The following is a 113,597-nucleotide window of genomic DNA, read 5'->3' as shown; positions in this document are numbered from 1 at the left end:
GCCTACTTTAGCTTTTTTCTAGACGAAAGTTAGCTAGCATTTATACAAAAAATATTCTGTAGTGTTCTCTAAGAATATAGTGTTAGAATACATTTTCTCGCATGATATTCTTATCATACGTTTGCAAAATAGTGATTTGGAATTCTCTGGTTCAGATAATGGACTTTATAAAACAGATTAATTTCATGAAGTCATCCAATTTTATTGGAAATAATGCGAATTTCGGGTTCTATCAAACTTTTAGGGTTTCCAACAGATGCAGTCAATATAGGCTACTGTATTTGCACAAGCTTACATTAAACAATAGTAAAATTGTGAAAATAATACAGTATATTGTACTCAGAGTTGATAGCCACAAAATAATATTGCCTAGAAAGCGAAAGAAATAAAAAAAAGGTTTTACAATAATCAAAATGAAAGAGAATTTTGAACTACAATATGAAGTTTGTTTGAAATTATTTATATGAGGAATGAAAATAAAAAAAAAACATAAGTAGATATTAGTTGTTCAGGCTGGTGGCTGTGATTTTGCAATAAAGACTGAAACCATGTAGCAAAATGCAATAATAGATTGCTAAGCAAATATTCAGCATATGATGAGTAGTGAGCAAAATCAGTATTGTTCATGATTATATTTAATTAGTTTTTTCATTTTATTGAATTGAAATTGTGTTGCTTTATTGTTTATTACGTACATCATTAGTCTATATATTTGTTATAGTCTAGTCTTACATGTTATCAGGTAGTTTTATGAAAAAGAAAGCAATATGTAGAATAGAAATCTCTTTTCATAAATATTACTGAATCTGAGAATCTACATGTAAATAGTATTAAGCTGAACATCTATAGTAGAAATTATTTTTGAAAAATACCATTATTGACCGAGCGTAGTGAACTCGGATTTTCTTTATCTGTTTGTGATGAATTCTCAATCGACATGTAGATTTTCATGAGATTTGAGAAAAAATGTTCTCTTTTGAATTGCGCGACGACGTATAGGCTATGTAATAGTTTTGAAACTTTCAATTTTAAGGATAACATAGAAGGAAAAGGAAGGGTATTTTCCTTACTGTGATATTACTGTGATTTATTCTAATGAATTACTTACAATATATAGATCACATCTGCTACTAAAAATGAAAAACATGTTATTAGGGATTTACTGTACTGTATATAAAGATATTAATAATCCACAATCACATGAAATGAGAGTGAGATTTAGAGAATTGACTTGAGAAATAAGCTTTCATGTCCTCAGTTTATTTTCAATTTGAGAGTATTCATTTGGCTTTCTTCCCTAGTACTTGAAAGTATTGTGAGATAAAATAACATACAATATTCTGTAATGCCTATACCCAGAGACTAACTACCGGTATCTACAACAGAAGTTAAAGATAAGTGCGGCAGTTTATCAGTTTGGTAGAAGATAATGTAGGCTGTGAAGGTTTTCAGATTTAAATTAAAATTAAGTATTCTAGACGTAGTAAATTCAAGGTCCTAAATAATTATATTTTCTCCACTCACAAATAATAAGTGATTGGTTGCACAATCTCAACTTTATATCTGATGATTATATCTATCAGGTTCTCATAAATCATAAGGGATATTTCAATGAAGAAATAATATTTTTTTACAATGATGCTTCAATCATCTTTGATACTTTGATACATAGTCAATGTGAGAATGTCATAGTCATTTTAGTCATAGTCATTTCAGGCTACTATCGATAATTACTCCCAGGTACCGAGTAGGCCAATCGCTTACCAAATACAGGTTATAGAAGAGGTACCTACTTACAATCTTAAAACCGAAACTTATTGTGATCTCATTACATCTAAGATGAGCAGATTGAAGTGAAATAGAAACTAAGTTTCTATGATGTGATCTGAGAATTTGATTAGTCTAATTGGAGTAATCCCTCTCTCCCACCCTTAGATAATTAAATATATATTTGATATAAATGAATTTATAATATTAAGATAGATATTTTGTTTAGATATTTATATCTACTAATAGATCTCCACTATTAGAGCTGTGTTAGCGTAAGAAAATATAAAAATATATTTATTAATTTTAGAATTATGAATTATATGAACTAGTATTATAAAAATCTAGTCTAATTCACTGCACACCGTTTGTGGCCCGTTTCTCGAAGTTACCTATTCACTGGTAAATTCGACTTGTTACTTTTTCTGTTTTTCTAGCAAGTTTCACCTGTCTTTTCATATTGTAATGTCAAAATATTTTCTTTTTTTTTTTAATTATTAGTGACGGTCACCTGTTACTTATTTTTTAAATATTTGGTTAGTTTTTTTATAACTGGTTTCCACTTGTGAAATCTGACAATTTTCAAAATTTCGAAAAGGTACGGTACGAAACTGGTGCTTTTGAAATGATGACATATACATATCTAGTAACATATAATTAAGGGTTGAGGAATATTATTTCACAATAAAAACACATGTTGTACTTTTAACAGGTAGGTAGCCACTATAAAAACATATGATACGATTTTCCTGAAATTAAGAAGTTTGTTAGCAAGCATAGTAGCCGCACCACGAGATGGCATTTAAAACAATGTCAGACAGAGCACATATTGCTAGTTCCACAAGTCGATTTAGATTCACCTAAGTTCATAGGTGAATATGTAACTTGTGACTTCCGAGAAACGGATCCCTGATAGCAAAATTACCTTTAATACCAAAGATACAAAAATTACGGATCCCTACCTTTGCAAAATTTGATCGGATAGTACCAATTAAGTTTCAAGTGACGGTTATGTAGGTATAAGTTATCATGTGTAATATTGTATTAATTTATTATAACGTACATACAACAAACATTTAGGTGATATTGTATAAATTGTAAAAAAAACGAATCATCCATTCTAATACCACTGTCATACATGACATTCACATACTCTGTAAACTTCTATCGTCACTGGGGGATAGAAAATGGTGTTAAGAATGAAAATGGATCAATCTTTTTTGTACAAAATTGAAACGCTTTTATATACCATTACGAATAGAAAAAAAAGGATTCATTGTATTATTATAAAAATGAAGTATAGAAATTAGTTCAAATACAACTGTGATATGACGTGCAATAGTTGTATTGTTTATAATAAATATGTTCAAGAGAAAAATATTTAATCAAGAACGGTTTTTCTTTATTTGTCTTTTATAAAAATGAATCAGATTTGCAAGTTTCTAGTACATCAGATTAGCTATTCTTCATATCTATTCTCGTTGTTTTTACTATGAGCAACTCTGATATATCATTTTTGATACCTTTCCTTTTTTTCCTTTCTCAACTAAGGCCCAGTTGCACTTATATCTATTAGATTTAACCGGGATGAACAAATTGAAGATCCGAATTGAAGAACGATTTGAACATCCTCTGATTGAAGACGCCATTCGCTTCTCTCACTGGTTTACGTGGCATTCAAAACATTTAATCACGGTTAAATTTAATAGACCTATGAGAAACAGGGAGCAAGTTTAAGATCTTTAATAGAGTTTATTTTCACAGACAAAATGTAATCTCAGCTATCATTATGGGATGTATACATAATAATGAAGAGAAAACAAAACATACCTGAAATCACTTTAATAAGAAAAACCATCTTATAAAAGGAACGAGACATAATAGTTTCCAAACAATAAAACTACGGAAAGAATGAACAGTTAGAAACGGAAGAAGCCCAATATCTAATGGAATGAAACATACAATAATATTAATTCTGGCATTAGCAGATAGAACACAAATTGAACAAAATTAGATTTGAAGCCAGAACTGGAAATAACAACTATAACAAATTAAATTAAATTTGAATCCAGAAATGGAGAATAACAAATATAACAGATTAACAAATTAAATAAGATTTGAAGCCAGAACTGGAAAATAAAAACTATAATAGATTAACTGATTGTGAACATTAAACTCGTCAACCTATTCATCTACCGTTTTAACGAGAATAATATAAATAACTAGACTTCCATCACACATTAAATGCCCAAATAGTCTTATAGCATGAATGAATATTGCCCACTAATATTCATGATCAACTTTATATAGGCTACCTTTCTTCTAGATTCTCAATTATTATAAAAATGAAAGTTTAGAACTGGAGGTATGAACTAAAATACAATACTCTTTACTGTACTAATTATAATTATTGCTCCTTCATAAATTATGCTGCAACAAATATTATACAATCAATCTTCTTAATACAATCTATTTAAACTTTAATATCCCAATATTTTCAACTGTGATGATCCAAATAATTAGTGACTAAGTTCTACGTAATCCTATGTATAGAAAAATAGAAGTTTTTTATTATGTTGAAGGGATAGAATATTAATGGATATTCAAACTGAATGAGTTCAAAGGATATCAATGCAAACTTACAAATACCAGTGGCGGCTCGTGTTAAGGTTGCATGGTTGCACAACCCCCTTCATTTGAATGATAATAAATGAATTATTTTTTTAGGAGTAAATGAAGTGACTGAATTTATAAGTGAGCTCTATTATTATTTCAATCACTGATATTAGCTTCACAATTTCATCATAATCCTATAATAAGAGCAGCAAACTGTAGAACGTGCACGCATTTCACGCGAAATCAGACGCTGTGGTGGAACTGAATATTGAATATAGCATTGGAGGTTGCAATCACTTGGAGAAAGCTTTGTTTGGATGGGCTTTTATTGCTGTGTAAAGATAGAATCAGAAATTGAATAAATATTTGTTTTAATCATTAAGTTAAAATCTTACCCCCCTCCCCACACATCAGACGCGTGTCAATCAAGGTACCTGTTATTCAAGATTATATTGTAAAAACAGTATTTTCAATCACCAGCCGCCACTGACAAATACTATCAATATTATAAATATGACGTACATAATACAGAGCTGTTAGAAGGCAGATTCCTACACATCTGTACCAGTGAATGTGTCCGGTAAAGTGAAGATATAATTCACATGAGTTCTAATGAGAATATTCATACCCGCTCGACCAGGCTGAGCGGAAATTCAATTCAAATTTATTCAAAACAAATCACAGAATGAAAGTCAAAATAAAAATTTCAAATAGAAATACAAAATAACAGGAGTCATGGTGAGGTGGGCTGAATAGAATGGAAGAAGGAAAAATACCTAGCCAACTATGGTTTCCCATTTGGCTGGTAGAGAGCATAAATGAAATGAAATGAAAAATTCTTCATTTTTTAAAGAATAAGAGTAAGGAATTAAGGATTGAATCTCTTTCCTCAGATTTTTAGGGTGAATTAAGGGTGAAGAGGAGGTGATTGAATCAATCAATCAATCATACTCCATTCTTCCCTTTTTCACTCCTCTTCACTCCCCTAATTCACCCTAAAAACCTGAGGAAAAAAGACAAGCAACAATTTTGTGAGTCATAATAATAATTATTGGAGCTAAAGAAGGGCCCATTGCAGTCAATAGTCCTATTGGAACTCCTGGTAATATTTTCACTGTGCCGGTTACTGACTCTGATACTGATATGTGGGAATCCGCATTAGTACACCTCGAATGCCCCAGTACATCTAACAGTGATGGTCCACATAATTGTATTTACGCACCATACAATAAATCTGGCGTTTGCAATGATTGGGATTGAAATTTGGAAAACTAGTGAAATGTGACTGGGTACGTTACGAGCACATTTCTATTGATTTGAATGGAAGTTTTCAGCCGCGCCTTGTCCGCTGGTGGAGAGAGCATCGTACACGACGCGGCACTTCTATTTCAACCAATAAATGAGACAAATTCAATCAATACACACTGCATGTCGCATTCGGTGTGCGTTATTCGGAGCGTTTCTCTTGTTTTTTCTTCAACCTAAAACACAATCAGATCCTCCAGATCAGTCATTTCTAATACACACGTTTCTTTGATGGAATTGCTTACATCATAATAGATAGAATATATTTATCGATTCATAATAACTTATAGATAACATTTAATATCAGAACCCGGCTCAATATCATTGTAAATAACTAATAGATTATAGAGACCTGCTAGTATCATTGGTTCTCCTAATCAGTCATTTCTTATACACACATTATTTATTTGATAAAATTGCTTGAATCATAACAGATAAAACGCATCGATTAATTCCTACCTTATAGATACAATTCAATATCAGAACACAGCTCATATAATTGTGAATAACTAAAAGATGTAACTTATAACTACTAATAGAGTCCAAGCAATATCATTGTTTACGAATAAAATTATTATTGATTGTGGATAACATATATATGACAACTAACTCACAGAACAGACGAATATCAGAATTATTATTATCATTGATTGTGGTTAATTTATGAATAAGAAATAATATGAAAACGGTTTCTGGGCAACAACCAGCTTGATTCACCTAACAAGACTGGAACTTTGATGCTGGCTTTCTCGTTCCAATTTCTCAAAATGTTTACGGGCATTGCGAATGTTTATCAGAGTTGCTGCTGACGCTGAAAAAAACAACAAAACATTGAAAAGGTTATTCTTAATGAAGATGAAGTATGATGTTTATCTGTTGATGATATGAGCTAAAAGGAGGTAAAACGATAAAAAAACTGAATAAGAACTAGACGGAGAGATTTCTCTCATTATTTAAAATACTAGTGAGCATTTAATCCAACTTAAACTTAAAACGATAATTGATTAAATAAAAGCTAGACTGAGAGATTTTTAGCATTATTAAAAATAGTAATAGTATAAGTACGGTACCGTACTACTATACTAATCGGTAGATAAACTCATAGAGACAATAGATATAGAATGGAAATGGTTCCTTTTAAAAAATATCTTTTACTTCTTTTAAGAAAAAAAATAAGCTTTTATAAATCATGAAACCATTAAAAATGAATTGAAAGCATTAAACATTTCGGCACTTATCCCATCTTCAGGTGCAAATTCAAAATAATTTATTACTAAAAGTAGTCCTTGTTATTCATAATTACTGACAATTATTATTTTTAATAATAGGTAGACTCACTAAGTTCAAGCCGTACCAATAGCGACTCAATACAGATAAAGTATTGGATAAATCGCAAATGTGTACCCTGCCTAAGGCGTTGCAGCCTTCAGACTGCTAGCGCTACCTGGTCTTGGATCCGAATTCCGCCGGTAGGCATGGACGTTTGATCACCTCATCAAATCACCCTCGCACTTCCCATTACCCACGCACAAGCAAAAAGCTCATCATAGCATCATCCACAATAAAAAATAACTATAGAAGGTGGTGGAAACGGTAAATTGCCAACTATTAAAATATTTAATCTCAGTCATAAGATTTTTAAATCATGAAAAGAGATATTTTATTGATGAATAGAATGTATTTGAGATAAAATTATTATAATCAAGATTCAATATTACATCAGATACACCTTATAGTATGAATCACAAATATGTACTGTAGAAGGCTGTGGGAACGGAAAAGTGGCAACAATGCGTTCCTATCATTTCTACTGACTTTATAACGTCGCTAAGTTATAAGTTATACTTTCAGTGGAAATGATAGGAACGCATTGTTGCCATTTTTCCGTTTCCACCACCTCCTGTATCTGATTTAATATTGAATCTTGATTATAATAATTTTATCTCAAATCCATTCTATTCGTCAATAGAATATATCTTTTCATGATTTAAAAAATTTTTATGATTGAGATTAAATACTTTGTTGGTTTATCATATTTCTTCATAGTTTACAAACGATTTACCAAGAATGCATTACAGAAAGTTTTTTTCTCGTAACTGTGTTTCTTTGGAAATTCTGTTTTATTGTACTCTCATACTCATAAATCATATTCTGTCTTATTTGTTATATTAGTACTTATTTTTACTCATATTCTTAATATTTCCTATTGGTTTATTTCTTATTTTTAATTTTTCATTAACTTTTTCTCTTGATAATTATGAAGAACTTTGTGATGATGAATCGGGAAAAATTTTGGGCTATAATGCCTGTTGTTCCCATACCTGTATGTATTTTTTGTCAATAAATAAATAAAATGCGGAGTAGGAATATGATAGAAATAGTTATGCGCTTTGTCTAATGACAGACAAGGATAACAAAACAATGTTAATCAGACAGCACACTCCATCTGTCTGTGAAAAGGAAGACTACAAACTAAACCTTAAACCAATTTAAAGCTCGTGAACAAAGTATGAATTATATTGAGATGGCTTGCCATTGATACTTACGTATATTTGGATCAGACACTATCACCATGACATACGTATTTGATGTGAACACATCAATGAATGCTGCAAAGTTTGAGTTACGCACCTCCATACTTTGAAACTGAGCTGCCACTTTACTGGAAGAGAAGGATTGTGCAAAATCATGTTAATTGAGAACTTTCCAAAATTAAAATTTCTCGAACAAAAATTCAAACCAAAATCGAAAATCTTTAATCAAAAACCCGAAACTTACGATGATTTGAGCAATTGGAATATCGTACTATTTTCCATCCATGATAAATTTTTGATAATTTAAACAGAACTGATGAGGACTGAAGAGGTGTGGATATGGCTAGGTCAGCTAATAAATTGGATAGTCCCCGATTACATGTTGACAACATTAATAAAATACTTTCATTCCTAGGAGCCGATATTAATACTGAAGTTGATTCTAATATTTCTAGCTTGAGGAATCTGAATCATTGAATTGCGAATGCATAGGATCTACAACTTCAATTTATTTTGCATTTTTTTATTGATAAAATGGCGTATAAAAGGTTGACAAATTAAAAAATCTAGCTCGGAAAATAAAATGCTTCGTGCCAGGAGTATTTAAACAATACTATACCTTAGCTAATAGCAAGTAAATTTACCTTTCAGTTGTGGTACTTTTCCATAATGAAAACACAAATTTAAAACTGTCAACCACTTTTTATTATTATAAATTAATTATAATATATAACAGCTGAAGATGTGGCTGGTAAAGCCACGAAACCTGGTTTTGTATATATTATAATTAATTTATAATAATAAAAAGTGGTTGACAGTTTTAAATTTGTGTTTTCAGCAAGTAAATTTGACTGTCACGTGTAAATGGAGCATCACAGACGGGAATACAGAGTGTTTATAATTGATTATCAGGAACTCTTAAACTCTTTATGAAATTTATTACATTAAACTTACAGTTATTAATGATATGTCAAATGGAAGAGTAATTCAAAACAGTTTTACTGAGAACCTTAAAAATGTACAATGTGACTACTATTTGTCACACGGTACACATCCAGCCTATAGCTGAGTTCTTCCCAAACGTTGATAAGTGTGTCTTCAGTAATGTATGTAACAACAGTTCAATCAGATTTCCTGATTCAGGGAGGTTAGATGGTAGTGGAGGCTCGTACACGATCCTTGATAAAGCTCCAAAGGTAAAAACCACATGACGTTAGGTCGGGGGAACGAGACGGCCATGCATAGCAAGCCCTGTCACTGGGGCCCTTGCGGCCTATCCAGCCCTTGCTACTACCGCTGTCTAGAGGATTGCGGCGGGAACATTGCACACACATGCGCACTTGTGCCAACAAACAATACTGTTACTCCTTCATTTGACATATCATTTTTAACTGTAAGTTTAATGTAATAAATTTTATAAAGAGTTAAAACCATGATACTCATTTATAAACAACCTGTATTATTACCCAAGAATTGAATAGAACCTCAATCCATCTTTTTACATGTTTTGAATCATCGAAATATTTTTGTATTGAAAACTTTAGAAGCTATTACAAAGCCCCCAGGACTGATGAAAACAATACATTGAAAAACAAGGAAAACTTGTTTTAAGATTCTACTGTAGACCTCTGAAATTTCGTATTTTAGTTCCGCCACTTCCCACTATGACAGATTCAGCGCTGGAGAGAGTTCGTTTGGAGGAGTAAAGACATATTGGAAGTCTAGAAGTGTCTCCCCCACCAATTGACCATTGCTACAAGTGAGCAACAAAAAGGAGGGAGAAAGAAATGACAAAAACCTCTGTCTCCATTCATGATTTCTGGTTCTGGAACAATGAGTCACGTTCCAACCAAGACACGACAAAGTATATTTGGCTACTACGTTATTGAATGCTAGAAAAGGGACAAAGCTATTCTCATGAGAGTTGCTCGTATCTTGAAATGCAACATTCCAACCTATTTCACACCAATTTGAACAAAATCATTGCTAGATTCTCTATTATATCAGTAGGCCTATAACTGTTATATAGTATGTATAAATCTGTTATACAAAAATAATTATTTATATTGATGACTCTTGGCCTTGTAAATGAGCGAGTAACGAAAAATCTTTCATAACAGGCATTTGTAAATTTAAAAATAAGCTAAGTTCTTGTCAGGTTCTGAATTGAAAAAAAAAACAAATTCAAATTCAAATAAAATTTATTTCCGTAAAATAATACATTGAAAAAATTATTAGTTTTGTAATCTACAATCAATTGTACAATTCAAGTCAAATCTAAATCGAATTTTTAGCATTATAGCAATATACATAGGCTACAGTTTACAATAAATCAAACTTGCATTAACAATAAATCAATAATAAATAAATATACAAATAAAATGAAATACACTATACTGTTACTAGAACTACTATTACACTAGAAACTGAAGCTACTATTATACCCTACAACTTCAAATTTATCAATATCAGAAGAAAACTTTTCTCCGTGAGTGTTCTCAAACACAAAATGTGTGCGAGAAGTACAAACTCATTACTTGTTTTAAAATGGAAAAATTAATCTAGAAAAGTATTAAGTAAGTAAGTAAGTATTAAGTAAGTTTTTTATGTTTTATAAAAAAATAATATAAAAGAAGTAATTGAAAATATATTTCTATATATACATTGATAAACTACAATAAGTCAGAAGATAATTGAATTATATCCTAAAGGTAGTCAGCCCAGGAATTCAATATCACATAAATATACACTATACTGTTACTAGAACTACTATTACACTAGAAACTGAAGCTACTATTATACCCTACAACTTCAAATTTATCAATATCAGAAGAAAACTTTTCTTTGTGAGTTTTCTCAAACACAAAATGTGTGCGAGAAGTACAAACTCATTACTTGTTTTAAAATGGAAAAATTAATCTAAAAAAGTATTATTAATAATAAAAAAATAATATAAAAGAAGTAATTGAAAATATATTTCTATGTATTTTAAATATATTTCAGCGGAAGTTGAGACAGATAAGACGATAAAATATGTTGATGGTCTTCAAACAATATTACGTGAATTTTGAGAAATAATAAGCCTTACTTCTTCTTGTTCTCCTTCTTCTTGTTCTCCTTCTTCACCATCTCCTCTTTCTTCTCCTATTCCTCCTTCTTCACCTTCTCCTCCTTCTTTTTAATCTTTTTCTCATTCCTCCTTCACCTTCTCCTCCTTCTTTTCCCCTTATTCTTCTTCTCCCTCTTTTCCATCCACTTCTCCTCACTCTTTCCGTTCTAAATCTTCTCATTCTCCTCCTCGCTCTCACTCGTTTCTTTCTCTTTTTCTCTCTGCACAAATGCCCTTACCGGTGCAATGAACAATGAAAAATGACTTTGTTAAAAATGAAAATATTGAAATTTTGCAAAATTGAAGACACAAATATAGAATTGAACACAAACCATAACTACTACTATAAAAGGAGAAAAGGAAGAATAGTTATGTTTGTATAATTGATTGTGTTTGAGGAGATGTTGTGGTATTTCTCCATAATGGAAAATAAAAACAAATATTGTCACATACCACTTATTTATTATTAAAACTTACATTAAAGTAATGTAAGCCTAGGCCATTATGAAACCTAGGTACATTACTTTAATGTAAGTTTACTTTAATAAAGTATTACTTTAATAATACTTTAATGTAAGTTTTAATAATAAATAAGTGGTATGTGACAATATTTGTTTTTATTTTCCAGTTATGTTTGTGTCATCATTATTTCTTCTTACGTGCTTCTTGCGCCTCAATAATCCAATCTGGATTTCGAATTGGCATTGAACGCGTGTGTCGAGGATCAACAAGCTCCGGCAATACACAGTCCATATAAAATTTTTTCACTTGTTCAAGAATCTTCGAACTCCAGAACTGCTCATCTTTGTATACAGTAACAACTTCTGTCCCCTTTGGCGACCATATACAAAATAAGCAGTACTGACGTTTCGTAATGTGGAGTTGTCCCTGTATTTGATAGTAGTAGTTATGGTTTGTGTTCAATTCGATATCTGTATCTTCAATTTTGCAAAATTTCAATATTTTCAACTTTGCTGCTTCCCTTGGGAGTAGGTCCTTTATTGTCTGAGGGCATTTGACCTCCACAATACCATGCCCATCTTCTAATAATCCATCCGGCGATGCTGCCAGAAATGGAAAATCGGCATCAATGAATAGCCCACATTTCAAAATTTTTTGTCCAGCTATCTCACTAACTTTTTTTAGAGCAGCCTCCTCGTTCATCCTCCCATACTCCATTGCTGAACAATTTTTACCGCCCCCATACAATAGTTCGCGAACTACATTTTCACATCCGGTATTTGGCCTTCTCTTGCTTATTCGTCCAAAATTTGATGCAGTAATCCTTTTCTGTCTCTCTTCAAGCCATTCAGCGGAGTGATGCTGCAGGACAGTCCTCCTTTCCAACTGGTGACGGCTCTCTTCTGATAACACCAGTGAGGCTAAAAACCTATTTTTCTCAATGACAAGTTCTTTTTCACTGATGTCAGGGCGTTGAGCATTCGGTCCGTAATCATGGTCAACTGTTGTTTTTTGGATGGCTGTAGAGAAAAGTGATTTTCTTGATGATATATTTCTCCTTCTTCTGTCCTGTTCTATCTTTTTTCTACGTTTAACCTGGACTGACTTATAGAATCTTCCAGGACTTGAAGAATTGCACATAGTTTTATGCAAGTTGTACAGGGCCATTCCCGTATTGTGCTGAACAACAGCTCCCTCACACCTTGCCTGGTAGCTTCCGCGAGATGTGAAATTTATTCTCTTTCCACCGACAAATTTAGCAACTGCGTGGTTGTAGTGCTCCACGTAGTTGCTGTCGACATCTTCAAGTAAACTAGAGGCTTGTAGACTCAAAAAACGAGCAGCATTTTTGACTCGCTGAAAAAGCCCAACTGCTTCTAGACTAGGCACTAAATTTGGTAAGTTGCGTAGGTCTGTACCACTGCAAAAATAATTTTTGCAGTTTCCATGGTCCCCAAAAACGTGATTCGGTCCATTCAAAATGTCCTCTTTCAACATTTCGATCCTTTCAATTTTGTTAGGATTTTTCTGATGGTATATCACTGCTCTTGTAACTCCGTATCTTAGTCTTAGTAGCCTGTCACCTATCTTCTTGCGTAACGTAATAGGGCTATGTCCTTTATCGCTTGTCAGAGCAATCTCTCTAATTTTATTGCAGTAGTTTCGTAAAAGATGGTTTCTACACTCAATTTTAAGTATAGTAGTATTCTTATAGGGCCTCCGATCAAGCAACGTTTTATAGACACTACTATCACCGTCAGCAATAAGCCGATTGTATCGTACCCCATACATTTCTTCACTCAATGAAAATCCCTCAGCAATAAGTGCAGCCTCCATACTTGTAGAACTTTGATGTGTTCCCCAATTCTTGAAACATACATGCTCTTTTGCCTGCTTACCCGATCGTTCAGCCCGTACACAAAGCGTACAGTATTTGTTCTTCACTCCAACGTATAATACTTTCTTGGTGTGGTATCCAACAATAGCAGCCTGTAATAAATTATCAAATATTATGCTTGTGATAGAATAATGAAAATTCTCAACCTATTTTAGTAACTTCTTGATTCTTGAAAATTGTGTTCTGGAGTGGGATCATAATTTACAAATTTCAAATTAAAACTATCAATAATTTCAAAGCGACTAATGATATTAGTCATTTATTATTCGCTTTAGAAAACGGGCAGTAGTCTGTACTTACAGCCAAACTATGAGTCTAAAACGTCTGAGCTTTGAGTTTTGAAGAAAGTTACTTTGAATTTGAAATTTTTGTACTGCAGGCAGGAGATTCAGCTTTGAATTTCCCAGTCGCATTTTTTTTTATCAGTAACACATAGTATAAAACTTCTGATACCAATCTAGAGACTATGGAAAACGAAAAATGTACCGAAATACGATCAGCTTTCATGACAACTATTGCACCAAATAACATTGACCCTACAAAGGTCATCAACCCTTCAATGGAATCTCGAAACCGTTACCAATGCCATTGTTATTCATGCATGAATAGGTAATAACCTGCTAATTGATGTTTGATGGAATGCAGGCCTCACGAAACTTTCTACGTTTTTATTCTAATAAGATAAATAAAGACTGTAAATGTATTATCACAATTTCTCTATGAAGTCGCTATGTAATTGAGTATTATTGAATATTTCGTCTATGAATGCTTTATTGAATTGAACTGTGTACTTTGCAATATTTAACTTGTTTTGTAAAATTGAATGTTCTCATTTAGGATATCTGTAATTTATTTGTTTTATTGCAATTGCTGGATAAATAATAATAAATAATAAGTAGACTTACCACACCAGAGAGGGAATTATATTTGGTACGATAGGAGCGCTTCGCCCAACAGCCATCCGCAACAACAGTCAATAAAGGTACTCCATCACTATCAACGTCTCCCCTTTTGATCGCTTCCCGCTTTTCTTCTTCTGCTGCCATCTCCATTGATTTTGCGGCGGTTTCCTTCCAGGCTTCAGCTACTCGGTCATGATACTTCCTAAAGGTGTGGTAGGTCATGCAGGGAATGTCTAGGGATGACATAACCTCTTCCAGCTGTGCATGTCCTCCTCCTGTGCTGATTGTACCGGAAACTGCTGATGTATTCACATCCATGGTGTTTTCGTTTGAAAAATTTGTCCACAGTGATTTCTTTTCATTGCACATTTTACACTTCAATGTTATACACGAATTTAATCCTATTCTTCGTTCTTTCACTACTACCATATCTTTAAAACCGCAATGAAATGGTAAGTGGTCATCGATTTGTTGAATTTGCACAATAAACGAATTGATGTCCACTATTCGTCTACCTTCTAATTTGGTGATGCTGCTTTCTGTTCTTTTTCTTTCTTCTGCACTGAAAAACAAGAAAAAACTAATTGTCAATAAATTATTGGTGAATAAAACATATAGGTCGTCTAACAAGCTCTAGAATGGAATATCTATTGCAGGAATTCACCCTTCATTCAATAAAAAATAACGTTTATGGCACACCAGATTGGAAGTAGTTGCTTTCTATCAATTTATCATTGTGAGGATTTATTTTCCAATGATGACCTATCCAATGATTTATTTCTGATGACCTATCACTTTCTCTTATGCGTGTTTTTGCGAACTTGATTTTTTTTATTAAAGGAAATCTTCTTATTTTTCATTTCAAAAAATATTTAGAAAGAAATCCCTGAAACTTTCACAGTTTTACTGGAAAATAGAAATTATATTTTTCTAACAAATCTCAAATAAAAAATACAGTGATTTCTACTTACATTATTTCTGTATGAGTGTCGTAAACGTCTTTGTTTTCTGGACAAGTGTCACAGACATTGCTTTCTTCAGCGACGAAATCTGCGTCAGAGGCCCTGGAAATAAGAAGATAAAGACACTGTTATTCACGGTCATAAATGCTTATTACAGTATTCCATACTTGAAAGTACTGTGTTCCGGAATGGAAATGAAAACATATAATTATTCAATAATAGTGGATCTAAGAAAACTGTACCACCAAAGTCCATTGAACATAACAGTTATGATTTGCAAAAAAGAATCTATTTTTAAAACATTTAATATTATTTGTAAATCCTGAATACACCCGAGCTTTCTTCAATCTATGATAGTTGGACATTGATAACAAATACGTGAAACAGAATATCTACATCAGAAAAATAATTTGGTAACTTACGTATTTATCGTAGAATTTTCGGAGTCATTATACTCTTCGGTCTGAGCTTCACTTCTGCCTCTGCCCCTGGAATTACAAAAAAAACAAGATCAATAGGACTATTCATAGGTGGCAATGACGAATTTCCCATTCAAAAAATAGTGAAAATATATTATGGAAAATGCAGTAAAATTAGTGTAAGATAGGTCTGCCGATTACACTATTCGTAATTGACAATTGACATTTTTTGAATGGGTGTTTTCCAAGTTCCCTGAGCTTTCATAGCATAGAATCGTGAAACTGTTCAATATTTCTAAAAACGTTGACATGTATAATTGTATATTCGATTGAGAATTGAAGCTTTATTACTCAAATTACAAATGGAGATATATTGATTGTTATGGTTCTTGATGAAGGAAATTATGGATGTGTATCAAATATTAGCTTACCTTTTGGAAGCCCAGTATTGAATTAACGCTGTTCCTCTTCGTTTAAGCGGTTTCGCGCTAAGTTTCAATCTGCGTCCACTTTTGTGTCTAAAGCGTCGGCGACTTTGATGAGGCTTCGGCGTTTCGTCCATTTTTTATGATAAATAATTTGGTCGCATGCACTTCAACATTTTTATAACATTTCACGTGATTCGAAGTCAATAGGAATAGAATAGAAAAAGTATTATTCACTAACAAGGATTGTCTAGAATAAACAAGGCAAAACGTTTCTATAAATGAAAACCCATAGTAACTTATCACAAATGACTGGATGAACTGTCACTGTCACGTTTCAACTAACTAATAAGTCACACATGGCATGGATATGGCAAAAGCTAGCTGGAATTGAGAGACAGAGAGAGAGTGTAACAGACTTCTCATCTATTCCCCTCCCATTCCCACTCTTTCTTGTGGTCATTCATTCAATTCATTCATTGATACACTGCTGGGCAGTCTTAGTATGTAAGTAGTAGGTGGTGGGGGTTACGTTTCAACAGTAGAGCTCTCTGGAGAATAACCCTCGAACTAGGTTGGCAATGTAACGGTTCATTTTTGGTTCAAATTTGCAATTTAACGACTCAGTTTATTGCAAAACTATTAGGAATTTGAACAAAATTCAAACGGATTTAGATTTGTGTTGTTATTCTAAAGGTCACTGTATTTTCAAATTCGTTTCTCGATGCTTCTTTTCCAAAATAGCAAATTCATGTTTAAATAGCTAAAATAAGAAAAACTTGAAGAAATAATGAAATTATGAAAAGCGTATGCTCTCTGTAAAAGCATATAGTTGAGTCCTACGAACTTTCAAGGAAATAGTTCAATCCATTCTTGAGGTATGAGTGTAAGCAATATGCTTACTTTTCAGCTTGTTAGGTGGGTGTGCAGTAGAATCTTAAGATGGAGCCCAGAGAACAAACGTCTTAGAAAATCACATAATTTCGAAGAGATTTTTATAAAGAAGAGTTTGGAATCAGCATATAAACTATGGAAGACCATGCCTATAAATTACATACACATGATATAATTCTACCAAAAAAGTAATAATTTTTACATACAAAACCAAATTTTCAATTTGTATTCTTACGATTAGTTGTAATATACCGGGTGACCCAGAATAACAGAAACTTTAAAAAACGCCATAAAACAAAGGTGGGAAGGGCAAAAATAATTTTATTCAAACTAATGTGAAGTTCAAGACTTGCCATTTGAGAATTATCAATAACATCTATCATTTTTGACAATTACTTCATTTAGATGGCTTCTTCCTGAACAAATACATTGTTCAAATCTGTGTTGATGATTCCTCATGGATCACTGCAACATCTCATCTGGGATATTTCGGATTTCATTTTGAAATAACAGAATTCAAATTTCAATTCATTCAAAATTATTGATCAAATTGTGAACGAAATCCACACTGCACGGCATTCAATGGTCACTGTGCGAGTGAGTATTGTTTGGTAACCGTGTAATCTCACGATTAGGCTGCATTTGCTGGTCCCATGAATCGCCAGATTTGTCCACCTACTATTTTCTGTTAGTGGAGCTATCTCAAATCAAACGTTTTCACAACTTCACCAATACTGTGGTTGAATTATAACAGACAATTCAGAATGAAATTAACAATATCCCAGCTAAAATGTTGCAGCGATCAATGAGGAATCGTCAACACAGATCTGAACAGTTAACGAGAAAGCCATCTAAATGAAGTAATTGTCAAAAAAGATAGATGTTAGTTCTATTAAGAATTCTTAAATGGCAAGTCTTGAACTTCACATTAGTTTGAATAAAATCATTTTTGCCCCTCCTACTTTTGTTTTATGGCGTTTTTAAAAGTTCCCGTTATTCTGGGCCACCCAGTATTATGACTTTATGACTATAGTGACGTCCACGTTACAATGGCAAAGGAGAAAGAAAGGAAAACAGCGCTTCCGATTCTCTGCCTTGCCACTAATTTCTATAGAGGATAGCTGATAACGGTAGGCCTAAATCTGATGTAATATCAACGTTCATTCCTGTTTAAAATTATCAATAATATTTTATTCATCAAGAAAATGATCCAATAACGAATTTTAACAATATTGAGATTCGATAGTTTAATTAATTACATTTCTACAGTGTTGAAAACAATCTGAAAAATTTGCAGAGTTAGAAAAGGATAGCGCTATCTGATTTGTCCAATATAGGCAAAGATAGCAACACCAATGTTGATCAAATACTGCCATTGTAGACCTCAATATACAAACAGATAAATAGTTACAAATAATAAATAAATGTTTTACAATGCAATAAACTTAAAACTCTTGCCCTATTGTACAGTTTGTATTGTTGTCTGTGAATGAATTTTTTATTTGAGTTTAATCATTTATGTTTTGTCAGAATAATTACAAACAAGACAAGAAATTCCAAGAAATTGAAGAAAACTATAATGAGTAAACACCAACATTTCAACATGTATATTCCTAAAATATTGCATCCAATATTTAAAATACCCAATTTCAACTTTTCTTCTAAATTGTTCACAGATAATGTTCAAAATGTCATAGTCTTTAGCATAATATTCAAGATTTCAGGCCACGAATTCTCAGTACACGTGAAGATGCGAGGTAAACTAACAATGGAAGCTTCAGAATTCGGCATGTTTGAAATGCACCCGCCCATCGCATTTAAGCAACATTATAACAAACAGTGCACTGAATTGCTATTCAAAGAGCACAAAGTTCGATTTACGACTGTGCGAAATACATTTTTTTAAACTTTTTACAATGTGATGTTATCTGCTTTTAATAAATGTAGTTTATAGAAAAATGAAATAACGGAAATTTTCGTGAGAAATAATTAAAAACACGGAGAAAATTGGAATAAAAACTTTAAAGCTGTATAGGAAGCAAAATTTGTGTAAAAGTGGGAGATAAGAGAATAAAAATTAGGAATTCACCGCACAGGGTGGCAAGGGGCGAAGCCCCCTGCTGATTGCGAAGCGTTGAGGCTACTACCCATCCCACGGGGGTGCAGGGGTCCAAGCGCGAAGAGCTAGTCAGAAAATAATTGATAGGAATAAAAAATAATGAATGTTTTAAAATGCTTAGGAATTGACAAAACAATTATAATAAATGGAATAAACAAATTGAAAAACAAATAAATTAACTAATAACGCAATAATCAAGAAAAATATCCAACAGAAGAATTAGTAATAATAGTAAGTGTGTGTGTGTGTGTGTGTGTGTGTGTGTGTGTGTGTGTGTGTGTGTGTGTGTGTGTGTGGTGTGTGTGTGTGTGTGTGGTGTGTGTGTGTGTGTGTGTGTGTGTGTGTGTGTGTGTGTGTGTGTGTGTGTGTGTGTGTGTGAGAATGTGTGTGCGTATGAATGTGTGCAAGAATGATTATAAATTGACATATTGATTTATTTAAATATAATACCATATTCAATTATTATGTTCTTTATGATATAATATTTAAATTTGTATATAAATATTTTATTATAATATATATTCAAGTGTCCCCACGCAGGGTAGCCTATAGGGAACACATATTAGTAATTAGGAAACAATATTGTATTTGCTTTTTGGAATGCATTTGATTGTTTAATTATTTTTTTGAATAAAGAATTTGAATTGAATAAAAAACATTAAAATAGTGAAATGTTAATACTTCTATTGAGTAGAATTAGTAATACAGCAGAGGGGTACAGATGCAGAGCACGGGTACATTCTAGATGAAAATAATAATAGTAAGAGATCGTAGAGAAGATGAGTTGAAAATAGATTTGATTATTGAAGCACTCGGCGTTCCCACAGTCCTTATCTCTGTTTCGGCATTGAGTGCCTGCATCCTGGCTTTCCTTTCAATAAACAACTACTATTATGAATCAGGTTACTGAAGTTAATTAATTTTCTTTGACAGAGTAACCTTATTTTGTAAGGGTTAGTCTGCAATCCAACGACATTTAACATAATCCATAGTCTTTGGAAGGGTGAACTTGCAATACTAAGTTTTCAACATGCTCAATGTTCAAACATAATTTAAATTCTCGAAATAGTCTTTTAAAATATTTCCTTCAATAGATTTACTATAGAAGGTGAAGCTTGAGACAGCTTAGTCTGTTTGCAACCACGACTGCCGACGATTGCGTTACGTGTTGGATCACCGATGACCGATGTTGATACCGCAGGTGAGGTTACCATAGTTCGCAAGTACAATTCATTTCCAAGTAATAGTGAGATGCTGTTTCAACTGACCATCTTTGGTTCCAATTAACGACATAACATCTTCCGAGTCAGTTCAACCTCACATCTTTTCTTCATATTTTACAAATTAGACTGTCGTTTTCAAATAGAGGCGATAGACTGTTCTTCTTTTACTCTTTAATAGTTATCTCGCACGACTTGATAATCTTCTTTTGGCTACACATTGCCTACGAGTGGTCTAACGAAATACCTGATGGTTAAATTCTACGAGTTAGACTTCGATTATACGCTTTGTATTTATTTGAGTTGTCGTCCGACATACAAACGTATTAGGCAAAAATATAGGTTACGAACCGCCATTGAGTTAGGAGGTTGTATGACATGATAATGAGCACTACAGAAATAATAATAATAATAATAATAATAAATGCCTTTATTTATTTTCAAATACATTACAAACAAATTAACTTTTGAAATAATAATTATCATGTAGGCTAATTACCCCATGGATTGAATCCGTCCGGGGGGAGATGTGAGTGACATATAATTACGAATAGCTACTTATATTTAATTTTAAAATAAAGTCAATTGAGTTCAAGAAAGTGCACTAATTTGAACAAGAAAAAACAAATTTGAAAAACCACATAATAGAAATTCAACACAGGTGAATTGTCTTTTCAGAATTTTCGTTCAGAAATTGAACTTAAGTAATCTCGAAACTATTCTAAGAACATGGCCTTTTCACTACTCTTCTAAACGGATATTTTTGCGGAACTACCATGCGCTATACTATAGACTCTATAAATAGCCTCCACTCGCTTTACAAAATATCAATATCCTGATTAAAAATAAAAAATGATAACTAGTAAGCAGTCCAATTTTCAATTAGCTGTGGTGATAATTTTCAATCAGGCACAATTTCTCAGTGATAAGGTGTTGTTTCACATAGTTAAACTCTCTCGTTTTCTCTCAAAAGTCTATGTTGTCAACTTCATTAGCGAATTCAGCTACATTGTAAGGTGCTACCTTCAAACATTCTAATTCCTTACGGCATTACCCTACTAATTATTGACGTTCCGAAGGTTTTTTCCACTTTGACTTGCTGCGTTGTGGACGGAGAAATTGTGTTATGTTGCCTCCAGTTGTAGCTGCACCTCTTGCCGGATTCTGTTCCTGATGGGCGATTCTCTTACTTTTATGCGACGCCGAGAACGCTGATAACGAGGCCTCTTCCAAGTACTTGTTCAACGCGTCTTCTGTTAAATCATTCCAAGTAGCATAATTTCCATTGATTAGAAGTCCGATTCCCTTGATTTTAACGTCATAGCCAGCATCCCGCAGTTGCTTTTGAGTTGAATATAACTTCTTCTTCTTTTCTCTCGTTTCCTTGTCACAATCTGGATAGACAGATAGCTTACGAGTCTTTAATCTTATCCCATTATTTAGAATACTTTGTCTCTTCATGTTTGATACCAATGACAACATTATTGGGCGTTTGGTACCGGGACCAGCAGTTCCTAATCGTTTGACAAAATCAATATCTGTCTCTTTCAGTTCAACTTCCATCACACTATTACTCAAATCCAGTATTTTCTCCATGATCTGCTCACGACTCTCACCCTCTTTCTCCTCCATACCGTAAAATATAAGATTTTTCTCTCTGCGCATGGAATCAATTACTGCCCGTTGCCGCGATACCTCGAGTTTCAACCTATCATTCTCCTCAGTCAGTTTATCAATTCTTTTATTTTGCTCTCCAAGCAACGATGAAATATTCAATTCACTAATCACTTGTTTGATAGTTGTGAGCGTATTATCATGGATCTCATTTTTTATTTTCTCCAGCATTGCAAACATAACTTTCTCGCTTAATGCCATCCTAGATTCAGTTTAATACGATTTAGCTAACTAGGATGTGTATATGTCAATTATTTGCAAATCGAGCACTCTGTAAACTCTTCAACTCAAAATTAAAACTTATTGCAAGATTAAAAATTAAGAATATGATATAAATCGAGTAAGTGATACGTAGAAACACAGAGTGCTCTCTCGCAAAAGCACGTTACACACAGGGACAATAGTAGCTTTCATTACCTGCCGCAGGAACGCGGAAGTGAAAGTGTAATGTACATTTGAGTTCCGGACATTTCCAATTTCGCGTTCCCGCGGCAGATAGTGGAAGCTACTATTGTCCCTGTGTGCAAGCTGCTAAAACTGAAATAATCTACCACTTATGAGAACAACAGAACATGAAGAAAAATAATACATTATAAAGCTAAGAAAAATACATAGAATGTTCACTTGAAAAAAGGAGCTTCATAAAATAAAACCTGAATTGCCAATAATCAGACGATAAGATATTTACCAAGTCTCGTTGATCTTCCTGCACCAAATCCATTTTGTGTACTAGGCAGAAAACTTTAGCATCTGGTGAATTCTGTAATATTGCTTCCAAACAGCTCTGGTAATAATGCATGTCTCGATCCAGTTCTCTACTCTCCACATCGAAAACATAGATCAAGACCTCTACATTCCTGAAAATGTTATCTCTCTGACTAGCAAAGTAGTTCTCCATGAATGCTTCTTGCCTGAAAAAAAGCATCAATTGACTATGCAAAAAATGTTTATAACTCAAACTACTTTGAATCGAAATAGATATCTATGTTACTTTTTTATATTAATTAGAACGACTAGTAGTCGAATTTCCTGGTGGAGGATGGCGGACCTGCCGAAATATCTCGTTGTCACAGTAAGTGAATGAATCCATCTATTGAAGAAACTTGACCACTAGTCGTTTTATTTAATAAAAATCAGTGATTTAATAATAAGCAGTTCGTGATAGAATACAACATCAAAGAATTATCTCAGTATTTAAATAAATAAATAAAGAAATACCAAGGTCACCACATTATTCATGATTGTTTATTCAAGTATTTTACTTAAAGTCTGTTTCAGTCCGGGTCCTGTAGCTTTGCCTATCGGCGGAGAGCAATTAGACTCTGTTCAAAAACATGGAACATCTGTAGGGAGCTTCCGTCATCTAGGTATCTAGGTACTCTGGTGCAAATGGTTTTTAAAAGCAGGAGTATTACCCCGCGAACCATACCTTGCCTATATATAGTTTCAAAGTCACGGAGACAAAGCTACGGGACGCGTACTATACATCTGATAAAAATCAACTATTTTAAAATTAAGTTTTTTCAATAAAGAATAATACAATTTCTTCAGCATTATTCAGTTCATTTAATCATTTTTCATTTTAATTTCAATCACCTATTAAATTTGTTTTTCAAATGTGTGAATATTAATACTGATGGGCACGCATCATAAAAAATATTGAAACCCTACCTTATAGAAATAGACACGGCCAGACATCTGTGTAATGCATGCAATGCATTTGTCATCCACTTGTCAGCTGATTCATTATGAATAATTCTATAGTCTGATTAATCTTATCTTCAAAGTAGATTTTTTTCGTCTTTTTTGGCCACATAGGACCACTTAAGTCAATCAACTAAAATCGTCCTTGGTTCTGAAGCTGTGTGGCTTTTCGATCAAGATGAGAAATTCTTTATTTTTTCATTATACTGAGGATGGGCTCTGCTTCCTTATAGACTGTCTCATTGGTTGCAATTCTCCAGACTCCATTCTTTTGATAACTTTTATTAATGATGGTTCTCATGGACCGTCTCTCTGTTTTGCTCACCTGATCTGTCTTGTTCTCATTTCTGATTTGAAAGACAGTTTCACACGCATAAAGCGCTTCTGGACGGACTACATTATTATAGTGGCGAATTTTTGATTCTATAGAGAGACATTTTTTATTGTAATATTCCAAGTCAAATGTTGAGCTCTCTTCATTTTCATTATTCGGTTCTGCCATGTTCAATCTTTCAATCTGCAGTGAATAGTTTCTCCCAAGTACTTGAAATGATCAACCACTTTCAATTCTTTATTATTAATTATGATCTTGTTCACACAGAGAGGATCTATTGCCATAATTTCAGTTTTCTCATGCAATATGTTCAAACCAATCTTCCGTGAAATTCGTTCAAGACTCTCAATCTGTGATCTAACTTCTCTCATATTCACCGACAATACGGCCAGATCATCTGCAAATACTAGTATATTGCACTTAATTGTGTCTCGACCTACCCCTATCTTAGTACTCACTGGGTTTTCTACTTGCCAAATTTTTATTATATAGTCCAGTGCAATATTGAATAGAAGTGGGGAAAGCCCATCTCCTTGTCTCAGTCCAGTCTTTATTGGGAAGGGTTCAGAAAGCTTTCCTCTGAATTTAACTTTTGACTATGTATTTGTCAAAGTAAATCCTATCATCTTTATCAACTTTGGATGTAGACCATAATACTCAAGAATCTTCTACAAAGATGGTCTGTGAATGCAATCATACGCCTTCTTGGAATCAATAAATGTTTTTAAACAGCTGTTTATTATTGATTTTAAAGTTCTCAATTATCAACTTCAAATCAGAATGTGGTCCGCACAACTTCTGTAAGGCCTGAATCCTCCCTGATATTCCCCTAGTTGAGGTTCCAATACACCTTTTGATCTATTCAAGATTATTCTGGAAATAATTATACGTACAGTCCAACAGAGTGATTCCCCTGTAGTTATTAGGATCTGTCCTTTCTCCTTTTTTGAAGAGTGGATGAATGACACCAGTTGTCCAGTGCTCTGGAAGCATTTCTTCATTCCATATGCTCACAAAATGTTTATGCAACTCTGTTAATGTATTTTGACTGCAACTCTTCCATAATTCTGCAAAAACCTGGTCCTCTCCACATGCCTTATAACTCTTCATCTTCTTTACTGCTTGCATTACTTCATCGATAGATGGTGGCTCTGCCTACTCTGGTCTGGGCAATAACCCCTGTCTAGTTTCGACTAGGAGTAACTCTGTGGGCTCCTCACAATTATAAAGCTTAGTAAAATATGCTGCCAGTATTTCAACATTTTCCGAATTACTGTGAACCATTCTTCCTTCCGAGCTCTTGAACATTAGCGTTGGAGTTGGAGTTCAAACCGTTTCAGACATCTTCCAAACACCTTGAAGTAGTCTCTTGACTTATTGTTTCTAAAATTCTCTTCAATTTGATTTGAAGACTATTTGTAATAGTTTCGCTTTGTGTTTCTGATAACTTTGCTGGCCACTTTTCTCTGTAAAATTAGAGTCTCATAAGATCTTTCCGTTTTCTGTGTTTGGTGGTTTATCCAAGCCTTGTGCCTTTCCTCCACAGCAAGATTGCATTCCTCACTCCACCACATATCAATAATTACCGTATATTATCGGCTTTTGTCAACACGGTTGCATAAACTCAGTTTTCCAAGAACAAGTATGATGAACTCATTGTTCCTGTATTTTCAGTTGTAAACAAATATAATAATATTTTCAATGGAAAAAAATTAGCAATTCATGTTGCTCAAAGTTGATTATTTTACATTGGTGAAACACAATATCTTGTTTTGTTCTAGTAAGGTAGTTCGATTCACAGACTCTATCTCTGTAGTACTCATGTACCCACATATATATAGACTTAGCATTAGACATGTATTCATTCCGTACATATTGGACTGTACTTACTCAAAAGTTATTTTTTGGAGAGCAACATGTTTTTTTTTCTGCAAGGAAAGAGTTATTTAGTTAACTGTACCGAACGTTGTCCTCATTGCAATACAAACGCAATAGAAGATCTTGAGCATATTTTGTTATCTTGCCCGGTTTATGAGAGTTCTAGACGTCGACTCATTATTAAATATATACAAAATGTAGTTCAGAATCAAGATAAAATAATGATATTGTTGTCAAATTTCTCAGTAGAAAAGATTCATAATGTTTATATGTATGTGAAAAATGTTCTTTCTATTTATTAGATCCATGATAATGGACTTATAACTCGTATAAAGATCAAATACAGATATTTTTTTATATAATCTTGAATATAGATACGATAATGGTGGAAATCTCCAATGAAATTGGTATGTTTTGTCTGAATGAGTTCTCTGCCACTATATTTTATAATTATAAATTGATATATTTTTTATGAACATGTGCGTTGTAGAGTTTGGTTGCTGGTCAGAATAAATCATCATTAGCCAAAGTTTAATTTTTCTAGTCATGCATAATTCTCCTAGTCATTCCTTACTGGTTTTCTGATTAATTATTTACTATATTGTTTCGGTTAATATTGTTATTAAGTTTCCTACTATAGTGGATTTCAATGCTCAATTGAGAAAGGAAAAGAGATTCAGAGATATTATAGGTAGATGGTCAGCCCAGAAAAGAACCAACAAGAACGGCCTTCATGCCATTGAAATCTGTAGAAATAATGGTCTAATATCTAAATCAACCTGCTTTAAAAGATTGCCACATAAACTGAAAACATGGAAACATCCAGATTTTAGAAAAGGTGAATGGCAAATTGATCATGTATTTATAGATAAGAACTTTCATAGAGAGATTCAGAATGTTAAGGTATTGAGAGGAACCGATTCCGGATCTGATCATTACATTGTCAAGATAAAAATCAAACTTAACCATTCAGAAGAAGAAGGCCACCTGTGAGAGTTAAAAGAAGAATGGAACCAGCATCTCTGAACCTAGCGCCGCAGTGCAAGCTGGTTTCGCACAGCTTGGCTGAGTTGTCATTTGAGATGCCTGTCTGAACGGGAAGTGTTTCGGCCGCATTGCAGGATGACTGTTAACGGTTGCCGGATGATCAGCAGCTGGGGTTTTTCGTTATTTTTCAAGATAGAGGAATTCTGATTGCAGATTCGTTCCCAGCGACAAGTCTAGTCATAAGGTTCAGAATGTCAAAAAACAATTTTAAAAATCACCATGAAAAAGTCAATTCAAGTTCTTGCGGATGTGTTTTTGGAAACGCTTTACTGGTGACGTACTTGAAAGTTTATAGATTTGGATACTGTTGATATATTCAGAAGTGGTGGTTAATAAATTGATGGAATTTCGAGGATACATTTTTACGAATTTGAATTTTCAATATTATCAATTTCAGCAAATATTCTAGTTTAAATAGAAACTTTAATCAGGTTATTGGTTCAAAATCAGGTATATTTTATTAGTGACATCAGACAATTTTTTTTTGATTTCGGGTATTGAATCAAGTATTAAACCTGATAGACTTAGCAAACTGGAAAAGTAATTATTCAATAGCAAAATACTATTTATAGACTGAAGGCAGCAAGTATTAAAATGAAAAATGCTTGCACATCAAGCATGGCTTCATATTACATTCACCTTTTTGGATGATTAACAATTGGATTTGTAGCTTAAACAGAATTACATTCGTCTATACTAACTGAGCTTATTGAATTTGATCATTATATTCTTTGGTCTCTTATATAAAGTAGGGGATACTTAAGATTCATTCCCCACTCTCCTCGAATAAAATACAGGTTTTGTTTTTGTTTGATTTCAAAGGTAAAACATGTAGCTCTCAATCAATCAATCAAAATTTTTATTTGTTATCGAACATATTTCATACAAATAGAGTTGCTATCCATGTATCAGCATTTGGAAACAATATAACATTCAAATAATATTATATATATATATATTATATATATATATATATATATATATATATGACAATATCACTCAACAAGATACAATGTAGGAAACTTAATAACAATATTAACCGAAACAATATAGTAAATAATTAATCAGAAAACCAGTAAGGAATGACTAGGAGAATTATGCATGACTAGAAAAATTAAACTTTGGCTAATGATGATTTATTCTGACCAGCAACCAAACTCTACAACGCACATGTTCATAAAAAATATATCAATTTATAATTATAAAATATAGTGGCAGAGAACTCATTCAGACAAAACATACCAATTTCATTGGAGATTTCCACCATTATCGTATCTATATTCAAGATTATATTTTAAAAAAATATCTGTATTTGATCTTTATACGAGTTATAAGTCCATTATCATGGATCTAATAAATAGAAAGAACATTTTTCACATACATATAAACATTATGAATCTTTTCTACTGAGAAATTTGACAACAATATCATTATTTTATCTTGATTCTGAACTACATTTTGTATATATTTAATAATGAGTCGACGTCTAGAACTCTCATAAACCGGGCAAGATAACAAAATATGCTCAAGATCTTCTATTGCGTTTGTATTGCAATGAGGACAACGTTCGGTACAGTTAACTAAATAACTCTTTCCTTGCAGAAAAAAAAACATGTTGCTCTCCAAAAAATAACTTTTGAGTAAGTACAGTCCAATATGTACGGAATGAATACATGTCTAATGCTAAGTCTATATATATGTGGGTACATGAGTACTACAGAGATAGAGTCTGTGAATCGAACTACCTTACTAGAACAAAACAAGATATTGTGTTTCACCAATGTAAAATAATCAACTTTGAGCAACATGAATTGCTAATTTTTTTCCATTGAAAATATTATTATATTTGTTTACAACTGAAAATACAGGAACAATGAGTTCATCATACTTGTTCTTGGAAAACTGAGTTTATGCAACCGTGTTGACAAAAGCCGATAATATACGGTAATTATTGATATGTGGTGGAGTGAGGAATGCAATCTTGCTGTGGAGGAAAGGCACAAGGCTTGGATAAACCACCAAACACAGAAAACGGAAAGATCTTATGAGACTCTAATTTTACAGAGAAAAGTGGCCAGCAAAGTTATCAGAAACACAAAGCGAAACTATTACAAATAGTCTTCAAATCAAATTGAAGAGAATTTTAGAAACAATAAGTCAAGAGACTACTTCAAGGTGTTTGGAAGATGTCTGAAACGGTTTGAACTCCAACTCCAACGCTAATGTTCAAGAGCTCGGAAGGAAGAATGGTTCACAGTAATTCGGAAAATGTTGAAATACTGGCAGCATATTTTACTAAGCTTTATAATTGTGAGGAGCCCACAGAGTTACTCCTAGTCGAAACTAGACAGGGGTTATTGCCCAGACCAGAGTAGGCAGAGCCACCATCTATCGATGAAGTAATGCAAGCAGTAAAGAAGATGAAGAGTTATAAGGCATGTGGAGAGGACCAGGTTTTTGCAGAATTATGGAAGAGTTGCAGTCAAAATACATTAACAGAGTTGCATAAACATTTTGTGAGCATATGGAATGAAGAAATGCTTCCAGAGCACTGGACAACTGGTGTCATTCATCCACTCTTCAAAAAAGGAGAAAGGACAGATCCTAATAACTACAGGGGAATCACTCTGTTGGACTGTACGTATAATTATTTCCAGAATAATCTTGAATAGATCAAAAGGTGTATTGGAACCTCAACTAGGGGAATATCAGGGAGGATTCAGGCCTTACAGAAGTTGTGCGGACCACATTCTGATTTGAAGTTGATAATTGAGAACTTTAAAATCAATAATAAACAGCTGTTTAAAAACATTTATTGATTCCAAGAAGGCGTATGATTGCATTCACAGACCATCTTTGTAGAAGATTCTTGAGTATTATGGTCTACATCCAAAGTTGATAAAGATGATAGGATTTACTTTGACAAATACATAGTCAAAAGTTAAATTCAGAGGAAAGCTTTCTGAACCCTTCCCAATAAAGACTGGACTGAGACAAGGAGATGGGCTTTCCCCACTTCTATTCAATATTGCACTGGACTATATAATAAAAATTTGGCAAGTAGAAAACCCAGTGAGTACTAAGATAGGGGTAGGTCGAGACACAATTAAGTGCAATATACTAGTATTTGCAGATGATCTGGCCGTATTGTCGGTGAATATGAGAGAAGTTAGATCACAGATTGAGAGTCTTGAACGAATTTCACGGAAGATTGGTTTGAACATATTGCATGAGAAAACTGAAATTATGGCAATAGATCCTCTCTGTGTGAACAAGATCATAATTAATAATAAAGAATTGAAAGTGGTTGATCATTTCAAGTACTTGGGAGAAACTATTCACTGCAGATTGAAAGATTGAACATGGCAGAACCGAATAATGAAAATGAAGAGAGCTCAACATTTGACTTGGAATATTTACAATAAAAAATGTCTCTCTATAGAATCAAAAATTCGCCACTATAATAATGTAGTCCGTCCAGAAGCGCTTTATGCGTGTGAAACTGTCTTTCAAATCAGAAATGAGAACAAGACAGATCAGGTGAGCAAAACAGAGAGACGGTCCATGAGAACCATCATTAATAAAAGTTATCAAAAGAATGGAGTCTGGAGAATTGCAACCAATGAGACAGTCTATAAGGAAGCAGAGCCCATCCTCAGTATAATGAAAAAATAAAGAATTTCTCATCTTGATCGAAAAGCCACACAGCTTCAGAACCAAGGACGATTTTAGTTGATTGACTTAAGTGGTCCTATGTGGCCAAAAAAGACGAAAAAAATCTACTTTGAAGATAAGATTAATCAGACTATAGAATTATTCATAATGAATCAGCTGACAAGTGGATGACAAATGCATTGCATGCATTACACAGATGTCTGGCCGTGTCTATTTCTATAAGGTAGGGTTTCAATATTTTTTATGATGCGTGCCCATCAGTATTAATATTCACACATTTGAAAAACAAATTTAATAGGTGATTGAAATTAAAATGAAAAATGATTAAATGAACTGAATAATGCTGAAGAAATTGTATTATTCTTTATTGAAAAAACTTAATTTTAAAATAGTTGATTTTTATCAGATGTATAGTACGCGTCCCGTAGCTTTGTCTCCGTGACTTTGAAACTATATATAGGCAAGGTATGGTTCGCGGGGTAATACTCCTGCTTTTAAAAACCATTTGCACCAGAGTACCTAGATACCTAGATGACGGAAGCTCCCTACAGATGTTCCATGTTTTTGAACAGAGTCTAATTGCTCTCCGCCGATAGGCAAAGCTACAGGACCCGGACTGAAACAGACTTTAAGTAAAATACTTGAATAAACAATCATGAATAATGTGGTGACCTTGGTATTTCTTTATTTATTTATTAAATACTGAGATAATTCACAGCCAGATTATATATATCAATATATAAATTATATATATATATATTATATATATATATATTATATATATATATATCAGAGAATGGAGGAGTTCCTTTTCTTTTCATATTATCCTTGAAATGCAAAATTTAAAAAAAACCTTGTGTATACATCGACGCGCAGTTGAAAAATGAATATTCCTGTCAAATGCCATCGAATTCTATCAACGCGTTTGACCGTAATCGCGTCACATACAGACAGACAAAAGAAAATCCGAGTTAAAACATAGACCTCACTACGTTCCGTCAATTATTCACTTTTATGTTGAGGTGTAGACACTATTAGTTTAGTTAAGAGAAAGAAATCTTACCCTCCACAATCCCAGAGATTGAGAACAAGGTTTCCCAGAAACCGTACATGGGAGTGCTCCACGTCAACTATACAGAACAAATTGAACAATCATAATGGATCATTATCACTATAGAAGATCAACACAATAGAACATTTGAAATATAACTTATTTTATAGTTTTCCAGAAAACATAATACAAATAAAATGTTTTCAATGAATTATTTTAAAATTGAAATAATTTCTACATTAAGTAGCCCTATTAAAGGACAGTGAATATTATTTCTGAAGTACAAAGGCACACATACGGAAAATGTGATTTCTTTATATTGAAATAATTTCGACAAACATTGAGTATAGCTCTAAAAAGGAAAAGTGAATATTATTTCTGAAGTGCAAATGCACAAACATGAAAAAACGTGATTCATCCTAGGTAGAAACGCTCATCATTGGAATGATATGGAGAAAAGGCGAATCTTGGGCTATTTCTCTTTTATCTTTGATAATAATAACATGGACCGAAATAAGGTGTGTTGGTCTAGTTGTGTTGTTATGATATCAATCACAGAACTGGTGCAACAAGTATCACAAAGCAGCTAGTGATGCTAACTCATTTTACAGTCGATCACGCAATGACACATGAACAAAGCTCTAGTTTATACAGTATTATTAGAGTGATTCAATATTTACAGAGTAACTTATTATGCTTACTCACAGAGAAAAAAGATTTATTAATCTGTGTTTTATATGTTCATAATTTTAAATCACAGATTCTAATTACTAATATATTCTAATTTACTTTATTATCATCATCCAAATAAAATTACTAGTACTAAATCAGAATGAAATTAAATTTATTTATTTCCCAAGACACTATAATATAATATATTATGACCATTGAGGAAAAACTAGGCTGGGCCTGTACCATTCTCTCCATTGTTTTTATAAAAATTTAATGTTATCCAGAATGTTATTACTGATACGCCACTCAATTTTCGGTCTAGGAATAATTATTTGAACATTTGAATTTCGAAGGCTGCCGCGTAGCCTAATATAAATACCGGGTGATTACAAATGAAATAGACAACTTCAATAGCCTGTACAAAATTAAACTGGTGTATTTCAACATAGTAAGTGATATAGGTTTGTAGGGAATTTCTTAAAGTTTATGTTGGTAGAACTGTTGCTGGCTATTGTTGACTGCTCCGTGTTACAACAGCCAGTTTAGTTCAGCAATATGGCCGCTACTCAAGTGGAGAAAGCTTATTGTGTTCTTGAATTAGCCAAAACAAACTCTGTTACTGTTGTGCAGCGTCATTTCAGAACAAAATACGGTAAACCACCACCAAGGCAATCAATTTATGACTGGTATGAACGTATTGAAAGCAGTGGATGTGTGTGTAAGAAGAAGAGTACTGGAAGACCTTCTGTTACAGAAGAAAAAATTGATAGTGTTCGTGATGTTTTTGTACGAAGTCCAGGAAAATCGACTAGATCAGCGAGTTTAGAATTGCAAATTCCTCAACCTACTGTGTGGAAAATTCTGCGGAAACGTTTGAAAATGACACTTTATGAATTGCAGTTAGTACAAAGTTTAAATGACAATGATAAAGTTGTACGTAAAAATTTTTGTCAAGAGATGCAGCATTGTCTTGAAAATGGCGACACATTGTTTAATCGCCTAATTTTCAGTGATGAATGCACTTTTCACATTAGTGGAAAAGTTAACAGACATAATGTACGAGTATGGGGAACAGAAACCCCAAGAGAGACTGTACAGCATATACGCGATTCTCCTAAAGTGAACGTGTTTTGCGCTTTATCTTGTGAAAAGGTTTACAGGCCTTTCTTCTTCCAAGAACCATCAGTAACCGGAAGAATTTATCTGGACATGTTAACCGAATGGTTAATGCCTCAACTCCATGAAGATAGTTGTAACTTCATTTTTGTACAAGATGGAGCTCCGCCTCACTGGTACTCAGACGTCAGAGGGTATCTGGATGAACATCTTCCTAGACGATGGATCGGCCGTGCAAGTGAGGAAAACGTTGTGTTTCAGCCGTGGCCACCTCGTAGTCCGGACCTAACGCCCTGCGACTTTTTCTTGTGGGGCTATGTAAAAGACAGAGTTTTCGTACCACCGCTTCCTGTTGATATCGATGATCTTAAACAACGAATCACAAATGCTCTTGCTACAGTTAACCGTGAGATGCTTAGTCGTGTGTGGTCAGAATTTGACTACCGTGTTGATATCTGTCGTGTTGCAAATGGTGCACACATTGAACATCTGTAAATTTTCAATAAAAACTTCAAGAATTCTTCTATGTAATCATGTAAGTAATGATCTAAACTTTTAAATAATAAATTCTCTACAAGCTATTCAAACTGTCTATTTCATTTGTAATCACCCGGTATACAAATGTATATAAATATGTAAATGTATGGATCAGGAACTCATTGTCGCGGTGGCTCATTGGAAGGAGCTTCCACCACTTGGAGGATTTCTTTAGCGAGAGCTTTGTTGGACTGTGATACTGCCTACAGTTTGTAGATATTGTTTTTAATAACTTGACACGCTCTATCCAGGAAAACCTGGTCTTGATCACGAAATTGGATACATAATATTATATCATATATAGTATAACCTGAGTTTAATATTATCAAATAAAATTGACTATGAAAATATAACTTGAAAAATATAAAAGATAACTTACTCGTGGCACCCAGTCTTCTAGTGTCTCTTGCAATGTAGTTAGCAAATATTATTGCCCTCATACTGGTTTTCCCAGATCCACTCTTACCCATCAAAAGAACCTGAAATTAATCGACAGTAAATATTTCAGAACTGATCTAAGTTGATTAACAATTCGTTGCCCGAGTGGAAAATCCAATACTGAAGTATTTTCCTAATAAAATCCGACTAGGATTTCAATGAAGTCAATACCACTACCTACTGCAGCATAAATCTACTTTATATGAAACAAATGAAGGATGGAATGAAAATAAAATAAATGAAATGAATACACATGTATGAGAATACAATGTATACATGGAACGATTATTGAAAATAATTACTTTAAAAAACATGAATGGAAATAATAAATTAAGAATGAGAGTTTAAAATTGATAATTGATGAAAATGATAAAAACATTCTATCAGAATACAATGTATCCATGAAACAATTATTGAAACTAATGACTTTGAAAAAAAAAACATAAATGAATGTGATAAATTGAGAATGAGAGTTTAAAATTGAACATTTATGAAAATGATAAAAACAAGAAATGAGTAAAAAAGTTAAAGTAATAGTAAATAACAGATAACTTTTGCACCTTCTTTCTCGATTCAATTCGCTTCTTTGGCTTCACTGAACTCATTGTACACTATACGTAGGCCTACTGGGAATGAAGCACACAAAATAATAACACTTCTTCTTTCTATTGTTCTATTTTCAAAACTGAATTTCTTGATGCTGGAGTTAAAGATGCCGAAGAACTTGTACCTGGACAAAAGACAATTCTATTGATCAATAACAAGGTTTAAAGAAACCATATGAAAAAATTGAATGGATCCATGGATAAAAATAAATAAATGAAATTGGTCAATGAGAATAAATAAATCAAATATAAAAAATCGATCATAATTATTATTTATACTCAAAGAAAACTGATGAGATATTACATAGATTGATGAATGAAAAGCAATAACACGGTTTAAATAACATATGATAAATAGAATAGATCCTTGAATTAATGAAATAAAATTGGAATGAAACAAACACATGTACTCGCTGAATACTATAGTGAGATTCACGTTATAAAGTCAGCACCTTATTAACATTGGTTTGCTATTATTTAACAAAGCAGATAACTCCATCCTTTTCTAGCTTCACAAGTTGCCAAATCGATTGTAAACTACTAGAATGATTAATCTCAAATATAAGAATGTATTATTAAATCGAGAAAATATATAGGCTATTCTCTTGATGAATATAGTATATTCAAAATAAAATTTTTCATTATTAACAAGAATAAACAATATTGATATTACATGGGATGACTTGAATCACAGCTATCTAGGTACTATAGAAGGCGGTGGGTAAAGAAAATTGGCAACCATGCCATCCTATTATTTCCACTGACTTTGTAACGTGAATCTAAGTAAAGATAATTTTGATCAAGGTGAATGTCTTCGTCTATTAAATTTTGAGAAATAGTCACTTCACAAAGTAGACCTGATGTTTTGACTTGGGAATTGAATAGTTTAAATTAACAACCTAAAATTGAGGATTATCAAAGTTTTATTTATTATTAAGGTAATTTGAGTAATTGTATGAGATGAGCCTAGAGTAACTATTGAAGTGAATCATTCCATTGTATTGTTTTGAAAATGTTCCAATGGTACCTACATATTCTGTTCTATACCTATAGGAATAAAATAGATTCTATTCTATTTTAATAAAAAGGATACATGGTGAAATTCTATGGAATTATACTAATCTATTTTCGGTATAGTTTAGAAGTGGAAAAACAAAATTTAAACATTATTAGACAGACAACTAAGTTCACTTTCAAGCCAATGAATGTCACTTTCAAGAGGCGAACTCTTATCAACCTCATTCAAACTATCCATTACCACTTGCAATATAATATGAAATCCTTGGGAAAGAGAATGTACAACCAATATAATAAGCACAATAGGTAGGTAACTGTCATTATTGAACAAAATATGAGCTACAATCTGGGAGCCCCAAGGGTGTCCTCAGTCTAGGATTCATTTGCACCAAAATCGAAATGAAGTCACCGCATTGTAGTTAGATTTTTTCATTACCTAGTTCTTTTTCATTGATATAGTTTGAATTGGTGCGGTTGAATCTGATTGAATTTTCTTGTAAGTTAAATACCAAAAGTGATTTTTGTGCAGTTCGTACACTATTTTAAAGTACTGTATCTGAAGTTCGGAGTAGAGACTTATGGCGAGACTATATCAAGCGTTTTCAGAGTCGGCAGGGCAGGAATCTCTCAGATTTGCTGATTGGGTTGGCGCCTAAAAAATCTAATATAAGTTATGGTTTCACCCTAAGAAACTGTTTTCCAATAAAACTACTCTAAATAATGATATTGAAGTGGTTCTGAACATTTTGGAAGGGTAGACAGCTAGTATCTCTAAACATGGAAGGTTAGGTGAAGTTCAGTACTTCAGTTAGTAATCAGAGGTGCCCAACCCCTCAAGCCCAAAAATACACATCCCCCTAAATATTCCAAATTTCAATTACTGTGATTTCTAATTGAAATTCATTCAATCTGGAATAGTGAATAAAATAAGACCTTTCTCAAAGTACTCAACTCAATCTTCCTGAAAAGAGAATGAACAATTAAGTTAACAAAGAAAGTTGTGTAGGCTGAAACCCTATTCAGTACGGCAATATTCAAAATGGCCACAGCTGTGAACTATCATGTTTATTTAAATTTTCTTCAAGATTAAAATTATGTTTATTAGATGTTATGAGAGTATGATACATAATTTTGAGCAATGTGTAGAGTAAGCTTAGGCCAAGTCCACAATACCTAATTAATAATGAGTCATTGAATTAACAAATAATTGAAAGTTAGTAGGCCGTGCTCACGGAAATTATTACTCACCTTCTTCTTCATGTTTGAGTCTTCAAAAAGTTGATTAACGTTAAATTGTATAAATTCGAAATAATAGAAAATATTTGACCAACACTAGTTGAGAAGATCTTTCAGTAGGTTGGCTACTATTGAAAGGGAATACTTCTCATTAACACCAGATAATAGCATAAAATTTGCTCTACAATTTAAAGAGACAAAAGTAGACAATGCCACATCTTTCTTCAATTTATCAGCGATAAATTCTTATCTAAATTCAATTAGTTATCACATTTATTCATAATTGTCTCAACAACAAGGACAGGATTGTGTCGACTGTGACAGCTAGATGCTGGAGTACCTGCGTCGTTTTCGAAAGTCATTTAGATAGGATGCTCTGAGAAACCCTCAGAGCTTTTCTGAGTTTATCCGATCTAAAATTGTAGAAGTGAATTGATCAATTCTACGTAGTAAAGGTGACCGAGAGTCGTTTAAATCATACTAATAAATAAAGTAGTCTAAAATTATCAATAGAATTTGTGGAAAAATTTCATTCTGAGAATAAAGTGAATAAACCCAAAAAAGGTTTTCTCTGAAATTGAATCATATTTGATAACAAATCAAAATAATAGTGGGGTCCACGTTATAATGGCAGCATTTGATTAAAAATGGATGGAAATACATGTCAATGGACAAGGCAAATGTCGATATCATTTGCTAACTTCGCAACGTTGTCAGATCGTTTCTTAACATTGTAGAAATACAATATACAATAGCTTCGCTCGCCTTGACCGTCTAGCCAATTTAATTTTAATTTTTGTACCAACTACTTCCCTGGAATTAAAAACCTTAAACCCGTCCTTGAAGATCTAATTCATTTTGTCTCCTCCAATCTCTCTACCAAACAACTCTTCCAGCAACCACCCACTATAATTTATAAGCAGCCTCCAAATCTCGACAAGAGAATTTTAAGCAAAAGTCGATCACTAACCTCTGATGAAACCCCAACTAAAATCTGTTATTTTCTTTCTTCTTTCCTACTTTTATAATGGTCTATATGGATTTAAACCACTATATTCACTTTCAACTTTTCTCTTTTTCCTTATTGTATTATTTTTATGAACTCAGATTTAGAAGAAATTTGAATTGTAATTTTTTCCCCACATGTAAAGTTCTTTAGACAAATCGATAATTCATCATAAAACAGCTGTTTTGTGAGGAGCAAGCGAAAATCTATTTTACACTTGCCAGCTGTTTACTTTACACTTGCTAACCGCAGAGCATGAACAGTAGCCTACATTTTTTGTGTAATCTATAGTGAGGTCCACGTTATAATGGCAGTGGAGAAAGATATAGTGAGGTCCACGTTATAATGACAGTGGATAAAGATAGAAGAATAGCGATACCGATTCTATACATTGATTAATTATATTTCTATACTGTCAAAAACATAATTGGCATCGTTGGGGACCTGGAAAAGGATAGTGACGACTTCTTCCCAAAATGAGTGAGACGGTTTACTGGGATAAGAAATGAGCCCTTCAGTCATGTTGATAAGTCATGGTATACAGCAGACTTGGCTAGTATTAGAACACTTGTTATTATTGCCAACAATATGTACAAGAATGCCGTAACTGCAGAGAATAGAAACAAGTTCTATTTAGCTTACCTCAGACTGAAGAAGATATATCAACAGGATATTGTCAACTCAAAGAGCATCTGGAATGAGGGTCATATTAGGAATGCTCCAAACCCATGCAAGGCAGCCTGGAATGTTATCAACAGCTCCAAAAGCAGGAAGGTTGTACTGTCAGGAGGTGCAAGTCCTGATGACTTCAACAATTTCTTTATTCACTCGGTAGCTTGGATAGTGGAGGCTCTCACTGGTTCACCTGATGACGAATCATGTGAATCATGTTCCTGTCAGTACTTGCAGTTTTGTGAAGTAGGAGAGAATTTCCCCTGCAGACCTGATAAAAATAGTCAAGGGATACAAGAGCTCAAGAAGTCCTGACATCTATGGAATCTCAACATTGGTGTTGAAGTCAATAGTTGATGTTTTAGCTGTACCACTGTGTGATTTGATCAATGACTGCTTGGATTCTGGAGTTTTTCCCAAGGAGCTGAAGACATCAAGGACAATTCCAATCTTCAAGAAGGGTGAACCTGATGGATTGTCGAATTTCAGGCCAGTCTCGATAATTCCTGTATTTGGCAAACTCATGGAATCGGTGATGTATGTTCAGCTTTCACAGTATTTTAAGAGTAATTCCATCTTCCAGCCTCACCAGTATGGATTCCGTCAGGGGAGATCAACCACTGGAGCTGTGCGGTATTTAGTGGAGTCGGTTCTTGGGGCAATGGAGGGCAGGCAGTCGGTCTCCGTTGCTTTGTGTGAAGGCATTTGACTGTGTCTCGCATGACATACTATTGGGTAAAATGAAGAGGTATGGGATAAGTAGAGTTCCCCTGAAAACCATGGAGGATTACCTCTCCAATAGAATGCAGGTCACATCTGTGAATGGTGCGGAATCATGGTCGAAGGAGGTGATCTATGGGGTGCCACAGGGATTAATTCTTGGTCCTCTGTTGTTCCTTGTATTCATCAACGACTTCAGTGTGCATGGAAGAGCCTTATTGTTTGCCGATGATACCACCCTGCTGGCCCAGGATGAGGACCCCCAAACTGCTCTTGCCCAGTCTAAACTTCTTGTAGAAGAGGCTTGCCAGTGGTTTAAATCAAACAAACTGTGTCTAAATGAGGGGAAAACACAGAACCTGTTGTGCACCTTAAGGCGTGGTCAGGCTCATGGTGAGGCAGAGGTCAAACTCTTGGGTTTTGTGATGCACCCCACTCTATCGTTGGATCAACATATTGGCATGCTGTGCAATCGACTGGCCAGGGTGACGTTTTTGATGCAGAAGCTGAAGCAACATGTGCCTGCCAACTACTTAATTACAGCCTACCATGGGCTGTTCCATGGCCATATAAGCTAAGGAATAGTACTATGGAGCCATGCAGGTAGCTGTGAAAGGATTCTCCTTCTACAGAAGAAAGTTCTTCGTGTCATCACATCATCGCATTACCTGGAGCACTGCCGGCCAATCTTCAAACGCCTGAAAATACTGACAGTGTACAGTCAGTACATGTATAGCTCCCTACGGCTCCTAAGGAGTAAGGTTCATGCCTACCAGGAGAGGGGCCAGCTGCACCACCACAATACCAAGAGACGGGGCAACATTGACCTGCCCCACTCCAGACTATCAAAAGCACACGAATGCTACCCCTTATGGATGCTAAAAATTTTCAACAGACTGCCAATTTGTGTTCGTGAGCTGGAGTATGGGAAGTTTTGTAGGCTGGTTCGAGAAAAACTCATCAACTACCCTCTCTACTCATTGAGAGATGCTGAGACCAGTGGACTTGTAGACCAGTTTGAGATTGTTTAATGAGTTACTATGGCAGTCCATCTACAGAGCCACACGAAACAACCTATCTGCGGCCATCTCTCATTATTTGTGTTTTGATTGTTTTATATTTTGACGAAGTCTGTCTGGCGACTGCCGGTCATGGACTGAATATACCGAATTACTGAATGTCCTATTCGGCCTTACCTTCAGTTTTTGGTCAGGTTTGTGGTATTCAGCTGATATTTGTTCTCCTTTTTAAAATTAGTTTGATTAATTGAAGAAAGCGATTAATAAAAATATTTCCAATTATTCATACTCTCAATGTATACGTTTCGAACTATTGATTAATTTCAAATATATGTCACATTTATAATTTGTGTGTTATGAGAGAAATAATGAGGTCTCCCTGGAGCTCTCACATGTTGTACCTTTTCGATGAACAAATAACTCGTCTACTCTCAATCCGAGCAATTAAAAATGTTTGCTATAGTTAAGACAGCTTACGCTGAGATGTCAGTTCTAGTTAGGAGTATTTGATTATACTAAGTATCAAGTATTAAGTATTCGATTGAGTCTTCTATTAATCTGCGAAGTTGTATATAGTATCAAAATTGAACATTCTCATATTATGTTCATGAAGTTCTGAAAAATTCATCTTTTCTTTTTTAAAATAATAATTTATTATCGATAGAGTTTTGGAGTATCGACAATCGACAGGAATCGACAATCGACATCACTCACTTTGACCTTATTCGATATCGATATAGAGACTGCGTGCCTAATCTCTGTTATGGTTTGAGCAGTTTTGTTATCAGAATCAAAACGTTTTGTGAAACTGATATGGCAAAAGATGAAGTGGAAGATCTTCTACCTGATAAAGATGCCGCAAAAGAATTTTATGCAAAATATGAACCCAAGGAGATTCTTGGTAGGTAAGTCAAGAAACTTAACCTCAAACACAAGTATCCATACTGTAGTAATATTCTTCTGCACTTATCCTTTGATTCTCATTTACAATTTACATTACTTTATAATTTATTCATTACATTTTATATTTGAGCAATATTGTTTTGTGATATGTTGACTTTTCATATTATCCAAGTCAACTATTAATACAGTAAGATTGATCTCGAATACGATATCTGTTAGATATCGTGTATGATGTATGATAAGATGTTAGCCTATTAAGGATTAGTAGGTACAGTAACGATTATATCTCATTAATTAAATTGACGGGCAAATTAAATCAACAAACGAAATTGCTAAAATGATATCTCAGGGTGATGTAAGTCTACACATTTTTTTGTGCAGCAAAATAGGGCGCTAAAGGTAGCGCAAAATAATTATTTTCCATAATTCCACCAAATTTTACTCAAGATTCTGGACAGCCTTGACAAACAAAGAAGAATGATCTATAGTATGAGAATTAGCTATCCGCTTCCTTTTCATACTTATTTGATACTTGTTTTCATCTCACTGGAAACGCGGTTGCGTCGTGGTTGTCATTCTGTAGGAATTTCTCCACAGAGAAGAATGGCCTGGTTATCAGGTAGCTCTTCAGGGCTTTCTTGAATATGTCCTGTCCCTCTAAGGTATAAATCACACTACTTCGACTCAAATCGTACGACTCCAGTCTCTCGACCTGACCACTTTCTTGCTCATTCTCACTACTTTAGTTCCATGCTACTCCATTTCTAACCTCACATTATTAAAAATATGAGATCCAATTCGTCACTCCTGCGCATGTAACAAATTTTATAATTAATATGAATATATTGTCTTATCTAAAATTATAAAACATCACTTTCATAAAACGTAACCCCACTCATTAAAAATGCACGGTACTATGCAACTCAAGTCGAGGCTCGACCAACATGTCGAGTCGACGCTTGACTCAGTCTCACAGTCGTGAGGTCGTGGAGACTAGAGTCGACTGGTCTGAGTGTCACCATTTGAAAGCACATGCTGCGTCGAGACTAGAGTCCCGTAGGCTCTAAGGGTACTTGCACACACATCGATTTTGGACGCCAATAGTGGCGCGTAGGCGAGAACGGGACCTGGCACACACACCGACCGCTGATCGGCGCCGGTGAAATGCCGACGAGCAGCCGGCCACTGCCCCTGTGTTCCACCGGTGCCGGCGATACAGTGGCGCCCGTGAGTAAATACAGGCTTGCAAACACACCGATTTTTCTCCGACCGTCCTTGCCAGTTCTCGCTACACCATCAGCCATTCCAGTCGACTGCTCTGCTCTTTTGATAACGCGAGGTAATTATTTAAATGGGTGACATAGATAATGATATCCTTATATCGTTAGTGGAAGCAAGACCAGTGTTGTGGAATAAGACTTTGGAAACATATTTAAAGACCGGAATCTCACCAGGGATTCATGGAGAGAAGTTTGCTCCACTCTCAAAAATGATTTTGAGGATCTAGAGGATGCAGAAAAAACGCATTTGGTAAGTAGTTTCCTTTATTTTACATTTTATTCGTCCTAATCACTTTTTACCATTCTTATGGCTAGAATATTAAACAACAACCTGAAACAGGGTATCTTCCCAGACGGTTTTAAAATAGCTAGAGTCTTTCCACTTTACAATAATGTAAATTAATCTCAAAAAATAACTATAGACCCATTCCCCTTTCAAGCATCTTTTCAAAACATAGAAGCCATAATTCATTCTAATTACCAATAATTTATTATCAAATAAAGATCCCGTAATCTGCACTTAGTGTGAATATACCCTTACTAGAATATTGCCTTAGTCATGTATATAGTGAGCCAAAGCCAACATCATCAAATCTTGTTATTAAAAAGTTGTAGTACATTTGATCTTTTTTTTTTTATTCTCTGAATAAGGTTATATAATATGCACTAAACTACACTAGAGTAGTAGTATAGTAGGTGTACTAAATCGGCCGGTAAAAAAATGGCCGTCCAAAAATCGGTGTGTGTGCAAGTAGCCTAAGGCTCAACTCACACTTACGCGACTACGGTCGAGAAGAGACTCGACTCTAGTCGAGAGCATGTGTTTTCAAATGGTGACTGTCGCGGAGACCAGAATCGACTGAGTGTAACCATTTGGAAACACATGCTCTCGACTAGAGTCGAGTCTCTTCTCGACCGGAGTCGCGTAAGTGTGAGTTGAGTCTTAGTGTCGAATGCATGGTTGCTGGAACTTTGTTTAATTTTTTTTCTAAATAATTTTGGCATATTCCTGGCTAAAGTCAACTGCGCTCAATGGAACATTCTTTTCCGTCATATAGTAGTATAGTAGGTGTACTAAATCGGCCGGTAAAAAAATGGCCGTCCAAAAATCGGTGTGTGTGCAAGTAGCCTAAGGCTCAACTCACACTTACGCGACTACGGTCGAGAAGAGACTCGACTCTAGTCGAGAGCATGTGTTTTCAAATGGTGACTGTCGCGGAGACCAGAATCGACTGAGTGTAACCATTTGGAAACACATGCTCTCGACTAGAGTCGAGTCTCTTCTCGACCGGAGTCGCGTAAGTGTGAGTTGAGTCTTAGTGTCGAATGCATGGTTGCTGGAACTTTGTTTAATTTTTTTTTCTAAATAATTTTGGAATATTCCTGGCTAAAGTCAACTGCGCTCAATGGTACATTCTTTTCCGTCATTCCTCTCGGGTGTTAAATTTTGTCATTTTTGTGAACATTTTAGGTTTCCTCTTCACCATCATGGCTGATTGAAGGATAAACATTGCTGTCATAGTCAAAATATTTGGTTGTAGAAACAGCGGTCTACAGTGTGCTATGTATACAGGGTTCAGCCCTGAAATAAAGGTCTAGGTGTCTACAGGGTGCTTTACAAATTGATCGTACTATACGATTCTGCAGTAGGAAAATCCTGTTAGCCAATGCGCTTCCACCCCACTTTGTTATGCTGTAGCTCATAATGCTGCTGAAACATCCATTGTAGACCTTCATCAAAACGTTCCTGTCTACAATAGACAAAAGCCTGTGAATCATCACTTATAACAAATTGAATGATTTTTCTTTTAATTTTAGACTATTATTGTTTAAGTTACCGTAGTTCTTATTTTTACAAATAGCCTATCTTATTTATAAATGAATATTAATTATTTTGAATCGAAATTGGATAAATATAATGTTGACAATATTTAGTTGATTGTATCTCTGTCAATCCCGGGATTGACATTCCTAGGTACAACTATTGGGTTGCAATAGTTGTACCTAACAATAATTGTTCTGAGGTATATTTGAATATGGTCAATCAACTTTTGAGTTATTTGAACCAGCTCTCCTTAGTAGTGATAGTTTATTATGAAAACACTGGCACTATTTCAATAAAAAATAGATCTCTCTCTCTTAAATCTCTCAGACATATTGCTCCTCACTCAATTCCTCCTTTTATAATTCTAGACCATGTGCAAGATTAGATGCTATTCCATTCACTGGCACACTTACTTCTTTTATAATTTATTACCAACTTACTAGAAATAATAGTCAAAATATATATATTTTTATGAACCCTCCCACACACCAACTTTTTTATCAATAATTTTTAACCGACGGCTCAGAACCCTCGTGAAGTTGTAGTACCACTCTCACCTCTCATCAGAATCCTTCTCAATATCCACAAACAAGCCTAGAGTCTATCTACAATTTTAAACGGAAAACGTCTATATTCGTTCAAATACTACAAAATATAGTGAGTGAGCTGAAAACATAAACAAGAAACAGGAAATAGCAGGTGAAATCTACATCTTTTAAGCATCTTTAACATCTTTTTACTTTTAGCATGCAGAATCGTTCGTAAACTTAATTTCGGAAAACCCTAAAATGTAACTGAATTCAAATTTATCCGAATTATTACTGAAAATTAATTTGCTTTAAAAGACGAATCCTATTGCGAAATATATAAACGTTTCAAAATGAAACCAAAACAGCTAACAAGAAATACGACTGGCCAAACAACATGGCTCGTCATGTGGAAGATGTAAAAACTCTGTGCAAAATACAGATGAGGATTATTGTGTAAAGGGTTTTGCAATAATTGGCATCATATTTGATGTATAAATGTTTCTAACATTGAATATAAAATTCAGCCACTCGGCGGAGATCTCATGGCATTGTGCTGACGAATGTAAGATTAGAGTAGCCAACTTGAGCAAAAAATTGTTCAGAACCTAAATAAAACCAAAAATAATCAAGATAAAACTATTGAAAATGAGACTTTCACAGAAATTTCAGATGTAATAGGCAAAATAAGTCTTGCAACTCTAACCAACACCAACAGGTCGTGTGAAAAGATTGGAACTGTCTAGTACAAACTCGATCCAAACTGCATGTTACAATGTTCTAAATTCAAATTTAAAAAATGGGAAACTTTCTCCTTCAAACTTGACTGAACAACATAATATGTTTTTTCTACAACTGCGCGTAAAAAAATAATTTACATACTCAATTCTCCTCGTAAAACAGCTTATTTCTGAGGAGAATCTAATTTTTCACTCGCTAAACATCCGCGCATGCACAGTAGATTTTCTTTACGCTCGCTTATCATTCGCGCATGCGCAGAAGAGTTTCTTTACGCTCGCTGATCAGCTGATGGTAAGCAGCTCGCCAAAAAGTCAGATCTTAACCTAAAAAGTCGGTAATTGTAACTCCGCCGATATAAGTAATTTTACAGGTTTGGGCAGTTGTAGAAAACATTTTGTATGTAATTCGCGCGTAATGCTTCTTTATCGATCTTGCAAAATTATCACTGTTTTGCGCGAGCGACAAAGTCGCGCATTACGCTCTTAATACATAAATATAGTTATTTCAATCTGACATCTCTTCTTTAATATTTATAAATAAGAATAAAGATGGCAATTCAGAAAAACACTTTACTCACTTGGGCTACTTTTTAACAATATAAAAATCTTGAAGTACCCTTTATTTTTTTAAAACTTTAAAATAAAGTTTTACTTGAACTTGCTTATTTATCTTCGACATTTCAACTTGAAAATGATCTAAGTTAGGGTCGAAACTAGTTGTTGAACTATTTTAAAGTTTTTAAAAAATAAAGGGTACTTCAAGATTTTCCTATTGCTTTTATTAATGACGATTCAGTTATTGAAATAGAAGGTAAACTTTTAAGACCGGACAGTCCTCCAAGTGAACTAAAGAGACCCCCTGTCGTGTTTCAAACTGTGATAATACCTGTAATAATTTTTGTGGAATTTCTGTTACAACTAGTACTGACTTTTTAGAAATTGAAAAATAGTTTACAAAATATTAATATGTCTCTTGAAATTTTAAACATTGACGAAGCTTGTGTCAACTCAGATTCAAAAGAAAAATTTGCTTTTCGTTCTTTGTAACGGACTAGATACTGGAAGCATTACATTATAATTGATGACTACATTGTAAAGGAAGATGAGTGGAAAAAAGTCACTAACAAGAAAACATAGCAAATAGAAGAGTTGTGCCAAAAGTGTTGGCACTAAATAGTAAGAAATTGACAAATCTCATCCAAAACTTGTGAAATCCAAGCAGCCTCATTCATCTAGGATAAACCAAGCCTACTTGTTGGCTCGGATGACTCTCAACGGGCTGATGGTCAGGAATATAGCCTGACTGGTGATAAGATGGCCTGGTATCACCTCGGTAAAATGAAGAATGGCACAACTGAGAACAGTTTGAATTGGAGAGAGTGAATAACTATTATTAAATGAAAATCCAAATTAAATGCTGCAAATCACCCGAAGTTTAATAATACAGTAGTTATTAATTGATTAGCATTTTAATAAATGCAATATATCAGTAATTTACATTTGGAGAAAGTGTTTATGGAGGAAGTTTAACAAACATTTGGTCAATGGCGTTTGACCAAATGCACTGAATAATTTCAATTAGTGAGAGTGGAACAAGTTCGAAGTTATTAATGCATGAACTAAATAATTTTTCATGTGTTTAAGGTTGGCGAAACTAGATCTAAATCCAATCATAGTTTTTAATAAAATGTATTGGCAATCTTGTGTGCTATAATCGGGTACTGCTACTCATAGATCAATTCCTCGAATACTCCTCTGCTACCGCTCTTGAATTCCATCAGAGATTAAATCGTAAAAAACCATTTGTAAATATTTCACTGCTTTTATGTAGCTCCAAATTCCAACTGAGCCCGTTATCACTTATTCAGCGGGTCACTAAGTGAGTACTGTATCAATTTTTTTAGATACTAAGCTGTCATGTAACACAAAAATTCTCAGAATCCCCTATCTCATAGTATTCGCCAGTAAATTATGTTAATCTGTACTATTATCATTGCCAGCTGAGGCATGGAAATAGTAAAGAATATTAGGAAAAATTGAATTGTGATGGTACCTGTTTTTAATATGCTAACACATTTTCTCGAGGTGAAAATTGTTTGCCCTTGATTAAGATCAATTCATGTAATATGATCATGAGGATAACTTGAATAACATTTTATTTATTTTGTACAGTTTTTTGTACTTATCGGGAAGAATGTGCAACAATATTATTCTGTTATCACTGTCAAATACAAATTGTTTTTTTCAATTTCAATTTAATTTATTAAAAACATACAAAACAAGACAAAACAGAATTACAAAGATTTACGAAACAAATAAAACACAATAAAATGTTACAAATATAAAAAAACCATGGGCTTAGTGTTTGGGTGTGTTGGAGAAGAGAAAAAAAAGAGAGGAAGATACCTAGCCAACTATGGTTTCCCATGTAATAGGCAGGCAAAGAAGAGAAGAGAAGTAATGAGGAAAAAAGGAAGGGAGAAATGGGGGGAAGGAAGAAAACAGAGGAATAGGTACTCAAAATAAAGGTAAGCGAGTCCACTGAAAAATGAAAAAACTAATGAAAAAAAAATGCTGGAGCAGAAATCTCGAGTCATATATCTAAATGGAAGAAGAAATTACTGTATGTCCAGTTTTTTATATCCAGTTTAATTTTTCCGCTGATCTTATTGTCCATGAGAAAGTGATTTGGAATGAGGTTTATTATTTTAGTACCTATGTAAATTAATTGCCTCCTTATACATTCAATATTAGTGTTATAGGTTACATATTTGTTAGCAGTGGCCCTTAGTTTATAATAATTAAGAGTAGAGTTTATTGTGAGAGGAAAATCGGATCTATATTTTATTAAGTACTCAATTACGGTTTTTATGTATAATTGACGTATAGTCATGACCTCAAAATCACTAAAAACCATATCCGTTGGATAGAGCCTGGGTTTGCATAATATAGTTTTAATTATCAGTTTTTGTGCTACAAATAATTCAGCAATATGACAGTTGAAACAGCCTCCCCAAACAACCATGCCATACTGCAGAATTGACTTGACTAGAGCATGATACATCATTTTCAGGTGGTTCTTATTAAGAATTCTGTTAACTTGGTAAAATTTAAAAGATAAATATCTAATTTTTCTACATATGTATTTAATATGAACATCCCATTTAAGGTTTTCATCAATTATAATTCCCAAATACTTAGTATTATTGACTTTTTTAATGGTGGGACAATCACAATTACCCAAGTTTAAATTGCACTGAGAATGGAGTCTCAAATCTTGATTCTCGTTAGGCTGCCCTACTCTATTTGCAGAGAAAGTTATGTAATTAGTTTTTTCAATATTTAAACTTAAGGTATTCTTATCTAACCACTTCTTAATTAAAAGCATATTATTTTCAGCTATAGTATGAACTTCATTCCATGAATTACCGTGAAAAATAGCTGCAGTATCATCTGCAAAGGATATCACAGTTGAGTTTAGAAGTCTTAAATTCAAAAAGTCATTTACAGAGTATGAAAAGGATGGGAGAAAGTACAGTACCTTGAGGAAGACCATAAGAAGTTAAGTTAGTTACACTAGATTGATCATTTATGGTTAGGGACTGGGTTCTATTACTCAGATAGCTTTTGAACAATTTAAGCGAGACTCCTCTGAAACCATAGGACTCCAGTTTATTGAACAAGGTATTATGAGGTATTGTATCAGAAGCTTTGCGTATATCCAGGAAGACCGCAATAGTTTTCTTATTGGAGTTTATTTTATCAGATAAAGTATTGATGAATTTTATTAGAGCGTCAGATGTACTTTTACCATTTTGGAAACCGAATTGGTTCTTGTTGATTATTTTGTTAAGATTCAAGAAAGAAACAACTCTTGACTTTATTAGTTTCTCCATTACTTTAGCAAGGTTGCTGATAAGACTAATCGGTCTATAATTACAGGGATTAGTCGGGTCAGCTTGTTTGAATAGAGGTTTTATTTTGGCTGATTTGAGGTGCTCGGGAAAATATCCCTCCTCAAAGCATCTATTAAAAATGAAAGCGAGAGGTTGAGATATAAAATTGTCTATTTTCTTCAGCGTAATATTACCTAGACCATCAATACCAGGACTGCAGTTGTTCTTTAGATTTTTAATAGTTGCCTCAACTTCAACTGGGCACGTTGGTATCATAAAAAACGTGTTATCGATCTGTATTGCAGGAAATCGATCACCAGTATTATCAGGGATATTGGTAGTTTGAGCTTGTAATTTACCCACATTTGTGAAATAATTGTTGAGGGAGTGAGCGTCAAGTTCAGTACTCTTTTCCTTGATACTGGCCTCACCTATAACTTCGTTTATGCACTTCCACAACTTCATGCTGTTGTTATTACAATTTTCAATTTTCCCTTTATAGTAGACTTCCTTTGCATGATTTATGATCTTATTCAAACCATTACGATAAGCCTTATATTCATTCTTTAAGATATTGTTATTAGGATCTCTTCTGTGTCTAGAATGCATTTTGTCCCGCGTGATTATTGATCTTATGATGCCTTCAGATATCCAGGGCTTCAGGGGACGAAGTCTGTTAGGTATCACTTTTACCTTCTTGCATTGATTGATGAGACTGGTCAAACGATCGACAAATGTATCCATAATAGTGTCAATGCTTCCATTCACGGTATAGATTTCTCCCCAATCTTCATTCCTTATGCGTTCCAATAGTGCATGATAGTTGGTTCTAGTTAATGTGTTTATCAATACGTTTCTATTATCCTTATTGATAGGGACCTTCACCAAGTTCAGTACAACCGCGTAGTGGTCAGTTATGGTTGTCCTAAATATAACTCCTTTAATGGACATAGAATGGTTGCCTGAATTTTTATAAATAATGTGGTCAATGCAAGAATTTGTTGTGGTTGTTATCCTTAATTGTTATTCTTTGTTATCCTTAGACGTTGGATAACATGAATAGAAAATTAGCTTTTAGATTCTCATGTAAATAAATTATATTTTCAGAGAATCATCAAACTTGGGTGAAAAAGTTACTTTCATTTGGTACAAAAAATAAGTTTTGTTAAAACTTGTTATATAAACAAACTATGCTATCATAAATTGTTTTAATTTGAAACTTCTATCATAGAAATATATACACAAACATTATATCTCTTCGCTACTTAAAATGTATGAATGCAGGACTTCTTTATTTTATTTATAAAATAGAATTATAGTACCCTTTGAAATTGATAAAATAACAGAATAAGAATACAAATACTCTTCGCTACTATGTACACTTTCATTCGCAATAAAAATGTTACTGATAGAGGGATTCAGGGAATTTTAGTTCATTGCCACGACACAATTAACCGGTTCAAAATGCAGCTAAATTGTAGTGGTACAAAGCTATAATATATCCAATTTAAATATAGTATTATAATCAGTATAATATTGTTACACTCGTAGTTTAATTATGATGCTCGTATAATACTGAATTAATTATTTTCTGATTACAGAGGTGTCAGCTCGACCGTCAGAAGATGTATAGAAAAGGAAACAGGTGTGGAATTTGCGGCCAAAATAATTGACATAAGCTCTGACAGCGATAACAAACTCTCAACCATGGAAGAAGTGAGAATTTTGAGGATAGTTGCTGGACATTCTTATATAAGTGAGTTTTATTTTTTGGACGAATTTGAATTAATGGCAAAATGCCATCATATTTGAATTCAATATGCTTCATCTGCTGTGTGTAATTTTGAATAAGCGTTTTGTGAAACGCATTATTCATGCGAATTGTGTTAGTATTTAACAAGAGTCATTTGAGATAAATCTACTATGAATTTGCAGACTAACAAATCGTTCCAAAAGGTGGCTCAGAAGTTCTCTTTTTATTTTTCAAATTTTCTTTCAATATTAACAAATTCGATTTTGTCTTCTTTATTATCAAATTGTTAAATATAGTCCTCATATAGTCTGCAAGTAATAACTCAATCATACAGTCAAACAGAAAATACGCTTGGGTGTGGTTTTTCTGCGCTTATCCTATTCTATTCAGGGAGCGATTTCTGTTTGTATGTATGTTTGGAGGGATCTCGAAAACGGTTCTAACGATTTCGAAGAATTTTGGGATATAACAGGTTTGTGATAAAAAATTTCTTTGGAGCAGATCTCAACTCTGGAAAACTCGCTGAAGGTTCTTAAAAACGATCTATTTGTCCTTTAAGTAGCTGCTGATGGACAGTGAGTCTTTCATAGTATGTTGAAAACGAGACAGAGATTGTGGAAAAATATTTATAACAGCTGTTGAGTTACCAAATTGTGCGACGTTATTTGAAAAATTGAATGATTGAAGATACATCTGGAATTACATAGAAAGATTTACAAAAGATACATCTGGAAGAGTAGGTACAGAAAGAAACCACAATATTTGTTTGAAAGCAAAGCAAAATACTAAATTGGTCTTTCCAAACATACATACATACAAACATAAATAAACATACAAACATATAAACATACAAACATACATACATACATACATACATACAAACATAGTTCCTAGTTGGGTGATAGAAATGGAACTAATTTCTCCAGTTGCTGTTGTAATGGTTCATCACTGGCTCTTTGTTTGTGAGAAGCCATAAGAGATAATTTTGTCACATTTCAAAATCAGCTAGAAACTATATTGAGAAAAACATAATATTTCATCAGCTGCTTCCATTTCCTTTCAATTCATAATTCATGATGTCTCAACATGACACAAAATAAATCTTATATTATGATATCGGCAATTCACAATTAAATATCAAAGTTGTCAATTTAAATGAAAATTAAATTGAGTTGCATTTTAATAATACTAACATGTATATTATACATGTTATATATTCATTTAATTTTTATATGTTAATATACTTCCAAGTTTTCATCCATAATCCTTCGGTTTCGAGCGAAGCTTGGTACCCCCGATGCCCCGATATTAACTTACAAAACCAAAGACTTTGACCATGCAGAGGTTCTACAGTATAAAACTATCATTGCAACTTTATCAAATTTAAACTTAGTGTTTTATATTGTTTCTTTTCAGTTCAGTTACATGATGTTTTCGAATCAAGTACATTCATATTTCTTGTTTTTGAGATTTGTAAGAATGGTGAGCTTTTTGATTATTTGACATCGGTGGTAGCACTATCAGAGAAGAAAACAAGGTGAGATACATGAATTATTTATCAATCACACAATTCAAACTATGTATGATATTATTTCTAGGCTACGGTTGCATGAAGAGGCGTTTACATCAGTCAAGTTTCCTTGAATTCAAGTTTTCTTTACTGTACAATTAATGTATTTGGCAAACATGAAGTCAAGTTTACAAGAACAGAAACTTGAATCCACTATACTAATGTAGACCCTCGTTCAAGTTATATTAATTCAAGTAGATGTTAAACATGTTCTACTTATATATTCAACTTGAATCTTGAAGGTACAATCCAACTTACAAATGGGGAAATAAGATAAAATCAGTAGTCAGTCAATGTACAATGTATAAAACAACTAAATAAAAAAGTATGATTTGAAGAATCATGAATGATTTGAAAAATTTCAGATCAATTCGATTTTTTACTTCATAATTATATACTTTTGAGGTTATGAATACTTGAGTTCAAATAAACTTGATCAATGTAAATTTAGCTCAGGTTTTATCTATTTTTCTATGAATATCTCTCGATTTATAAATGACTGTCATTCAAATATCACATTGCTAGAATTGAACACTGGTTATCTGAATAATAACATGCTTACTAATTAAACCTTCCAAGAATAAACTGCTTCATGAATCATGTGAAGCTGTAGATTGTGTTTTTCTAGTATTCTCTGCTTAGTCAGTGGCTATAATACTTGATTTAGTGGAAAATAAATGCTAAAAAATATTCCAATTCAAGTAAAATATATCTTGCTCACTGCTTCAGCTTAGTGGAAAGATTCAAATCTTGAAACAACATGGCCGCCAAATCGATCGACTAATAGAAAAGAGGACTCTCTTGACTCTGCTTGTTATGAAGTCATTGTATTTTTATACTCAGAAATTAAATTGCATTACTCAGTAAAGTAAATTCCTATGGATTTTTATTAATGAGGAGTCTCTTGCAAGAAGATCCCACCCCACAGGAATTTATATTTTTGCCGTCAATTGGCCTCACGACCGTCTTACTTCAGCCGACAGGGACCGACGGTTGAACGTGCTCATCCGATTACACGGCATTGACCTGGATAATAAACGTTTGTTCGTATCTGGGTTTGAACCCGGTACCTCTAGGCTACTAGGCAAGCAATGTATCCACTGGACCACGGAATCACTGGATAACTCACTTCATTTCTATAATCATACTACTGTAGTGCCCATTCATGCGATAGACACTGTTTATTTCTAGAATTTTGAATTTCAATCGGTATCTGTAAGTTGAAGGTTGGATGATTATGGATGAAAGTTGTGAGAAGACAGCTCTTGATTGAAATGTTTGAATAATTTTCACAGGTATATTATGCGACAGTTATTAGAAGCCTTAGCCCACGTTCATAACCACAGTATTGTACACAGAGACTTGAAACCGGAGAATATTCTACTGGACGATGCCATGAATATTAAACTCACTGATTTTGGTTTTGCTAGAGTCCTACAGCCTGGGGAAAAACTGCATGGTATGTACCAATATGCTATTTCTTTAGATTCTTTCGCTATGCTTATGGATTGTAGGCTATTTCATATAGGTCGGTTTTATATGTGTATTTATTTTTGGCTGATGATGCTCACATAAGCTTGTGCGTGGGTGTTAATGATGAATGATTAAATAAATGGCTTCTTGAGTGCAGCAGAGGAACTTTGCGCACATATTTCACATTAAAATTTTCCTACAGTTACCATTGAATATGAAAAGTGGGTAATTATGGATAAAATGATGGCTGAAATCCATCAAATGTTTGTGTGTGCGATGCTGTTATTAATAACAATCTTAATTCATTTAAAAATTAATAATCCAATTGAAGTTGAAAATTCTCAGCTTAAAACCATTGGAAGAATGGTTTAGTCTCTAAACCATTAGAAGGTGATTTTTCAATCAATTTTAACTCAAATTATATTTAGCGTAGTCGGCACTTCAAGTGGTCACCGACCCAACAGGGGTAACAGGGACCATGTTATCTGTGCGATTAGGTACCAGCGACCACGGAATCAATTACTTCACCGAAATCAAAATTGTTTTGATCAGTATTTCGTATGAATGCAGTTAGATTGTAATATATCTTGTTTGCTCTATTTTTTCAAATTTTGTTGGAATTGTATTTGAATTTTCAGTTGCCTCAGATTCAAATTCATTTGTTTTGCCATAAAATAATACAGATTAATAAAATGAATATAAGGTATTATTAAAGTATTCAAGCCTTATTCAAGTATTCATTAAAATTCTGAGTAGATTTTGGCCAACTTCTCAAGTTCCTAAGGTCATCCTGGGCCAGCTAGTCTCAGTCAGCGTATGGGGAGGGCCGCAGTAGGGGACACTGTTCTCGGTGTGGTGTTTGACGGCCGTTCTAGCACGTGCCGGTGATTGGAATAGCCGGGTGAGCGGCCGCTTGGGGATTGCTGGCTTCCTCATGGTGTTCCGGATACTTCCGGCTTCGGATGGTGGAGTTCGGTGACACCACGGTTTTCTTATTTCAGGTTGGAGACTCCCTTTTTAGGATGAGAAAGGCCGTGCTCCCGCACTGCCTGAAGGGAAGGGAGTAGCTAGGAGTGGCAGAATAGTAGCAAGAGTAGGCGCCGTGTCATTGTAGCGTATTCATGGCGACAGGCTGAATCTTGACAGAAATGGTCAGTAGGTGTCTCCAGACCCAAATCTAACCTTTGCGGCTGTCCGGTTTGCCTACGGTGTCTATTGCAGGCTTCTACAGGCCTCTATAGGTCTAACAGGGCTACGGTGATTAAACTGGGTGTCGGAGTCGCTCCGGCGTTGTTACTTTTGCGTCGCTGGTGTCGTGCCAATTTTCCGGTGCTTCTCCGGATCAAGCGATGACCGGTGTGTCCTCGATCACACCCCTATAGGCTCTAGAACGGCCTCCTTGCGACTAAGTGCTTACCCGTCATCCACCATCGTTCCGGCATCGTCGGTCGCGTGCCTTTCTCGCGGTCTAGTACCTTTCCGGTACTTTTCTGAGCCAAGCTGTGTCTGGCGTGGCCTCCAATTGACCTCTCTAGGTTTCCACCTAGACAGGTCACCTGGTTTCCAAGTGCTTTCCCGTCGCCCGGAATCGCTCCGGTCTCATGGCGCTGGTGTCGCGCGGTACTTCCGGTACCTTTCCGGGTGGAGAGGTGACTGTTGCGTGTTGTGTAGCGAAATGCCACACACACTGACAGGACGGTACAGGTCCTCGGATGCAGGGAATTGTCTTCAACTCCCGCTCATTTATATTTTCGACCTCTCGTCGAAAAGTGTTCCCTGACGTGAATAGTATCGGTGGGTTGGAAACTCCTCCCACTAGTTAGGACTTCACTTCGTGACAAAATGTGTACAAATTTTGTAGTGGACTTGAGAGAAAGCACAACAGGCTGATGGCCAAAACTGTCACATTTCCAATTTATACTATACACTTCAAATCCAATGTAGGCTATGTCACTTTCACTTTTCAAAAGAACAACTTACACTTGAAAGAACAAGCAAATTTCCAATTAAATAGTTATTATAAATGTCCTCAATTAACAAACTGAATAAAATGTGTTTTTGTCACTAGAAATATTAGCTGAAACCTGTTTCTATTCTTTATCAAATTATAAAAATTATCTCATATTTGATAATTTTCTAATGATTTTCATGGATATTTTTTAAATTCCAACAGAACTTTGCGGAACTCCCGGCTATCTGGCTCCAGAGGTTCTAAAAGCCAGTATGTATGATAATACTCCAGGCTATTCTCGCGAAGTTGATATGTAAGTTTTTCAAATTTACTATTACTTTATGTCTAAATTCACACCAAGCTATTCTCGAATATTGCAATCAACTTAGTTAATGATGTGGGAGAATATCTCTGGAAATGATATCTCTAAAATAATGAAATTTTTATCTTCAGAGTAAAAATAGACTGAAAAAATGTATTCGAACCTAGTGCAGCTATAACTGATGCATGCTCAACATTTTCAATTGTGAGACAAGGATTTATAATTGGCTGGAATTTAAAATTATAATGAAAGCCAGAGAAGTTGTTCTTGATCATTGAGTTATAGTTCACTGCTTTGTAATCCTCTTTCCACTTGTGTACCGTTGAATACATTGCAATATGCATATGAATAGTGTTAAAGTTTATGGCTAATATATTTGAATACAACATTAATCAGTTGAAAAACAAGAAGAGTATTTCCATGGAAAAGCCTAAGCATTCAATGATTAAGTTCAAATTTCAATGTATTCACTGATAGTTAATGCATGTATATTTCTAGGACTAATTTTTCAAAAATATTTTACCTACATTAAAATAGAAACAAAATTGTAATACATCGGATTTATGATTGTGTTTTTTCAGGTGGGCGTGTGGTGTCATTATGTATACTTTGTAAGTAAGTTAAAAACTGTTTTTAAATTACTTTCTCTTGAGAGTTTTTATTTTCTATTCAACTGAATTAATAAATATTGGCTGGCTGAAGTTGGATGTTAGAGTTCTCAGGCCGTTCCTGATTAATTTTAGGGTCTCTGATGCCACATATCGTTACTAGGTTTTTGGTAGCCGAATCTTCGGTTTCCTAAACATTTTTTAGGGGACTTTGTGATGCAGCTACAGCAACTCCTATTCAACTAATTTACGACATGTGAATAATGAACTGTATTTTCATATAAAAACTAATTTGCAACTAGCTAAAACAACTAGTATACAATTTCTTATAACGTAAAACGTATTTATCTCATTAGTAGTTCATTTTGCTATTGCAATCCTCACTCAAAAAATTGGGTTCCAGCTTTCTTAATTTACAACAATTATTGTGAAAACTATAGATGTTTTAGCGTTTCCAATTGATCGTTGAATAAAGAATTAGTTACCTTGCTTATTTATTTATTATTGGGAGGTATCTATTCTATTCTATTCTACTCTACTTAATTCTATCCTACTCTATTCTGATGTATGTAAATGTTATATCATTACATAATAGTGGTGATTACTTGAATTCTCAATAAATTTCTTACGTCAACTCTGTAAATGAATTTTTTTTTCATAATTTTCTATACACATAATTTTAATTGTTCCGTTTTACTTTGTTTAGGCTTGTTGGTTGCCCTCCCTTCTGGCATCGCAAACAAATGGTGATGTTGAGAAACATCATGGAAGGAAAATACTCATTCACTTCCCCAGAATGGGCAGATATATCAGGTAGGCTTATTAATTTGATTTCAATTATTCTTAAAACTCTCAAAATCAAGTATCACGTGATTATAAATGAATAAAAACTGTGAAAGCTAATGAATATTTATTTAATTTCTCATGAAATTGAGAAAAGTTTAATTTCGATTCTAAACGTTTTTAAAATTCAATATTTTTGGAAATGTTGATGAGGTTAACATTGGCCATGCTCAGCCAGTTCACTAACAATTTCATATTATGAGATATGAGTATTCAGTTTTGAAAATTTATTTTCATTTCCTTTCATCTCAATTTTATTCACCGTTCAAATTATTTTTATATTTGGAAATGTAATTTTACATTATTTTTATTCCTGTTATGATAGTAATTTTCCTTTTCATGGAATCTTCTTTTAATGAGTTGCGTTCTACTTCGATTTAGTTTTCATTCGATGACTGAAATCATTCGTTTATCTAATTTTATTTATTTTGTTCACTCACTTGAAAATTACATTAAATATCGGAATATGATGTGAGAAATAAATTAAAGTTGAAAAAAGGTACTTGGATTTTTATTCAATTTTCATGTAACTTTGAGTAGCCCTTACCAAGAAAGTGAAGACAGATATAATGTATGCTTCTTGTTATTGGCCTTGAACGTGTTATTGATTTCTTGAATAGCTGCTGTGTTCTTTTTTACAACAGTAATGATAGAAAATAGGCGTATTTTTGAAATTAAACAGTTCTTTAATTATGCTGTAATGTAGCTACATTACATTACTACTGTCTACTACTGTCATGTAGCCACATGCAGTAATGACATGACCTGCTGCTGTTAGGAAGCCACAGACGCATTTACAGAACCATACGATCGAGAGAGAAGTTTACGTTAGTGTGATTTTTAAATGTCTCCAACTATTGAGAATCCCGCCGGCTGCCAGGTTCTATGTGATCAAGGCTTCAAATAAGTTGACATTCACTGCTATATCAGTGAAGTATATGGAACATTATCAGTGAAGTTAAGGTAGCCGCACAAACGTTTTTATTCAACGATAATGCCATCCACTCACAGCAAATCGGTCACAAGACATCATCACCTCTCATGACTGCGAACAATTGGACCAACCTCCAGTCTTGATCTAGCACCGAGTGACCACCATTTGTTTATGCACTTGCAGAAGCATCTGGCTGGGCAGCGTCACTCCGATTATGACCAAATGAAAATGATTGTGAAGCATTTGTTGTCTGATCATGCGACAAGTTTCTTTGACGATGGCATCATGCAAAAGCTGGACCCAGGATACAATAAATGTCTCAATATTGATGGGAATTATGTAGAAAAGTAGAGTAAAATATGGCTTCTCCAGTGATTGAATTATATAACAGATTAATTCGTTGTTTTATTTTTCATCAAGATGGTACTTACGCCTCGTATTTTCACATGTTGACAACAGGTTAAATGATTAATTCAATAGCACTTGTATGTGATGAATATTTTATTATTAGTTTATATTCGTAGATTACCTACTTGGACAATATGGAGAGAAAGTAATTTTTATTTGAATTTATTCGTTTTATGTTTTGTTCACATTTCGTTTTTTCTATTTAAGAGGAACCAAAGGACCTGATAAGGAAATTACTGGTGGTTGATCCTGCCCAGAGATTAACAGTCCATGACGCTTTGGAGCATCCGTTCTTTCAGTTGATGGTAGTTTTCATTTATTTTTATTTCACTGCATACATATGTTTCCATTAATTTGAATCTCTTTCGAATTGATACTCATCTGCTCATAAAATTTCATCTGAACTAAATTTATAAAACTGAACAAAACATTCATACCTACATAATTGTGGCATCCCACAATTTTCATCTCCCATGTAGGCCTACTATGAATTACAGAATGTTTCAAGTTGTACTAGTGCTATTAACAATTCATTGCGACTGTTCCATCGTTTGACTTCTCATTTGAAATAAAGTTTTTGCAAACCTTCAATAATGATAATTCCAAGGCACTTGCATGATGAAATAGAAGTCAGTATTCTGACTCTATTTCTTCCATATTATAATAACATGACTACTAGTATTATAAGTTTGTATTTTTATCATGAAACAGGGCCCTGATAATATAATATACTATGATGGTTTCTCTTCAATCATAGTAATGTAATACATTTGTATTATGTTTTTAGTATTCTGATATTCATATAAATTGAAAGCGTGTAGAGGATAGGAAGACATACCTGTCTAGTACGAGATGTAATTGTAAACTATTGTCAAGTCCTTCCTTGTGATTAATTCCAGTTTGTTTTCATTAATGTTAGCATTCTTGGAAGTTCAATATTTATGTTTGATGTTAATAACGGGCAATTTGAATCCACCTGCCAGATTTTCAACATATGCAAGAAAATAAATTCACTATAACTTTTATATTTTTTTTCAATTTATTTATTTTTCCTGAATTTCTTGGTTGACAACATGTTTTTTTTTCTTTTAGATGTGGGATCAAGACATTGCTCCGCTCAAGAAAAGTCTCAGCTCTTCATCAAGAAGACTCAGTAGAATTTCACAAATAGTATTGGTGAGTTACATTGTTGTATGTATTACACTTTAGTATTTAATCTGTGGTTTGTTATACTTTCAATTCATATAATAATTCTTTATTCGAGTTTTCAAGAACATAGAATATTTCTTACAAATGTGTAATATGTAAATTAGTTTTTTTCAACAAGATATTTATTAATTTATTCAAATTTTCATTATACACAAATCCATTTTTTTTTCAATTTAGAATATTTATTTTATTAATCTGTATTATTTTATGGTAAATAAATGAATTTGAATTTTAAATATTTGATCAGAAAAGGACCAACAGGCCTAGCCAAAAACTGTTCCCTCTCTGAATTTTGATAGAAGTATGTCTTAAACGTACACTTTGAATCAAATTTTGAGTCCAGAAATATACAAACCAAAATTTAGAATTTAATTGGATTAAAAAACAAAAATAATTAAAATATTGCACCAAAATATAATTCAAAACATTGAATTATTTATAAATTTAGAAACCAAATATATTCATTTCACTTTATAATTTTTGTTATGTTACAGGAGATCAAATCATCATCAACTTTCGATGCCAAAAAGAAATTCAAATTTGCAATAATGTGTGTACTGGCTGTGGTTAGATTGAATCGTATTCATCTGACACCTTTAACTCATCAGCCTCTGGTTATATCTCGTGGCAAAATCGATCCCTACCGAATACGTACTCTACGAAAGGTAAATTGGTTCGCATATCTCTACTACAGGGTGCTCTCGAACTCCCTACCAACACTCTAGGCCATTGCTCCTTGATACCAAACATCTAAATATATCATTTCAAAACTGTCCGAAAGTCCTTAGTTACTCACATACCTGTCACTTTGTTTTTTCCCAAATAATGGCTGAACATACAAAAGTGGAACCTTGCACAATCATTCATGACAACTAGGTAAAGCTACAAAACAATTATTACAATTTCTCAAATTCAGAAAACAAAATGGCAGTCGTTTAAAATTTTATTCCCTAAATAACCAAAAACCCCTTGATTTTACAAAAAAACTTACAAGTAAAACTTTTTTAGTAAATTTAATCACATGCTGATCAATATCAATATCACCAATACAAGTCTGTTTATAATCAGACTGAATTTCAAAAAATGTTTCTTTTTATAGGTAGTGGATGGCTGTGCATTCAGAGTCTATGGACATTGGGTGAAGAAAGGAGAAGGTCAAAATCGGGCAGCTCTTTTCGAAAATACACCAAAAACCGAACTCAAACATCTGTATATGATGAATTTGAGTCCTTAACTCAATTGGGTACGCTTTGGGATTACTATTGATCAAATCTGAACCGATTGTTGTATGTTACGTTCATATAATCAACCAAAGTTGAAATTATTCATTGGTGCCATTGTGATAGTATCTCGCTCAAATTTCAAGATACAAACGTTATGATTTTTATGGAATTATTGTTGTTTTACAGATCATCAAACATTTTCTTAAAAACACACTTTTTTGAATCTATGTTTGTTTAATCGATCAATATGATTGAATCTATATTTCATATCACTATTAAGTGTCTCGAAAGATGAAGCTACAGTTAAAAACGACTCTCAATCATTCTTGTTGAACGACAACGACGACTATAGTTGGCGATTTGATTTTTTAGCTGCAAATTTTCCCTCAAGGATTAAAATTGTTTGACATTTGGTGATTCTATAAAATTTAATTAATACAAATAAATCTAATCAAATTCCTAGACAATTCTGTTGCAGACTTGTCGATAACTTTGGTTTTTATTTTTTAAATGTATAGGCCTAGTATATCCGTAAAAATAATAATTCTGTGGATATTTTAAAATTTTGACATTAATCAGAATGTTGCTACGAAAGTTAGATTTTCTTGTTCATTTTGATTAACATTTTTCTCGTTTATGTAATCTATTTATTCATATTTCTTGTTCATTTTGATTAACATTTTTCTCGTTTATGTAATCTATTTATTCATATTTATCGCTTCTGCATATCATTTATTCGAAAGACAAGGGAACAAATAGTGTTTAAGAAATTATGGGCAAATGAAGTGCTAGTATTAAATGCCGATTAAGTTCTGAAAAAGTTTTGAATTGATTTCTCAAGTGAATTTCAAAAACTTATTAGAATTAAAATATTATTCTATTTCCTATTATCATGATACCGTTTGATCAAGTGCATACGAATTGTATTCATTACAATGCAAATGTCATGTTATCTACTTGACTTGAGTATATGAGTTTATAAACAATGCAAAATGTCAAAATCATTCTAATTGAGTACGGTACTGTTTCACAGTTTCTAGTCATTTCTGAGTATGACGTTTGTTAAGAAATAGCTCATCTCAAAATTATTGTGTGCAATATTGATTGACATTGAAATATAATATAGAGCATCTCTTTTGGTAATTCCATGACAAGAAAGCTTTATAATTATAACAATAATTATTTAGCTCTGTAAAATGGATGCTTCAGTGAAAGGATTATCCAACTAATTCGAATTTCATAATGCTTGATTTATGCAATATCTGCCAAAAAATTGTTCAGTCCTGAGATCAACTCTCTTAAACTAGCCTTCAAACTATCATAACATTAGTGAAAAGTAATTAAAATGTAGTATATAAAATCGAATTTTATAATTTAATTTTGTTTTTCTTTGTTATTCCCATTTATTAGTATAAGTACAGTTGGTGGATATGAATCAACGTTTCAATATAATGCATATTTTTCCACCTTCTGGGAGATTAAAAACAAAACTAACACCAGTCTTAAAAAGTAATGTTGAAGGAATTTCATATGATCCCAGGCCCCGGTCTAAGAATGGGTGTATAATTATCAGTAATTTTTCATGAGCTTTCTAGTCGTTGTATTAAAACGACTCAATGATTATTTGGTTAAAGCCTCTTCCATCCAGCATTGAAATGCGAACGTTTTCAGATTCGAGAATCGTATAGATACTTAACAATTTATGGTTTTAAATGAGAAAGACTAAGAAATTGTCATAAATCCACATATTTATTGATACTTAGAAAAACCGGTTTCGGTTATTACACCATTGTCAATCTCTGATAAACAAAAAAATAATCTCTGTTTATCAGAGATTGACAATGGTGTAATAACCGAAACCGGTCTTTCTAAGTATCAATAAATCTGTGGTTTTTTGACAATTTCTTAGTCTTTTTCATTTAATATGAATAATTACCACAATATAAACTACTCAACTACACAAAAAGGGAATAATTATTGATGTCTATCGACAACGAGTGTGTCCACTAGTCAAATGCTTCGATAAGATCCAAGCATCTTTTTTAATGAACCGCATTTTATGAAAAGTTTAACCAGTCTTTGATGATTTAATTTTATTTTATTGTAGAAAAGAATTAGATTTTAATCCATTAATATTGAGTAGTTGAGAAGGAAGATAATCGAAAAAATGTGGCGTCTTTTGAAATATTCACTACTGCCCTTGTAGCTTTACTATTTCAGAAAAAAAGTAAAATTCAAGTTTCTTGTACATTACTGTCATATAGTTAAAATCTGTCATGCAATATGGATCACAAAATGTAAGCTACAGATTTATTAGTCCAGTAGTGATATTTCGTGTTTTTTCAAGATATCTTAGGCCCGGTTGCATAAAAGCCTGTTAAAACCATATCATTGAATGCGACGAGAACCAATTATTATAGAATCCTTATCAAAGAATGCCTTCTCGGATTGGTTCTAATGGCATTTAATCATGATTAAAATTTACCATGCTTTTGTGCAACCGGGCCCTAGTTTGTTATCTATAACATAACTCAAAGAATCCTTGCTATTGAATAAATGACCTCAATACACATTGAGTATTTCACTTACCGTAAAATTCGATCTATTTATCAGTAGGGTAATCTAGTATGTTGAAGTAATTTCTTGAAGTTGAAAATAATCTTTCTAAACTGAGTAAAGGATTACAAGAATAAAAGTAATAATTTTTCAAGTAAGCAATTTTAACATTGCTCTGGGTAACTATCAGATTCATGGAATTTTAGAACCTTTTGATATAAGATTATTAACATACCTACATTAGATAGGCACGAGAGAGAGAGGGAGTGAGTGTGTGTGGGTAAATGTAATCGATTCTATACAACTATACATGCTACCCGCTATTATATTTTATGGAATAGATGTGTCTGGTTGAGTGGTTTATTAAAAAATCGCATATTTTATTTAAAAATAAATTTATTTGTTGAGCTCAAATTCCCAACCATGACAGAAGAAGACACTTGGGACGTGGTTTTGGTCTGTAGTAGAGTTGACACCATGAACTGCACCTATACAGTTTGCACAAATATTACAATTCAGTGGACTAGGTAAATGAAAAATGAATTGAGATGATACAAACAGTAGATTTGAGACTATTCTCATGATAGTTCCCAATGTATCAGTATATCATTTAATAAGTAATATCTCTATATTCACTCTCTTGGTAAGGGTTACTTGTCTTTACATAAAAATTACATCAAAGTAATCTTTTCTCAACTTTATTTTATTTCTCACAACATTTTTCAAAATATGTCATTTTCAAATGAGTGAGTGAGATAAATAACGTTAAATAAATAGGCTACTATCACTAAATACTGCCTTTAACTCATTAAATTAACGTTCACAATACTGGGTTCAAAGAACCCTTCTGCACACAACATTATTTGAAGAGTTCTCTACAATTTTTATAATTTATTCATGTAAATTGTGCTTCTTACAAATAAGTTTGTTTCTAGTTTTATGGATTAACATTTTTTAAAGTTACTCATTATTTTACAGTTTAAAGTGATTAGTGAGTGTAAATTTGTATTCAAATAGCTTTTTAAACAATCGTAATTCAAAATTTCTATTCTTAAATGTTTTAATTGGACTCTAATACAAAAGTGAATGGAACATAACCAACCTTTTGGACTTGTGTATAAGTCAAAATTTGGGGAAGGAAAAGTTTTGGGCTGTGCCTGTTGGTCCTTCCCCAATAATATTTATGATTTGTATTTTGTGTATCATTGAACAAATGAATGAATATTTGGTTTACGTATATTATGTTACACTTGTATCTAGACTTATTTGGTTATTTTAGATTATAATTTAATACATGAACTCTTCGAATATATTTTTCACTGATTATTTAATTATACTTCACTGGCAGATTTGAATTGAGTACGGTAGGCCTACACTCACCATGAAGGATAGATGTAGAGAACTGTGGTGGTGGTAGTTGTGTTTGTCTGCGTTGTAGTCGGTAACCGTGTGGTAGTGGTAGTGGCGGCTGAAAATTATTATATTCCTTTTTAGAAAACTATTTTTACTTCTCAACTAACAAAAAATGGAAGATAACATAAGAGTTAACAAAAAAGGGGTTTGGTAATATCGAAATTCCCAAAATCTTTTACAGATAATATTATATTTAGTTTATTCGTTCAAATGGTAATTAAGTGTGCTTGAAATTCGTGAACGATTCGCATAATAAATATTGGGCTACAGTAAAAATAATCTATTAATAAATAATTTATTCATTTATTTATTATTTATTTATATGAAAATTTACATATTAAACTACAATTCAAATAATAAGAGATGTAGTGTAAACACTGATGGTAAAGTGACAATTTTTCATGATTGAATGAATTAAATAATGGTTCATTCATTACATCGGTATAGGTACCGAATTATATTTCTACAGAAAGGACAAATAATTATAATGATTGAGGTCTATTGCTGAATAGATAGGTATGAAACATTGGGTTCATAAAATAAAGGTCATTCTAATTTGAAGATTATTCTATCATCATTTCATCGTCAAGTAGGTATGAAATTGCCACTTTTATAACAGTGTTTACGCTACATCTTTTGTCATTTTCTGACGGCTATTCACAATATGTTGACAATTCTTCGACAAGAAATATGAAGTGGCCTAATAAATATTGTGAAGTGGAAACGATAAAAAAGTACCTTTATAACAAATGAAGAGTTCAAGAATAATTGATATTTTGTAATAAATTTCTCTTATGAAGAGCTGTGATCATCATTATGAATCTGGTTAAGGTTTTCTCCATAATAGGAAATGAGTTGAGCTGTATGATTTTTGAGTAGTAAACCATTTTAACATATTTTATGAATTATTGGATTCCATTGTACTTGATACTGATTGTAAGTATTTTAAACATCGACCTGAAGTTCAAAGGTACCGTTTAGTCCTATGAAACTCACAGACAATCAATTTTTTCTTTCATTCTTTGATCAAAATGTAATGCTTGTTTTTATCATAATTTTCCCAATCTCGTTTTTCTTCATATAATGAGTGATAGTATCAATATGAAATATAATTCTCAATAAAAATAACATTGATGCACAATTCCTCTATTTCTTGAGCTATAGCCAGCCAAATATCTATTGAGCTGAATATTTTAAACAATACTTCAAATTTGTGCTATGATAAATAATTAAAACTGCTTTGAATAATATATGAGATTCTTGAATTGATAAGCCTGAATATCAATTATCGATTTGATTTGTCATAATATGGCCAGTATAATTGTTGGTCAGATTAGCTGAGCCGTCAGTCTGGCCAGCGCTACCTGGTCGTGGGTTCGAGTCCCGCCATGAAATCACCAAATCACTCACGCACTTTCCATTACCCACACACAAGCTGAAAGCTCCTTTGGGCATCATCAGCAATGAAAATGAATTCACTGCACATTCTTGAAAAGGAGGAGAAAATAGAGAAGATATTATCTTGTCTCATGAGTTGAAGGCTTCCACCAAAGAAGTCTCTCCTGGAAGAAGAATGCCAGAATGCTTTGTTTATTGGAGAATACATGCTCTAGAAATTTCACTACTCCAATCCAATGTCAAATTTGAGATGAACGTTAGTGGTTATTTTCAAACATTCAAGTTTCCAATAACTTACTCATGCCTGGCATACCACCAGGAGCTGGTGACCGTATAGGCATACCACCTGGCATTCCTCCTGGCATGCCACCTGGCATTCCTCCTGGCATACCACCTGGCATTCCACCAGGAGCACCAGGCATCCCACCTGGACCTCCAGGTCTGCCTGGAGCACCTGGCATTCCACCAGGGGCACCAGGCATACCACCTGGACCTCCAGGCATTCCACCAGGAGGACCTCCAGGCATTCCACCAGGAGGACCTCCAGGCATTCCACCAGGTGCACCACCAGGAGCACCAGGCATTCCACCTGGACCTCCAGGTCTGCCTGGCATTCCTCCAGGCATTCCACCTGGAGCACCACTCGGCATTCCACCAGGAGGACCTCCAGGCATTCCACCAGGAGGTCCTCCAGGCATTCCACCAGGAGCACTACCAGGCATTCCACCTGGAGCACCAGGCATTCCACCTGGACTGCCAGGTCTGCCTGGCATTCCCCCAGGAGCACCAGGCATTCCACCAGGACCTCCAGGCATTCCACCAGGAGGACCTCCTGGCATTCCACCAGGAGGACCTCCAGGCATTCCACCCGGAGCACCAGGTCTGCCTGGAGCACCTGGCATTCCTCCTGGAGCACCAGGCATTCCACCTGGACCTCCTGGCATTCCACCAGGAGCACCAGGTCTGCCTGGGGCACCAGGCATCCCTCCAGGAGCACCTGGCATTCCACCAGGAGGACCTCCAGGCATTCCTCCTGGGGCACCAGGCATACCACCTGGGGCCCCAGGCATTCCAGGTCCTAGAACAAGATAAAGTTTAGTGTTTGTTCAATATTTTGTTCATGTTTAATAGTTTTAGGGAATATAGCAGAAATAAGATAGTTCAGACAAAAATGTGTCACAGCTCTTATCATAATTGTAATTGTACAGTATGAAACTCAACTTTCTATAGAAGAGTGAATAATTCAAGGACATTTTCTGAAAATAATAATTATATGAAACAATTCCTTTAAATCCATTGAAATATTTAAATGTTTGAGTAGGTAGGCCTACTGAATATTTACTGTTTGTACTGAATACAGTGGATAGTGCTCCTGGGCAAACATAATTATTTCCCATTAAACTGTTCGTGGTAGAGTGGACATTACTGTCCAAAATTCACAACGTCAAGTCAACAAATAGAAAAGTCATTCCAACTTTTCTTGTATTAGTAACTAGTCAGATTCAATAGACTGCGAAGTTTTATCTAATAGGTAGGCCTCTACTAAAGAGTTTTCAACAACTTTAGCCTTAAAAATTATTATTCAGAAACCAGTAGTGATTGCAAAGCCTGTACACTATTTTATCTTTGAAAAAAAATCAGTAGAATATTTTTTTCAAATGTGATACTAACGTGTTGTTGGTGGCATTGTACCAGGGCTTGGCATCCCTGGAGTTGGACTGGGCATTCCAGGCGTCCTAGTTGGCATTGTGGTTGGCATTGAAGGCATGGGTGTCATGGGCTGCTGCTGTGCCACTGTACTGTTGACTATGACAAAACCACCAGTACATCCTTGGCATTGGTAGACCAAGCCACAGCCAGGAAGGCAAGGCATGGACTGCTGTTGCTGTTGACCATACCAAGGAAATGACAGGCCACCCAATGGTCCCAGACCTCCTAGTCCTAAAGGATTGCCTCCTAGGACTGCACCACCTCCTGCTCCCCCTCCTAGTATTGCGCCTCCTCCTGCTGCACCACCTATGATACCTCCTCCTCCCACTCCAAGGATTCCTCCTCCGCCGCCTCCTAGGACTCCTCCCCCTCCACCACCCAGGATGCCGCCACCTCCAAAGTCCAGTCCATTTCCACCCAGCAGCTGACCCAACTGTCAACCATAGAAATAACTTTATCTAATCTCCAGTGGTACTGAGAATCCTCAAAATTACGAATAAACTATTTTCATCCACTTTCGCTATGGTTATGTGATCATCAACAGAGGAAACCCTGAAATCCAACTCAAATAAGAAGTAGTCTACATAAAACAGAGAACAGAGGAGACTCTGTTGAGTATAATTTCATTTAATAATATTCCTTCCATCACAATAAATTCAAGTGTGTTAAGTTCATTTAAATATCTTTTTTTCAATCACGAGAATATTATGGTATAGACTCTTGAAGTTAACTTTTTTTGCCTATTACAATTAGGTATATTGAAATGGGATAGAAATCATCAAGTACCCTTTTTATATTATTTATCAACTCATGAAGTATCTGTTTCCTCAAAGCGCTTGAGGAAGGAGGCATGAGTATAAGCCGGACAAAGACAGAGACAAAAACAGTGGTGTGCTCTGTGATAAGAGAATGAACTGTAAGATGAAGGGTGAAATGTCCAGATCGGTAGTGAGACCAGCTATGTTGTATGGCGCGGAAACCTGGAATGTTTCAAAGAGGCAAGAGAAGAAAATGGAAGAGTGGCTGAGATGAGAATGCTAAGATGAATGTGTGGGGTCACAAGAAGGGATAGGATTCGTAATGAGGTACAGTTGGGGTGGGACCATTGGGTAGGAAGATGGAGGAGGCCAGGATGAGGTAGTTTGTACATGTGCAGAGACGTGAGAAGAACTATGTGGGACGGAGGGGGCAGGATTTGGATCTGGGTGACAGGAGAGGGCGAGGAAGGCCAAGGAAGAGGTGGAGAGACAGTGGAGGCTGATTTGCGGGAGAGGTGATGGGACACGGGGAGGAGATAGACAGGATTTTGTGGAGGAGACGGCTGAATGAGGGAAATTCCGACCCCGTATGATTGAGATAAGGCGTGGTCAAAGAAGAAAAAGAATTTGAAGTATCTGTGTTATTTTAAAGTAAACTAGAAGATTGATCATGATTCAGTTGTGACTATCGATATATGGGCTAAACCTACCTATTGAACTGGGCGTTCAGTAAGATTTATTTGATGAAAAATATATTGTGAATGAAATATAAAATAAAGTATCTAATGAAGCTTTATTGATGGAAAAATTTTTATTGATGGACAATCTTTCAAGCTTCATGATAGGTGAGGTTCATAGTAAGCTTCACACCCAGAAAAATCAAACGAGGTATATTAAAAGGTGTTTCGTTAGATTACTGAAATCATTTTCATGGTAGCAGACCGCAGATTCCTATAACAATCGGCTTGTGGCATAAGGTAGACTATTTTATTATTATTCACCTCAGCAACAAACCTACACATTTATTCCAGGTTAACTGTATCACGATGATATTTTGAAATTCCAGTCACATGTTGATAAAATTATAATATTATTCACAGTACTGGCAGTCCCTTGAATGTGGAATGCATTTTCCAATATGAATTACACTGTAGTCACGCATTGATTTTTAGGGTTGACTGTGAAGAATATAGATCTAGCCTAGTATTCGAAAAAAGAGCTGCATGAAGGATCTGTGTTGGTGTTTGTGAATAAACTGGAAGATAGATTATGTCATCTATCTATTAAGTTCCGTCATCTATCATGATCCAGCATGATTCAATTGATGAGAATATTGGCCTAAGAATATCTTCTTATATGAACTGTAGTTTGTTATTTGTGTTGTATTCTATGGATTTCGTACCTAAAACATTTTCAAAAATTTTGAGAACAACATCATCAATGGTTTGGTGTATTGTACTATTTTATCTTCATAATATAATTATCATACAATGCTTATAATAATTGACAAACTGCTGTCTCATCAAGTTTTATAATATCTGTTATTTATGTGAATAATATTGAATTTAATACACTGAATGAGCATGCTTCTTCTTAAAAAAATATATTTTATACCCTGTTGTGAATTATTAGGTAGATAAGGTTAATATAGTCACTACAATAATAACCAAATACCTGTGGCGATATCTCAGTTAAAGAAATGAAGATATCAATAACAAGCTTTGGTACTTTGAGTGCTTTTAGTTTTTAATTAGTTAGCTACGTGACAATATTTTATAACAATTCTATGTATTTATTTATGATTATTTCAATCATGGTATACACTCATTTAGTTGCTATAAATCATGTTTACATACATACATCGTAATCTATACATCATATACATGATATAAACATGTAGGCTACATCATATACATGATATTCATGCTGAATTAATCCAAACTTACCACATTCTGTGATAGCACTGTTACTAAATTTATTGACACTAATATAAAGAGCTGAATGAGAGACATGTTTCTAATGAGACACTGAACACTAAACTTCGTGAACTGATCAGAATTTCAATATTCGCTTCCTTTTATAATAGCATGCATGTACATTCAACTGATAATGTGCCATCTTTTTGATGAATGCTGCCTGCATAGGCCGGAAATGAGCGCAAATCATCTCTCACCTTTACAATTGAAAATTAGCAGCAAATTATGTGACCCTGTGATCTTGATTTTCAGTAGTTGACAACTGCTAAATGGACTTATATTATTCATGTCCAGCCACAAATCATAACATACACTAGTGCATACACACATGAACAATAATATTGGAGATTTCCATAAGATTGAAAACTTTGAGAATGCGCTGTCAGTGAACATGAAATTATCTTGAATGTGTATTTGAGTAAGGAATAAAATATGCATGCAGTCTTCCAACTAAATAAACTATTGCCTAGCTATTCAATAGTAATAAAGATAGCAATATAAACAGACAAATAATTTATGAAATCATAGTTAAATGATTATTTGATATATTACAAAATAATTCTATCCTATAGCCGATCCACAACAATGGAGTTTATAAATAATAGAACTTAAAAAAGAAAAATTGCATTAGGGAAACTCTGTTTCGGTTGAAAGCCAAACCAATGTACAGTATTGACAACCTAGATGAAACAGCAATTTAGAATGAAGAACTTTCTGAACTTTCTGTTTTACATACATTAATTTCAATTTTACTATAAACCTTGCACTATAAAAAAAATATGTAACTCAGTTCATCCATTGTTAAACCAAGTAGCTCTGAGGTTATGAGAACAGAGTAAACATAATATAGTTCATACACACTATAAGAAATTGGTTTTATACTAGTGCCTGAGGCTTTCTTCTCTTCAGCCTCCTGGTTAGATCTTCATTTTTTAGTAGTTGGCTTGCCTCAGGATTGACATGATGATTGATTCTACAAGAATGTTTGATAGGGTTTTGATAAAAAAGCAGCACAACGACCATTTCCCTCACTAACTCTCTCTCTCTCTATCCAAAAACTTGAATAGTATTTGATTACTTCAGAAATGCGGAAAAATTACCTTGACGAAAATACTTATCTCTGATGAACCCAATAATCTGTGAGACAACTATAGGCTATTGGAGCAACTTTTCATGAAGTACAAAGGTGATCAATCTTATTCTTACAATCTTATTTCTTGCACTATGTATAGGCCTAATTACGATGTAATAATAATAATTTAGTACCGGTATCTGATTATTGGATCTAAAAGATTTGTTTGGATGTTTATTCATGAAAACATGACTTGTTATTTTATCACAATCATGCACTATGAAAGGAAGATTTTTGAACTAGGGTAAGTCGAATGCTGCTTTCGTGAATTGTATGATAGCTCTTCCCTGTCTGGAATTGGTAGTACGGTGAGGTATTTCCACGAGATCAAAAGTATCTATATTGAAAGACAAGGGATTATTGGCCAGGGGAGGAAATGATGATTATTACCGGCACAAAGAAATCTTAGATATTATAATTTCATTGAGATTTTTGTACTTTCTTTGATGAATGGGATGAGAAGGTATGTGTTTTCTTTTTGAGGAAAAGAATCATTGAGGGAGCCTGAAATCAGACAATGATGGGAAAAAGAGAGCCAAGATGAGGGGGATGATTAGATTTCATGCGATAAGATCTCCCCACACATGCAGATTATAGATTAGAATATAAATAAAAAAATTGCCAGGTCTGACAAGACCTATGGAAAACACTGGTTATAATAAACAAAATAACACTTCTATGATAAAAAACTTAGTACAATAACATTATATAATAAAGCATATTTGTGAAAATTCATGCTGGAAATGAAAATGATGGGTGATATGAATGAATTTACAGGGAAGTGGAAAATAGTTAAGGTACAAGTGGAAGAATATTGAAGGCTATGTGAGAGTAAAGATGTAGAATATAGAGGACTATGGATATAAAGGAACCCGAATTTTTGTTGCGGTTCTACCATTCTAGCGAGAGAGAGAGAGAGAGATTGATTGAGTACTTCATTTATGTAGATTACAATATATACTGGCTTATACACTTATATACAATAGCTTACAATACAGCAAAATTATAGATGAATTTACATAATATAGACTAAGAAAATAATTATTGAACTGTATATGATATGAAAAAGCAATTTGCAATATAATAACTATAGATAATAATCATATTGTTATGCATCTACATAAATTGGCGGAGCTTTGGACATATCAATGTGCATTCTTCGGAAAGAATATTAAAAATATCCTCCTCACTAACTCTCTACCAAACGAGAGAGAGAGAAAGAGAGAGAGATTGATTGATTACTTTATTTATGTAGATTTCAATATATATTGGCCTATACACTTATATAGAATAGCTTACAATATAGCAAAATTATAGATGAATTTACATAATATAGACTAAGAAAATAATTATTGAACTGTATATGATACGAAAAAAGCAATTTGTAATAACTAAAGATAATATTGTTATGCATCTACATAAATTGGCGGAGCTTTGGACATATCAATGTCCATTCTTCGGAAAGAATATTAAAAATATCCTTCCCACTAACTCTCTACCAAAACCTTAATTTCATTAGTTCAACTAAGGATTTATTTATAAATGGGAATATTGTAAAAGTTTTAATTAATATGAATATTCAAGAGAAAAAAAAAAAACAGAAAATTAATAAAGTAAAATAATTATATAGGTAGATAAGATCAAATCAATGATTAATAAAATGGAGTAGGCTGGAAGTAGATCAGGGTAATCAACTTTTAGTAATATACAGCAGTATGCAGTGAATATTTAAAATAACATGAGTTTATATTTTATATATATATATATTATATATATATATATATATATAATTTATTCTATAACAGGTTTATAGGTTTGTATTGGTAGAATGGGTGAGGGATGGTTGTCATGTGATCGTTCTAGGGCTGGACAGTTTCAGTCATTTCTTCCAAAAAAATGTTTTTTTAAAGTCAGGATGAAGCTCGCTCGGCTCTCGATGGACCTGATTATAAACAGGAAGTGCATTCCATGCACGACAGGCACTGACTAAAAAGGATTTTGTGAAAATAGTGGTTCGATGGTTGGGTATACAACTTGAAGTACTTTCTCTGGTTCTAGTATGTGAAGCATCTATCCTCCTACCTTCAGAAACAAATTTGAAATCATCTTTGAAATAGTTCGGATTTCTGCATTTCAAGATATCTCTAACAGGCTTGACTATTCGAAAACGTCTTTGATCGGGAAGCTTCAATGTTGAACTGGCAATGTGGGCAGGGGTGATATGTTCATGACGTTGAAGAGAGTAGACGAAACGTAGACAATAATTTTGGCAACGCTGTAGTTTATCATTTAGAGTGACTTGCCTATCGTTGAGAACATAATTACAATACATTAAATGTGGGAATATAAGAGATTGAACCAATAACAATTTAATGTTTCTAGGGAGGATGTCGTGCATTTTCTTCAATGAATGCATCGCTGAAAATACCTTTTAACATGTTTTGTTCACTTGTTCTGACCAGTCAAGAGTATTATTCATAATAATTCCTAAATTTTTCACTGAGCTACAGTAAGGAATGTCATTACCATCTACACTAATTTTGTGGATCGATCCAAGTTCAATATTGTTTATAAGACGAGAATAACCAATAATATGGGTTGTGTTTTGATGGGATTAAGCTTGAGGCCATTTTTCTTTGTCCATTCAAATATCGAATTTATATCTTGATTCATAATTCCAACTGTTTCATCTATTTTTGTTATGGGACAGCAAAAATGAATTTGAAGGTCATCTGCATAAGTATGGAAGCTGGAGAACTTGATAATGGAAGATAGGTCGTTAGCATACAAAGTGAATAGGAGAAGGCCTAAAATTGAACCTTGTGGTACTCCATGCATAACATTCTTCCAATTTGACTTGTTGTCACCAACAGAAACACATTGTTTCCTACCCAAGAGATAGGATTTGAACCAGACTAGGGAGTTGTGACTAAAGCCAAGAATAGCTAACTTATTTAAAAGAGCTTTATTACAACAGTATCAAATGCTTTAGAAAAATGAAATAGGGTGAGGATGGTGCATTTTCTTTGGTCCATAGCTGATCATATATCATCAGTGACACGAAGCAGAGCTGTCTCAGTTGAATGGAATTTCCTAAAGCCTGATTGAAAGTTATGAAGCTTTCTATTGTTGTCTAGAAATTTTACAACTTGAGCATGAATAAGTCTTTCTAGCACTTTGGACAATGCAGGTAGAATACTGATTGGTCTTAAATCCTCAACTTTATTGGGTGATGCAACTTCATTTAGAGGGCGAACCAGAGCAAACTTCCAGTTTTCAGGGAAATTGCCTTCTTCAAGTGACTTGCTGAAAATGTATGTAATGGTTGGTAAAACAGCAAATAACATCTTCCTGATAAATTTAATAGGAATTTCGCCTACACCCATAGCATTACAATGAATAAGTTGAATTGCTTTGAAAGTTTCTTCTTCTGAGATTGGGTGGAAATGAAATTGATCAATAAGTGGTATATCTAAGTTTGTAACCTGCTCTTCATGATCATTGATATGATTACCAATGATAACTTCGTCGCTGTGATCATTAATAGGTGTCTGGAAGAAGGGCCTATGTTAGGTTTTCTGAATTTTACAGAAGAGCGTTTTTAAGTTTTAGCATTGGAAAACAGTGATTTTTCAACATAGGCCCTTTTTCCACTTCACAAGAATTCTCTTCAGCAACGAATATTTCACAACACAGACCCCTATTATGTGATATAATAGTGTAATATATTATATTATCAATCATTATTAATAATATTATTATTCTACATAAAAGGGTTTTTATTCATTCAGAGTGATTTAGCGTCACATTAGAATAACACTTGAAGCCAATAATGTGCCATTATGATATTGGAACGATATGAAAAAACTCTTCATTTTTAGAATAAAATAATAAGATATAGGCTATGTAATAATTTTATTTTTCAGTTTCAATAAAAGCAATGAACAAGTGATAATCGGTTCAATAAAAGTTCAGTTTCAATAAAATGCAATGAACAAGTAATCATCAAGAATAATCAATAAGAGCAAGAATAATCATGAAATCAGAGTTTCAATAAAAGTTCAATAAGAGTTCAGTTTCAATAAAATGCAATGCAATGAACAAGTAATCATCAATAATAATGAATAAGAGTAAGAATAATCATCAAATCAGATTTTCAATAAGAGTTCAGTTTGAATAAAAAGCAATGAACAAGTAATCATCAAGAATAATCAATAAGAGTAAGAATAATAATAATCAAATCAGAGTGATCATTATGATTCTGTCTTTTTCAATCACACGGTAGGCAAATTTTTATAAAAAAGTTTATGTTCTGGATTAACTAGAAATTGCATCATTTTTAGCAGATCTTTTTTCTTCCCCTTCTCTATGGGAATTGGGCTCGAGTAAAGCTGTGGCAAGGTCGATTCCATAGGTAACTCCACATCAGTATTGAAAATGTTGAAAATTTTCCATGGTCGTAATGAATTATGTGATTCTCTAGCACAGACAGAACCAACATCATCCTTACACATTTTGAACCATACATATTTTGTAACTTGGAACTTTTTGCATGTGAGAAAAAGATTTTTGGTTATATTATCTAAATCTTTGAAATTTTCTTGTTCCATTTCTGTTATGGTAAACGGTGACTTTAGATTTGACTCTCCGATCATGTACTTCAAATCTGCTGGAACCATTGGTTTAGATTTTTTTTTGGCGCTCGATTGTTGCAAAGTCACGATCACATGGCAGGAAGCTGTGACCTGTGATCAAAAACTTTTGATGTACCTCAGTAAAGTAGTCCAATCTTATTAAATACATTAATAAACAGAGAATGTTCTTATTGTTGTTTTGTCCAGCACATCTGTCGGACTAGATTATTAGCTCACGCTCCTCTGTTGGTACCAATTTTTGGAAATTTGAAATGACATAATTTAGAATACATGAACCTATCTCCTTTGAGCCCCTTTTCGCGATAACTTGGTGCCAAAGGAACATATTTGCTTGATTGGAGTTCATATTATGAATTGCAAAATTGCAGTTAGAATACTGTCTTTAGTAATAAACATCGGAATGAGTCAACATTGGAGTAAAGAGAACTTGCTGCAAGTCTATACAGAGCGTTGTCAGCTGTTTATACGCACTGTCTGCTTTCATATGATGCAAACTAGATTCTTCTTGTATCTTTTTACGTTCATTATCTGTAGATGCCAAAACAAGTTTTGCGAATAGTTGATCACACAATTTGCAAGTATCTGACCTAGGAGACCCAAATCTTAAATTGAATTCCCGATTAAATATCTTCCTGTAGGCTACAAACTGTATGTAGCTGGTTGATTATATTTTTCTTCGAAAAGCCTATGAATCTTCTTCACTGACAAGTCCATACTTAGATTATTCTTAGTTGACACATTTCGACTGTAATGATTTTCTGTAAGAGGGAAGCTCCTTATGTGCTCCCTTATTAGGTCTCTAATATTGTTATCTACAGCATGGGGTCGATTTAGATGTCTACCTCGTTGATCACGTGGTGTTGTTTCTCCAGCCTTCAGTTTAGCCTGAAGAACTCGAATACGTTTTACACTGATAGAGAAAACATGTAATAAAGTTGCACGGCATACTGGCTTGTTATTACTTCTGAAATCAAAACCTGCTAGTTTGTGAGATGTTGCGACAGTCTTTCCAGGTCTCCTGATTTTCACATCACGAAGATCAATGAACTTCTGAAGGAAAAGTTGTTGTTCATTGTAGCTCAACTGATAAAACCGTTTATGAAGTTCATGAACACTATCAAGTGAAAGATTCCTACAACCTGTCTTTTTACACGATTGATCACAAGCTGTAGCCCTCGTTGGAAGTTTTTTTCTTGCTATTACTTTCCCTTTTCCACTTTTATCAGTATATTCTTGACCAGAATTGCGAAGAAATTTTTGTTTTCTATCCTTCCACTGAGTGACGTTCAATGATCGTTTCTTCCCACTATACAGATTTTCAACATCTCTTTGTGACAAATCCATCTTGAGTTGCTAGTCACAAATTAATCTTTAAACTAAAGCTTCAAACTAATTAAAATACAACATAACCACGCACTAGATCCATCAGTTTGGACTGCAACACAGCACCATAATAAGCCATAACCTAGAACTTTCATCAATGCTGTATCCAGCTGTTGGTGGACTCAAGAAAATAAACATAGGCCGTTCTTCCACTGGACATTTTCAATTCATGCATTGCCCTGAGCTCTGTTGGATACTTTTGTAACTAATATCTCTACAGTCGATAGAAAACATAACAAAAGCCATTATTCCACCAAAAAACAAGATTCATGAAAATTCGAACATAGGCCCTCCTTCCAGACACCCATTCATTGGGGATTCGATTTCTGTTTGCCAAGCCCGAATTCTTTTATTCCCTGCCAAAGTGATTTAGAGTCTTGTCTATTGTTTGTCATGAACGAATTCAAGTACCTAATCTTTGAGTTCCGTAATTCCTGTTTGACTCTATTTCTGAGGCTCCTATACTCTATCAAACTGTCCAAGTCGAATGTCTTTTTAAATTTTCTATGTGCTTTGTCATCCACGGTACTCGTCGTTTTCTATTAATCCTCCTTGTCACATAAGGTGCATGTTTGTCATACAAAGTCAAAGTCCAATTCTCGAAAGTCTTGACCATGTCATCAACTGAGGGTAACGCTTCAATTTGATGCCATGGAGTCTGAGTCACATCAGTTAGAAAGGCGGCTTCATAAAAGTTTTTGAAGTCTCTATATGTGATAATTTTCTGTTCTGGCTCAGGTATCTTATGGGATAGTACACAGTAGATCAAATCATGTCCAGAAACAGCTTGGACTGGGATTTGACCTGTTTGAGCAACCTCGTTGGGATCACTGACAATGAGAAGGTCAATGAGTGTGTCTGATTCATTGGTATGATGAGTTGGATCTAGAGGTAAAATAGTCATGTTTAGTCATTTGAAAATTGTAGTCAGTTGAAAGTGGTCAAAGTTACGATTCAAGTCGGTGTTCATATCCCCCATAACTAGTATACCGTACGGTTATAACAAGGCATAAGAGAAAGCAAGGCATTTTCGAAATCTGTAAAATGACCTATTTTTGGAGGGCGATAACAGATACCAACGAGTAATTTATCAGAACTAGATAAGGATAATTCAAGTAGCATGAACTCTGGTCTAGAACAATACTCCTGTTTAGATGTGATTGAAACTTTTGTTTTGATACCATCTTTCACATAAACTGCTACACCCCCACAAGTTTTTTTTAATCTATCATTTCGGAAGAGATTATATCCAGGTAATGCAACAAGATTCGATGGAATACTAGGCTTCAAAAATGATTCGGAAATTCCAATTATATTGAAGTCCTGAAAACGGAAGATTGCTTTGATTTCATCAATGTGACAGCTGAGGGATTGGACGTTAAGGTGAGCAGCCTTGAAAAGTTTTTTGAAAGAGTGGAGCTTATTTGAAAGAAACAAACCTGTGTCATTATTACTATTATTGAAATAATCATACCTACTTGAGGGCGAGCGTGCTGACGTGTCAGTGAGAGGCATCATGGAAGCAGCAGACCAACCTTGAACTTACCTCAAAACGATACATGACGGGGAAAATGGGGATGAAACTGATAAAACCTAACCTAAATGAAAAAGTCTCTTGATTCGAGTGCATTCTGTATGCCTTGACAGAGAGAGAGAGAGAGAGAGAGAGAGAGAGAGAGAGAGAGAGAGAGAGAGAAAGAGAGAGAGAGAGAGAGAGAGAGAGAGAGGAGAGAGAGAGAGAGAGAGAGAGAGAGTGATTGTTTTCATCAAGGGTGAAGTAAGGACTCTATAGTTTATCTCTACCACACAGCCTAAACAGAGATAGGGTGATTGCTGAGAAAGATATATCAATAGAGATAGATAGATATATAGAAATAAAGAGAGAGGGAGAAAGAGAGAGAGAGAGATTATATTAGATTAGATTTCTTTATTTATGTATGTTACAATATTTACTGGCTTATACACTAATTTACTTACATTAAATGACGGTAATGCAAAAATTATGCAATTAGGATAACGATAATATAATAATGTGATGTAACTTCATAAATCGGCGATGTTTCAACAAATAATTGTCGATTCTCCAAGAAGGATATAAAATATCCTCCCTATTAACACACGACCGGGAGAGATTGATTGATTGAGTACTTTATTTATGTAGATTATTTTTATGTAGGGAGAGAGAGAGAGAGAGAGAGAGAGATAGGGAGAGCATAGAATAGAATAGAATGACTGCCTTTATTTTATACCTGGGAGGGCGAAGTTAGGGCGCAGTCGGCCCTCTCTTACACTTAACCTTCGACCCTCTCTTACACATAACCCTCAACTGAGAGAGAGAGAGAGATTGATTGATTTACTGCCTTCATTAACGAGAGAGAGAGATTGATTGATTTGCTGCCTTTATTAACGAGAGAGAGAGAGTGAGAGAGAGATTGATTGATTAGCATTATTTTATTTAAGAGAGAGGGAGAGAGAGTAGGGGAGAGTGGGAAAGAGTGCGAGAGGGAGAAAGAGATGCAGAAATATGAGAGATCAGAGATCAGTGAGTTTGAGTGAGTTGATCTGTCCACCTTGGACAAATAAGTGTGAACGGAAATTGTACAATGAACTTCGACGCTAAGTTGTCAACCAGGCTCACTTCCGGGAATTTACCAGAATATAAATGCTCCAATCATTAGTTGAAACAATTACCGCATTGTTTTCATGCATTTTGCTGCAAATATACACTTATAAATAGGCTACAATGTGTTGAGTGATTCCCCCTAACCTACACTCATGTGTGTTATTCGAAGGCCAAAAAACATGTCACTTACGGTCAAGCAGTATAATTGCTCTATTTGAAGGTAGCTCTGTATTGTGAATCTGCTGCATGAATAAACTAGGTTTTTATAATAAAATATGCTCTGGAAGAGATCAATGAAACAAAAATCACTTCTTTCGTGAGTCTGCTCCTGAGCCTCGAAGACCTGCCATATAATCATTATATAATATCATAGAGAAACAATAGCATAAGTAGATATCCCATGGTATAGGGAATTTATGTCGCAACTTTTACTGTTATCTCATGCCAATAGTCCACGTAGTTCTTTCCCGTGAAGCTGTGTGACGCTGGTAGTCTCTCATATTGTGCCGTTCATACACTCTCACCCAACCAAAACAGTAAAAATAAACAATAATCGGCTTGATTTAACAGTAAAAGTTGCGACATAAACGCCCTACCATGGGATATCTAGTTTTATGGTCCTCATGCTATTGTTTCTTCTATGATAATATATAGTACAGTATTATAGTATAGTATTCGCTATATAAGTACCCTTTTTCCTCTATGTAGGATACGAGTAGCTATGTATGTCCTGTATATTGTAATAAACACTTATAGAGGAGAGAATTCCCATGATCACATGTCTACATTTTCAATTCCACATGAATGAATGAAATGTGTGTACACAAATTATGTGCATAACATTCAAGTGGTCCAACTCACATACCTCATACATAATACATTATACATAATGTCTAGAAAATCCCGAACCTCTCCAAGGAAATGAGCTGGTTCACCGTCATGCTGAACGAGATGAACAAGTGTCCTTTTACTTTCAGCATGACGGTGCACCAGTTCATTTCCACGGAGTTCGGGATTTTCTAGACAATTATTGCTTTCAACTTCGCTGGATTTACCATGCAGGGTCAATTGCATGGCCAACTCGCTCACCGGATTTAACACCGATGGATTTCTGCCTGTGGAGTTCCACCAAGGATAAGGTTTATGGTCCGCCTCTACCAGACAATCTTAATGATCTCTGAAATCGGATCACATTCGGATCGCTGCGGTTTCACAAGTTACGCCTGATATGTTGGTACGAGTGTGACAAGAAATCGACTATCGGTGGGATGTATGTCGCATTACCAACGATTGTCTCATCGAACCAAAATAGCACCCACACCTTTAAACTTGAAGTGTTTTGTAACAAAATCATACCTTTCTCAATTCTGTAATTTCAATAAATCTCTATGTGCTTTCAAAGTATAAAGTCCTTTTATAATCACTCTGTATAAAAATTACCAGTAATTTTTCAAAAATTGTGTCTATAAAATTGATACACCTTTTATAATCCAGTAGAACCTCATTAGCCTCGAGCCCACAAAAACCTTAGAAGTACCAATTCTATAATGATTCCCTTAGCTGAAGTTTTATATATTATTATAACACATATTAATTAATATGATTTGATTTAATATGATTTTATTTAACTCATATATTATAACACCTTGAAATTCTGCAGAAAATGAGCTCTCACTTATGAAGTAGGTTAGTCTGAATCAGTCTGTAGAAAAGCTGAGAAACTTCAGCCGGTTTTATCAAGACTTGGGAAAATGACACTCTGGTAGTGTTTAAACGATGGTGTGAAATTAAGCTTTTCAATAAATTTACAAGAGAAACTGCCCTTTAAACCTTCTTCGATTAGGCACTACATGGCCAATATTGACAATCGGCTGATGGTGTTAGGCAAATACATAACATTAAAATAATCAATATAAATTATTATGAACTCAAAAATCTATAGATATGATATAAATAATTTTATCCCTATAATTTTCAAATATATGATGAATAGGTGTGTATAATATTGAGTACAATAATAAATGTGTAACTGAAAACATATTTATTCATTCAAAATCTTATATAGATACACATAATCCATAGGTAAATTCTATAAACCCTCTTGATAACAAACAATACTAAAAACAACGTTGTTGATATTTCCATGAATTGATCAAATTCAAGTCAACGAAACACTCATTAAATTTGATGAACTCTCTCGATAACAAACAATTTTCAACTAATAATAAAGTTATCAATATTTTCGTGAATTAATCAATTTCCAGTTTGCGGAACGCTCCTTCAGTTCCAAATAGATTTTTGTCGTGAGCTGAAGTGGGCTTGGTCATCTTGCGTTTGCTGATGTCAGCTTTGACTGATTCTTGTTGAGTAAACCAGTCAGAATAGCTCTCAAGCTTCTTGCGCCACTGAGCTGCAAAAAGTAAATCACTTTTTCAGTACGGTCAAAATCATTCAATTAATGAGAAATAGGAATAATTATTCCCATACGGTATTCTTTGTACCTTTTAGAACATGATTCTTCAGAAAAGATCGGCGGATTATTGAAATAATTACACTTAAACTTTGAGAAAGTTCAACTCAACTGACCAGAAATTGAGATTTTTCAGTTGGAAAAGTGCTCATTGAGTGAGAAAAATAATCAATTTTAATAAAATTAATCAGGTTAAGTAAGTGTAAAGGTATATTGGATGGAAACAAATTTATAGTGTTTGTTGAAACCATCAACTTATTAAAAAAATAAATGACGTATTGAACGAATACGGCTTCATATTTCAAAATTTTCAAGTTAAAACAATTTGAGATACTAGTCTCTGTTGTTACACTCAACCTACAGTAAACTGAATGCTTAAAACATTGAGCAGGAGTATATATAGTATGGATGAATCCCTTCGATTCATGTAGGATTATGATTACAAGCTATAGATCAATGGAGGTTGAGAGAGCTCTGCATTCTAGCAAGACTTGTGCGTGTCTAGACTCTGCATTCTAGACTAAGCTCAAGTTGTACTAGCTCAGCTAAGATACATTTAGTTCAACTCTTATTTATGAACTGCAGACGGCCAATCGCAGGGCTTCATCTACACTATAGTAAGGTCCACGTTATAATGGCAGTATTTGATTGATATTGGTGTTGCAATCCTTGTCATTCGACAAAGCTGATAGCGCTATCCTTTTCTAACTCCATAACGTTACCAAATCCGTTTTTAACAATGTAGAAATACAATTAATTAAGGCAGACAATCAGTGACGCTGTTCTCCTATCTTCATTCACTTCCATTATAACGTGGACCTCAATCACTATAAATTATATTCTGCTGCTCAATTTTCAAGCTTTAGTCCAGTCAAATGGTCGTTTTTCAGGAAACAGCCCCGAAAGTATTTTTCTCGACGGTTCTATATGTATTTTAGGGCGCTAAATTCGAATCTGAAATTTGCTGACATGCCAGAGTGCGGCTTCACCTCCAAAACCCCCGAAATCTCGAAAACTTCGAGTTTTTGGAGAGAACCATTCGCTACAAAATTAAAGAAAATGAAATTTTCAATAAATTGAGTGGTCGCGCAGGATTCTACCATTTTTGGCTCCGGAGCTACGAATTTTCAAAGGGGTTTTCAAAATTATGCAAACCTACCACTTCTATCCTATACAACATTGATATTTTTCTAGTATCGATAAAAAACCACACATCACGTGATTTTGAACCGCCTTGACGAGCTGAGAAGAATGAGCTGTAGTACAAGGAGATCTGATCATTCTGTCAAAAGTTATAAGTGTTTAAAGCTTGACGGGACGTCAAAGACGTACAGTGTTTAAAGCTAGATCCTTGACGTATCCTTATGACGTACCCCCCCCCACTAGCAAATGCTGAAAATAAATGTTTCTAACACGTGATTCTCACAGAAAATAACCCTCGTGAGATGATTTCAGCCGAAATATTTATTTTTTGTTAGGAAGGACTTGAAAAGGTATTATAATGAAAAATTTGTATTCTGACTGTAGGACATGATTTTCTATTTTCTGGTGTATTCCCCCTCCTTCCACTACTAAATTCGAAAATTCCCAAGGAATCCTGTTCAGAATTAGTTTTCTTTCACGTGATGTGTGGTTTTTATCGATACTAGAAAAATATCCAAGTTGTATAGGGTAGAAGTGGTAGGTTTGCATAATTTTGAAAACCCCTTAAAAAATACCCTTTTATTGGAAATTCGTAGCTCCGGAATCAAAAATGGTAGAATCCTGCGCGACCACTCAATTTATTGAAAATTTCATTTTCTTTAATTTCCAAAAACTCGAATTTTTCGAGATTAAATGGAAAAACTAAAAAAAGTCCTAAATTTTGGGGGTTTTGGGGTTGAAGCTGCCCTCTGGCGTGTCAGCATATTTCAGATTCGAATTCAGTGCCCCAAAATACACATAGAACCGTCGAGAAAAATTCTTTCGGGGCTGTTTCCTGAAAAACGACCATTTGACTGGACTATTACTAAAAATTGATAATTGTGTAGCAACCGACACTAGTAAACAAATTGTTTTGATAAATTAGTGGCTTTGACAATATTGAATAGTTTTCATCCAGTATGGATATGTATAACATCACCTTCACAACAGCACACAAAAAGTGTGAGACTCGTTAATTTTCAATAGAATTGACTCTTTTATCTTGCAGTTTGTACAAGCATGGAATTTATTCCAAGTTTATAGGGAATGGACAAATAAATAATAGTTAGCTCAAGTGAAAACCTTCAATAAATTAACGGAAAATGCGGGAGTTTCAACACATACTTTTTTGAACCATAGATCCTACTAGCAGGGCACCCGTGCTTCGCTACGGGGATTAAAAGATACAATTATTTTTGTGAAACATTTATAATCTAAATCCTACGAAAATTGTTATAATCATTTTTGAGATTAGGCCACAACTTGACATGGAAATTATTAATGATTATCAAATCATTCAAATAATTAATTGATGTGTTGGAAGTGCTCTGTAGAGGAGTAGTCTAATTACAGCGAATTTTGTAGGATATGGGGCGGGGCTTAAGAGTCGCCCTCGACTTTATTCATTGGCAATTAATATTTCCCGTTGACAGTTATCAAATTAGCAGTGATCATGTTATTTTTGCTTTGGCAATTGAAGATTAAATTCCAAATTAGGTTGATTCGGAATTTGATGACTCTGGTATCCATGGCTCTCTTGCTTATTCTGGAATTTTTGACATAGCCTGTCGCTTACTTTTCGTTTCACTTATACAAAAGTGTAAAAGCAGCCAATCCACTGATTCTTTCTTCCATGGAAGTCCATTCATACATAAGAGTCCATTCATAATAGTATAACATTTATTGTGGCTGATTTCACATGTCCTAAACTCTACAATAATACATATTAAAGTGGGATCATTTTAATGTGAATTTGCATAAATCTGAATAGAGTTCATTCAATCGCTTTGATTATTGACCACCATTATATGATTTCTTTTTTTGATCTTAGCTTGAAACCAAAAGCTTAGGGATGAAAATGTGGATGTCAACTAACATCTAACTCAATTTAATTTCTATCTAAATTGACAACTTAAGAATTTACTTGTGATCTATCAATATCAATAAGTTTGTCTTGTGTCGTAATAACATCATGAAAGGAAATAGGAGCAGCTGATGGAATATTATGTTTTTTTTCGATTTAGTTTTTAGCTGATTTTGAAACATGAAAATATCAGTAGCACAAAGCATGTTCAATTTCAATCAGGATTAAATTTCATGAGAATTAATCAGAGCAGGGTTTTTTTTTAATAGAAGGCTTCTCTGATTGGTTCTCGTGGTATTTAGTCCGGATTATGAATTAACAGACAGTGCAACTATCTCTCTTAAGGCCATGGCTGCGTACAAACATGGAACAACAGATGAACCAATAAAACAGAAGCTGAAGAAATTAGTCGCATTTCTATCACCTCACAATGAAAATTAGGTACATTCAAATACCATCTGTTTGGAGAGATCGATTTTAAATTTCTTTTGCTATCATCCAGTCACTTTTTGAACCTATTCTTCCAGATGTTCCATGAATACTACAATGTTTTAAAATAAGGTCGCCAAATTTGTTAACTCAACTACAGCTATTATAATGTTTTTTATTTGCTCACACTTTCTTACGTTTTCAACAAACTATGGAAAACTTTTTTCTGATCAGCTGCTACTTGAGGAGCAATAATCCTTTCTCTTGGTAGGTAGTTCAACGAATTTTCCCAGAGTTGAGACCTGTTCCAAAATAATGTTTTTTGTCGCAAGCACAATATATTCCTGATTTAATCGTTAGAGCCGTTTTTGAGATCCGTTCGACATAGATACATATATCCACAAACACACATATTCAAACAAATTGCTTTCTTAGTATAATTATTGACTTCAATGATTATGATTTCATTCAATGAGAGCTTATTTCACATAATAATAACAGCTGGCATCAAAAGCAGAAATGTCAAACATGATTGAAATTGAAACAGTAGCGATAATCAACATTATTTTCTTCATCTGATCTAGAGTAACCAGATTATAGTAAGATTCACATCAATGTGTCAGCATTGTTTGAAAGGGGAGTATTGATGCTATTAATGAGGAATACTGACAGTCAACGAACTGTTATACATATTCTCCAATATTTTTATCGAAAGCTACCTTATATTTTCTTTGGTAAAACAATCAATGTTTAGGAATAATTGATTCATGGGAATAGCGCCTTACTTCTATGGAAGATATTTTTTCATTAGGAAAAGCAACAACAGCTATTTGGCCGTTTTAATAAATAACCCCTTTCTTTCGCCCAAGTTAAATTTTGGCCGAATTTCCTCATACTTTACAAAAAGATTCCACAACGGACACTTCTGAAGTTTTCAAAATACCCCTTTAAGCAGTTTTCGCGATCCGTCGGATATACAAACAAAATTAGTCTTGATAGAATAGGATCAATTGATAGAAGCAACTCCCGTTATAAAAGTTTGTTTTATGAAAAATGAAAATTATCTATACTCCCAGAAATAGCTCTGATTGAAGCAGCAGTGCCCAATCAATTTGTTCTCGATGAATGCATTTTAACTAATTCTTCAACTTGGTGCCAACCTAATGAAATAATCTCAACTCAATGCCAGCCTGACAAAATTATTAATTGGTCGCCAGTTATCAACTGTTTCGAATAGGTAATCTCTCTAGATTATAGTTCTATAGTAAGATATGATATGGACATATTCAATTATAATTAAGAGATTGGGAGAATGAGAATATGCATGCTAAAAGACGAACTTTAAACCCTTAAAAATCATAGTTGAAATATCGCCGAAGGATTTCTTAGTGAGCACCTAGGACGTATAAGGAAGCTATATTCTAAGTTTTGTTGCAATCCATCCAGTAGTTTTCCATAAATCGTGATCAGTGAGTCGTCAGTGAGTCAGTGAGTCAGTGAGATACAAATTTTATAAGTATAGATTACGACTGCCACGAAAAATGAATCATAGTTTACTCTAAGACTTGTAAGATTTACCTTGAAGAAGATCAATCGACTTTGCATCCCCTCCAAATTCTTCCGGTAGTATCGACTGTGGCACATAATCGTAGACTGATCGGTAACTGGAATGGATGTGAAACTGAAACAAAGTTTATAAAAAAAATGATAAAAATATACAACCGATTTGTAGATGCTATTGGTACAATGATACAGAGAATATCGAAGCAATTACAAGAAATGCATAATTGGTCATAGAAAGTATAACTTGGCTGTAGATTGTAGTATTTTAATTGTTTGTTATTTGTATTTTGCGTTATACACGTTTTGCAGATTTGACTCCTAGTGAGATCGGACTCCCCAAAAGATGTAGTGATGTAGATACTGTTCAATACGGTACGTTAACTTAAAAGCAATGTTTTACTCGAGAATATAAAATTTATCTTCACGGTAGATGGTTCAATAGAGAATTCATTTCAGAAACTAGTTACTATGAAAATTGCATGATTGATTATAAAAAGTAATGATGAAATACGAGAACAATTGACAAAATTGACAACAATACGATTTCAGAATCAAATCAAATCACGCTGTAGCTTCGCAATGTGTCAGTAGATAGCGATGCAGTAGTAAAACTTTGCTTCGAAGCTCCAATATTTGAATATAGGCAAACTGCTCTTACTTTATGAACGCGCCTCGTAGTAGAACTACTATTATCAGAAGCTTCAAGTAATCATGGAAGCAACCTTCCAGATCGATTTTTGTCATTTATATAATAATTATTATACATGTACATGCACGTTTTTATTAATATAATAACTTATTTTAATAATCAAATGTATGATTGTATTGAAAATTGTATAGGTTGCATATAAAATTGCCATTGTTAAAAAAGTTACCAAATTTCGTACACATACAGATTTGAACATTATACGGATCAAAATCCTCGGCCAACGAAATTGACTAACTCCTTCGACCTTTTTGAGGATGTAACAAGATAACATTTAAAGTGCATGAGATATAAAATTGTATTGAATCATCATTACAAGTCACAAATCAGGACTTGTCCAGCTGGATTATCAATTGCATGCTACTACGCATGCAATTAATAACTCTATTGAAGATGAGCTATTTCTAATTGAATCCAAAGTAAAATGCTGCAAAACACTCCATAGACTTCTTCTACTGCAAATATTGGCTTCAGAGTGAACAGTGATTATCAATTACATACTGTTATGCATGCAATTAATAACACCTTTCAACTTAAACTATTCTAATCAAACAAAAATCCAAAGTTAAATTCTACAAATCACCCCGAGGACTTCTGCTACAGCAAACATTAACCACAGGGTGAACAGCTAGAAAAAAATTCAATGAGAGCTACCATACAAAAATTATTTGCCATTTCGGTAATCTAGCCCGGTACCTCCTAATTCCCAGTCAGGCATGCTTTGCCTTTAACCAATCACACTAAACTGACAATCTATGGATAGCAGCGCTCATTAATCAAGCCAAAGCGCTCAGCCAGTCTACAGATGGAAATGAATGAGAAATTTCATTTGTTCAAATTGTGATGAATTATCAATTCAACTTGAAGTAATTCTAACTTTAGAAAATCCAAAATTAAATGATGCAAACCACCACGAATACTTTGGCTACTGCAAATATTAATGACAGGGTGAACAACAAGAAGGAAATTCAATGAGAGCTATCATCAAAATAACAATTGTTTAGCTCTCATCTAATTTCCTTCCAGCTGTTCCTTCTGGCACAGGGTGATTATCATTTATTCATGAGCATTTGAACAAAATACAATTGTGAATTTTTTTGACATTCCACTGCTATCAATAGAACTGACAGAATATCATTGACATTTTCATTTTGAGCGAGTTCTCAAAATATAAGTACCCGTTATCGTCAGGGGTAACACCAGTGTAATCTATTATTCATCCATTCACCTTTGATGTACACAATTCGACCCAACAAAATACAATGTTTCTATTAAGCCCAGATTTAACACTATTAATAATCAATCTACGTGGAAAATTACTGGTTTAGTCGATTTTGCTGATTAATCAGCAATATTTTACCATAGAGAGAAGAGACCATGTATTATTGACGGAACGTAGTGAGGTCTATGTTTTAACTCGGATTTTCTTTTGTCTGTCTGTATGCAACGCGATTACGGCCAAACGCGTTGATTGAATTTGATGAGATTTGGCAGGACTATTCCTTTTTCAACTGCACGTCGATGTATACACATGGTTTTTTGAAATTTTGCATTTTAAGGATACTATGAAAAGAAAAGGAATTCCTTCATACTCTGATATGACTATATATATAATCTACTTTGAAGATAGGATATAGAATTATTCATAATCAATCAGCTGACAAGTGGATTATTCATTGCATGCATTACACAGATGTCTGACCGTGTCTATTCCTATAAGGTAGGGTTTCAATATTTTTTTAAAATGCGTGCCCATCAGTATCAATATTCTCACATTTGAAAAACAAATTTAATAGTTGATTAAAAATAAAAAAATGATTAAATGAACTAAATAATGCTGAAGAAATTATAATATTCTTGGTTGAAAGAATTAATTTTAAAATAGTTAAGAAATATTTTTATCAGATGGAAATATTATCACAGAACTGGATAAATTATCATATGGGATACAAATTCAAACGTGAACTGAGTTTATTAACATGAGTGAGTTTTTGATTTTGGAGAAAACAAATAACAGTTTTTAAAAGTAAATTATGATTCAACTGTGAATATGTGATTCTACTGAATCAACTATAGTGTGGTCCTCGTTATAATGGCAGTGGATAAAGATAGAAGAATAGCGATGCCGATTCTCTGCATTGATTAATTAATTATATTTCTACACTGTCAAAAACATAATTGTCATCGTTGTGGACCTAGAAAAGGATAGTACCACGAGCTTTGTCGAATGATAGACAAGGATAGCAAAACCAAACTTGATCAAATACTGTCATTATAACTTGGACCTCACTATAGAACAGGTGACATCAGATACTTGTGGATGAGAAAACTGCGTGAGGTCTACTGTTCACAGAACTACTAGTAAGTCTCTGATTTCACTTACTCTGCTTCGCATTTTCTCCTTCATGAACATCTTGAACATGTTGACTATTTTGTCGATGTATGGTGGAGCGTTGATAACATGAATCTCTTTCAGCCTCTGCGGATATCCCTCCTGTAAGAAGAGTCTTTCTATTATTTGAGCAATTATGTAATTGCAATAAGATGAACATTAAATTGTATAGAACACTTCATTAATTGTTCTGCTTTAAATATAAATAAATAATTGCAGGCATTACTATTAAATGATAGGTAAATGGAGAGATTATGATGAGCGCGTGCTATATCATCATTTCTTGGATTGAAACAGTGTCAGCCTGACAATTTCTCAGGAGTTATATTTTATGGAATTATACTGTACTCCATATCATATCATATTATACTGTATTACATAGTCATTTTCCAGTGGATCGAGACCAGTGAGTATAGAATGTAAAACATTACATTACAATTACATTACATTCTATACTCACTGCTCTAAATTCATATTCATCAGTATCAGCATCTCACTGCACGGATTCGATTCAAGCTTATAACCTATTCCTATTCAATATTACAGACAATCATTGATTTTCTCTCAAGCTACTGTCTCTGTTAATATTTTAAGTCACTTATGCCCGGTTGCAAAGTCGTCACATAAAGTTTAAATCAGGCATTTAATTTATTTATGAAGCCATATAACTCCACTTTTCGTTGCACAGATGTCAAAGTAAACTATAGCTCCCATAGAACTAAAAACGCCCAATTAGACATATGATTTCGTTGCACAGTCGTTAGAAAGAGCTTATTTATGTCTCCAATAGCTTAAAACGTCAGTAACTTGACTGTTAAGTTATGGGCCCCAAGTCGTGCTGTTAAATCCAATATCTAGTCCCGTCAAATGCAATTTAGAGGTTGTGATAGCTTTTTTTGAAATACGTTTACGAAAAACCATCTGTATATAAATAAATTATTTTTCCTCTCCCTATGTTTTTTTAAGTTGTTTATAACCTCCAAATTGCTAAATATGGTGAGAAATCTCGCCAAAAGCCAAGAGTCGCCATATTGTTTATCAATTTTATGTGAGGTCTTTTAGGTCTGTTCATAGTGATGTCGATTGAATCTTTCCCGATGCCAAGACATTGGTTGGATAGAAGCATACACGGAAATGTACGGAAAAAGTGAATAAAGCTGCAGTGTGACTTATGTGTGATGCTAATTCGAGATATAGCTAAATGGGCTTCGGAAATCGACTGTGCAACGACCAACCATTTATGTCAGTGATTTTGAACTATGTCTCACATAGCTATGTTCGATTTTATGTAACGATTCTGCAACCGGGCGTCAATTTGAGTCTCTAGGGTTTTTCTTGTTAGCAAATGAATGGAAATTCCGTACAATCAATTATAATAGAATAATAATTGGTAGCTTCTTCCAGTACAATCTTCAACTGAAGTAATTAAATTATGGGGCATCTGAGAACCTGTAAGTTTTACGGTGAGTTGAAATGATTGGAAGTATCAGTCACAATATCATAACTATACTTCTTTGGTCTATGCATATATTGAAATTGATAAGAAGCTTTGATTGAAGATGCTTTGATTTTAGGCCTAAGTTTAACGGTATATTTGAAATGATTCGAAGTATATCAGTCAAATTATTATAGTTATACTTCTTCGGCCTACGCATACATTGGAATCGATAAGATGGTTTGATTGGAATAATTATTATATTTTAATATTATTTTATTTGTTCACCTGAGTGCAATGTAGAATTTTACGAAGAAGTGGATTAGCAAGCTTTGCAATATGCGTTACTGACATGTTGGCGACATCGAATAGGAAAACATCTCCTAGAAAGATAGAAGAAAACAAAAATTTAGACAAATTAGCTACTCATCTTCATAAAAATAGCCACAAGTGTCTCGTTGAGCTAGGAATGTGATACCTATGAGATCTCTCTTTCTCCCACCTCCGACCACTGTAAATGCGTTTTCAGAAAACTTTGATGGTTTTTCAGAAAATTTGCAGCAGCTTTACATGGGAAAGCTTGTTTAAGTTGAAGTTGATCCTCTACCTGAAAATCTCTTTACTTGTCTTCGATACTCATTTTTATAGTATAATGGAACAAATTCCAAATTTTGAAATCTACAATTGAACAACAAAAAACTTCTTTTCATGTTTTGGAATCTAAAAAACCTTGAAAACCTTGAACAATATCTTTTTCCTCCACCTACTGTCTAAAGTACTTTCTTTACTCCCTGAAACATAATACTAAAGTGTCACTTTTTCGCTCTCGGTAGTAAAAAACAGAAAAACTCCCTAGGGGGGAAAAGTGACTCCATTTAAATAGCATAGGAAGCATCTCTATTTTAAAAACTTATATTGTAATAGGTTAGAAGGTCTAAGCTCAGATGAGAAAGCATAATAGAGGTGTCTGTCATTGAGACAACTAAATTCAATACCACAACCAGAAATTTGATCAACTCATGAAATATATGTTTGTATGATATTATATGCTTAATATTAGTAGACGATAAAAATTTGTACAATTTTTAAAATATTTTATTCTATTCAAAATACCAGCCAACAAATATTTCTGATCTGCAATTCAAATCTGAAACGCGTGATCTGGAGTCAGCCATTTTTGGTAGCCACCCAGCTGATATAATTGTTACAACTTTTGCCGATAGATAGCGCAATCGGCAGTGCCAATTAGATGACCGGTTTTTAGGTTTTAGATTTTTGGTTATGTTGTTAGAAAACATTGTCACCAATACGTAAGTTATTAAAATGATTTTATTTGCAGTTTCTATAAAAAAAATGTAGATGGAGGAAAAATGTTGTGTATATCACGAGTGAAAGATACTTTTTCTCCCTCAGGAAAATTGTTGCCCTCGGCTTCGCCTTGAGCTTCAAACTTTTCCCACAAGGAGAAAAAATCGTACTTTTCACTCTAGATATACAAATAACTAATTTCTATATTTAATGTAATTCACGAACATCTATTTTTTCCTTCCACAGTTCCCAATACTATGGCAATAATACTTGTACTAGAACTACTGCATCTAGCATATCTAGTCCTGATACTTGGATCTACAAGAACTAGATCGACAGTACGACAGAAGTTTGAATGTGATGCATGATGATCATTCAACATTCAACAAATAATCACAGATCATTTTATTGAATCTCTTGTTTCTTTATGATCAGAAGAATTTTGCAGTCTTCACCATCGATACTCTGAGTATACTCCGTTCAAAATTGCTTCTGGGAGGGATATGCGCAGCAGAGAAGGCATACAAAGGCGTTGTCAAAAACGGCGGTGATGTGCTGTTCTGAACTGGCCAGAATTCTTCAATAATTTCTAGTGAGTATTCAAGCGCTCATGTTAAACTTACGGGTTTTCCTCTCTGAAAGCGTTCAATCGGCTGTCTCTAAACGACAAATCAGCAACTGCGCTTCTATATCCATCACAGTAATTGGCTGATTTCCCTCCATTTCTCTGCGCCGCATATGCCTCCAAGTCAAAAGTTATTTTGTACGGAGTATAAGTTATATAGAAGAAAAATATTTATATCAGATCATCAGGGGCGGTACCGTATTCATAGACGATTCTTTTAATTCTTATTTGAATACGTTCTTTGGAGATCCAATGAAAATGATCCTAGTAGCTTTCAATATCATAATATTATATCGATTGCTATTTGTTCCTTTTAGAGGAACTATGCTAGGCAACCGAAGCATGGTCGGCTAAGCAGTAAATAGGCCTACGCTTGAAATCGCTTCTCATTAAAACTTATGAACAGCTTATAAACAGCTTATAAACACTTTTCTCAGCTGTGAAGACCAGACACGACAATTAAGTAAGCTGTAAATGACTACCAGCAATAGCTAGCTAGTGTCAATGATTCCAAGTATTTAATAAGGTTTATGGATTTCATTATAAGATGGAATATCCACATCTGATTTAAAATTCGACTACAAATTTAATTGTGCACTTATCACTTACAGATTATGTACTTATCTAATGGGGTTTCTGAATTATTGCATTATAAAATGGAACGCATCTATTCTAAAATTTTGTACTTATAAGTCATGTACTTATCTTACCTGCTATGGCACTTTCTTCAACCAATCGAACGTCACCTATCATGCATAGAAACTTGTAGGTATCAGCCGGTTCAAAATCATTGACTGGAGCCTCTGTGAATCTATGAACGGTCACCCTGAAGCCCTCTGGTGTAAGTCTTGGTAACGGGAATGCATTCCTATAAAAATTATTAAAACAATATTTCCGAATTATAATAATGTGGCTTTAGATGCAAATCGATGCATATTATTATTATTATTATTATTATTGGAATATCTCATTCCAGTATAGAATAGAATAGAAAAGTATAGTGTAGAATAGAATAGAATAATTATTTCAAAATACAACATACATAAGATAATTGTTAATTATAATAAATCTTTGGCACAGCCAGCAAAGTCAGACTTGTGCGCTAGCAGTGAGTTCGTAAAATGGTGTAGACCTGATATGAAAAGGTAGAAATCCAGTCTTTTTGTGGATGAATCCATATTTATATATTTTTAGAATTCTCGCTGTTCGTCTTAATATCATATCGAACAATAATTACATCAATATTCATTTTATTGATAGTTATTTAGATTTAAGCACAAAAGCAATTAATTATCGTTTCTATTGACTGAAAACCAACATAGAGCAATATGAATCATAGAAGAGAATTTAAATAGATTTGTTTTCAAGATAATCGTATTCTTATGATCATTACTTTGTTGTACTTGGTTACATTTTATGGTTGCTATGGGCAAACAACTTAATGATCATCTTGTTTATAAGTTATTCAGTTTGTATTCAACTACGGTTTATTAATAAATGGATGCTAATTGAGTATACAATTAACAAATGACAGTTACAATTATTAACAAATTAACTCAGGAGTTGAGTTTAAGCATCGATATTTGATATTCATAGTATTAACACTTGATGGTAAAATTGCAGTCAATTAGCTGATAGATCAATTTGATATTGCCTTACCCATGTCGCCGCCCACCCTAATTTCTTCTGTGCTAAATAACTCTCCCCATATTTATTATTCTCTAGGATCCAGGAAAGTTGTTGCTGATCTACTTTCCTATATTTCTATATTTCGACCTCACATTTTAATTGAGTTCCAACTTACATAATTGAAAGTTTCCATACCAATCTTATAAGAACAATTTTAATTTACTTATTACACTGCAACTATTAACCTAGTTCATATAGTTCATATTATGACGCCTTCCCAGTGCACTTGCAGCGGCTTGATATGGGAAAGCGTACTCTAGTTGAAGTTGACCATGTAGTGCAAGTGCAAGGGAAAGTGAAAGGTTATTCACCAGTCGCCTCCGCAAAAGTGCGCTGGCCTTGACTGATATAGCCGGAAGCTAGTAGAAGGCAATTATCGTGCCTTCACCGTGCCAGAACGTATCAATATTGGTGGGTCAACAATTAACTGCAATCTGCATTTAGGTATCGATACAATGTCCTACTGCAAAGTGTATTTTCTTTCTCATTCAGAACTGATAATAAAATCCAGAACTGTAATTGGATGCGAATGATTGAAGGAATATAACCACATTAATTTTGGAGTGAATTTTTTAGAGAATAAATACAATACCATATACTCAATTTTTCACATTCACCTTTTGGATATATTTCCATTTATTGGGCCAAGTGAATGAAAAGTACATATGAAGGCTACTACTAACGGTTTTTGGAGCTTTTACTAACTTTGGAGTGGAGAGGCTCTATTCTATAATAAAAACCTTTCTTCAGCAAGGTGGGTAGGGGGTGGACTGCGTCCTTGAAAATCCTGGAGGGTTCAAAAACAATCCTCAGGTGGGGGGCAAGAAAATCAGCAGTGTTGAATATTGAGATATTTAAAGGGTTGAATATTGTGTTGGTGGGGATAATGATTACCCCTAGCACTCAGCGAACTTTACCTTCCCTCGAGAATACCAACTTTGAAGTGAGTTGAACCTTTTAATACCTACATCTAGCATCTAGCCTAGCATTTACTAGGCTTTCTGCAAGATGAGTTGGATGAGCTGACTTGCTCCAGCATGCCTTCCACTACTTCTAGAAGTATATTCCGAGTAGATCGAATTATTAATCAATAATCAAGTCTATTAAAAAAAAATAATTTCGGAGTTTATAATAATAATAAGTTATCTTTTCACCAGTTTCCTTTCACTCATTATAGGTTTCAATAGTTTAATGGTTAAATTTTATTGAATTTCTAGGCCTAATTCTCTCGTTGTATAATTTTTTACATTTATCTCATATTTAATTGCATTTTATTTTTGTTGAAGAATAATAATCACTTTTCATTTTGGAGTGCATTTTTTAAAGAATAAATGTATTGTATTTATACATATACTCAATTTTTTCACATTCATCTTTTGAATATCATTCCCTTGTGATGCCCTGATGAGCTCTAGGCTTGTGCGTGGGTAGTGAAGCGGATGATTATGAGAGATGAATAGACCTACAGTTTTTGGTGGGTTCCGAACCAACGGGAGCGATTTTACAACTCATTAACTATATTCAGAGGAGTTGGCCTGAGCGGACACCCTTCCAACGGGAGAAGCAGGCGCATAATGATTCTCAACTTATCTAAGCGATAGCTTATCAACGCGACCACCGAATCAGACCGCTTAATTAGAACATTGCATTCAATATTAGAAATATTATTTAAATATGTTCTGTGAACGTTTATGGAACAGCTTGGGGAAGCATAATCAACACTTCATCTAGTCTTCTAATCTCCATTATTGCAATTTCTCTCTCTTGTAGTTAATAGAAATGTAGGCTATTTAGTCTTTCTCATCAATATTGTTCACTACGACTTACAAAACAAAGCCCTGCTCTGGTTGGGAAATTTTGCCAGACTATAAATCCCTACTGATCGGCGTTCAAACTTTGATGGACGTTTGAAAACTACACATAAAAGGTTGCTAAATTTTAGAGTTTCATTGTTTCATCAGGTACCGTAGTTTTCTTTCCAATGCTAGTAAGATAAGAAAATTATAAAGTAGATTGAGCCTAAATTTCATAAATGTACCATTCATTTTCTACTTTCAGTTCTATTTGAACTATTTGAACTGTCGTTTTACATTCAAGCTTTAATTCTTCTAGTTTTTATTACACTTACATTGTCTGTGTCGCTGTCTGGATCTGCTTGCTTCGTGGATCTCTCTGTTCAAAAAATTCCGGCATTGTTGTCCTCAATGTGAAGTAAGTGTCCAGCTTTCGTTTGGTTCGCTCCAAATCATGTTTGCAGCCTCTCAAGAATACTGGTACAATTCTTTCATCTGAAATGGAATGCAAAGCAAAAATTGCTGAATGAATAGAATCAAATTTGAATAAGAGAGCCACATGATTATGATTAAATCTATTGGTAATAATGAATATTTTTAAAATATTGTTATCAAGAATCTTGATTAACAATTCAGCTGGGGAAGCTGTGATACAGAGAAATTCGTATTCACTTATTTATGAATTTGAAGAGAAAACTTATTCAATTATTTATGGTTTTACTTTCAATAAACTAATCAGGTTGGACATTTTGGAAAATGAGTAGAACTATCATTTTGCTATGACTGTACATTTGTTTGAGAAGGAATTTTGTCATCTATCCCCAATTTGAAATAATACAATCACTCTAAAGGTGATATTCATGATCAATTTACTCGAAATTTGAAGTCAAAATAATAATTAACCGAAATTTTGAGTTTAATTACATTCACAACACAAATTAAATCACTGAAATATGAAACAATCTATGAGTTATCATTGAAGTATCAGAAAAACATGATTAGAATAAATTAATATTAACATGATATATTTGGATGATCGGCAGTCTCATATTGATATTGGTGATAAGACTAAGATATTACACTGTAAACTGTATTGTAATATAAATTCACTCACTAATAAGACAGTTAAAACAGTGGAACTATGTAAATAGTTTATCAACTTATATAGTACGATTGGCATAAATTAAGAAGAGACAGGAAATTGATTATATAAGCATCACTTTTTGTGTAGTTGAGAATTCGATATTGTGGTAATTATTCATATTAAATAAAACGAAATTGCCAAAAACCACAGATTTTATTGAAAGTTAGAAAGACCGGTTTCGGTTGTTACACCATTGTCAATCTCTGATAAACAATTATAATACGAGATATAATTAGTAATATAATCATAAGTAGGCTACAAAGATTCAGCTTCATAAAAGCCAAACTACTCGTATTTATCGCCCAATAATTCATTGTTTACGGAACAACTTACCGTAATCTCTTGGAAGATGAGGTTGACACTTGATCCATTCTTTGATGAGCAGTTTATTCTCTTCCATTTTCACTTTGCTTTCCTCGTTAACCTCTTTACGAATGGCCTTCATTTGGTCTTCGCTTGGCCCTAATAGTGCCATGGCTATTGCTGCCTGTCAATTCACAAATCCATCACATCGTATTGAGCAAACTATTATTCACTAATACACCACTAAGAAACAATTTTTTTATTATTATAATATATAAAACCAGAAACCAGTTTATTATTCACTGAGAAGTGAGAATAATCCACCCAGAACCCAAGATATCATCACTCTATCATTTGCCATAATAATTAGTATAAAATACACTCCCCACTTTGAAAAATACACTTTTAATAAAATTCACTTTTTAATGAGTATAAAATCCAACACTTCCCATATATATATGTTGAATTGTTCTATGATTGAATAATGGATTGTTTTCATCTATTTTGAATCAAAACAAGCAAGAGAACAAGTTATTGAAAATAAACTTCTCTTAACTGAGGAAACTGTTGAGTACACTCTCTCTCATAACCTTTCTCTTCTATTCATAATATTTATTCAAAATTGCAGAGATTCTGTTGTGCTAAGGGTGATGGGTGATGCTCACATGAGCTGCATGCCTGTACGTGGGTAACGAGACGGATGACTTTGAAGATGAGTCGACCTATAGCTTTTGGCTTCATTTGATATCTCATCAGGAACCGCTTTTGAAACATTATCAAAGATGTTGGGGAAGCGGCTGTTCAAGTGATTGACCATAAAGCCAGTTTCACACACATCGATTTTTGGACGTTCGATTTCTTTCCGTCCTTATGAATTCTAGTAGATTAAACGGAACTTGACAAACATCATCTGTTTAATCTTGTAGAATTTATACAGACGGCAAAAAATCGTACGCCCAAAAATCGATGTGTGTGTAACTAGCCTAACGATGGAGTAGCTGGTGCATGAATGTTAACACTTATCAATGCCATAAGTCGGAGATTCTCTGATTCCCTATTATAAAATACTGCAATATTGATGTTGTATCAGCTCTACTGATATTCCTCTTGCGCTCTAGCAACCCGTCCTCATCATAAGTGCATGACTCATTGTGATATCTCAATTAGAATAGTCTATATTCTGTAGTGAGAGATGAAGAATAGATGTAGAGAGAGATTCTGTCAAAAAGATGAATTTTCCCATATGAAATTACCATATTTCTCCAGTAAGTTGAAAACGTCTTCTGGTAGGAATTGGATTTAGGCCTTGGAGATTTCAATTATTTTAATTCACTTCCAATGTTGTCAAAAAGTGGATTGATCGATTTTTACGTGATTATAAATCCAGCTATCGAAAGATTATTGCAACTATTCATGTATGTTTATGTTTCACCAATAAACTCCTCTGGTTGCAATTCATTGGCAATCAGAGAAATTATGAAATTATTATTTATATATTAAATAAATGAATAATAAATAAATAAATATTGTAATAAATGTAGAAAATGATAATATAGAATGGAAAATTGTAAATTCATTTTGAATTCATGCTATATTTTTTGCAAAAATTCATAATAAAATTCATCATACTTGTTGAACATATTCATTTGACTCAGGGAGTCATCACGGATAGGCTATACATGTCCATGAATAGGACATGAATTGGACACCTTCTATGAATAGGACATGCTCCGTTCGATCTCCACTATTTCCGTTAAAAATCAAGAGTAGCCCATCAAGAGTAGCCCTACCCCCAAAACCAAAACAGCAACTTCACATGAACAAAATAAACGAGATAATACAAGTGAGAAACAAAAAGATTTATAAGCAAAGGTCAGCTACCAAATCTACTAGAAGTTTTTATTCCCACAGCTTAATTCACATACAAAGAACTCTACAGAAGTGTTTTGTTCTTCTGTTGTTGTTCGAAGGATAATGCATGTTATCAAGAGTTCAGCGAAAATTTGAAGGAACTGCTCATTCCGATTACCATATTGAAGCCTAAGTTCATTTTACCGTTACCTAGAACAATTTCATAATTGTCGAGAAATTTGCAAGGTTTATTATACCTTCGTAACCAACCATTACGAATTCAGGTAAATAGGTAAATAATGACCAGGCGATGGATAAGTGAGACTGTAATTGGTGTTTTCATCGAGGATACAGTGATTAATGAGACTTGATTGTCGAATTTTATCTCCAGTTGAGGGCATTCAAATCCTATGATTGTAGATTACACTCTCATCATCTTTTTATTCGTCTCATTAGAGAAACTGGATAGGGGTTTACGAGATTTTAATGGACGGTATCAATCAACAACAGATTGGATCTAGCAACCCGTAAACCCCTAGCATTTGTAAACCAAATGTGACTGATCACATTTAGAGTCATTCTTGTCAAAATTGGAAAAATACCTCATTAAAAATATTTGTGCATTCTCCCATATATACTCTGAGAATAAGTCATCCTAAAGGCTGGTTCCCACATGATAGTATCAGTGAAAATATTGTATTATTTACATGTGTATAAAACATGTATTATTTCCATGAGTTCTTATTTCACGTATACTGATACTGATACGTGGGAATCCAGATTAATTGAATGGTTATTGTCGCATTGAGATTTACATGTTCCACGTCAAAATTCTCCACGACACGAAACTTTCAATGACAGACGATTAATGAACTTGTGATGTTTTGAAAATATACCTGACTGAGCTCTGAGGTTGGGAAAAATGTTCTCATTCAATTCATTAGTAAGGAACAACTTATATTGACTAAGCTTCAATTTCTTTTACTGAAATTAAATACTGATTAAAAAGGAATGAATGTAAACCAAATTTGATGGAGATGGGTAAGTGACAGATTGAAAGGAAATTCATGTACTATATCAACAAACAACTGTATGGACAATTACTGGAAATAAATTTTCCACGACCTTGAACGTCTTGACCTTGGAAATCATTAAACTTGATTGCTCGCGGACTTGATCGTTACCTGAAGACGGGACTAATGAAATTAAGTGATGCTCTAGGACAGCAACAGCCATTTTGTATCCATTTTCAGTTTTCAAAACTTCATCAAATTGTAATTTGAAGCTACTAAGATGATGTGAATACATCAAGTGGGCCTACTAGTTGTTGATAAGTTGCTGACAAATGGTTCAAAGTTGATTCTCTAGCTATTATATCATTTCAATTTGTTTCCAATCCTGTTCTCTTTAGATGGTTCAAATAAAAAATTGATTACACCGATAAATCTCAATATAATTGATACCGCCTTAGCAACTCCATAATACTGCTTTAATGCTCTTGTCTTCCAGGACTGAACTATTTGACTGAGTTGATACGGCAATCCCAAGTGCTCTGAGAATTAGTCTCAGAGAAAATATCTTTGTAATATTAATTTATCTTGCAAGTTTCTCATATCTCACGAATTTCTCACAATCCAAAATTGTGTTTGGGATGGTTCAAATTAGCGGTTTCCCTTGATAACAGAAACTTAATGTCATGAACAATATACTGAACAAGTTACATGTAGCAAGCAGATATCTTAGCTCATTTTTGCATCACCAAAATTTCCTTGGATTCTATAGAACTTCCTTAGTTTCCAGAATCAATGAGAGGTTTTGTTTTTTATCATTGAGACTATCTATCATATAACTGAACCAGAGAGTTATAATTATTGGTGTGCGTAAACAGTAAGCAGTCATCGGTCGGAGCGGTCTTATAGGAGGATTTAGATTTTGATTTCGAAAATACTGTATATCCAGTGGAACTCGGAACGCCTAAATTAATGCTCTCTATGTGCACACATCCTTAGTTTTTTACTTTTTTGTTTGCTGTTGGACAAGTGGTAGCCTACTTAGACTTCATTTTACTTCTCATCAATTGATCAAGATATCAATTGAGTGATAATTATGATATCTTCATAATAACAATTCAACAATAAGGCTCACATTCAGATATTGAATAAAAGTTCCACGGAATAAACTAACTTGCTGAATGTTAAAATTCCTCTATAAGTGATCATTCATTATTCAATTCGCCAATTAATATCGTTCAAAGACATCATGATTGATAGGAGAGATAACATACAATTGACTGAATAGCGGTTCAGCTTGAAAGATAGAAAAACAATAGATCCGGTTATTTTCCTTACCTTCGCAACGTAGGCCACTATAAACCAAGCATTGCTCTTGATTTATTTGATCGCTATCATAATTTGAGCCATTCGTACGTGTGAATTTTTCAGGAGACTAACTTCATAGCAGCCTTTTCACGGACCCAAGTCCATTTCACCTTGATTAAAGCGAAGATCTACTTTGACCTTAAGTTATCTCTTAGTATTAATTATTTTATCACCTGAGTCCTACAATCAAAGTGATAAGAATCTATGTATATCCTCTTCTAAAGTGAGCAAGTGATTTGTATCCTCTCTCACCAAGAAAACACTATTGAGATTGAGACAGGTAATTTATTAGTGTTCTGGTACCCTAGTACAAACTGTGTGAGGACCTTTCATAATGGAGCTGGTCAGACAATCTCGATTTGGGGCTTTGGAATAGCTTAAAAACTTAATATATCATTGAGAAAAGAGAGATATACATCACATCAAATAAGGAGTCATTTTGCAGTAAGGAATTCATAATTCATATCAATAAAAGTCACTCATTTGTGAATGCAAATGATTCATCAAAACTCACTCATAATCATTATTCATGTACAAATAATATGTATACCCAACCAAAAACTTTTCCGAGAATGGAATGATGTATTCAATTTTTTTTCCAGAAAATTTAAAAACTTTTTGAAAGGGATAGAATACGATGTATTGCCATCAAATTGGATAGCTTTCTTGATCTGAATGCGAAACCTGAGCTCGTGGCAACATCGTCATTGAGTTGAACCATGGTACAACCATAGAAAAAAGATAGCATAAGATACCATATATAATGGAGAAATGATAACATAAGTTATGCATGCTATCTTTTCTCTATGGTAAAACCAACCAAAGCATGTTTTCGATAAATTGGCATCAGAGATCTACAGCTATCAGAGAGCGTCAACTTTGCATTTCTCACCTTTTAAACAATGTAGGAGAAAAATAGAGTAAGTGAAGGAAAACTACATCAAATCAATGATGAATTGAAGATGGAATGACTTTTAAAATGATAGCTGGATATCCAATAATTATGGAAAATAGCTAAGCAAGAGAGCAATTTCAAACGCATTGAGAATAGACATATTATTTAAACAAACACACATTTAAATCTAGACAAAATCGTAACAGCTGATGTTTTAAAGCTAATATGTATAAAATTTAAGTGATAATGGATTAGAAATGTTCGACTTTTATCAAATTTCAATAGATGAGTCACAATTACACTGGTACACATAATTAATGAGACTAGGCCTATAGCTTGATTAGCTACTAAACTGCTCAGACGCTTACCACCAATCGGGATGGCTGTACCTCAAGATCATAGACTTTGCGGTGGATCACAATAGTGGCAATGACAAATATTGCAAATAAAAGTCAATGGTCCCGATTCATTAATATATTTTACTAAATAATCTCTATTATTCTCCTTCTTAGATAGTCATCAATAACAAGACGATGTCGATTACTGATCTACGGTTTGTCTCATTGAGATTACATTGCACAACACTGGGATGTTGTCAAAAATAAGTGATATTTTTGAGAACATCCCAGTGTTTTCATAATACAAGTTTCATAACTCATAATATACAAACAATGTTCGGTATGTAATGATCTATACATGCGATGTCTGCTGGGGTAGGGTATCCTTAACATTAAGGATGGAATGAGGATTATTATACATCATTATAATAAAATTATGTCAATTTCAATCACCTGGAATATTTTTATAGCACCAGGGAGTATTGAAAATATAGATTAATGATTGTGTGGTAGCACTTTGAAGAAGCATTTCATATATATTAGTACAAGGACATTGAATCGTGAATTTCATTTAAATACTAAAATCAATAGAGCTCAGGCACACAATGAGTAAATTAACACTCTCTCAAGTCTTTAAGGCACTCTCAAAAATGCTACACCCAAAGCTACAGTTGATTGGACTAGTACAATCTCAAATAAATTATTTTGTCTATTTATTGAATACAATAGTATTCATGGATGTTCTGAGCTTGATTCTGTGAGCATGAGTTGATATTGTTTTAAACAGAGAGAGTCTAAACAATCTTTCCTCCACAAACCGTGAGTAACAATCAGAATATACGACTTTCCATGAGAATACTGCCCACAAGACTCCTTTGTTTAGAACAGTAGCCTACATCAGTACTAGGCTTCCCAAATAAATATTTTAATCTCAGTATTACAGTCTAGTTATAATGAATGATTTCTACAATTGGGAAAATGCATTTAGGTTCTGAACTTTATATTACTTGGAATGCATACTCAAAATTGTGCAAAACCAACTTATTCTTGAAATTCGATAATTATGAGCGTATTGTGCTAAAATTGACCAGTCATTACAATACGCAGATATTAAGTAATTTTCAAATCATTACTTGATAAATATTTTTTCGCTCATACAACTTGTTTGAGGAAATTATAAAGTACTTTGTACGTAAAAAAATCTTGCACAATTATAAAAATAAGTGTTATTACACAATTAAATATTGGTGACGTCGATGATTTCAAATTTATAGGAATTATATTGAGGGATTAGACTCTCCATCGAAGATCAGAATAATATTTTCCTGTTTTTCAAACTTTCACATACTCTTTGGATAAATGATGATTATTTATTTAATTTGTTTGTGATATACAGAAAATTTTTTACACAACAGTATTACCTATCCATAATTTTGAACGACTTGTTTCAACTTACTGATCGAAATCATAGAGAGAGTTCCTTGAAATAATTATAGAGTTTTGTCTCAATATTTAGAAATTTGAATTTTTTTATTTATAGAGTGATTTCATCTTAAATTTGCCAAGAAATGCAAACTAGTGCCGGCAAAACTTCCCCAAGCATAAAATGTATTGGGATATTCATCGAACGTGATTTATTTACTTTTAAAGAAATTAACTGTTAGAAAATCCAGTATTTATAAACGACTGTGAATTTGATTCACGAGATGAGTCATTCTGTTAGCAGTGAAGAGTACCGTAGCAGTCACTGGTTACAAGAATAAATTTTCATTTTATTGATTAAATAGCTGATTCCAAGTGTTTGAATCTTTTCATCGATTTTAAAAGTACGGTAATACAAAATACCTTGGATCTATTAATAGTGTCAACATGAAAAACATTTCTTTATCTTCACCAGTAACTGAATTCAGATTTCAGCAGAAATATCTTCGAGTATTCTTGAGAAAACTTTGAAATATGAACCAAACATTTATGTGCTCTCGAAATTTGAATGCAATTTTCAAAAACATATTTGTAAATTCAATTTTGGAAAAAAACAATGCAAAAACAATAATTCTATAAACAATAGATTTATGAAATAGACATCAATTCATTAGCAGTTTCTCAACACTAAAATGACATGGAATGCTCAATCAACTTTGTGACCAGGAATAAGTATTTCTCAGATGGAGCAGAGGTATTGTGAAAGAGAAAAGACAAGCTCCAAGTATTTCATCATACAGAATTTTACTTTTCCTGTTTCTATTTCATTTCTAATAGGTACTCAAATTCTTGTGGTTTCAACTTTGATACCAATAGAAAATATTGGAGAAAGAATTTTTCAGAAAAAAATACAAGAGCAATTTTCACAAATAAGTAGGCTTCATGAATATTAAAATTGCTCTTTACTATATTGCAGAGAACAAATGACATTTTATTGGTTTTAATTTAAGAAATTCTCAAATTGTATTAGTGTAGGTATGTATTTATCCATCACGTCATGTATTTCATTTATCCATGCATCTATTATATTCTTATTCTGTTGAGCGAACTCACATTCAGCTACTGTATTACCTATATTCATTATAGTCAATTATCTCCACACATCCATACACTTGTATTGTGAAAATAGGTCTAAAAGTGATTTCATATTTTCTTTTATGTAATCACGTTCAACTAATGGACACATCGACACATCCACATTTTGTATTCATTAGAAAACAATAAGAAATTATCCAATTCAATACAATAGCAAGCCTTGATGCTCAAGTTATGAGGAAGTAAATAAACTTGGGGTAGAAAGACCTGCTTGCAGGTAGCATGACGCATAAAAGCTTCTGATTACCATTAAAAATCACCAATAATATATCACATCACTAATACCTTTAGTAATAAATACTGTGGGTGATAATAGCATAAATACAGTGAGTAAACATTCATATACTGTACCGAAAAACTGTTTTGAGGCAGTGATTGAGTTTTTGATAGGTATTTTATTAATTTGATTGTATAGTAAGAAATCGTATGGTATTGTTTTGTCTTTTTTCGGATGTAAAAACTCCGAAACAAAGTGTCGTATTTGAACTAAATACTGAGCAATCGAGTTCTAGAATAACTATTCTAGATTTTCTATATGATATCCATTTAGATAATTCATATATCAAAATTATATATTCTAGATTATACTAGTCTAGATTCTAGTTCTTAGTTGCTAGGCAACAAAGTAGCCAAGCTCAGTCATTGGGAGAGCTAAAACCTAAGCCTAATCGAACTCTAATGCATCAAACATTCATTCAAGCTAAGGGACAATTCATAATTATGCGATACTCTGATGAGAATGAACGCTTGTGATGTGTAGATTAAACCAGAGTTTTATTTTATTCTGTAATGATATGATTAAGATTCCATAAGCCGGCTCAGAGTATTTATTGCCTAGTTGGAAATTTAGACTTTTTAAATATAGCTCTTATTTATTTCAATTATTTATATTCTGCTTTTATATTGTTCTTTCTATTTAATGTTGTTAAATCGTCAGTTCAGATAGCTCACCAAAAGATGAAGTATTCTGAGTCGGGTACTTGTGCTGTGTGAATCATCATTCATACAGTTTGTATTTTATACATTACAGGATTTAACATATTTTTTTTATAGGTTAAGCTTGAATCAATATAAATTATTGACTGTTTTTTTGCACTTGTATTACCTGTATAGATTGTGTACTCTTTCCCCGCGCACAGATCAACAGTCCATGCGGAGAAATAATTATTCCATAATTATTCTGTTCTATATTGTACATTGTTTTTGTATTGGAATAAAGAAATTGAATTGAATTGAGCTAGTTCACATGATGCTGTGTTAGTCATTCTTGTATACCCTTTTTTTAGAAAATAATTGTAAAAACAGCCCACATTAAAATAGCGCTTCATGGATATATCAATAATTATCAACAGAATCTTGAATCTTGAACATGACAAGTGGAGGAAACTGAGGTAAAAGCCATGCCGAAAAGTGAATTGAGCAATGAGCAGTCAAGTATTGATATTCAAAATACCCAACTCTGCGACATGCATACCGTCTCTACCAATTTATAAATTTCATCAGCATTTCTTTTCTTTGCGTAGGATGATATCCTAATAAGAGTTGAACATGCGGTGGAACTGGAAGACAATGAAATATCATGTCATTCCACTATTATAATATCCTTTAAACCCCATTCAGTAAAAATACTATTCAGTAGAAGCAGTCACACTTTGGTTAAGGAGTACAGTTCACAATGAGTGACTCACCAAGTTTTGACAAAACTATTTTGTACAAGGAGCAAGAACACAATTGATAGAAGTAATACTTTGACCATATTATCTGATTCTCTGAACGAAACAGGAAGAATTTATTGTAATAGCTGAATCAAATGATATGAGATGGAGATAGATGTATCGTAAAACCGAATCGATTGATCAAATTACATCAGTCATATTTTGTACGTGCAATGTTATCACAATTTTGCTAAAAACCTGCTCACGTTTCTTTGATAGACATGAGAAATTTGAAATTCAATAATATCCAATACAGATTGTAAGACTTGAAATAATTTCATGGTTGATCTCTTACTAACAACATTCCAGAGATCTACTCAATACTCAGAATGTACAACACAGAACACACCATTACACATGACACCAATCACACGAGATGTATTAGTTCGGAAGGGGTTTCAGAAAATCAGAAAACTGGATTAAAGTGTGTGCACACAGAGAGCGGACAAGGGTTCTGAGTTCCAGCAGTCTTAGAAAGGTATAAATTCAAATCTTTATTATATTAAAGGTGCATGTGACAAAAAAATCACAGCCAATATGGCTTGTTCCCTCGAATTATATAATATTATGCACATATATATCAATATCTTTCTGAGACCGTTCTGCCCACTCTATGTGTGCACAAACCCTACGATAGGAAATGCAAGGCAATTTGAAAGTTTAGCAACTCTCACTTATTACTTAAAAAAATATAACATTGTGTGGGACAGTAGCTTCAAAAGTAATAAATTTATATGAAGAAATCATAATGAATAGATGAATAGGAATAAACAGTAATGCATTTGATAATAATCTGAAAACTTTTCCATTATCATTAAATTAATCGCAATAGAATAAACATTTGAGTGGAATATTGAAAGAATTCAATAGCTTATATAGGAAGGAACGGCAATAAATTCTTGTGAAAACATTTCCATTAATGACTAGATTAATATCAACAGAATATTAATTTGAGTGCAATGTTGGATAAATAGAAAAGTTATTCACCTGGATGAGATTTGCAAGACAGTTTGACTGAGGGATGCAGTGGCTTTCAGTGCTACCTCTAGTTCCGACACACAAATTCAGACTGACTGATAGCAAGTCTGCACACTACAGTCTTACACTCTAGGCTCTGTACTGTCTCCCACCAATATTGCTTACAAGATGTACATCACTGGACATCAACTTGTTTCCACTGCCATTCTTGAAAGACAGTGTTGCCTCATACGTCATCGATGCATTCTTTCAATTACAATGCGTCCAATATTTAGACTTTTAGTACGTACTTCACAAATGTGAAATTTCAATGAAAATTATGCAATGAATGGATAAATGAGAATTTATCTAATTTTTTAGAATGAATAATAATTAAAATTTATCTAATTTCCCGAAAAATTACAATACACTGCATTCCTCTGAAAAATACTGTTCTACTATGAAACTAGACGGTGCTTAGAGAAGGATTCATGTATTGATTATTTTTGCAATGAGTTTATTTTATTCCTATTATTTTTTGCATTCATTTTTATTATTGTTTATTATTTTTTGCAGATTTGTCCCTACTCTGATCAAGATGAATACAACAATAATATATATCCTTCAAGTATAATAATTTATTGAGGGAAGATCAAATAAGTTCCCGGTCTCGATTCCATCTATTCTTAAAAGACGTCGATAGTAATATTGTTAGGTATAAGTGGAAAATTATGTGATATACTTACGGTGAATCCAACGATTTCCCGTGACAATCCCGATTCTCAGAGTTTTTTCTCTGACGTCCTAATTGACTCTGTAACCATTGGAGAGGGGGGGTTCACTCCCTGTAGGCACTCCTGCTGTAACTGTCCCATTTTTTCCCGAAGTGCAAGGAAATAGAGAAAAGATAGCACAAGGAGTTATCCCATGGTATAAGATATTAATGTTCCAATTTTCAATGATAATTTCTCAAGCTGATAGTCCTTGTAGTTATTTTTCGTAAAGCTATGTGACGCTGGTAGTCTCTCATACTGTGCTGTTATTACACCCTCACCTGGCCAGAACAGTAATAATAGACAATAGTCGGCAGTAATCAGCTTTAATTAACAAAAAAATGACTAGAAATTTGGAACATAAACTACCTATACAATGTGATATCTTCTTATGCTATCTTTACTCTAGTATGGTAATACTCTTCAAGTAGGTATTGGTACTTTCCAGCTTTCCAATAATATTATTAAGATATAAAGCTAGTATCCTCTTATCAACTCTTTTCATAATACTAGTCATTTGCCTATGGAGAGCAACACTTTAATCTGTAACAGATGAATCAGCAAAGACGATGTGGAATAAGGTTTTCATTCGTTATCCGTTGGGCTGATTCATTACCGTTTTATGTTGAATATAATGAGCTAACATAGAATGAGAAGTTCAATGTAAAGTTTTTGTCCTGTAATACTAAACATTGAATATACTTCTAGAGACAGTGCCGAATTCAGCAAATCGACACTTCTAGATTTAATTTTATTGCTCCTGAGATCATAAATCGTACTGAAAAAGTATAGCAGGCCTATCATGTTAATTGCTTGAACACCAAATCATCACGATGCAACTTTTTAATAATTCGATTCTCCAAATTATATACTAATTTGTTCACTCCGAGGATTTTAGAAAAAAAATATTCTAGCGGAGAAAGGCAGAACTAACTGAATACACTAAGAAATATGGGCGTGACTATGCAAGCGTGAGACACACCCCAAATCTAACAAGCAGTCTCATTGGACAATGACTTGCATGTAACGTTCTCAAGCTGCTTGTTTCTCATTGGCAGCTGTGACCTGCGAAGTAAATGGCGACTAATCAACCCATTGACCAATGAGGC

The 113,597-nt window shown here is 33.8% G+C and overlaps 4 protein-coding genes across 6 annotated transcripts; 1 reads left to right on the top strand and 3 right to left on the bottom strand.

Moving 5' to 3' along the window:
• Positions 1-10,801: 10,801 nt before the first annotated feature.
• LOC111045046 lies at positions 10,802-17,407 on the bottom strand. Of its 2 annotated transcripts, XR_005573078.1 has the most exons (5): positions 15,977-17,407; positions 15,564-15,656; positions 14,596-15,154; positions 11,788-13,782; positions 10,802-11,427 (listed from the first exon to the last, which is right to left on the bottom strand). XR_005573078.1 is itself a non-coding variant. In XM_039441796.1 (4 exons), the coding sequence occupies exons 3-4, from the start codon at positions 15,019-15,021 to the stop codon at positions 11,977-11,979; spliced, it is 2,232 nt and encodes a 743-aa protein (XP_039297730.1). In that variant the 5' UTR covers positions 15,022-15,154; positions 15,564-15,656; positions 15,977-17,407; the 3' UTR covers positions 10,802-11,976. The 2 variants fall into 2 exon arrangements, 1 of the variants encoding a protein (XP_039297730.1); XM_039441796.1 differs by having other exon boundaries at positions 10,802-13,782.
• A 24,338-nt stretch (positions 17,408-41,745) lies between these two features.
• On the top strand, positions 41,746-63,875 carry LOC111045286 (phosphorylase b kinase gamma catalytic chain, skeletal muscle/heart isoform). Of its 2 annotated transcripts, none has more exons than XM_022330661.2 (11): positions 41,746-41,937; positions 51,805-51,959; positions 53,373-53,493; positions 54,822-54,985; positions 57,173-57,263; positions 57,854-57,883; positions 58,587-58,693; positions 60,273-60,370; positions 61,158-61,241; positions 61,769-61,939; positions 62,374-63,875. In XM_022330661.2, exons 1-11 carry the CDS (start codon positions 41,846-41,848, stop codon positions 62,506-62,508), a joined length of 1,248 nt encoding a protein of 415 aa, XP_022186353.1. In that variant the 5' UTR covers positions 41,746-41,845; the 3' UTR covers positions 62,509-63,875. The 2 variants fall into 2 exon arrangements, with proteins under 2 accessions (XP_022186353.1, XP_022186360.1); XM_022330668.2 differs by having other exon boundaries at positions 41,747-41,933.
• Positions 63,876-65,289: 1,414 nt separating this feature from the next.
• Positions 65,290-72,376, bottom strand: LOC111045348 (collagen alpha-2(IV) chain-like). Its single transcript, XM_039441795.1, has 5 exons — positions 72,279-72,376; positions 69,536-70,007; positions 68,163-68,942; positions 66,434-66,521; positions 65,290-65,541 (listed from the first exon to the last, which is right to left on the bottom strand). Exons 1-5 carry the CDS (start codon positions 72,342-72,344, stop codon positions 65,463-65,465), a joined length of 1,485 nt encoding a protein of 494 aa, XP_039297729.1. The 5' UTR covers positions 72,345-72,376; the 3' UTR covers positions 65,290-65,462.
• An 11,745-nt stretch (positions 72,377-84,121) lies between these two features.
• Positions 84,122-111,901, bottom strand: LOC111045378 (alpha-tocopherol transfer protein-like). Its single transcript, XM_022330775.2, has 8 exons — positions 111,746-111,901; positions 101,035-101,188; positions 99,893-100,052; positions 96,786-96,943; positions 94,431-94,525; positions 92,699-92,809; positions 89,625-89,727; positions 84,122-84,511 (listed from the first exon to the last, which is right to left on the bottom strand). The coding sequence occupies exons 2-8, from the start codon at positions 101,174-101,176 to the stop codon at positions 84,351-84,353; spliced, it is 930 nt and encodes a 309-aa protein (XP_022186467.1). The 5' UTR covers positions 101,177-101,188; positions 111,746-111,901; the 3' UTR covers positions 84,122-84,350.
• Positions 111,902-113,597: the final 1,696 nt, after the last annotated feature.

Source organism: Nilaparvata lugens, chromosome X (assembly GCF_014356525.2).
Source record: "Nilaparvata lugens isolate BPH chromosome X, ASM1435652v1, whole genome shotgun sequence".
NCBI classification, from domain to species: Eukaryota; Metazoa; Arthropoda; class Insecta; order Hemiptera; family Delphacidae; genus Nilaparvata; species Nilaparvata lugens.
Note: the sequence above shows the minus strand (reverse complement) of the source record. Positions and strands in the feature narration are given on the sequence as shown.

Bases quoted from the DNA above. Each gene is read 5' to 3' on its own strand.
- LOC111045286 (XM_022330661.2), top strand. From the start codon at position 41,846: ATGGCAAAAGATGAAGTGGAAGATCTTCTACCTGATAAAGATGCCGCA. The intron at 51,960-53,372 runs GTGAGTTTTATT...GTTTCTTTTCAG, and splicing joins TGCTGGACATTCTTATATAA to TTCAGTTACATGATGTTTTC. The intron at 61,940-62,373 runs GTAAATTGGTTC...TTCTTTTTATAG, and splicing joins GAATACGTACTCTACGAAAG to GTAGTGGATGGCTGTGCATT.
- LOC111045046 (XM_039441796.1), bottom strand. From the start codon at position 15,021: ATGGTAGTAGTGAAAGAACGAAGAATAGGATTAAATTCGTGTATAACA. The intron at 13,783-14,595 runs GTAAGTCTACTT...AATTTATTACAG, and splicing joins ATAATTCCCTCTCTGGTGTG to GCTGCTATTGTTGGATACCA.
- LOC111045378 (XM_022330775.2), bottom strand. From the start codon at position 101,176: ATGGCACTATTAGGGCCAAGCGAAGACCAAATGAAGGCCATTCGTAAA. The intron at 92,810-94,430 runs GTGAACAAATAA...CTCTTCTTACAG, and splicing joins AAATTCTACATTGCACTCAG to GAGGGATATCCGCAGAGGCT. The intron at 89,728-92,698 runs GTAAGTGAAATC...ACTTTGTTTCAG, and splicing joins AGGAGAAAATGCGAAGCAGA to TTTCACATCCATTCCAGTTA.
- LOC111045348 (XM_039441795.1), bottom strand. From the start codon at position 72,344: ATGTCTCTCATTCAGCTCTTTATATTAGTGTCAATAAATTTAGTAACA. The intron at 68,943-69,535 runs GTTAGTATCACA...ATCTTGTTCTAG, and splicing joins TACAATGCCACCAACAACAC to GACCTGGAATGCCTGGGGCC. The intron at 65,542-66,433 runs GTGAGTGTAGGC...CAAACTGTATAG, and splicing joins CTCTACATCTATCCTTCATG to GTGCAGTTCATGGTGTCAAC.